The 121,896-nt window shown below is 40.8% G+C and overlaps 1 protein-coding gene across 2 annotated transcripts; it reads left to right on the forward strand.

Moving 5' to 3' along the window:
- The first annotated feature begins 37,287 nt into the window (after positions 1-37,287).
- Positions 37,288-97,045, forward strand: DCP1B (decapping mRNA 1B). Of its 2 annotated transcripts, XM_030321359.1 has the most exons (9): positions 37,293-37,494; positions 44,286-44,326; positions 49,230-49,357; positions 78,934-79,000; positions 81,163-81,298; positions 89,190-89,318; positions 90,825-91,709; positions 94,188-94,436; positions 96,824-97,045. In XM_030321359.1, the coding sequence occupies exons 1-9, from the start codon at positions 37,345-37,347 to the stop codon at positions 96,902-96,904; spliced, it is 1,866 nt and encodes a 621-aa protein (XP_030177219.1). In that variant the 5' UTR covers positions 37,293-37,344; the 3' UTR covers positions 96,905-97,045. The 2 variants fall into 2 exon arrangements, with proteins under 2 accessions (XP_030177220.1, XP_030177219.1); XM_030321360.1 differs by lacking the exon at positions 94,188-94,436 and having other exon boundaries at positions 37,288-37,494.
- The last annotated feature ends 24,851 nt before the right edge of the window (positions 97,046-121,896 follow it).

Raw genomic sequence — 121,896 nt, forward strand, 5'->3', positions numbered from 1 at the left:
ATTAAGCACAATTCCAGTCCTTTCTTTTTGTTTTTTAATTCCTTTTTTGGAAAAAGGGGAAAGAGTTGGCCACCACCGCTTATGTAAGAGTCCACACTACCTATTTGAAGAGAAAATATTTGAAACCTATTCTTCAGAAGCAGAAGTCAAGAATATTCAACGTCTCCACACTACCCAGCCTACACCTGGAGTTTGATAACCAAATTCTGCCAAATTTCCCATGAAAGGCAAACTAAATTTCAACAATTTTATCCGAGTAACCATTTTCTGCTTGAAAATTTCCCTTAAAACTCCAAAAGCAAATCCTGTAAAGGGAGTACTTAGATTAACCAAATTATTTGCTGCCAAGTCATGCATTTAGCTAAGGTCCCATTAAGATGAATTGTACTGCAGAGGGCAGAGCAGGTTCCATTTCCTGGGACAGATCAATGTTATAGAAGTTTGGTAAGCATGGGGCTTAAAACATTTCCCATTACACAAAGACCCCATTTAAGCCATATTCAATAGTTTTTTAAATGCCCAAATTATAAATGTAAAAAAAAAACACACAGATGGAGTTTAACTGTCTAACCTCAAAAAAAATCTGCTGGTTAACCGTCTCATTGCTGAAGCTATGGAGTGAGACTTCACTGGATAGAAAAGCTGCATGTGGGTGGCAAAACGTTGAATAAAGAGGAATGGGTGAACGTTGAATGAAGAGAAATATGGTGCTATCGTGCCTTCAACAAAGTGACCAAGTAGACAAATTGGTCTGCGCCATCCTCCATCTCTGGGCATAAATTCTGCCATGCCTCCCCTCCCCAATTTGCAGAAGCACTCTCTAAACACACATAGGCATGCAATGCCTACATGATGTTCCATGGGAACCCAAGGTCTATTCTCCTCTGCCTAGACACAGGGATGCTCCCTCCTGCTTACAGAGCCCTATAGTCCCAAATCACCTCCCATTCCTTCTCTCCACATCCAAGTTGCCAACCCCTATCCTTGACATCTGTGTGGCACTTGTCTGGCATCTGTCTGGCATCCTTTGTATCCTATAAGACTCAGGTCAAGAATCATGTCCTGAAGCCTCACCTGTTCAGGTGGGTGAGAATTCTCTTCCTCTGTCCCCCACAGAGCCTTGCAATTATCTGTATCAGAGCACTAGTTATATTGCTAATTGCCATTTGTTTATTCGAGTTATTTGTTTACCTCCTGTCCCTTTGACTAGACTTTGAGCATCTCAAGGGCAAGAACCATGTTGTATTTGCCTATAAATTTCTGTTCCCTAGAATAGTGTTTGGTTCATAGTAAGTGGTTAAGAAACATTTGATGAATGAATGAATGATTGTTCTATCAATCTCTGGAGGTGGTAGGGAGTTTATCCAAAGGAATATTTGCTAATGGTGCAATTTTAGGCATATTACAGACTGGCAGAGGAGATATTTTGAGACCAGGAGACCTGCCCTACTTCTCTCAATCACTTCACAGAAGTATCTACATGAAAGTGTGGCCTTGAGCTGGTAGTTAATGTTCCTGACGAAGCTCCCTGGTAGGTTACCCACAATGATTAGTTTTTAAACTAAATTTAGAACTAATTTAGTTTTAAACTAAATTAAATTGCTTCACTTGTCTGCTCATCATTGTTTAGTGGGCTATCTAGCTAAAAAGACCCTCTTCTAGGGATCTGGGACCCTATATGCATGTTTTGACTCTTATTTTTCTAGTAAGAGGCCCCTGTTTGTAGCAAGGGGCTGACTGTTGGCCCCAAAGACCATCGCTCATAGCAACTGTATTTTGCAATTTCCTACCTATAAAAGCTGTGTTTACTTACAAAGCATTTGCAATCCTTGCATTTGCCGGTGTCCCATCTGTAACACCTGTATTTATCCATCTCCTTTTCCTAGCATCTGTCTTTTACTATCACTTATTGACAAAATTCATGTTTAGGGATTTCACCTCTGATAACATTTGGGCCCAGGACAGTCAGGGAGTTGCTGTGATGTTGGATTGCATCTCCAGGAAGTGACTTAAATGAGAGAAAAATCAGATCAAGCAATAAAAAGGGGAAATATCACGCAAGTCAGATCTGTTCCTACAGTAACTGGAAAGAAAATGGACACAAAAACATCTGAGCATTTATCACATGTCAAAGCTGCCTGGCAAACCACTAGCACCTATTAAGCATGGGTCCATGTATCTCCAGAAATATTATCTCAACAATTCCACCCCCCCCTTTTTTTTTGTAAGCTCTAGTCCCAACGTGGGGCTTGATCTCGTGACCTTGAGATCAAGAATCAAATGCTCTACTGACTGAGCCAGCCAAGTGCCCCAAGAATTGTCTTAGATTCTGAGCCACCTGGGTGGCTCAGTCAGTTAAGCAATTTGACTCTTGGTTTCAGTTCAAGTCATGATCTCACGGTTTTGTGAGTTCAAGCTCCATGTTGGGCTCTGCACTGGCAGCACGGAGCCTGCTTGGGATTCTCTGTCTCCCTCTCTCTCCCCCACTCACGCTGTCTCTGTCTCAAAATAAATAAACTTTTTAAAAATTTTTAAAAATAAAATTCTCTTATGTTTCTTTGGCTTATCAAAACTCTTCTAACATCCATTACTTATTTTAATACTTTATTTATTTTTGACAGAGAGAGCTGGGGGCAGAAAGAGAGAAAGGATCAGAAGATCCAAAGCAAGCTCCACAGCAGTGAGACTGATGCGGGGCTCAAACTCATGAACCATGAGATCATGACCTAAGCCAAAGTTGGTTGCTCAACCAACCAAGCCGCCCAGGTGACCCATCACGTATTTTTAAACCTGGACTTAGTACCTTAAGTGGTCAAGTACATGAAAATAATACAGACAAGAAAAACGTATCTGAGATGCAGCACTAAGAATTTAGTGTCTGTGAGCAATGAGGACTTACCAGTCTGAGAAGCTTTAGGGGTCATCCTTTCAGTTAAGTCAGTCTGTTATGTAGTTAAGTGGTTGCCTACAAAGTGTCAAATGAGTGTTAAGAAAGTCGCCCTATCCCCCAGATGTCTACAGTCTTTATCAGAGTACCACAATGACTCAGTTTCTACAAATAGAAATGCACTCTTTAGGTTAGTGATTTATTAAGTATCCTATTTTATAATATCCCAACAAAAGAACTCTTCAAGTTTTGAAGTCACTTACAATTTAACATGAATTATCTTCTCATATCTCTTTTGTCCCAGTATGTAAGGGACCTGGGCCATACTGAGTATACAGTCTCTGTTATTATTTGTCTATCTGGGCTTTTTTTAGAGGGGGGGGGCAGTCTGGGGAGAAGGGGACGAGAGTAGAAAGGAATGGAGGGAGAAGAAAACTTGAATGAGAAAAAAGACTATCAAAAAGTAGACTAGTGAATTCGAAGAACTCCTTCACAATTTTGCCTGGGATCGTATGCTAAGACTCTACCAGGAAGGACTCTCATTTTCCAGTGCTCCTCAAATTTTTAAAAAATTTTTTTAATGTTTATTTCTTTTTGAGAGAGAGAGAGAGAGAGAGAGAGAGAGAGAGAGAGCGCACAGGCACAGCCAGGGAGGGATAGAGAGAGGGAGACACAGAATCTGAAGCAGGCTCCAGGCTCTGAGCTGTCAGCACAGAGCCTGATGCTCAAACCCACAGACCGGGAAATCATGACCTGAGCTGATGTTAGACTCTTAACCAACAGAGCCACCCAGCTGCCCCTGAAATTTTAATATGTATATGAGTCAGCTGGGGATCTTGTTAAAATACAGACTGATTCCACAGACAGGGGTGGAGCCTGAGATTTTGCATTTCTCTTACAAGCTCCCAGAGGAGGAGGATGCTGCCAGTCCCCAAGCTTTGAAAAGCTATATAGAAGGCTCAGGTATTTTCAAAACTTTGTGCTATTCATCAGGTGGGGGATGGTTAGAATCCTGAGCTAATTTAAATTCTTCCCTGACTTGCACAATGGTAAGAATGGGCTCTGCAACACACCCCCGCTTTATCTGCCCACACCCCTTCCTAAAAGACTCGAATCCAGGTAGGATGGTCCTGCTCTTTCTCTCCCCTTCAGAGGCACAACGTGATTTTTTATTTTTATTTTGTTTTGTTTTGCTACAGTTTTGGGTTTACCATAAAGTTGAGAAGGAGAAGCATCCCCTCTCTGATGAACCAACATCCCTCACCAGAGTGGTATGTTTTTTTTTTTTTTTACCAAGGATGAACCTATATTGACAGCGTAATTACCCCAAATCCATAGTTTACCCACAAGATCATTCTCAGTATTATACATTCAGTGGGTTTGGACAAATGTATAATGACTAAATCCATCATTATAATATCATATAGGGTATTTCCACTGCCTTAAAAATCCTCTTTGCTCGCCTATTCATCTCTTCCCCATCCCAGCCACTGATCTTTTTACTGTCTCTATAGTTTTGCCTTTTCCAGATGTTATAGAGTTGGAATCATACAGTATATAGCCATCTAAGTACCCTACAGTTTTTAACAAATAATTTCAAGACCGAGTTGGGTCCTTAATACACTTTAACTCCCAGCTAACTCTGAGATAATAAAACAAGAATGGCTGTCAGCAGACAGTGAGTCTAGGGCTGTGTTTGATGATACCAGTAATAAAAGCAAGAGAAATTCAACAATCTCACATTTATATTTGTAGAAGATTAAAATTCCTGGCATGCCTACCCAACAACAAATTCTTTATTTCTGTAGCTTTTTAAAGAACTTGAGGAGGTAAGAGTATACAAGTGAGTGGTAGGTTAATCTGTCTCATGATGTGATCCTGTCATTGGCTGAAGCTGCCTTCACTGCTAGGGACCAATGGTTCTCAACTCATGATGGTTCAACTTAAGATTTTCTGACTTTACAAAGGTGCAAAAGCAATATGCATTCAGTGTACTTTGAATTTTGGATTCTGAATTTTGAATTTTGGATCTTTTCCTGGGCTAGCAATATGCGATACAATCCTCTCTCACACAATGCTGGACAGGAGCAGTGAGCCTCAGCTCCCAGTCAGCCCCGTGATCACATGGCCAACAATTGATACATTTATAACCATTCTTTACCCTTACAGCCATGCTGTTTTTCACTTTCAGTAGTCTTCAGTACATTACATGAGATATTCAACACTTTATTATAAAATAGGCTTTATGTTAGATAATTTTGCCCAACTGGAAGCTAGTGTAAGTATCAAGGTGGGCTAGGCTAAGTTATGTTCGGGAGGTTAGGTGTATTAAGTGCACTTTTGACTTCTGATATTTTCAACTTACAATTGATTTATCAGGACATAACCCCATTATAAGTCGAGAAAGATCTGTACCGATGAGGCCGGATGCTCAGTGAGCTTAGCTGGTAGAACTTTGCCTGGGATAAACTGTGCCCAACAGCTATCCCCTAAAGTGAGCTAATACCAGCCTTCAGCAAGCTGTCCTCTGGACACGCATACCAAAGGTAGCAGACAAGAATGCTTTAGAAAAAATTGGGAAATAAGTGAACTTTGTGTTCAGCATCCTCTTGCTCTTTGTGTGGAGCCTTTGTCTTCGTTCCTGGCAAACCTCCATCCTCAGGCAGCCTGAATCCTCCCATGCCAACCACTGCCTCTCTAAACCAAAAATGAGTCTGTGACAGCTCCTTTCTCAGTTCACTGAAGAGTTACACAGTATTGGCTTAACGTATTATCCTTCCTAAAGCACTGACTTTTTAAAGATAGAGAAGGTTGGGGAGGGTGAAAAGCTAGCCTTCTATACAACCAGGTATTCACTTTCTCAGTTGTCAGGGACTAGAGGCTGGCATAGCACCCACAAAATGTGGTCATGGATGGCCCTGCAGAGACTCTGAAAGGTCCAGCTTTGAGTGGCAGCAGCCCCTCCATTGTCCATCCCTTCCTAAAGTCCCATCCTATGTCACTAATGGAAAGATGGCTTTCTGGACTAGGTCTATATGGCCTCATTTCAAATTTCAGCCACAAGCTTTTCATGCAGCAAAGCATTCTTTTTTCTACAGAGTATTGAATCACACAGGATACCTGTGCAGCACTTTTAGTTTGAGATGTCACAGCTTTTAGAGCTAGACAACTACTTGGGAACCAGCCCTAACTCAACCCTCATGTTTATAAATTAAAAAATAAATAAATAACCCCCAAAGAAGGGGGTTAAAATAGAATGGATGATTCCCAAGCCTGCAAAATTAGGACCAGAATCCTTCCCTCCCATAAAGCAGAAGATCCACAGCATCTACCCTCAAGGAACAAGACTTAAATCACAACCAAAGAGATTTAGATGTAGCATAAAGAAGAACTCGCTGGTAATGAAGATGATTAAATACTAGAACAGACAGCCATGGGGAATTGCGAAATCGTCCTCCCTAGAGATCTTTTAAAATAGGACAGTTAACCATCTGTCTGAGATGGTTTAAGTACAGTCCTGCCTTGGAGGTAGGAAAATAATAAGATGATCCCCTTACCTGTCACATTTTGGTGTTCCACAAGCACACCTAGATATAGATGTACTCATCATAGGGATCCCAGGTTGAATCTGGGCTGTGCCCCCCACTGGGAATCAGATGTGTCCAAGTTGTTGAAAGGATGTAAGACCCACAGTGTTCTGTCTGCATGAGGTGGGAAGGTGTCTGTATGGAAGAGTTGTGTGCTGGGGTTTTGGGGGGAAAAGAACGGAGTTGGAAGAAACAGAGCTGTCATTTCCAAGTTCTTCCCCTCCCCCTCTCCTGCCCCCTATAACACCCTGCCCACTCCCTGCCATGTGAGTCTAATGAACTGCAGCTGATGCTAGCAGAACCAAGGGACTCCAAGAAACACCGGGACACAAGCAGCCCTGCTTTGTTTCCCAGTGACAAAGCATAATACCTAGTGGAAGAAAGAATGGTACCCCCATCTCTGTAGAGAAATTCAGAATGGCTCTGGCCTAGTGAAATCTTCAGGGCCAACTGCCCCTTTGCAAGACTTCAACGTGCAAGTTTTAGAGCAGCAGGAGACATTGTCTTGGAACAGACCTGAGGATCCTCTCTCATAGGTCACATGCACCATGGTGGGGCTAGGGGAGACTGGGCCCTGCAGGGGAGCGGAGGTCCACCCATACCAGCAGGGGGCGCTCACACCCGAAGTGCATGACTGGGCTTGGAGTTTCCCATTCAAGCCATAGTTTCTCAAGCCTCTAGGCCTTTTACATGTGCTGTTTTCTTTGCCTAGATCTCTATCTTTTCTTCAGGGTTTCACCTTGGTAGCTCCTGAATTGTTTCCACTTAGCCGCACTAGGCATCCTTCAGCATCCTGTAATTTCCTAATTATATTTACACATAGAATTAAAATCACCTATTTATACTTTTCTCTGCCTTGAGGAGAGGGACTCTGTGTTAATCACCATTATATATCTAGGGCCTGGCACATAGTAGGCTCTCAGAAAAATACTTGTTGAGTAAGTGAATGAATGAATGAATGAATGAGAAATAACAAGCTTTAATAACACTGGATGGCACAATTAGTCCTTGAATTATTTCAGAGTGATTGGTTATTGGTCCAGCATATTAACTGACCTTCTCTTTTAGCTTGTATATTTGGGGGAGTTACTTCACATAGACTAATAAAATAGGAGGAATCACTATGGGTCATCTGGTGGCTCCTTCTTATAATACTCAATAACCCCCACTGCACCTTCAACATCAGCCCCTCAGCCTGTGCCTGAAGACCTTTGAGGGACTAGAAACTCACAGTAGAGCTATTCATTTCATCTCTGGACAACTCTGCATGACGGAAAGTTCTGCCTAATGTTGAGTTGAATCTCTGTTGCTTCAATTCCTTCTCTGTAACTCTAATTCAGTTTTCTGGCACCGAGAGAAAGCGTACTGTCTTCCACAAAGCAGGGAGACAAGGAAGATGGAACATGGCCTTTGGAGCTGGAAGGACTCAGACATGAATCTCAGCTTTGCACTTACTAAGTGTGGGAGTTTGGGCAAGTCATTTCACCTCTCCAGTTTCATCATCTGTACCCAACAGGATTGTCATGAGGACTGTCTAGTTAACACATTCCAAAGATCTAAGACATAGCAGATATTCAAAATATGATTGCTATTATTATTATTAGAATATAGATCATTACTATAGAGAGATAATATAGATAACATATGAAATAATATATACAAGATCTTCCTCCCTTTTCTATGAATCTTTTATTCTCCAAGCCAAAACATAAGCTACTTTCACATTCTCTGCCATCCTCATCTCTCTTTCTCTATCAGTGTTTCTCTCAAAATAAGCTACCAGGGGCACCTGGGTGACTCAGTTGGTTTCAGCTCAGGTAATGATCTCACAGTTTGTGAGTTTGAGCCCCCCGTGGGGCTCTGTCATTTTAGATGTGATGCTTCTATTCGTGATGCCTATGGTTCCTTTGGCTCCTTTGGAAACTGCATCTTCTGTAGTTCCTGGGCATCTAGCCATGTTATGCTCCTGTCTGTGGTGAGATGATTGCTGGAGGTTTGACTGCGGGGGCGAGGGGTGTTATGATACAATAGTGGGGGGAGTGGAATTTTGTTGTTGTTCTCATCTGTTTTAGTATGAGACAGCTAGAAAATGTTTGCCCTTAGAATTATAGCATGGGGGCACTTGGGTGCCTCAGTCGGTTGGGTGTCTGACTCTTGATTTCAACTTAGGTCATGATCTTACAGTTTGCGAGTTCAAACCCCTCTTCGGTCTCTGTGCTGACAGTGTGGAGCCTACATGGAATTCTCTCTCTCTCACACTCTCTTTCTCTGCCCCTCCCCTGCTCTCTCTCTCTCTCTCTCTCTCTCTCTTAAAAATGAATTAATAAACCTAAAAGAAAAAAAAAGAATTATAGCATGAATCATACTCAAGGCCCTGAAGATAATGCCACTGACTATTCAAGGACAGTAAGACCCCAAGAGGCATTTAGCATAGAAGAATGGAAATAAAGCTCAATTTTCCAGGAAAGAACATACAGCCAGGCTTTTGTATTTTTACGGTATAAAAGTAGCCTGGGTTTGGAGGGGGAAAAGGGATCCATGTTCTGGGTGCTAGAGGTATCAGATGCCTGAGCCCCACACAGAATTCCAGGACAGAGGTGCGGCCCAGACAGTGTCTGCTTGTGCGAGCAGGTTAATGGCCACGGCATGCGGGCGGGCTTTATAGGGCACCTGTGTCAGAAGCCAGAAGGAGGAGCCAGCTGGACACAGAGACTGGGCTTCACTTGCGGGAGGAGCTGCTTACACATGCCCCAGGATTCCTTATAAGTCAAGGACTGGAGATCCCACACATCTCCTCTCCAGAGGCAGACTAGGCCAGCGGGACACCCCCAGGGAGGTTTCAGCTGCATCACTGTGCCAGCCCAGTGCTCCTCTCAGTGCCATAGGGTTGGCTTAGCACTTTCTTCCACCACCCGCATTTTCAGTCTAATATCCCTTTGATCAGACTGGCAAACCTTCAATTTGGCATAAAGAAGACTCCCCCCAAAAGTAGACACTGTCAGGAGGAAGGTGTTTTGTAGGGAGGGAGATTCTCTTTCTTTTCTGGTGTGTTCTTATTTCCTGCACAAGTGCTTCAGCCATTGTTATATCAGAACCTAGTTCTATAAATACTTCCGATCTGAAAAGCCACATTCACTTTCTCTACTTCAAAATTCAAGCCCGAGAGGGCAGCAACATCTCACGGATACAGAATACACAGAAACACGGCACAATTGTTAGCACCACCTCCTGATGTTCTGAGCTGCCTGTCCATAATTCAGAGGACAAGACAAGGTCACTAATAAACACCACTGAACTGTGTCTCCTTTCACGGCCTCTGCATAAAAATATTGCAGCCCCAATGAACACCAAACAAGTGTAATGGATCGGTTTAATTCACATCTGAACACCCACAAACACAACTGCCTAATAACCTTGCTGTTTCCAGCAGGTTCTCATGCTTGTCAATTATTCTGAAACATCAATTGTCCTAACTTTGACTTCATTTAAAGATGCATTTGGTAGGTTTAGTTAGTAACGGAAGGAAAACCAAGATGCTAAGTCCATTTTAAAAAATCCTTTTCAAGAGCATCAGAGTTATTCTGAATTTGTGTGCCACCTATAAACACGCACTTGAACCTCTTGCCTGGAGGAGCACCAGGATGTGACTGGTGACAGATTGTTGTTCATGTTAGGGATAGTCTGTGACACTGAGGCCAATGGGAGTCATTACGATACAAACACTCAGATGAAACCTAAAACCGTAAGATAATCCATACAGAGAGGGACTGGGGCTTGGGGCCACAGGAATCTCCCCCAGGGGTGCCCCAAAGCGTGCCCTCCATCTCCAGGTACCAGGACACCAGCAGTCGGTGCTCCTCACTCACATCTATGTCAGCCCTGCACAGCCCTCACAGCAGGGGTGGAGCATTTGTCTTTGAGGAGGCAATTGACACTAGGACCAAGGAGAAACCACCAAGAGGCAAAGATCATGTTCAACAATAAAGTTTTACAAAAACAAATCATTCCATAACAGATAATAATATTTATTTAGCACCTCTATGGTTCATGATCCCTTAAACCTTTTGTGTGCAATAACTCAAAGGCTCCTTACAACCACCCTCCAAAGCCTGGGCAACTATCAGCCCCGCATTGTTGGTGAAGACACAGAGCAGTAAGTGACAGAGTCAGGATTTCCAGCTAGACAATTTAGGGTCAGAAGCCAAGTTCTTAACTGCTGTGCTGCCTCAGATGCAGAACTGTACCTGCAGTGAAGCCTGGCCTCCTGGTGATCCCATCCAGGAAGGCAGAGCAGAGAGATGCCTCCATTGGCCAAGATGACCCTGGCTAGGCCACTGTTAGGAAGTTTTGCTACAGTTTTGGTTCCCAACCATGACTGCCTACTGAGAGAGCATAAACAGCTTGGGCCTGGGACCCACTTCAGAGGTGCTGATTTAATCAGTTAGGGGTGCAACCTGGGTAAAGGAATTTGTAATGGTGACTCCGTTTTGCACTCAGAAACTGCTCTGGGGTAAGGGGAAGCAGGAGAGGAAAAGAGGTAGACACTCAAGCAGACTTATTTTGAAACTTTATTCCCATAGAAAATAAGGGTGGAAATAAAAAGAAAATCATTCTTCAATCCTCTTCTGCCCAAAGAAAGATATGGGACAAGGAAGGAGGGATAGGAGATAGGAAATCATTGTCTTCCAAATGGTTGAGCCTGGAGAACTCAGATCAACCCCACATTCACCATTCTACCCATCTGTGTGCTAAGGAACCTGGCCCACCGTTTAGCCAGTTCAAGCTCACCTGGACACCAGAAGCCTCAGTGAAGGGAAAGCGTGGATAAGCTCCAGAGTTTCCCCATACTGAGACCACAGTGATGAGAAAGAATCCAGGTTGGACCCCTAAGAGAGTCAAGAGGTGTCTGACCCTTTGGATATTCCAAGTTTGATGACGAGGAGGTCTGCCTGGTAGGTGGCCCAGGAATGGCCATGGGTAGTTACGCAGCAGTGTCTCTAGATCCCTATGCCACAACAGAACAAAATCTAATTAACAACTCATGCCAGGAGACCTATGAAAAGGTCTGAGCTTCTCTGTCCATCCTTAATCAGAAATAAGTTGCATGTGTGGAGGCTTGTCTTGCCTTCCAGCAGCCAGCACACCCTGTGGATTCTTGCCTGACACAGGGAACAAAAAAGAAGGTCAAAGAGGTCAGGACAAAGCTTGCCTCTGTTTTGAAACCTAAATTCATGGGCCATGTCCCAACCTGCTAGTGGTCCTCTTGCTGGCTACTTAACTCACCTGTGGTATAAAAGTTCACATTTGATCCTTTCTGCCTCAGCTACTCTGAGTTCAACTTCACTGAGTTCATGCTCCTGGTGCCTAGACCTACAGGTTGGCTTGTCCACAGCTTCAGAACTGTGGAGCATAGCCTTATACCTGCCGAGGCTCTGCTGCCCATCAGATCTCTGGCTGCCTGCTCTGACCCCTCCCAGGCAGCTCTGCCCTGCTGTGGCCCATGCCTGTCCTCTGGAAAGATTAGCACAAATCATCCCATCAATGAGACAGACACAACCTCACAAGCACCTAAATAAACAGGACACGGGCCCCTGCATGCAGACAAAAGGTCAACCCCAGGGCGCACCTGAGAACCATGGAGAAGGACCAGAGCAGTACAGCTAACCAATGTGAGATCAAGAACAGGAGGATGCTGCTTTCCTCACCACAGCCCAAATAAAGACTGAACCCGTAAAATTTGGCTCGAAAAATACGTTTTTGGCAAAATAATCTATGAAGTTGTTGGTTATGAGAGTAAGGAAATTAAAACAAAACAAAACAAAAACTATGTTGGGCAAGATTTTATCTTGACAATGTTCCTTTAACTGATGTAAAATGTGATGAAATTGACTGTAATTGATTCCAAGGAAGGATGCCAGAGATTCTTCAGCATTAGATCCAACCTTAAAATAGGAATTATTGGGCCTCATTAGTATAGTGATGTTATTTTTTAAATTTCCTTCTCTCTAGTTCAGATGTCCATCCTTACAGACAAAGAACTCACCTGGTTAACAGAACACCTCAATATCATGAAATGACGTCTGCATTATGGCTTGTTGCCAAGACAGAGTGGGCCACGTGCTAGCTGGTTCCCCTTTCAGGCTGGGAGTGTGTGACAAAAAGCTGGCAGAGCTGGCATTGATGAAAAGGGAGCCTCTCCACGGCCATATGCGTTGTGTACAGAACTTAGGTATCATCCAGAGGCTGAACTGTCCAGCTTCTGAGGTCTCTTCCTTCTTCATGGAATAGCTGCCAGCCTGGTCCTCAGAGTTCACAAATACCTGGGCATAAGCATGTATCTAAATGGCAGGAAGGGGTGCCTCACAGATATACTCTAGATAAAATAGCAGGTGGGTGAGCTTTCTCTGCTCTTGGGCTCCTGTCCTGAGAAACTAGGGATAGGTTGGTAGTAAGAAAGGGAACCACAGTGCAGTCCCTTATCAATGATGGAGGTTTGGAGTGGAAAGGAAAAGAGAAATAGTAAAACAGAAAACTGTGTTACAATCAGTTAGCCTCAGTTCAGGGGGATGATGGGAGACAAAAGGGAGTATGGAATCCTTTAACTGAAATGCGATATAAAAGTCATAAAAAGGAAATGTAGCACTGATACGTGCTACAATGTGGATGAACCTTTAAAGCGCTGTGCCAAGTAAGGTAAGCCAGATATAAAAGCTCACATATTGAATGATTCCATTTACCTGAAAAATCCAGAATAGGTAAATCTATAAGGACAAGAGGTAGGTTAGTGGTTGACAGTGGCTGGGAGGAGACAGGAATGGGGAGTGACGGCTCAACGGGTACAGAGTTTCCTTTGGAAGTGATGAAAATGTTTGGTGTCTAGATAGACATGATGGTGGCTCAGCATCGTGAATGTATGTAATGCCCCTGAGTAGTACACTGTAAACTGGTTCATTTTATGTCAAGTGAATTTTACCTCAATAAAAACAATTTTGGGGGGGTTACGCCTGGATGGCTCAATCGGTTGGGCACCCGACTTCGGCTCAGGTTATGATCTTGCAGTTCACGAGTTCGAGCCCCGCGTCAGGCTCTGTGCTGACAGCTCAGAGCCTGGAGCCTGCTTCCGATTCTGTATCTCCCTCTCTCTCTGCCCCACCCTGCTTGTGCTCTCTCTCTCTTTCAGGAATAAATAAACATTAAAAAAATTTTAACTGCAACATAAACATATTGATGCAAAGAATAAGTAGTTTTAGGATAGACTGCAGGCTCCCCAGGATTGTGTCAGATGTCACAATTTGGAAAATCCCAGAAGACTGAGCAAGTCATTTCTGATCGTGGGGCCTCAGCTCTCACTCAGCTATCTGTAATGTAAGACAAGCTTCCAGTTCAAATAGCATATGATCCTATCACTGCTCCTGCCACGCGATAAAGTCTTTAACAAATGTTAAGGGACATATACCCACAAATGTGGTCATCCTCAGCACCAAATGTAATAGGATTTACAGGTTACAATGCATCCAAGGGAAAGTTACAGAAATCCCAGTATTCAAAGAGCTTAAGATACAAACTTTCAAATAAAAGCTAATGTTTATTGAGTATTTACTACCTGTCACACACTGTTGGCAGTGCTTGTATACCACTGACTTATTTTACCATCGTAACAGCTGTTTCCCAGCCGAGGAAGCAGGGCGCAAGAAAAGTTCAGTAGCTTATGCAAGGTCATACAGCTAAGGGTGGAGAAGAGATTTGAGCCCCAACAGTCCAAATCCAGTGCCCTCATGTTTAACCTCTGTGCTCTCCAGCCTCTCTATAGGCAGAATCTATTTTCTTTTTGGTTCTAGTTTAGCTCTAAGGTTGGTGCTATTAGGTTCATGCTGGTTCTGGCTACACTGAGGAATCTAATAGTCATTAGGAAAAGTAAAGAGCCCTGGACTGGTAGACAAGAGATCAATGTTTTAGATCTATCTTGGTCATTGGTATTGTGACTGTGAGCAGCTTTTACAACCTCTCTGGCCCTCAGTATCTTCTTCTATTAAAACTGAGAAGTTGGACTAGAGCAATTGTTTTCCAATTATTTAAGCAGCAGAACTCATTCTTAGAATTAAACTTACTTGGAAGGCCAACATATAAAGCATATAAAAGTGTAGAGCTGTTCTGGATGAAAGTGACATAGGAAGAACACAGAATCTCTTTCTACGTCCCAGGCAGTTCCTGAGACACTTTCTTGGAACCCCTGTGACTCTGTGGAACATAGTTTGAGACCCACTTAAATAGAAATTCGTGAAGCTCTTTTGAAAATAAAACCTAAAAATTTTAATTTCAAATACTGCGTCCTTAGGCATTATTTAATGCTGTGGGGAAACTTGGAATATTCTAGTCACTTCGCTCGAAGGTATTTATTTGAATTGATGACCTTGTACAGAGTTGGTGAAGATTTCAGTTAAGAAGTGCAAGTGGAGGGGCGCCTGGGTGGCGCAGTCGGTTGGGCGTCCGACTTCAGCCAGGTCACGATCTCGCGGTCCGGGAGTTCGAGCCCCGCGTCGGGCTCTGGGCTGATGGCTCGGAGCCTGGAGCCTGTTTCCGATTCTGTGTCTCCCTCTCTCTCTGCCCCTCCCCCGTTCATGCTCTGTCTCTGTCTGTCCCAAAAATAAATAAAAACGTTGAAAAAAAAAATTAAAAAAAAAAAAAAAAAAAAAGAAGTGCAAGTGGAATCCCTCCAAGGACGCAATCCCAGACCAAAATGAAAATGTTCAAAACCCAAGCCTTCCAAAGAGCTCTCTGCATCCCTTTTAACTAACTGCTAAATGTTACCAGCCCAATGGATCCCCTCCCAGGAGACAAGCTGTTCAGTTCTGGATCTGTGTGTTTTGTCTAAATAGCCTAAAATTATTAAGCTGGATCATTTATTAGAGTTTTATGTCAATCAACGCAACCCCACTTCATTCTTTCTAAAACTTGATACTAATATCTTGCTGGATCCCTGCAATTAAACTTGGTCAATGAATAATTGGACAAGAAATGCCAGGAAGAGTAAGAGTCTCTTATAGTCAATCTGGAAAGATCAACTGACAGAGACCTCCAGGGAAGGGAACTTCATGCTCAAGTCAGTCCCTCTCACTCCACAGGCATTTATAAATTCAAGTTTGCTGCAGTGCTTGAAAGAGGTTATACAACTGTTATGACGCAATGTTCAAGGCAGACAGCTACCCATAACTCAGAGGCCAAGACAAACAGGAATATATTAATAGCAGCCATAACATAAAGATAATTCATTTTCAGTATCTGGGAGCTAAGGGGATCCACAGATAAACTGTTAAGCATTTAGGCATTAAAGCAGAGGAGCTTAACAAATAGGGGGAAAAAAACAGGAGGGAGATGGAGAGCAGAAAGATTGATCTCCTTTGGAAACAATGCAGCATCTGAACCAATTAAGTTAAAAACAATTATGTGGTTATGGGCAACACCAGACAAAAAAGAAAAGACATTTTCCTAAATCCCCTTGCTCTGCCATTTGGGTGGCATATACCACCCAAGGGACAAAGCCTTTCTTAGTACTAGTAGAGAGATTATACCAGGAAACATTTTCCTTTTCTTAACTCCCCTCACCCCCGACATCATGGTTCAGATTGCTGGCTTGATGCAAGTAAACAAACAAACAAAAAACCCCTCACTGTTAGAATTTAATAAAACATCATAAGTACCTTTCTTTGGGGAATGGCTGGAAAGAATTAGAGGACTATTTCTCTACTTTTTTTTTTTAACTCATGAAACCTGAAGTAAAAGAAACATTTTGCAGTTTTAGGCTTGTTTGTTTGTTTGTAACATGGCAGGGAATGCATTTTGATTATGTACTCCCAGAATGTACACTGTGAACTCCCCAAAATGTCACAAAGGCTACTTAATAAGAAAATAGTCTGACCACCAAATAGGCTGGTCATCATCATCACACTATCTTGTACTCAGGCAGTAAACTCACATGAATTGTTGATAATCAATTAAAAAAATAATGATATCAATGTTTAAATCTGAGGTGTTAACATCAAAACTCAAATATTCACAAAAATATACTTGTACACAGTGTTTAAAAATTTTTTTAAGTTTATTTGAGAGAGACAGAGACAGCATGAGTGGGGGAGGGGCAGAGAGACAGAGGGAGACAGAGAATCCCAAGTGGGCTCCACACTGCCAGGGCCGAGCCTGACACAGGGCTTGAACCCACGAAACTGTGACACCATGACCTGAGCTGAAACCAAGAGTTGGACACCTAACCAACTGAGCCACCCAGGTGCCCCATACAGTGTTTAAAAGTCAGTTGATATTTTATCATATATGGGGTAAGACATGGCCTTTTGCAGAGGAGTGAAGGCTTCTGGCGCCTACACCTTCCTCCACATACAGTGAGTCAATCTCATGCCTCCCAGATGTGCTCCCTTCATTCATTCCTAGCCTTTCCCCACCCCATCTTGCTAGTGCCATCTTCCAGCAGGAATGTGTATCAAACTGATCCACCTGTCTCTGGTCTTACTCCCTACCCCAATCAATCTATTTTTCACACTGAAGTCAACATCATCATTCTAATATACAGATGTGATCACACCATGCCCCTCCTTAAGAGTTTTCAGGTCCGCATTCACTACAAGATTACCCAAAAACTTTAGCAGAGCCTATAAGTACTTCACCATCTTGCCCACCTCACCTTTTCAGCATTTTCACCTGCTCATCTCTCCTTTCCCCACCCAAACACATGCAGACCTCCAACCCCCACCTCCCTCAAACCGTGGAACATAGACATTAACACTCTTGTCTCCCTCCGTCAGCAACTTCCCATCTCTTCCATCTGATAGGTCATTAAAAATGTCAGCTCTTTCACGAGACTTTCCAACATTCCCAGGCAATTGATTTTCTTATTTTTCAAAGCATTCACACATATGTCTACCAGTAGAATAATTATTTGCTCTGTTGCTGTTTCTAGTAACTGCCCTCCCTCCTCAGTTATCCAAGGCAGGTGCTAGGAGGGAAATTGTTTGTCTTTGCATACCTAGTGCTTAGCACAGTACCTAGCACAGAGCAGGCCCTAGTAAATGACTGATAAATACAGGAACAAAAGAATTCAAGTGTTTACAACCTGAGAAAAGGTGACAAAAACATGTGAGTTTAAGTACTTAACAATATAGATCAATGATAGTTCAAGTCAACGAATATAAGAAACATGAGGTAAAATCAGCAAGTGTCAAAAAAATTCAGAGGCTGGTATTTTGTGGGAGGGCTTCTCCAAGAAGAGGTATTGGAGTCTTAAATGAATGAAGAGGACTTGAAGCAGAATACAGAATACAGAACTACACTCCAAGAGGCTGGAATGTGAGAGAAAAAAGAAGAGCAGGAAGGCTCAGCCTTGTTTGGAGGCTAAAAATAAAGCAATCCAAGAACCATTTTAGAGGCTTTGAGTAAACTGGTGGGTAACAAAAAAAATGCCTGCCCCTCCATTGTGCAGAGCATACAGAGCTAGGATGGGAAAAGCATACTGTCACATTCACTTCTAGAGTCCCTGTGTACCCCACAATGTCCCTTGTTGTTTGCCTACCAGATGTTGGCCTGGGGGTGGGGGGATCACACACACTGCCCCTGCTCTGCTGAGACACCACTGCCTGGTATCAGCATTTACAGGTGCTGCATGGAACACGGAACTACAGAACATGTTTCTGTATGGCCAGAGATCATTTTTCCACCCTGACTCTAAGTAGGAAGTAACTTTTCCTTCCAAAAGGGGCCTCCTCCCCTTCCCTACAGAGATCCCACAGAGATGCAGAGAATTCAGTTTAGAAAAACTGGAAGCTACAGCATTTTGTTGGGGGTATTAGGAGGAAGCTAAGCCTGCCTTCCGTAGAAACCAGTGACCAGAGACTACACTTTGACAAGTCCATAAATGAAGCCCAAGAGCTAGAAGTTGACATTCTAGCACAGTCCAAACAAGAACCCTGTGGGGTATTCTGAGGAGACCTACACTGAGCCAGTACAGAGACTGTATCCATGGCCACACGGCCTGAAGGTTTGCACTAACTCCTCAGAGGAAGATGGATTGTTGATGCCATAATCTGCGTTAGTCTTCATAATTCATCACATATAAGTTCATATACTAAATGTATGTAGAGATCTTCTGACAGGTCAAGGGTGCAGATGCTCCCAACATCTGCAACAGAACTTTTGTTCATCTTAATCAAATCCTAAGATAAAAACCACATGTCAGAGACTGCTACTTATCTGCCAATATCCATTGGCAAGTGTCCCACATGGCTGCCTAGAATAAATATTTCATTCCCCTCTTCCAACAGACTGAGTTCTGGTTGATGGGCTAGGAAGGAATACGTTGGCTGCAGCATACTTTCAGTCCTCTTCTTTCATCCTGTTACCGGTACAGTGACTATGCCTGGAAGCCATCTTGGGCCATGCATGTGAAGGCAACAGCCTAGGTGTGGAGGTTAACTTAACAAGATAGAAGGGACCTGGGTGTCTGACACTGGGAAGCACTGGCTTGCTCAAAAGAGAATGAAATGTCTGCCTCCATTTAATTCACTGTTATTTTGGGCTTCTTTTACAGCAGCCGAATCTGTATCCCATCTAAGGATGTCATATGCAAATATATGGCCCAGGTGGATCCTGCCTGACAGTCAGAGCCAAGACTCCATGGCCCTAAGTGGAAAGTGTGGAAAGTCTAGAAAGCAACCCCCTATGGGATTTTCTCATAATAAACCTGTTTGCCTGTACATATCACTCTGATGCTGTACTCACAGTGCAGTGAATAAAAAGACCTCAGAAAATACCTCTTCATTGATCAAAAGCCTATGTACTTTGAGCCAAGAGAAGAAAACTCAAGCTAAAAATCTGTCCATTCCCAAATTACGAAGCCTTATAAAAGTCCTGGGCTGGATATGAAAAGCAGGATTTGGCAATTACTTACTTAACCCCCTCACTTAATTGGAACAGGTAAAACTAGTTGGAAACCCAGCTCTCCTAACTCTCAATCCAGTGCTCTCAATACCTTCCTGCCACTTTGAAAGAATTCACAGTCTAAAGGAAGACTAATGAGCAGTGAAATATCATATCAGGCAACTGATGTTATAAAGAAGGTGTGGGGAGGATGTGTGCTATTACATGTTGTTTGTCCTTTTTCTTAATTGGCAGCCATAGGCTGAGTCACATTTACTTAGGCACATTTTTGTTCAACTGGATATGCTAAGACAAATGAAGGGAGATATTCAAGGAGCGCTGACATGACCTCTTCCAGCTGACTTTTCCTGGAACAGTTACTGAAAGATCCCGCTGCAGCTCCAGATCTCACCTCTGTCGACTCTTGTGACGTCCGCCTTCCTGGCATTTACAGCAGTCTGCGGAAGTAATGAGGAGAGCCAAGAGCTCCCATGTTAGCCAAAAGGAGGAAGCTCTCACTCAGCAGGTGGAAGTTTCTCCTGGGGAAATCCTGGAGGCTTGTTGTTCCTGTCAACTATTATAATGTGCCCATAAATTTCATCTGACAGAAAACACGATGTCAAAGGAGTAGAAAGTAACAAAACCAAAAATGTAAAAGCATCCTTGCCAGAACTCGGCCCATCCTCTGTGCACAGCATTGAAGATACAAGGAAAAAAAGCCATCCACACGTCCTGTGCCCAGACCACTGCAGCTGCCCTCTGGGGAATGTGAATCAGGAGGCACAGAATGCGAAGTGGGTTCTACAGGTCATTCCAAAACATATTAACCTTCACAACTACAGGACACTAGATGCACCACACTGCCAAAAAGGTAGTTTCTTTGTTAGCTTGATTGTTTCATTGGTAGGCCCAGAACCAGTTAATTTTCAGGGCTCAGTATAAAATGATAATGCAGGGCTCCCTGTTCCCAATATATTAGAAATTTTAAGACAGGACAGCAGAGCATTAAACCAAGCTCAGAGCCCTTCTAAGTGGGACTGTGCAAGTTACATATCCCTGGGTAGATTCTACCTTCCGTAACATTCTCTTTTTATACCAGGCAGATTGGTTTATTTATTGGGTATTCTAGCTCTGGATCCAAGCTGTCTGTATGCAAACCCCAACTCCTCTGTCTATAGGCTGGGTGACCCTGAGCAAGTTATTTAAGCTCTCTGAGCCTCAGCTTCCTCAGCTATAAGACAGAAATAATCACCTAGGAAATGACACATATAAAGCTCCTGACATATAAACACCCACTCAACTATTATCAACTATTACTATTATTATATTATTATTATTATTATTATTATTATTATTACCTAGGAGGATGCCAATTGATTGAAAAGTGTTCTAAATGATAATCAGTGATTAGGGGATATTTGTGAACTCCATATCTAGGAATAATTTTACTACTGGGAAAAAATAGTCAATGTGTGGATATTTCTGTATTTACCCTAGGAACTATTCTGAGACTTGTTGTATATGGCACTAAAAAGTCAGTTCCTGGCCACTGAGGAGAAGTTACTGGTTGGCATATATAGGTTTCACACAAGGAAAAACTTTCTAATACACCATCTGTTGACACTGCCTAATGAGTTCTCCATCTTCAAGGGCATTCAAGGAGGCTTAACAACCATCTTGTCAAGACGCAGAGCAAATTTATGTATTAGGCAGATGGCATTCAAGTTCTCTTCCATTCCTGAGATGCTGTAGATTCAGTGTAGTTTCAGAGTTTCTATTCTGTAACTACAATGTCTAATTTTATTCCCTCCATGGCCTTCCACCAAATCAGCCCTTCTGTCTTCCCTTCTTTCCCCTTCAACCATTTCATTCCAGCCAAGTGTACTTATAGACTCGGGAAGCTTACAGCATCTAGAATTTTTCTCCTTCTTTTCTACTGTATCTGTCTTAAGGAGTCTACCTTCTCCCATCCCCCAGTGTCTTCTATTTTTATTCTTTCATTGTGAAGTTAACTCCATGTAAATCGACTTCAGGAAACCTATCCTGATTAATGATTTGGGAAGGAAGGTACCAGGAAGTAAAGGTGCAGAGCACAGATTTGGAGAACAAATGGTCCTAGGCACCCCATCCAGCTCTCCCAACTACTGTGAGTGACTCTGAGCAACTTATTTAATATTCCTGATCCTTGTTAATTTATCTAAAAAGTCTGGATAATATTAGTACCCATCTCACAGAGTTATTCTAAAATTTAAATGATGTAATGCATGTAAATGCTTAGCATGGTATCTGGCATACAGAGATTCCTCAGTGAAAGTTTGCAATTATTTTTATTGATGTCCATCAAAGGGCTTTTGCTGATAGGATTCTGTTCCTGCCTTTCCTTCAGCTTCCAAGAGAAGTGTGTGTGTGTGTGTGTGTGTGTGTGTGTGTGTGTGTGTGTTTGTGAGAGAGAGAGAGAGAGAGAGAGAGAAACTCTCTGAAAGAATCATATACCTTTAATGTTTGTCTTTAACCCTATTTTAAAGATTGCCCACCATGTTCATGCCACAATGCTGTATAGTAAGAAACATAAGAAGAAATTTAACAAATGGTTTCTCCCTACACAAAGTTAAGGAACATGAGAAATCAACAGAAACATAAAACCATCTACCATTGATATTTTAAGGATACCATTAGGTAGTAAATATTAAATATGTGCAGTTATGTACTTCATATTAAGTAATATTTAACATATTATGGGCACTGAAAACTGAATCAGTCTGTGAGCAAATCAAACAGTGCTATAGTTAATAGTACCCTCTCACAAAAATAACATGTTCCATTAGAGGCCATCTGGATTCTACTTCCCATCCTTAAGCATCTCAACCTCTGCTTTTCCCCCTTCCTCCTTCTTCCCTACCAAACCATCCATTCTGCACTATTCTGGGGCAGTTAAAGACTCATGCAGCTTAGAGCCCAAGTAACAACTCAGGGAGCCACCCAGTTTGACTTCTACCTTTTTCCCTCCAATAGCCTCCACAGAAATCAGGAATCCCATCTCTCAGCGGAGAGTGATAAATTTTACCCCCTCATCAGACAATGTTTAAAGGAGGGTTAATTTTTTTTTTTTTTTAATTAGGGACTTGGGACTGATGCTTTAGCTGGCTTCAGTTTATTTGCATGTTTGTAAGAGAGCTGGATTGGGAAAGAAAACCCAGCATGATGATAAGGGAAAAGCTCCATCTTTTGTTTTACCATTATAGTTTTATTCACACGTAAATTTGAGTACCTTGTTTTTAAAATCAGATGTGCCCTGTATTAAGTCAAGTTCTCTGTCCCTACCGGGTATTGGTCAAACTGAACTGATTTTCTTCTCAAATTAGTTGAGTCATGCTTGTTAAGATAGAGAGACCAAATTAGCTCTGTAAAATCAGCTACTGTCTTGTGCAATGCCCAAGCTTGGCTATATCTCAGTTGATGGATGAAGTGTTTGTTCACACCCTTGAATTTCGTCTTTCCACACTCCTTCACTTTTACCCCAGTTATTTCTCAGCATTCCACCTTCCCTTCCATTCTGCCTACCACACCTGTGAGTGGTGCACAGGAGCAGCTTGCACCAGCTGATGAGAGAAGATTGTTAAATTTTCAGAAGTTTTGTGAACCAATTGTTAAACATAGCAGGTATCAAATATGTAAGCTTACACTTAAATAAGTTACATCAAAAACAAAGGGAAGAAACGGTCAAAATCTTATCACTTCCTAACTGCTTTACTACATTTTGCCATTATTTTTGTTCTTGGACTTACTTAGGTCTGTTGAATTTGTATGGTGGAAAACCGTAGGCTACTGAGCATCTCTTTCCTACTCCACATTCGACGTTTGTGTTGCTATGTGAAATCAAGTCTTAGAGGGAATATCTATAGCAGAGAAATCAGCAAAGACTACATATCAGCCCTTGAGGTGTTGTTTTGTTCACTGTTTAGACCAAGGGTCTGCAAACTCTGGCCAGTGGCTTGATTTTGTATGACTCTTGAGCACAGAATGACTTTTTATATTTTAGAAGGCTCTAACAAATATTCAGAACCTCACTTTGGTTGAGACATTAATACTGTGTTTTGTCAGTTTAGAAGGTAACCAAAGTTCTTTCTGATTTGTTGTGCTATGCCTTCCAGCCAAGATACAAGCCTCCAGCCAGCTCTTCTTGCTTTCTTCTACCTCCTTCCTGAGAATGATGAGTCTGGCATTAGACTCAACTGACAAAGAAATGTGATACAGCACAAGGCAAATGAACCCAATCATCTCACCACGAGAATCACATTAGCTCCACAGCCCCAACAACAGTAAAAATACGTTTTGATTATAAGAAGCATTGGATAAGGCCAAAAAAAAAAAATCTTCACATCACATAAGTGGATATTTGGCAATTATCCAAGTAATTGGATCAATGTAAGTAACCAGACCACTCCTCTCCTCTCCCTCCAAAAAGTCTATTTGGGAGTGCAATTATCTATTTTGCCAAAATTAACTGGATAATTAAAAAATCTGTATCCTTTTTTTTTAAGGGTGAAAACTTATCTCTGTATGATTCTGAAATCCGTAAATGCTTGAGAGTTCTTGAAGGAGCAGCCTTCATTTAAAGACCAACCTATGAAGTAGCAACTGAGTTCTTTAGATGTTTACCAAGATGGCAGTTCAATTTCAAAGCTGAAAACCAGCAAAAGCAAAACATTTCCATTGCCCTGACTCCTTTTCTTTTCCCCTCTGTGCCCAGGGTTTTGATACCATCACTCTCTGACCATACTAGTCCAGTTTAGGCCTTCAGTGTCATCTTTTTCTCCTAATGGGTTACCCTGTCTCCAGACCTATTTTCTACATTGCAGCCAGAAGTATCTTTCTGGAAATCAGATGTCACTTCTCTCTTAAACTTCAACCTGTTGACTAGAGAATAATCTCCAGTCCCAAAGTCCAAGCCACATCCAGAAGCCTCCTAAGCATCTAGCTCCAGTCTACCTACAGTTGTATCCTTGATGAGCAGGAAGCTCATACATCAGTGATTCCCAAACTTTAATATATATTAACATCATCTGGGAGCTTTTAAAAATCCTGATGCCCAGGTCACACCCCTATCAATTAAGTCAGAATGTCTTGGGCTGAAGCTAGCATCTGGCACCTTAAATTATACCAAAACTATAATAGTATTTTGGTCACCCAGATTTCCTGGAGGACTAGAAACTGTTCTTAGAACTTTTACTTAGTTGGGGTGCCTGGGTGGCTCAGTCGGTGAAGCATCTGACTCTTGATTTCAGCTCAGATCATGATCTCACAGTCATGAGATCAAGCCTCATGTACAACTCTGTGCTGGGTGTGGAGTCTGCTTGGGATTCTCTCTCTCCCTCTCCCTCTGCTCCTCCCCCATGTGCACACTTGAATGTATTCTCTCTCAAAATAAATAAGTAAACTTAAAAAAAAGAACTTTTACTTATTTATTTTTATAAATCTATTGACATAGTAAATACAGTGTACAGTAATTTGCTTTAGTGTATCTCCTCCATCAAACTCTAAACTGCTGGAAAGCAGGATCTGTTTTTAATTTTTTGTCATATTGACAATATTTAGATAGTATTCGGCAACCAAATAAGAACACAACAAATGTTTGTCAAAGAACAAATGAATGAACAAATAAATCAATAAATTATATCAAGCAAGAGACACTAAACAGAATGAAATGTAAAAAGCTTAAAATAAGGGGTGCTTGGGTGGCTCAGTTGGTTAAGCATCCAGCTCTTGATTTCAGCTCAGGTCATGATCTCACGGTTCATGGGATCAAGTTCGTTCCAAGCTGGAGCCTGTTTGGGATTCTTTTTCCCTCTCTCTCTGCCCCTCCCCTCCTCACTTGCTCTCTCTCTGTCTCTCAAAAATAAATAGACAACCTCATGAAGATAAAAAGCTTCTGCACAGCAAAGGAAACAATCAACAAAACTAAAAGGCAACCAACGGAATGGGAAAAGATATTTGCAAATGACATATCGGACAAAAGGCTAGTATCCAAAATCTATAAAGAGCTCACCAAACTCCACACCCAAAAAACAAATAATCCAGTGAAGAAATGGGCAGAAAACATGAATAGACACTTCTCTAAAGAAGACATCCAGATGGCCAACAGGCACATGAAAAGATGCTCAACATCGCTCCTCATCAGGGAAATACAAATCAAAACCACACTCAGATATCACCTCACACCAGTCAGAGTGGCCAAAATGAACAAATCAGGAGACTATAGATGCTGGAGAGGATGTGGAGAAACGGGAACCCTCTTGCACTGTTGGTGGGAATGCAAACTGGTACAGCCACTCTGGAAAACAGTGTGGAGGTTCCTCAGAAAATTAAAAATAGACCTACCCTATGACCCAGCAGTAGCTCTGCTAGGAATTTACCCAAGGGATACAGGAGTACTGATGCATAGGGGCACTTGTACCCCAATGTTTATAGCAGCACTCTCAACAATAGCCAAATTGTGGAAAAAGCCTAAATGTCCATCAACTGATGAATGGATAAAGAAATTGTGGTTTATATACACAATGGAGTACTACATGGAAATGAGAAAGAATATGGCCCTTTGTAGCAACGTGGATGGAACTGGAGAGTGTGATGCTAAGTGAAATAAGCCATACAGAGAAAGACAGATACCATATGTTTTCACTCTTATGTGGATCCTGAGAAACTTAACAGAAACCCATGGAGGAGGGGAAGGAAGAAAAAAAAAAAAAGAGGTTAGAGTGGGAGAGAGCCAAAGCATAAGAGACTCTTAAAAACTGAGAACTGAGGGTTAATGGAGGGTGGGAGGGAGGGGAGGGTAGGTGATGGGCATTGAAGAGGGCATCTTTTGGGATGAGCACTGGGTGTTGTATGGAAACCAATTTGACAATAAATTTCATATATTAAAAAAAAAAGAAATGAAAGAGAGAACCTCACTGTATATCCCAAGTACATTAACAAGATAATAAATTATAAGCAATGCTATGACCATAAATTTAGTAACCTAGTTGAAATGAACCAATTCCTTCAAAGACACAATATCCCAAAACTTATACAAGTAGGCAATTTGAATATCTATTAAAGAAATAAAATCAGTAATTAATAACCTCCCAAAACAGAAAGCACCAGGTCCAGATGTGTCCCTGGCAAAATCTACCAAACATTTAAGGAAGAAATTAAATCAATTCTCTACACTTTCTTTCAGAGAGTGGGAGCAGAGGAAATATTTCCTAACTCATTCAATGAGGCCAGCATTACCAAAATACCAAAACCAGACAAAGACAGTATAAGAAAAGTACAGATCAATATCTCTCATGAACATAGTAGATTCAAAATTCCTCAAAAACTATTAAATCAGTGGTTCCAAGGGGTCAGTAGGGAAAGAATAAATAGGCCACACATAGAGGCTTTTTAAGGACAGTTAAAGTGCCCTATATGATACCATAATGATGGATGACTGCCATTATACTTTTTTCCAAACTCATAGAATGTACAACACCAAAAGCGAACCACAGTGTAGACTATGAGCTTTGGGTACCACTCTGATGGGGGATGTTGACAATGGGAAGCTGTGTGTGTGTGTGTATGTGTGTGTGTGTGCATGTGTGTGTGCGTGGGGAGGGAGTATATGGAAAATCTTTGTACCTTCCCCTTTATTTTATTGTGGTCCTAAAACTACGCTGAAAAGTTAACAATTCAATTAAAAAAAACATAAAAAAAAGAAATGAATATGTCACTGTAAGGCAAATGGCTGATGGCATTTGTTGCTATCCACGAAACTTAAGCTTTTAAGTGAAAGCTAGGATTTTGAAAAATTTGTATATGTCACTATGACCTTAATAGCATCCTAATAACTTAAAGATTTTTCTCATGAGATTAATGATGATATTAGCAAATGAAACTTTTTGATATCGTGTCATGAACTGTATCAGTATTTGAGAGACCAGCATAAAAACAGTTAACCAATATTGATTTAGGTAATCAGTACATGATATTACAAAATCATTCATAGGTAAAAGATTCTTGCAAAGTGCAAGGCATTGAATTATAATGTAACAGATTATGAGAAGTTCATTAATATGGTTTCAGATTCCATTTTGCAACTAACTTTAAGGAACTACCCCTTGTCAGCTTTTGGTATATTATCAAAAAGATTGTAGGCAATATTTTGATTCTTTTCATGTCCTTTAACCAAACTGATGTATCACAACAAACTGAATGCAGAGCCCATGTGACAATGTAGCTTTCTTTTGTTAAACCAGATATTAAAGAGATTTGCAAAAAAATACAAAACAATGCCATTTATTGCATTAACTGTATGTTTTGGGAAACAGTTTTTTTCTAATAAAAATATTACTCATGTTAAGAAAATAAATAAATAAATAAATAGACAAACATTTAAAAAAAAAGGAGCTTAAAATAAGGAATACTCTTCCCTATTTAAGAAACCAGGCCATTCATGTCATTTTTTATTTATATTTTATTTTTTAATTTTTTTAATGTTTATTTATTTTTGAGAGAGAGAGAGAGAGAGAGAGAGAATGAGTGGGGGAGGGGCAGAAAGTGAAGGAGACACAGAATCTGAAGCAGGCTCCAAAGAACCTGTCAGCACAGTCCCAATGGGGGGCTTGAACTCACAAGCTGCAAGATCATGACCTGAGCCCAAGTCGGATGCTTAACTGAGCCACCCAGGTGCCCCTTCACGTCATTTTTTAATACAGTGAATCATTTTAAAGGATGAAGCAGCCCAACTGCCACTGAATTGATCCCATAGGCCTTAATAAAGGTGGAAAGAGCATTGTCTGGAAATCAGTAGACCCACAGTCTAATCCTGTTCTATCATTGCCATTTTATTTAAAGGTACTTGATACCTTTCAGGTGCTTTACTTGTACTTTCTCATTTAATTCTCAACAACAGTGCTACAAAGTAGGATTCATTAGAAACTTCATTTTATAGAAAGAAAACTGAGGTTGACATAGCTGAGCCACATTCAAACCTAGGAAGCTTGTCTTTGGCATACAGGCTGCCAACCATGCTGTCCAGGGACTTTCCAACCTGGCTGCAGTTAGACTCACTTTAAGGAGATTTACCAAGGCCCAATCTGAGAGTTTGATGAACTAGTCTGGGTGAGCCCTGGCCATTGGTACTTCTTTTTAAATGCCTTCCACCAAGGCTTGAGAACTTCTTCTCTAGGCTCTCTCTAAAGTGATGTAACCTTGAGGCATCTGGGTGGCTCAGTCAGTTAAGCATCCAACTTCAGCTCAGGTCATGATCCTGCAGTCCATGAGTTCCAGCCCCCCATTGGGCTCTGTGCTGATAGGTCAGAGCCTGGAGCCTGCTTTGAATTCTGTGTCTTCCTCCCTCTCTGTCTCTCAGAAATGAATAAATGTTAAAAAAAAAAATTAAACTGATGTAACCTCACAAAAGCCATTCCTCTAGCTTAGCTTTCTTCTACACAAAGAAGAGGCTAAAACTACTTATCTTGGTGACAATTCAAGTTTGAATGCCTAGGAATTATCCCTGTCCCTCATCTATCCCTAACCTCAGGTATGAGCAAAGAGGGGGCTCCTGGTATCTCCATATGTGGACTCCTAGTCAGCCTTCTCTTGGAGTTTTTAGCCCCATTGAAGGGAAATTGGGGCTATGACAAGCCAACACTATAGCTTACTTCATGAAATGCAGTGAAGGAACAAAAGTTGTATAGCTCCTTAGGAAGAATAAGAAGGAATAAATGTAACCCAATGAGTATGCCTTGCTAGCCCTACTTAAAGATGATCACTTAGCACTGGGGAAAGGGACAGAGTACAGAAGAGTCTACTGATTAGTAAACTAGCCCTTTCATAGCTGACAAGGTCTCCTCTGCCCTGCCTCAGGGTGACAAGTGTGAAGAAGTAGAGAATCCAGTCTGCCCCCTTGGGAAGGGAGACCCCAAGGAGAATAAGGGAGGGCTGATCAGGTGAAAACTATCGGTAGTTTGAGTACATACTATTCATACAGATGAATACCTGGACTAAGACTTGGTAGTCCCTAAGGAGGAAAGGATTGCCCTTGGGAGCGTCTTAGTTAGTCAGCTGTCCTCCAAGACCAAAGGGTATCAGGGTGGCTTTAGGATGATGTCTACGGCCCCACTCAGACAAGTCTCTATGGCTTCTCTAAGACCAAAAAGCTCAAACCACCCAAGAAAACTCATGGTGTAAGAATGACCAGGGCCCAGTTTCTCAATCTTAGGGCCATTCCACCCTGGTCTGAGCCTAAAGAGAAGATATACAACACCTTCATTTTGTTATACTTGGCAATTCATTTAAAGAAACTGAAGACTTTCTTGAGCCTCCAGCATGTGCTCCCATGGCATCCCAAACCTTTTACATAGCACCGACCACATGATTGTCATTAGCTGTTTATGTGTCCATCTTCCCAATTAGACTAAACTCTAGGAGGGCATGGCATGCCTGTCTTGCTCACTGTAGTATTCTCAGCTCCCAGTCCAGTGCCAGTTCTATCATAAGAGCTTACCAAATGTTCACTGAGTGAATAAATGATTAAATGTAAAGGATATCTGACAAATGAATACAGCAATACTTCCTATCTACTTCACAGGGAAGGAGAGAGACAGAGGCTGCCCTACTTATTACAATAATTCTCCCTGTTTAGACTAATCATGGTTTATTTGGGTTAAATAAACATGCTTGTTTTCCTGACATTTTCTCATTTTCTATAAAGCCCATATAATTCTTAACAAAAGCAACTAAAACCAAACAATGGATTCAGTGTTTGCTGTTCTTTGAAAATGTATTAACATTAAAGGCCCTCAGAGGAACAACCCTGTAATAACATGAGCGAGGCTGGCTAGAGTCATGGCCACTGCTCCTAGGAGTCTCCAAAACAGCAGTGAAGGTCAAAGCCCTGCAGAAGGCCGTTTATTACCAACAGGAAATGTAGAAAATACCCTGTCCTTTAATCTTCAAATTACCTCAAGGGAAACAAAAAGCAATGCTATCATTGGGCTTTATCCACAGAGGAAGGAGAGCCTTCTTTGGACACTCAAATCCTGATTTTAAAGCCTTGTATTTTATGACTACATCAAAATACTTAAAGTGTTTCAAAGAGCTCTTTCAGGAATACTCAGAACAGTTACAAAAATAAGTGTGATTACCCCCCATTACAGACAAGAAAAACTGGTCTTGTTTCTACATGATTTCTCCTATCATCACAGAAATAGGTGAAAACCTATAGATGCTGATCCTCAATCCACAAGGCTAGTACAACTGTCAACTTACCTCTCCTCCAAAGACAGTCAATATAGAGCCTGAAAGAGCTCCAGGTTCCTGCCAGTACATCAAAGTGTAGGTCTGTATTTGCATTTTTTATATAGTGCTCCCTGTCCCCAAGTTCCCAAGGACATTATAGAAATAAATTAGGAGACTGGCAATGGCGATAATGTTAAAAATTAAGAATCACAACCATCAACAAACTAAAAAGGGGGAGAAGGGTCACCTGGGTGGCTCAGTCAGTTGAATGTCCGACTTCGGCTTGGGTCATGATCTCACGGTTTGTGAGTTCGAGACCCGCGTCAGGCTCTGTGCTGACAGCTCGGAGCCTGGAGTCTGCTTTGGATTCTGTGTCTCCTTTTCTCTCTACCCCTCCCCAACTCACGCTTTCTCTGTCTCTCAAAAAGTAAATAAATGTCAAAAAATTTTTAAGAAAGTAATGGCCAATGACTAAACATTGATCAAGCCCCATCTTTGTACCAAGTGCTTTATATTCTAAGCACTTCGCATGCATTATATGATTTAGTTCTCATGACAGCCTGAAGAGGTAGGCATTATTATTGTTCTTAATTTGTAGATGAAGAAACTGAGGTCCAGAGATTAACAGAACCCCCAAGGTTATATTGCTAGGAGAAGATGAGGCCAAGATTTAGACCTGGGTCTCTTTGACTCTAAAGCTCATGTTCTTAATCATTACACTATATTTTTTCCAAAAAGAAAGACATTATGCCACTATGACTGAATTAAATTCTCTGTAGTTTAGGGATATTGAAGGAATCCCAAATCCCAGAAAAATCAATCAGTTAAAGTTACTCAGAAATACTTCTGGTCATTAAGGTATCCCCTAAGCACAGGGCCAAAAATATCAGTGATTTAAATGACACTAGAGTAGAAATACAGGTCAAACCCAATTACAGTGGACCTCAAGGGAGCATTCAAGCTCTTATGGTATCCTGGAACTTTATTATATTAAATACTGCTTGCTCCAACTACTAGAGGACTCACACACCCTCCTTCCCTTTCTCTAAAGTCTGGTGCTTGTCCACACATTAAATTTAACCCTTGATTATATATTATGTTTTATTGTTCACCATTTTTCCATGTATGCTTATCTTCATCTCCTCGACTAGATTTTAAGTTCCTTGAGAATAAAAACTAGGCTTCAAACTTTGTCGTCTTTCTAATTTATTATGTGCTTACAATGTGCACAAACTGGGTGCCTACTGATGTAAGTTACTTATTGGGAAGGGTGCTTGGATGGCTCAGACGGTTAAGCATCTGTCTCTGGGTTTCAGCCCTGGTCGTGATTTCATAGTTGGTGGGTTTGAGTCCCACATTGGGCTCCATGCTATCAGCACAGAACGTGCTTGGGGTTCTCTCTCTGCCCCAAAATAAATAAACTTTTAAAAAAATCATTTCAAAAAACCAAATATACCAGGAGTCAGGAAACTTTTTCTGCAAAGGAAACAATAGTAAATATTTTAGGCTTTGCAGGTCATCTGGTTTTTGTTGCAGCTGCTCAATTCCTTTGTTCCAGTTTGTTGTTTGTGTTGTTTGTGAGAACAACCACAGACAATACATTGAACATGACTATGCCCCAAATAAAACTTTATTTAGGAAACAGAGGGCCAGATTTGGCCTGTGGGCTGTAGTTTGTCAACTCAATAGAGACTACATACGATAGGCTTAAGGGTCCAGGCTGGGAAATGTTTTGAAATATCAGCATTTTATCAGCAGATTCTGTACCTCCCCCTCAGGCCTCTAGCCCATTTTTTAGAGTCCTAGCTTCTGACCAAGCCAATTGTTTTTCCAAAGCCTCTTTCCTTGGACGTGAGTTTAGTTCAGCACAATATTTTGCTGTTCATTTTTCCTTTGGGGATTCATACATTAGTTTAAAAAGAAAAAAATCAAACACAAAGTGAAGAGCTGACATGGTAGGGTTGCATCAATAATAAGTAATTAGAAAACTCTTTGAATGTATTCCAGCCAGGAGTCCCTGACACTTTTTCTGACTGCTTCCTATAGGCTGCCATGTAAATCATCAAGGTAACTTGAAATATGTATTTCACCTGGATTAAAAATCTGCAGAGAGAGGTGATCACTCCTGGCAGCAGGCGACCTAACGGGTGGCAAGGATAAACATTCATTCCTCTGAACAATGACTGCTTCCATCTGAGAACAAGGGAGCACAATGAATGAAGACACCTTTCTCTTTCTTGATTAAAACATTCAGCCCTCAGTTTTGATGTAACATTACTAAGTCCTTAATGGGCTGCTATCTTGACCTAATTTCACTGTGCACTAAACAGATTGTTCATTATCGTTTCTGGGATCATCTACAGGTTTGTTGAATGGAGGTGGTTCAACAGACAGTCACGCTATCTAGAGGGGGAAGAGTTCTTCTAATTCAATCACCATATTCCACGGAGAAGTTAAGTGACTTGCCTAGAACTGTGGACTCCACCCAAGTCAAATAATCCTAAAGCCATTCCTGTATGGGATTGGTACCACTATGGTGAACCAGCTAGCACCACACACACCTAGGTAATTTGAGAGGTAACTCAGTTTACTATCCTTGTCCTAATGGACAGTCCACTAGGAATCCCCCACATCCCCACTCTGTCCCAGTACAAACTGCTTTATATGAAATTGGCCACATTCAATAACAACTTCCTGAATCACGTGACACAGAGAAGCCTGTGTTTGCAGAGACACAGCAGAGGGTCTATGCAACTTCTATGGTCCCTTCCACCGTGCACTCTCAAAACAGAGAGATTTGTCTTTTGCCCTCTCAACTCACCCTTTCCTGAAGCCTTCTTAGCAATCAGGTGTTGAGACTCATGGACATAAGTTACCACAGTGGTTTTTGGATTTTAAGCCTATAATCTCTTTGTGTGGAATTCAAGGCACTTCCTCATGTTTTAGTATGTTCTGGGCATTGAGAAGTAGCTGAAAATATGTTGTTATTATAGAGGTCCTCTAAGCCCACTAAGCCTGACCCCTGACAATGAGACAAAATGAATAGGTTTAGTAGGACTGGCAGAGAGACTCAAGGCAAAGTGAGATTAGAAGAGAATGTGCATGCGTGGTCTCCCCACACCAAAGAGCTCCAATTACCCCATGTCCACTCCAGGTCAGGTTAACAGAGGCTTAATCCTGTCAGTGGCTGGGCCCAGAATGGAGAAATTCTGATCTTTTTTACAGGCTCAAGCAAAGGTTCACCCAACAAGTCCCTTCCTTCCCCACATCTGCCCCTTCTCTTCTGTTCCAAGGCCTTCTGATGGCTGTTTCACATCTTAACTGCTTTGCAATCTCATGGAACACATACCTATATCTCCTGTATTATTTCTTCCTCTTTTTGTGAAGTTTCTGATAAGTATGTTTTAGCTCAGATTCTCCATCTTGTAAAAATCCTAGGACTGAACTGTCTGTGGAACTAATGAGCTCCTTGTCACACAAAACTTTGTTGAGATGAACTGAGCATTGACTAGGTAATTGGACAAGAAGGATCCTTCTGGGCTTCTATTATAAATAGTAATAGCAATGAAGAAAATAATACTAATGATGGTACAGTTATAATAATCATAATCATAATAGCTTTTTTCATTTGCAGAACATTTCATAGATTGCAAATCTTTTTCAAGTACTCTTTCTAACTTGATCTCATTTACTCTATAAAATTGGTAGGGTGGATATTATTTAGGATCCCTAAGTTACAGGTGAGGTCACTTGCTGAAGGTGACTGATAAAAAGAGGTTAAAGTAATTTCCCTTTCCAAAGGGTGCCTATTCCACTATGTACTGCTGCCTGAAAAAGAAAGGAACCTTGCGCTGAAAACAATTGATAACACAGCTTCAAACCATTCCCTCCACTAGGAGAAAGAGGGCATTCATTAATTCTTTACTTCTATCATCATTTAGTACAAAATTCCTAGCAAAAAGGATGGTTTGTACAGGCAGCACAAGCAGAACATTAGAATTTGTTTAAATCATTTTAGAATCACAAACTCTTAGGGAGTATCCTGGAAACTCCTCTTTCCCCTCCATTCCAACACATTCTACACTAGGACGAATGCAAAACTTAGAGGTTTTTACACAATAAAGAAAAGAGTACTAATAAAGTGGACTGTGTATTTCTGTCTCTAGATTATTATGCCCTAAAAAGTCAATTTATATTTGTTTACAAGTATTCATACATAGCTACAAAACCAAACATTTTTCAGTTATATCCCTATTTTCAAACAAGTTAAACATATTCTGTTCCTGAAATTACCTTTATGGATTAGGTAGTGAATTCTATCTTAGTCATTGCAATGGTATAAAAATCACAGACCTGGACATTATTTATCATACTACAAACTTGTTTTAAATTGTGGTGTACAAATTTAAATACCAAGTGTTAGCACATGTTTTATCTCATAATGACAGTTATAAAATAATCATGAAACCCCAGCGTTACCAATAGATGTTCAAGGTATCATAATGAGGCTTCTGGAAACACAGTGAAAGTATGCCAGCAGTGTGGAAGCTAATGGAAGTTGAAGTGATAGGGATTAAAAAAGAATTCGCCTATTGTAAACGGTCTTTTTACTAACATAGAGCCTGTAATTTAGTATATTTGGATAAGTAATGACCTGTTTTACACAGGTTATTCAAATAGAAATTAGGTAGAAGTCTGTCTTTATCCTAGAAGGCTAGAGCTTAAAGAGTTTGGAGAAAAATAATTTTATTTATTTAAATGTTTATTCAGTTTTGAGAGAGGATGAGCGGGGGAGGGGCAGAGAGAGACAGGGATAGAGGATCTGAAGTGGGCTCCACGATGACAGCAGAGAGCTTGATATGGGGCTCAAACTCATAAATGTGAGATCATGACCTGAGCATAAGTCAGACACTGAACCAACTGAGCTACCCAGGTGCCCTGAGAAAAGCAATCTTAAAAAACAGAACAAAGTTCTGTGGGCCAGGAGATGAACAATATGGCAATGCTGAAGTCATTGCGACATTATTTTTTTTCTGAGTGTTATTTCTAATCCTCAAGGTTTTTCCCCTTTTCTTTTTCTTTTTTTCTTACACTATGTAAAGTTTTTTTTTTTTTAAAGATTCAATTTTTTCAATCTTCCTCAGAATGTAAACTCTGAAAGTTCAGGACTTGATATGTTTGGTTCTTTTATCCCAACTCAGATTCCAGTATTCTATAAGTCAAGAGCTCTTAAAAGAAAAAAAAAAGACATTTAATAAGTAAATTTAAGCATCCCATGGTTTAGTTCAATAGAGTGAGCATTTACTAAGTTTCTATTCACAAGGCATTGGACCAACTGCTAGGGAGACAACTAGGGTGTATCTGTGTTCCCTGAAATATTGGGAAAGGTAGACTTTGCCCACTGGCCTCAAGATACAAAGGCAAATTCCTTTATAAAAGAAATGTTAAACATTTACTAAAAGATTTTAACAAAAAGGTACATCCAGTTATACATAATGAAACTGACGAACGTTCATCTTCTCTCAAGGTTTAAAGACCAAATCCTTATCACAGACTTTGTAAATGCCTACTGATCTCATCACAAAAGACCTCAAGTACTGAGAAGCTGTCCAACTTGTGGTAGTAGATATATGTTTTCTAAACTTCTATTTCTTGCTTGAAAGCTCAAAAATTATCATTGGCAACAATAATTGCCGTTGTTTTCCTGAAAGTGACAGATGCATGTTATTTATTTTTGAAAAAATGTCTATCAAATATGTCTGAATAACCATAGTTTGCCCATCTTTCTTTCAAGTAAAAATAGTGTTCTATGAAAATAAAAATAAAAATATACTAACTCGGCTTTTAACTCAAGCACAGAAGTGTTTTCATGGAGACAAATATACAGTACTCTCATATTCAGCACATGTGCTTTGAACATACTTCTTTCTTATTTTTTCACACAGAATTTAAAAAGTGAACCAAAGAGTTAGACTCTAATAAAGTCAATAGTTTTTACTGCTTTATTGAGAAGACTCTTAGGTGACACTGGCTTTTACAGTGTGGTACCGTCGCCTTGATTCTTCCTAAGACACCTGCACTTTTACCGCCATGGTTTTTGCACCATTGGTGCAAATGTCAGCACAGTGAAAGAGGCAAATATATATTAGCATTGCCATGAAAATGGCTCCGACCTGGCCAGTTACTGAAAGGGTCTCAGGAACTACCAGGGGGTTTGAGAACCACACTTTGAGAAGCTGTAGGTGTTAGCGCCTACAGAAATCACAGTTCTGTTTCTCCTCAGTTATTAATGCTTGAGGCTTGAAGCTTATTATTATAGATTTGATCACTGAGCGTCAAAGAAAATACATGCCAAGACGTCGAACACATCCAAGAGATACACCCTATTCGCGTGCAGCTCCAAGGCTCACAGAAGAAGAAAACAGCTCTTGGGGAGGGGGTACAGGATTCAGACCTCCAGCCTGGGCTTGCCGTTGCCAGTGGCAACGATCGTCGCCGGCGGGAGTGCGGCCATCGATTAGTAATGTCTTGCGTCCGTCACAGGAGGTGGGGGCATGGCTGGAGAAGGAAGGCCTCCCTGGACTTGCGGTCGCCGCGTGTTTTCGGTTGCGAGGTGGCTCGCTCGTTCTGCGATCTATTGAGAGTGGCTTCCGACAGCTCGGGGTTGATGTCGGGGAGGGAGGGAAGATGGCGGCCGTGGCAGCGGGCGGCCTGGTGGGAAAGGGGCGCGACATCAGCCTGGCGGCCCTGCAGCGCCACGACCCCTATATCAACCGCATCGTGGACGTAGCCAGCCAGGTGGCTCTGTACACTTTCGGCCATCGGGCCAACGAGTGGGTGCGTGCGGACGCGACGGGGCCGTGCAGGCAGGGATAGGGTGGGGACGGGGTGGTCAGACTCGGGGCTCCAGAACCCGGTGAGGGGGACCAGACGCTGACGCCCTGGAGGTGGATGGAGGTGGATGGTGGTGGATCGCGGCCTGAGGCCGAAGCTGTGGCAGTTGGACTCCTGGGCCGAGGGTTTTGGGGGAGAGGGAGGCCGCTCTGAGAAGCCACCTGAAGTTGGGGAAAAGACTTAAATATCTACGATACCCCACGTGGGGAGACCAGACCGATCAGGGACGGGACCCTGAGAGCTGAAGGAAGGAGGGGGCCCTGATGCTTCGAGGCCGGAAGACTGATGTACTACGAGAAAGTAAAGCAGGGTTCTGTTACAGTAAAACGTGGCTGTAGGGGAGGCAGAGTTAGGGGACGGATGGACAAACCGAGTTCTGGTTCTGGAACATCTGTCTTAGAAGGGACGAAGAGAAGTGAAACCTTGGTAGAAGTTGTGAACTCAGGGAATACACCAAGAAAAGAGCAAGCATCGGGAGATCAAGGACAAAATGGGGCTGGGTCTAACACTTCGAAGGAGGCTGACGCTCTTGGGATAATCATTACACCACAGCCTACCACGACCAAAATGGGTTTAAAATCTGAGTCCGTTTGGGAGCTGAATTATTTAGTGCACTTTTCAAAGCAAAACCCCAGTAAATAGCAGTGGGATGAAATTTAATTTTCCTCACAATTAGAATGGGGTAGGAGCACAAGACACTTGAGTCCTGTTGCAGGAATTACTGCGTGTGATTCTGTAAACCTACCCACTTGAATATAGAGATGTGATTTTTCTCTTTTCCTCATATTGATTTTTGTCCCAAATAATATGAATCCATCCATTATATAGCCATCCATCATTTTTAAATAAGTTAGAAAACAGTATAAAGAATAAGGCCTAGACTAATGGATTTCAGGTGATTTTTTAAATGTATTCTCCAAGACATCAAAATTCAAGCAAGGAAAACATGCATATTGAACAAATTCACATATTTTTTAACATTTGCATTTGTAAATGTACATAGCCTCCTTATCTCTAGTGTGGATCTTGAGCAGGCTGTAATAAAAATTCACCTGAAAATCATTAACAAAAGTAAAAAGATTAAAAAGGAGACCCAAAAATGGGGGAGAATAGCTTTGCCTGAAGTTCTTAACTGAGGAAATTTACTGGAATGGAGCAAGGAATTTAGGTCTGTACTCCTAGTAATCATGCAAAAAAGAAAAATGGGAGAGCTCTTTAATATTCATTGCTCTGTAATAGAAAGTATGCCACTTGGTCAGGAGAGAGGTTATTTCTTCCTGATTTTCAGGAGAATTTGTCACCTGGGTCTTTATTTAAAGGACATTAAGCAATGTACTGGATAATTTCATCAATGACAATTTAGAAAAAATACAAGGATATTCTACACCTGTATTGCTATTATACTGCTCTAGAAAAAAAAAAAAAAAAAAAAGGCCGAAGGCATGTGTTAATTCTATCAAGGTAATTTTGTAGTAGATAAGGACAGAGGATGTATAGTCCTGTGAACTGACTGGACAGTGGGATTAGAGTCTGGTGAATCTTGAGATATTTTTAACATGTAGAGGAGAACATTAATCATGGAAAACAATTGTCCCCTATATAGGCTTTTGACAGGATCTGTGTGATAGATACCTGTTAAAATAGTTACAGAGGTTTATTAGATAGCCAGTGAAGTCCTTCTAAAGCCTCATCAAAAGGCAGAAGTGTCACAGTGCATTATTTACAGGAGTTATGTTTTCCTGCTTCCTGGACTTGTTGCCTTCAGACGGGGCATATTTCATTCAGTAAAAGGTCATTCTTTCAAAGTACTGATCTTCAAGGCTGTGGTAGCCGGAAAAAAGAGACCTAGTTCAGATGCAGAGCAGTTGCTGAGGGTAAATGGTTTGTCACCACTCTCTCCATATGCCATCACTTGGCCTCAGGATGGGACCCTTTTGAATATAAACCCAATAAAAGTTTAACGAACAGTCTTGAGATTGGAGGTGAAAGTATATGCAAGAAAGCAGATGGGATGTAACGGAGGAGAATTCTTACTACACTGTAATAGATGAAGAATGACTTCAGGCATTCAGAGCAGGAGGTATTAGTAATAGAGGGTAGATAGAAAATGAGGTACTTGAAGGAAGGATTAAGAAAGATTATGTTGTGACTGGGATGGGAATTTTAGAGCTGGAACTACTTCCCATTATCTGGAAAGACTGCTCCCCCCAAATCCCTATGTGTCAGTTGAAGAGTATAACCTTATTTATTTTCATGTCAGTCCTCAGAGCAGTGGTTTGTAACTAGTTTTGACTTTGTCTCCAGGGAACTTGTTGCTGGCATCCAAAGGATGGAGGCAAGAGCTGCTGCTAAATACCCTGAGCACAGGACAAGCCCCTGTGACAAAGATTTATCTGGCCCCAGATGTTGAAAGTGCTGAGTTTGAGAAATTGCTTCAGAGTGACTTTTGTCCTCTTGTTTCTAGCTAGTGGTTTTCTAAGTTTTCTGTGTATCGAAATCACTTGGAGTTTTAAATGGTGTAACCTGCCAGATCAAAATCTCTGGGTGTGAAGTCCAGGCATTTGCTATTTGTTAAAAGCTTCACAGTTGACTTAGGTGCTACATGCATGACTGAGAGAGACCGACTTATGAGGATAAATGGAGACCTACTTTTTCATTATATTAACATAGATAATCAGTAATGCAGAGATTGCTTTGGGTTGTTTCAAAAGTGCCAAATACTATGCCAAGTCCCAGTAATTTGCCAGCTAGCACTGTTTTATATTCCATTTTATTATTTTAAATTTTGAACTGCTTAGTTTTTTTAATACATGTTAGATTTTATAATGAAGTGTAATATTAAACCATTAAATTGTACTTTTAAAATTTTAGCTAAAATTCCCCAGAACTATAAACTAATGATTTAACATAGAAGTCCTCCTTGCCTGGAAGAGCTAAGGAGGACCTAATAAAATCTTGTTCTAACTATACCCCAGAACCTCAACCCTGGGCTTTGCCCGGGTGGGGGGGGGGAATCTGGTTACCCTTGGATAACTCTGGAGGCACCAGGAAAATGCATGCATGAATTAGAGCTGTTCAGCTATGATAGATCAGAATTTACATTAACAAAGTCCTTTTTATCCAGTTGTAACAGAGCACTTAAAATATGTTTTCTCAAAAAAATATGTGTTTTCCATCAAGATCTGAGTAGTATAGACTGGTTCTATCTTTTCAGTGGAGAAACTAGCTAAGAATAAAGAATAAACTAGCTAGCCCAGTGTGACCTGGAAAGAACCCCACTCTGAGTATTCATAATCAGGATTTAAGAAATCCCTTATACACTTTAATTCAATGCCGATGACAGTGCTCATGGTGGGCAGTGGACACAGTGGATTTTTTTGGTGCAGACTTACCTAGTTACTTGGGTCTGGATCCCAAGGAGAACTCCAAAGCTGTTGCCTGATGATGTTCATTATACAGGGAGACCAGACCGGTGGTATTGGGGTGTGGAAGTATGGCCCCTAGCCATTCACAGAGAATTTCTAACTTTTTAAGGACCTGTTGCAATTGAAGATGGCCACAAATTCTTTAACACTTTATCAAGAGGGGGGTCCATTACCTTGAGGACCCTATGCTAAGTGAAATAAGTCAGAGGAAGAAATAACCAATACCATATGATTTCACTTATGTGTGGAATAAAAAAAATTGCTTATTACCAGTTGGAGAATAATTTCAGAAGAAACATGCCTTTTATATTTCTGATTCTGGATTTTCAAAACTAAAATTGGGCATTAAAGTATTTTTTATTTTTATTTTTTTCAAGAAAAGGTAATTTCTATTACTACTTCATGGAGGAAGAAAGGAAACAAGTCAAAAGCTTTTAGCTTTATGTGTACCGATCCATAGAAACATCCTGGTTTGGATCACTAAGATGAAACAGTCCAAGGTCAAATACTGGAAGACAGAAAAGTGTTTTGGCCTTGCAGCAAGTGCCCCTAGCAATACATATAGGCTCTTAGTCTAGTTTCTTCACCAGTACGTATCTCAATTTCAGTTTCTTATAAATGTAATAATACCAAAAATTTAATCTCTACAACTTCTTCTTTTTTTTTTTAATGTTTATTTTTGAGAGACAGAGTGTGAGTGGGGAAGGGGCAGAGAGAGAGAGAGAGACACACACACACACACACACACACACACACAGAATCTGAAACAGGCTCTGAGCTGTCCACACAGCCTGATGCGGGGCTCGAACTCACTAACCAGGGATCATGACCTGAAGCAAAGTCAGATGCTTAACTGATTGAGCCACCCAGGTGCCCCAATATTTACAAATTATTCTTAAAGTCTCTGTGGAATAGTAAATACTTGCTGACTGTGCCAGTTGAACTTTAGGAATGCCCACAAGTTTTTAGACTGTTTGGGTAGTATTTATTGTTCTATGGTAGCCATTTTCTCAATGATTAATATTGTGGCAGTTTAAGTAATTCTTAGAAGTGCACCCAGGATATAGATTTCTCAACAGATAGGAATTAACCATGTTTGTTTACACAAGGAAAGGTAAGTAATGATGTTTCTGTATCTTTTTTTTTTTTAATTTTGACTCAGTATTTTTCAAAGCACAGTGGCAAAAGACCACATTTGAGAAATAAGGATATTTTTCACAGTACACTGAAGTGATTTATATGAACTTTATAATAAATCCAGTTTAAGGATGAACTCTAACTTTCTTACCAATGTTTATGTATTAGAGAAAAGACTGACTAAAGTTGCTTTCACTGTTCTAAGTTATTTCTAATTGCATATTCTATAATAATGAGGATTACAATTCTTGTTAAGTAATTTACTCTTAATATCCATTTGCTCTTAAAAAACAATGTTTGGTGATGTTTGATATAATTTGGGGCATAGTGGATTTTGATTTCACGACTCCTGATATAGTTCTATGGTCAGAGAATATGTTATTGAACTAAGGCAGTGGTTTTCACAAAGCATGCGTGCATCAGAGTCACCTGACAGCTTAATAAAAAAGGGTGCTAGGCAGCACCCCAGCATCTGATTCATTAGGCCTGGGGAGGGGCCTAATAATTTGCATTTCTAATAAGTTCCCAGGCGAGGCTGATACTGTTGTTGTGGGAACCATACTTTTAAGACCCACCGAACTAAGGTGACCAAGAAAATTGTTGAAATCACTTGAGCTTGTGAGAGGATCATGCTTCCAATGTTTTATGTGCCTTTATATATTTTTTTAATGTTTTATTTATTTTTGAGACAGAGAGAGACAGCATGAACAGGGGAGGGTGAGAGAGAGAGGGAGACACAGAATCTGAAACACGCTCCAGGCTCTGAGCTGTCAGCACAGAACCCGACGCGGGGCTCAAACTCACAGACCGTGGGATCATGACCTGAGCCGAAGTCGGACGCCCAACCGACTGAGCCACCCAGGTGCCCCTTATGTGCCTTTAAAAAAGGCATGTAGGGGGGCGCCTGGGTGGCGCAGTCGGTTAAGCGTCCGACTTCAGCCAGGTCACGATCTCGCGGTCTGTGAGTTCGAGCCCCGCGTCGGGCTCTGGGCTGATGGCTCGGAGCCTGGAGCCTGTTTCCGATTCTGTGTCTCCCTCTCTCTCTGCCCCTCCCCCGTTCATGCTCTGTCTCTCGCTGTCCCAAAAATAAATAAACGTTGAAAAAAAAAAAAAAAAAAAGGCATGTAGGGCACCTGGCTGGCTCAGTCAGTAGAACATGTGACTCTTATTCTCAGGGTTGCAAGTTTGAGTCCCATGTTGGGTGTGGAGATTATTTAAAAATATATCTTTAAAAAATTACCACTTGATATTATATACCCTTGTTCTTAAAGAGTATATTTCTCCCACAACTACAGTGTACTTAAATTTCAAATGATTTTGATAATAGAGATTAATAGTAAAATATTAGGTTAAATGGAATGCTGAAACTAAAACATGTAAATAACAAAAGTACCTTTGAAATTCTGAATTATAACTTGTTTACTATTAAAACTTATTATGCATTATATTGATGAACATTTTCATCATGGCCTGGGCCCCTGTCTTCAGAGAGATGGAAGAGAGCCTTTCCAAATGAACTGAAATGAGTTGAACACTTCCACTTTACCACTTAACCAGTTTCTGTGACATTTCTTGAGTCCTAGCCTAGCAATGTTTCTAACTTGATTTCAAAGATCCAAACTAGACTCTAAATATTCCACACCACGTTGGTGATTAATTTTTCTGAAAACTACAGCATTGTTCCACTCTTCTATGTTGTAGTCAAAGTAGAGTTATTATTGGCAGATCATCTGCTCTCCTAGGTGACAGGATATGGCAAGAGATAATGAACCCAGAAAATAGAAGCGTAATGAAAGGCAGACATGAGTGATTTGCGCAGCTTGGCATATACTCCGCTCACAGGATAGAGAAGGCAGCACACTTTTAGTCTCCTCTTTCAAATGAAATCCATGGAGCAAATTTTTGTATTGTTTTAGCCAGAGGTGTGTTGCTGTCCCTGTCTTTGGTGAAAAGAGATAATGACAGTTTATTTTGTAAATGACAAAAGGAGAATGGATGCTTCCCGGTGTCGAATCAGCAGGGCTACTGCCAGGCTGAGGCAGTACTGCTTTCCTCCTTGTCCTAGGAATATTACATAGATTGGCCCTACTTGAAATGGAATGTTCTCTAGCTTCTGTGAAAGTTACTATTAATGAAGAAAAATATATATATTTTGCTGTGTGTTTTTTTTAGGAAAAGACTGATGTGGAAGGAACTTTATTTGTTTACACAAGGTAAGAAAATTTTACTTTTACAAAGAAACTGACAGTCTTTGAAAGAATATGTTGACTCCATTGTGTCCCTCTTCCGCAAATGTAGTTTTATTTCAAAAAGAAGAAAAAAACCTGAATCTTAGTTTGAAGTTATTAGTTGATGTAAAGAAGAGAATACTGAGTAATGTCACCTGGTAGCATGTGAGGAATACTAATTGCAGAATGTAACTTAAACTCCAATACAGACAAACTTAAATCTTGGTGTTCTTTTATATATATATATTTATATATATATATATTTAAGTTTATTTAAAGGGAGACAGAGACAACATGAGTGGGGAAGGGGCAGAGAGAGATGGAGAGAGAATTCTAAGCACTGCCTGTGCAGACCCCGATGTGGGGCTTGAACTCACTAAACCATGAGATCATGACCTGAGCTGAAATCAAGAGTCGGATGCTTAATCGACTAAGCCAGCCAGGTGCCCCTTTGCATTCTTTTAAAAATAGTATTAAGTATTTATCCTTTAATTCAAATTAATGGTACAAGGTCCTTGAATATAATGCATTGGCAAGGAGAGAAGTACACTATTAAGAATATCAGATTATTTAATCATTATTTGGAAAAAGGTTTTATTGGTCACCTCACCACCCACCCGCCTTTGACTCTTTAAAGAAATATGCACCAAAATTAAAGATGTCTTTGAGTCTTCCATTATATAGTTAATAGAATGTGTTTCAGGATAGATTTAATAAACTCAAGTTTTTTGTCATTTGTATCAGAAATTGTTAACATCATATATGGGCACAGGTACGTGTAGTATGTATATTGTCTTAATAGCTAAATGTCTTATTCATATAAAATGTCATAGCTAAGGCCCATCATTGTCAGTGGGAGGACAAAGATAAAATACAAAGGCCTAGTACAAACCCTCTTAGAGCAAAGTTTCTTTTTTTTTTTTTTGATATTTATATATTAAGTATCTTTTTTTTTTTAATTTTTTTTTAATGTTTGTTTATTTTTGACAGAGAGAGAGAGACAGAGCATGAGCAGGGGAGGGGTAGAGAGAGAGGGAGACACAGAATCCGAAGCAGGCTCCAGGCTCTGAGCTGTCAGCACAGAGCGTGCTGCGGGGCTCGAACTCACAGACCATGAGATCGTGACCTGAGCTGAAGTCAGACACTCAACCGTCTGAGCCACCCAGGTGCCCCTAAGTATCTATTTTTGAGAGAGAGAAACAGCACAAGCTGGGAAAGGGGAGACAGGACCTGAAGCAGGCTCAGCACTAACAGCAGAGAGCCTGACACTGGCCTCAAACTCACAAACCATAAGATTATGACCTGAGCCAAAGTCAGGCGCTTAACCAACTAAGCCACCCAGGTGCCCCAAGAGCAAACAGTTTCACTGGGGAGATAGAAAATGCATACACACACACACACACACACACACACACACACACACACAGACACAGAGACACACACGCAAGTATATATTTTTTACACATTCACATTTAAAGATACCCCCCCCCCCAAATAAACATAAACCCCAATACAGATAGCCTATCCTCAGGGCCAGTTGATAGGTTATAAGCAGTGAATAGGCTGCTGTGATTCTGGAAGGCATTTTAGAATTGGTGAGTCTCAAGTAGGCCTTAGGAATAAGGTAGTACTTGACTTGCATAGAGGAGAGGGAAGGGCTGTCTCAACAGGAAGAATTTTGGAAGCCGAGGCATAGAACCCAGCGTGGTGAAGGAACAGTAAGGAAAATGACTTTTGGCTGCAGAGAGTTTTTACTGTTTTATGTTAGTTAGGAGACAGTGAGGGTGAAGAGATTTTGCTGGCTTAGGGTGTCAGACTATGGATTTTGACATTTATTTTCTCAGCAGTAGGGAGTCCTTGAAGGTTTATGACCAGGGAAGTAATAGAGTTCCGGCAAAATGTGTGGGGTAAGTCAGTACATTAGCATTATGAAGATGCACTGATTCCAGAAGTTGGAGTTAGGACATTGGACAGATTATTGCAGTGGAGTAGATATGAGATGAGGGGGGGAGGGACTAAAATGGTAGGAGTGGAGCTGGAGGAGATTTCTTGAAACATCGCACATATAGAAGGAGTGATGAAATTTTTAAAATAAATTTAAAAAATGGAAGTTTTGAAAGGGAAGACTGAAAAACTGACAGAACCAGGAGCAGAATGGAAAGACAGGAGGTCGAGAATCTGGGCTGAAAATAATTTTATTTTGAAATAATGATTTTGGAATGATAGCAGGGCATTCAGGTGGAGATGCCCGGTCCTGGTCAGGGATGGAGATACAGAGTTTGGAGTTATCTGCCTTAATTTGGTCATTGAAGCCATGAGAGAATGAGTGTTCTCTGAAGGACAGGAGAGTGACAAAAGCTAATGGTCAAGTTTTAGGGCCCCAGAGAGATCGAGAAGAGCCAGCCGTACAAATACAAGCAAAATGAGAATGGTACAGAGGCCAGATGCGGGCACCATGCAGGAATGGTGGAAGAGTGTGCAGGTGCAGGTGCAGGAGGAGGCCATAGTGGGAGCGGAAACAAAGGAATGGATGAGCGAGGTAAGGAGGAGGTCCAGTTTCTTCAAGGTTTCAGAAAAGTGGGAGTGCCCAAGAGCCTTGGCTGTTTCAGTTTACATTCCAGAGTACCAGAGCATACCACCAAGTGAGTGTCTTCAGTAGAGTGTAGATTACTCTTGAGAATTCTGAAGTGTGGAAAGAAAACCAAACGGTTGAACTCTGATACATGCTAAGTACACACATGACACATTCTCATTCATTTTTCACATGTATTAATCTTTTGAGAAGTGAAAGAAAAAATGTGTTCATATACATTAATGATTTATTTTAGGGATTTTTAGTAGGGTCTCTCTCTCTCGTCTGCAGAAGATTAACAAATTATACATTTTTGTACCCCCCAAAAATGTAGATTTTGCATTCTCAAGTATTTCTTAATATACTCTGAGTTCCAAATGGAGCTGTCAGTTAAACCATTAAGTTGAGAAACAACTCTTTCCCTGTTCCTTAATCTCTTCCCCAAATCTAACTCCTCAACAATAGGAGCTTCTCCCATCTCTCTCCTCTCCCCGCCGCCGCTAGGGGGGAGGTGCGCCAACCCCCCTCCACTCCCAGCCGCCGACCAGATAGATGTCAGATTCTAGCATGTTGAGGTCTTTTCTCAGTAGAGAATGACAGAAAGCTCATAAAAGTCAGAAGGGAGTGTTTAGTACAGGTAATGGAGCTGCTGGTGATAATATTTTGACTTCTGTTACGGATATTGCTTTAAAGCAACTGGCACATTTATCCCCTGAGCCTATTTTATAAATTATGAGATGATATAATAACCATACTATTACAGAGGTGAGGTCCTATTGTGATAATGAAATACTTGAAGAATCAAATTCTGATTCTGTATAAAAACACCTAAAACACTTAAAAAATTATTTATTTCCTCCCATGGCTTGCTTTCTGTGATAGAGAGTTCATAGAGACACCCACTGGTGATTTTTGAGCTTGACACTTCCAAAGGACCCTCTGTCAGAGATCTCTGGAACTCACTTTTCATACTTTCTGAGAATTTAAGTTGAAATGATTGTCATGATTATTTCTAGTATTGGTTATATGCCCACCTCTGCTTTACCTCTTTGTAAAATAAGTTACACAATGATTGCCTTCCATCAACTTTAAAATTGGAAGTCTCAAAAGAAAATTCTGTAGGTGGTACTGTAGCTTTATTTTACTTCTTTATTAGCATTAAATGGCTAAGGTGAAATAAAATTAAAACATGAACACCTTTTCTTCCTATTGCTCACAACATTTCTGTGGGTTTGTTACCCTGCTGCCCTAGTTTCAAGTAAATAAATGAATTCTGCTTGCTTCATTTTCAGCATAGAAGCATTTGGTGTTTCATTTGTCACCAGAAGTTGCACAGTTGGATTACTATATGGCTGTCACCCAAGAGTAGACAAATGCACATGTAGTTGGTAGAGTTCTACTTGGTGTAAAATTTGGGCTCTTTCTGCCTGACAGAGTAGGCACTGACAGTTTATTCAATGAAACAAAAAATAAAAATCACTAAATGCCACATTTTTATGGAGAAAAACTTTTATACTAGTTTATCTGTGAAGCTGTTTGCTTACTTCTGTAATGTTTTAATTGTACTGAATCTCTTTACAAGTTTGTTGACCAGAGTGAGTGGCATCATTTCTCTAAATTTCAAACTGACACTAACATTTTCTATGAAAAATTTCTTCATAATGATTGTGATGTACATTCTCTATTAACTATCAAGATTCTTCAAAAGTGTGTCTGTAATTTTTTAAAGTGGTTAATATTCCTGCCTTAAAGGAATTTACAAGCTAGATAGGGAAACAAGATATCTCTACACACATAGCTAAATGAGTAGGACTTGATTTTGCCAAAGGAACAGCAATGGCAGTCATGCTGTATGTGTTACATATGAAGTGGTGCATAAATTAGTACATTAATTCTGTTAGTCAATAGTAAAGAATCATTGCTTTAGGAGCACCTGGGTGACTCAGTTGGTTATGTGTCCAACTCTTGATTTTGGCTTGGGTCATGGGATTGAACCCCACATCGGGCTCCATGCTGAGCATGGAACCTGCTTGGAATTCTCTCTCTCTCTCTCTGTCTCTCACTCTGTTTCTCTCACTCTCTCTCCCTCTCAAAATAAATAAATAAACATTAAAAAAAAGAAACCTTAAAAAAAAATCATTGCTTTGTATGTGTACAGTCTGCTTGCACAAAGCTGTATATATATATATATATATATATATATATATATATATATGCAAAAAGGTTGAGAGACATTCAAATACTAGTTCTACTAAAAGTGTACTTCCGTTGAATAACTTGTCTTTTGATATCCTCCCCACCCCTTGTGATTTTTAGGTCTGCTTCTCCAAAGCATGGGTTCACCATTATGAATAGGTTGAGCATGGAAAACAGGACAGAACCCATTACTAAAGACCTGGATTTCCAGCTCCAGGACCCTTTCCTTCTCTACAGAAATGCCAGATGTGAGTCTTTCTTAATGCATTTGGTAGTTTTATTTCTGCAGTTTGGCCAAGTGTTTTAAATTGTACAGTTGATGTGTTTGTGTTTGTGTTTAGTATCAGCATCAGTTAGCTTGGGAAATGCATGTCCCGTTGAGAGGGAATATCTTCTTCCTTGAGAAAGTTTAAATGAAAACAATGTGATATGATGATGGAAGTATTTGAACCCTGTCTTTTGCAGCTAGACCACTTTGTAGTAGAACCCACTGGAGATTTTAAGCCTGAGCAGGGCTAGGTGAGGTGAATTCTTGGTCAGGAGACTGTAGAGGGACAGACACATAGGCAGTGTACAGATACAGAATTAGTGATTCAGCTAGTGGCACTTTTTCCTTATGTATCACTTGACTGAACATCCTGACAGGATGTTTGAGGGAGAGGGCCTATATTCTAGAATTGCCATCTTTTGAACATATAGTAAATGAAAAACCAAAGCCAAAAGAGTTTTGCTCATTACGAATTTCATAACACTTTATAATGTTCAACGTTACATAACACTTTGTGGTATTAGATAACTAACTAGGCCTTGTCTGATTTGAAATGAGGTAGCAATGACCTATCCGATATTCTCTCTCCATTTTACTCTTATATCTTCTCTGACCATTTGTGATGAACTATTGGGCAGCCCAGAGAAGAATGATGAAAAGTATATAAACTGCAGGAACATCTCCATACACAGAAAATGAGAGCATCCTTAAATATAAATTGTATGTGCATGCGCATGATCTGTGCTTTGTGCGTAACTTGCAGAAAAACTTTGCAGTTAGGAAATGTTTTCCATACGTTTGCCACCTTGCTTTTGAGGTCAAGGTACAAGAAGTTGCTGACTGTATACTCTTCAGTGTAATTTTAATAATGAGTGTAATGCAAATAATATTTAATGTTTTAACTTAAGTGAATTGTTTTGAAATATAGTATTTTAACTTATATTCACATATAATTAAGTTGTCATGAAAGGTGGTCATCTATTATTTAGAGAATACAGTTAAATTCTTATGAGAAAAAAAGCCATTAAAACTGTAACATGACTTACCAATGGTAAGTCCTGTGAAGTAAAAAATTTAGTAATATAGGGAAAATTTTGTTCTTTACTCCTATTTCTTTGGTGGGAGTGTAGTTAAGTCAATTGTAGCTTATAGGTATTTGAATTATTTGTATGCTTAATAGTTCTGTCAGGTTTTATTTTTTTAGATTATTAGATTCTATGCCAAATTAATATACAATTAAAATCCTAATAAAATAACCACAAAAATAAATATAAATGACTTTAGTGATTTATAATAATCCTTTTTGATTGCTCTTACTTGGGATAAATACTTGGTCTAGTCAGTATAGATGGTATTTTATTGTAAATTCTTATCACAGTATTATGTATTATATATCACATACTATGTCAAAAATATAAAAATACAAATTCTCTTTAATATGGTTGATTTAAAAAATAGCTTTCCTAAGTCCCACAGGGTTTATCTAATAAGAAATACTGTTTGGATATAATAAACCTATTAAGCTTTGCCGTGGCTTTATAGTAGGGTCGCCCCAAGCTGCCTCTGCTCTCTAGTAGGGTCTCCCCAAGCTGCAAGCAGCCATGGAGCACTGGACATGTGGCCAGTCTGAATTGAGCTGTGCTGTGAGTATAAAATACACACAGATTTGCAAAGACTTACTATCAAAAAAGAATGTAAAAAAATCTCATTAATAATTTTATATTGATTTACCTTTTGAAATGATAATATTTTGAATTATTGAGTTAAATAAAATATACTATTAAAATTAATTTCACCTGCTTCTTTTAATTTTTTATTTAATATTACATATGTGGCTCACATTTGTGGTTTATCTTATATTTCCATTGAACAGCACTGTTCTAGGCATTTTCATTTATTTTACCATATTTTGTAATCACAATTTTGTAGGGTAGACATTTTCACCAGATGAGAGAAGTGAGGCTCAATGAGATGACAGACCTGACAGAAACCCATAAATTCTGCTTTTTTTTTTCTTTTTTTTTTTTTTTTTTTTTTTTTGCTTTTTCTACATCATCTGTACTGTTCTCTGCACTATTAAACATGAATGCAAATTGAAGGCAGCCTTTGGGATGCATAACAAAATATTTCTAATAATTTCCATAAGAAAGAAATGAAATCAGTTAAACAACAAAGAATGGTAGGGAATGGATCTATTTACCTTTCTGGGTTTATTTGCTTTTTATTTTCTCCTTAATATCTGGTACTAATTGCCTTTGCAGCCGTAGTCTTTGGTTTTTGTTCATTTGTAAAAGCCTTTTCAGTCTCTGACATCAAAGGTTCACAGAAGAGTTTACCCCAGGTGCTTTCAGAGTCTCAGATACCTCTCAAATGTTTCTAAATTCAAATACTCTATGTAATGATTGCTTATGGTTTACATATTCTCTGCTGTCATATAGATTGTCCTTTGAACAATGAACCCAGCTTCACTCAAGAATGGTTTTTAAGACTCTATATCCCCCAAGACCTGTGTAATCAAGAGTCTTCTCTGTATGGTCTTGGCATTTCACTTTGGTCTAGGTGTGTCATAGGCCATGTTTGGACGTTTCAGCAGGTAAAGTTGATTTAGGTTTGTGGTGAGTTTTCTCTTGGAGTGTTTTAGATTCATTAAATTAAAAAAAAAAAAATGGTACATAGGGAGACAATTAACCCTGCCTTGAATTGGATGAATTTAGAAGAGCAAAATGAAGTAAAAATCTTAAAGTTTCTTCAGTTAATAAAAAAAAAAGATGTTTAACAAATAAGCAACTTTGAATTTTGACCAAACACGAAATATATGGTTTTATTATAGTAAGGGATTTATAGCTTTTAAACTTCGTTATAATAAGGCTTGACCTATATAAGCTTTAAAAGTAAATAAGACAGCTGTTAATTATGGACTGAAATTCATTTCTTCCACAAACATTTACTGAGCATTTGCTGTCTGCCAAGTACCATGTCAAGGCTTTAAATGGGTTATATGACTCTTAATGACTTTTTCTTGGAAATTCTTTTATTGTTTAAAATTGAGGAGACTGAGATTCAAGAGATTTAGTAATTTATCAGGATCCATGACAGTTTTGAGATGGAAATAACATTTGAACTGAGAAAGCCTAACTTCAAAAGCCCAGGACCAAGCAGTGAAAGCACTAACATATCAGTGATGCATTTGAGCAAAGCTTACCTTTTAAGAAATACTTAATCTTTTTATTTTATACTTCAAAGTTTAAAAAGCAAGGTTTTTCAAGGCTGGAGGCATCACAATTCCTGACTTCAAGATGTATTACAAAGCTATAATCATCAAGACAGTATAGTACTGGCACAAAAACAGATACATACATCAATGGAACAGAATAGAAAACCCAGAAATGGACCCACAAACATATGGCCAACTAATCTTTGACAAAGCAGGAAAGAATACCCAATGGAATAAAGACAGTCTCTTCAGCAAATGGGGTTGGGAAAACTGGACAGCATCATGCAGAAGAATGAACCTGGACCATTTTCTTATGCCATACACAAAAATAAACTCAAAATGGATGAAAGACCTAAACGTAAGACAGGGAGCCATCAAAATCTTAGAGGAGAAAGCAGGCAAAACCCTCTTTGATCTCTGCCTCATCAACTTCTTACTCAACAGGTCTCCAGAGGCAAGGGAAACAAAAGTAAAAATGAACTATTGGGACCTCATCAAGACAAAAATCTTCTTCACAGTGAAGGTAACAATCAGCAAAACTAAAGGCAACCAACAGAATGGGAGAAGATATTTGCAAACGACATATCAGATAAAGGTTAGTATCCAAACTCTGTAAAGAACTTATCAAACACAACACCCAAAAACCAAATAATCCAGTGAAGAAATGGGCAAAAGACATGAATAGACACTTTTCCAAAGAAGACATCCAGATGGCTAACAGATACATGAAAAAGTGCTCAATATCACTCATCATCAGGGAAATACAAATCAAACCCACAATGAGGTACCACCTCACGCTTGTCAGAATGGCTAAAATTAACAACTCAGGCAACAACAGATGTTGGCAAAGATGCTGAGAAGGAGGAACACTTTTGCATTGCTGGTAGGAATGCTAACTGGTGCAACCACTCTGGAAAACAGTATGGAGGTTCCTCAAAAAATTAAAAATAGAACTACCCTTTGACCCAGCAGTTATCCAGAGGATCTAGGTGTGCTGTTTCAAAGCGGTACATGCACCCCAGTGTTTATTTTATAGCATTGATATTGACAATAGCCAAAGTATGGAAAGAACCCAAATGTCCATCGACTGATGAATGCATAAAGAAGATGTGGTGTGTGTGTGTATGTGTGTGTGTGTGTGTGTGTGTGTGTGTGTGTGTGTGTATATGTATGTATATAATGGAATATTACTCAGCAATCAAAAAGAATAAAATCTTGCCATTTGCAACAATGTGGATGAAACTAGAGTGTATTATGCTAAGCGAATTAGTCAGAAAAAGACAAATATCATATGGGGGTGCTTGGGTAGCTCAGTGGGTTAAGCATCTGACTTTAGCTCAGGTCATGATCTCATGGTTTGTGAGTTCTAGCCCCGTGTTGACCTCTGTGCTGACAGCTGGGAGACTAGAGCCTGCTTTGGATTCAGTGTCTCCTTCTCTGTCTGCCCCTCCCCCATTTGTGCTCTCTCTCAAAAATAAATGTAAAAAATATATATATCATATGACTTCACTCATATGTGGAATTAAGGTACAAAACAGATGAATATAAGGGAAGAGAAGCAAAAGTAATATAAAAACAGGGAGGAGGACAAAACATAAGAGACTTAAATACAAAGAGCAAACTGAAGGCTGCTGGAGGGGTTTTGGGTGAGGGATGGGCTAAATGGGCAAGGGGCATTAAAGAAGACACTTGTTGGGATGAGCACTGGGTGTTATATCTAGGGGATGAATCATTGAGTTCTACTCCTGAAATCATTATTGCACTATATGCTCACTAACTTGGATGTAAATTAAAAAAAAAAAAAAAAAAAAAAAGCTGACAGAGCAGTGACTGGTAAAATCTAGTCACTGACCTAAAGCCAATACAACAAATCAGATGACCTTCAATGCCTTTTAATTACCATTTCTGAATAGCTTTCTGTTACTAGAGAAAGAAAGACTTTAGGAAAATAAAACCAGTATTACTATACAAATATGAAAATATATAAATAAAAGACAAGGTGTTTTTGTTATAGTTTTTTCTATTTTGAGAGTGAGCAAGAGTGAGTGGGGGAGGGGCAGAGAGAGAGGAAGAGAGAATCCCAAGCAGGCTCTGCAGTGTCAACACAGAGCTGGACATGGGGCTTGATCCCACGAACCATGAGATCAGGGCCTAAGCCAAAACCAAGAGTCTGATGTTTAACTGACTGAGCCACCCAGGCGCCCCCCAATTTTTTTTTTAAGTTGAGAATCTCTTGTATCTCAGCTATTAGAAAGGAGAAAATCAAATAAAAATAATGTATCAAAAAGCTGAATTTGACCATTTCTTTTATATTATAATCCTTTAGCAACCATTTACTGTGTTTTCCATCGTACACCTAAAAAAGACTGTATTTTCCCAAATATATCGTAATATCTAAGATACATTAGAGATAGCACTGGCAAGTAGATTTCAGAGTTAGATCAACATGTTGAATGTATCATTGTGTGTGGCTACAGGATTAGAACAAGATTCTTTTGAGCTGCTTGATTTCATTGCAGACATAAGCCTGGAGCTTAGAGAAAATGATAAAAGCAAAATCAAGATATTTAAGATCAAAGTTGTTTTAGAACCTCCTCCTCAGTTTTAAGGGAATTTACCATATTGGGTAGTTTTGTATTCAGAAAGAAATACAGTTCAAATCCTTTATTGACATTTGTAGGATCTGATAAAAACTGATATAAATAATGGAAAATGGTACACTAAATGAAAAAGATAATATATGGGCAGTCCTCCTCTTTCAAACATGCCATGTCCTAGCAGTGCCCTTTTAAACTAATTGGTTAGTAGATGACATGGCATGTTGAACACGTTCCTATGGTTCTCCTATAACTATTGAAATAACAACAAAGAAATCAAAAAGACATAAATCCACAAGGGCAGGGGATGCATTTCACATAAAAGATGAAATAAACAAGAAAGAGGAAGATATGCTATGATAGCTTTACTATTCACAATTATTAACTTTGCTTCCCTGCAAAAGTTTATATACCTCTGCTCTGTTGGTGTCAGACTTGACTACATGATTTGGTTCTTCCCCCTATGACCCACCATCCTAGAGGATATGTAGTGACCCTGTTGAACTCAAGTATGGCTATATGAATTGCTTTGGCCAGTAAAATATGGGTAGAAGTGGCTTGTGTCACTTCTGAGCAGATACTTTAAGAACAGGTTCATGATTCACCATGTCTCTTTTCCTTCTGATGACCAGCAATGTTCTAGGCAGAGGCCGCTCTGTCAGCCTGGATCCTAGAGTGAGGATAATATGGCACAGAGGTAAAAGTGACCCATGATGGACATGTAATGTGTATATGAAATAAATCTTTATCGTTGTAAACCATTGAGATTTGGGGGTCATTTGTTACTGAAGCATAATTTGGCCTGCTGTGACTGATACATAAACCATTCAGGAAAAAGGGAATCCAAACACTGGATGGAGGTAAAGGAATTCTAACAACAGTGGTAAAAAGGAATCCCATAATGAACCCTGTGCAACTAAAGATCAGTCAGTTTAAATTAAAGTATAAGAATAAAGGACTTCACGAAGGGTATCCAGGAAAAACTTTACAGCTAACACTTTGAATCTATTAGGACATTTATAGTTTTTTGTTAAGAAAGTTTGGCAGGCTGTAAAAACATTGAAAACCGAGAGAGGGAGGGAAAAGTACAACAAAAGGAGGCAATTCTTAATTCCTGGGAAAACAAAATATAGTAAAAGAAAGGAAATGTAATTATAGTACACTATATGGCTTTGCAAGTTATAATAACTAAATTATAAACAGACTATAGAATGGTTTTATACTTATTGGAAGGATGGGGGAAAGTGTGTTTATATGTAAGAGTGTGTGTATTATAAGAAAACTAAATCGTCAATGAATTTTTAAAAATCAGGAAGTAGTGTATATACAACATATAGAAAAAGAAGTTTAAATGCCTCAAGAAAAGTTAGATGAGAAATAAATGGAGAGCGGTAATAATTGTCATGTATATAATTAAGGTGGCTTTGGAGGTACAGTAATAAAGAATGTAATGGCTAAAGAAGAGTTCTGCTATTTGTTATTATAAACCTTATATGACTTTATATTATGTACATGTATTATTTTGATAATGATTAGCATTTAAAAAAATTGGATATCAGGGGGTGTCTGGGTGGCTCAGTTGGTTAAGTATCCGACTCTTGATTTCATCTCAGGTCATGATCTCACAGTTCATTGGTTCAAGCCCTGCATCGGGCTTCTCACTGACAGCATGGAACATGCCTGGGATTTTCTCTGTCCCTCTCTCTGCTCCTCCCCTGCTCATGCACATGCTCTCTCTCTCTCTCCAAATAAAAAAATTAAAACTTTAAAAAATTGGATATCAGGATGCATTCATAAAAATAATATTTTAGTTGGTTAGATTTCTGAGTCAACTCACAAGAGTCTTTTCAGTCCAGTGTACACACTGAAGAATAGCACACTAACATTATAATGATGCACATATGAAATATAGCACTAGCATGTATAGCATTATTTGTATAGGAAAATTTACTCAAGAATAAAACTTATGTATATCCCCAAATGTATAACTTCCTTAGCTACAGGTCAGAGGACTTCTAATGCTCATTTGTATTAATAGATTATTTGTAAGGCTAAATATTCATATGAATTGTATTGTAGCATGTTTGGTAATAGTAAAGTAAACTGAATCTTTCTCAGACAGTTGCTAAGCCCTAGTTCAGTAGTGGTTCTCCTGTTTTCTCTTCCCTTCCCTTCCCACATCCATTCTGGTTCAGGCATTATCTGTTACATGGGGGTATGTCATAACTCATACCAAAGCTTCCAGCACCAGCCAAAATGTAAGTTCACTATGAGACATCTCTCTCACATCTAAACAGAACTAAAAGTCCTAAATACAAAAAGCAACTAATTGAAGATTCTGCAAGTAAACAACAGACATATTGGGGAGGGAAATCAAAGCTTAAAGAACAACCAGTATGGTGGTGAATTTCTGGATTTTATTCATTCTTTATCTCCTGATGGTGACTCAAGAGTGGGCCAAGTTGCAGAACTATGGACAAGAACAACAAAAACTAGGAGAAACTCGTTTTTTAGTTTCAGAACTGGAGAAGTGGACTCCTGTAAGCTACAAAGCATGAAAAGAATCTCCCTCAGTCCCCCTTTTTTCCCTCTCCTAGCCCTACCCTGAAGCCAATTGTAGCTCAAAGCTGAACTGCCACTGTGGCAGTGATGGTGGTGGCACAGTCACCTAAAGATTCCAAAAAACAGCCTGTCTCTGCCATGGGAACTGGAAACCAGGACCCCTGTGGTCTAAAGATGGGGAAGAATTCCCACTATATATTTTGATCTTTCTTTTGCTTTACCTGTGAACATCCCAACCTATATAGACTAGCTGACTGTGATAAGCTAAAACTTTGACAGATATCCTGACTTTATAGCCAGAGGACTGGGGGAAAGGGTCCCTGAGAGCTCAAAAGTTGGGGAGACTTTAGAGGAGAAAGCTGAATAAGAAAATCTCCTAATTCTGATTATAAATGGACACATGTCCTGGTCTCACCTCTGAGGTTCACATACATTTAACAAAGACAAAGAAACAGCAAAGGCTTTGAGAACTCACCTACAATATAAATCACCATCCAAGTTTTAGACTAACACCTGAGTAGTACACAGCTTTGAAATGGAACTGACATAAGAACCATGGCCCACAAAAGGCAAGACAGAACTTCCTATCTAACCCTAAAAGAGTTGATCACCTTCTCAAACAAAATAAACATTCTCTGGGGGATTTTAAGAGTTTTTAGAGTCTCACAATGTAACCAAAATGTTGGACATTTGGTACAATCCAAAATTGCTAATCATGCAAAAGAAACAGGAAAATCTGATCAATTCTTAAGGGAAAAGCCAATCAACAGAAGCCTACCCTGAGATGATATAGATGTTGGAATTATAAGACAGTGGCTTTAAGATAGTTATTATTGCTATGCTCCATGAGGTAAAACTGATTTTTTAATGTTTATTTATCTATTTTGAGAGAGAGAGCAAGAGCATGGGGATGAGGGGGAGAGAGATAATAGAGAAAATCCCAACCAGGTTTCACACTGACAGCACAGAGCCTGAGGCCAGGCTTGATCCTGTGAACCGTGAAATCATGACCTGAGCCAAAATCAAGAGTTGGATGCTTAACCCACTGAGCCACCCAGGTGCCCCCAAACTAAATACTCTTAAAAAGAATGTAAAGAGAAATTCTCAGCAGAGAAATAGATATAAAAACAAACCAGATGGAAAATTTGGAGCTGAATAATACAGTATTCACTGGATGGTCTTAATAGCAGAATAGAGATATAGCAGAATAGGAATGAAGAGTCAGCAACTTCAAAGATAGATCAGTAGAAATCACCAACCTGAAGATATAGAGGAAACAGATGAAAACAAAACAGGGCCTCAGAAACCTATAGGACAATATCAAAGGGTCTGAACTTGTGTCACTGGAGTACTATGAAAGGAGAAAAAGACTGCTGCAGAAAAGTTTTTGAAGAAATAATGACTGAAAACTTTCCAAACTTGGTGAGACACAAATATATGGAGTCAAGAAACTCACTGAACCCCAAACAGGATCAGCCCAAAGGAAACTGTGCCTCTTAATCATAACCAAACTGCTGAAAAGCAGATTTTAAAAAATCATGAAAGCAACCAGAGGAAAATGGTACATATGGAGGAATAATGTTTTGAATAACTACAGATTTCTCTTAAGAAACCACAGAGCCTGGAAGACAGTGGGGCAACAATTTCAAAGTGCTGAAATGAAAGAAATGTCAACTTTGAATTCTCTCCCCAGTGAAAATGTCCCCCAAGAATTAAGGTGAAATTAAAGACATCAGATAAAGAAAAATTAAAAGAATTTTTTGTCAGCTAACCTGTTCTAAAATAAATGCTAAAAGAAATTCTTCAGACTGAAGGGAAATGATACCACAGGGAAAGTTGGAACTGTAATGTGCCTTAGGAAGAGCAATACATGTAGTAAATATATGGGTAAATAAAAAGTACTTTTCCTTCTCTCTAGATCTTTAAAATGTGCAGGATTATTAAAAGCAAAAGTTATAATGTTGTTGGGGGGGTTAATGTATGTAGATGTGATATGTGTGACAACTATAATATAAAGGGGGAGGGCAAGGGGACCTATATAGTTGCAAAGCCTTTCTGTTTACTTGAAATGGTAAAATGAAAAATGTAGTAGACTGTGAAAAGTTAAGTGTGTGTATTGTGATCCCTAGAGCAACCACTAAAAAAATACAATACAAACAGATATAGATGCCAATAGGTAAATTAAAATAGAATACTAAAAACATTTCAAGTAATACAAAAGTAGGCAAGAATGGAAGTAACATCAGAACCAAACAGGAAGGATAAACATGAAACAAAACAGTAGATCTAAATCTAACTATATTAAGCATATTAAATATAAATGATTTAAACATACCAATTAAAAGAGATTGTCCAATTGGGTAAAAAATCATGACCTGACACTATGCTGCTTATTAAAAAACCTTTTTAAATGTAATGATGTAGATAAATTAAAGGTAAAAGAATAGAGAAAGATATACCAGGCAAATACTAATTAAAAGAAAGCTAGAGTGACTATTTTAATATCAGACAAAGTAAACATCAGAACAAAGAAAATTACCAGGGATAAAGATGGACATAATATAATGATAAAAAGGTCAGTTTATCCAAAACACATAACAATCATTAACATACACCTAATAACAGAGCTTCCAAATATGTGAAGCAAAAGTAATAGAAATAAAAGGAGAAATAAAACCTTGCAAATATGCTTGGAAGATTTCAGTACTCCACTTTCTATAATTGATAGAACAAATGGACAGAAAACAGCAAGGATATAGAAACCTGGGCAACACTATCAGTTACTTGATAGAGAAAGAGAGTGTGAGCAGAGGAGGGGCAGAGAGAGGAGACACAGAATCTGAAACAGACTCTAGGCTCTGAGCTGTCAGCACAGAAGCTGAAGCAGGGCTCGAACTCACGAATAGTGAGATCATGACCTAAGCCGAAGTTGGACGCTTAACCCACTGAGCCACCCAGGTGGCTCTGAAATTATTCTTTTTTTTTTTTAATGTAAGTTGCAGAATTTTAATTAAAAAAAAAAGTTTGTTAATGTTTATTTATTTCTGAGAGACAGAGTCAGAGCATGAGCAGAGAGGGGCAGAGAGAGAGGGAGACACAGAATCCAAAGCAGGCTCTAGGCTCTGAGCTATCAGCACAGAGCCTGATGCGGGGCTCGAACCCATGAACCATGAGATCATGACCTGAGCTGGAGTAGGACGCTTAACTGACTGAGTACCCAGGTTCCCCAAAAGGAATGAAATTCTGATACGTGCTACAACATGGTTGAACCTTTAAGACTTTATTCTAAGTGAAATAAGCCATACACAAAAGGACAAATACTGTATGATTCCACTTGTATGAAGTACCTAGTAGAGTTAAATTCATAGTGACAGAAAGCAGAATAGTGGTTACCAGGGGGCTGGAGAGAGGAGGGAATGGAGAGTTAGTGTTTAACAGGTACAGGGTTTTGGTTTGGGATGATGAAAAAGTTCTGGAGGTGGATAGTGCTGATGGTTGCACAATATCATGAGTGTACATAATGCACTGAACTATGTAATTAAATATGGTTAAAATGGTAGGCTTAATGTTATTTATGTTTTACCATAGTAAAAAGAAATACTAGCAAATTGAGCCCAGGAACATGTAAAAAGGATGATATAACATTAGCCTTATAATTTGCATCTGGCTTATTATCCCCTCCATGCAAAACCACTGTTAGATTTATCTTCCTAAAGCATAAGTCTGATCAAGTCATTTTCCTGCTCAAAATCTTAAATGCCTACCAAGAAAACATTTTCACGAGGTGTTTAAACCTTACTATAGTCAGGTCCCAGTTTGCCTATCTGGCCGAGTCTACCATTATTCTTCTACACTTGTTTTCTGTTGTAACCAAACACAACATATGTTTTTCCCAGAATATTCTTTAATTTCTTATCTCCATGTTTTTAAACATGTTTCTTATTTTTTCTCCTTGAATTCTCTCCCTCACCCTGACCAATCTCTACCATATAAATTCTACTCATATTTCAAAACCCAAGTGAAACTTGACCTCTCCCTACTGTTTTTATAATTCCTGTGTCTAGCTGTGATTTCTTGCTGCAACATATACTTTGATTTGTTTAAGTGCTTATTGAGCACTTGTCTGTTGATAGTGATGGATCAATGCTGGATTTCAAGAGTTCATTAAAGAATAAGGCACATCCCTTCCCTCTTATAGTTTACTATCCTAGCACACAAGACGGACATATAAATATAAGTGTTCAAAATAATATGCTAAATGCTGAGCTGGAAATATAGAGCAGGCACTTACTAGTACTTATATTTTACCTTATAGATATTGGTCTTAGTTTCTCCATTAGCAAGCTCCTACGTGACAAGATATCCTTCCACTCTCCTTAATTCCTGGCATTAAGTGTGCACAGTTAAATATTTGCAATGAGTTTTTATTAGATTTCTTTATTCAAGGCAACCAATAAAGCTTAACCAACAATTTCACAACTATTTCTTCAATCTTTTTTCTTTTGGGGGCATTATCCAACAGCCAATAAACATAACTTAAAGCTCTGTGTGGTTCCTGGATAGAAACTCAAAATACTAAATAATTTCAGCAGCTTACATAGGAATTCCTCTGCTCCTCAAGGTTGACTTTATATAGATAGTAGTAACATTTACCTAAAAGTTTCTAGAAATTATTGCAAGTTGTGAAAATTCATGCATTCTCATCTTGAGAAGTTTAACAGTTCCAGGAAGAGATATATAATGTGGGAAAATGTTAATTTAATCTTATGTCAATGTTCTTTATGAAACTTTAAGTTTTAAAAAACATTTTACAGAATGTTTCCTTCAGGGGCGCCTGGGTGGCCCCATTCGGTTGAGTGTCCAACTTCAGCTCAGGTCATGATCTCACGGTTTGTGAGTTTGAGCCCCGTACTGGGCTCTGTGCTGATAGCTAAGAGCCTGGAGCCTACTTCTGATTCAGTTTTTCCTTCTCTCTCTGCCCCTCTCCTGCTCCTACTCTGTCTCTCTCTTTCTCTTAAAAATAAATAAACATTTAAAGAAAAAGAATGTTTCATTCAAATTTGTTTTATTGAGGCATTCTGATTTGATATTTAAGAAGTTTATTCATGGCAGCTCTTTCTGTCCACAGGTCCTATCCCTGTGCTTTAATAAAATCACCTTTTTAGGGGCGCCTGGGTGGCGCAGTCAGTTAAGCGTCCGACTTCAGCCAGGTCACGATCTCGCGGTCCGTGAGTTCGAGCCCCGCGTCGGGCTCTGGGCTGATGGCTCAGAGCCTGGAGCCTGTTTCCGATTCTGTGTCTCCCTCTCTCTCTGCCCCTCCCCCGTTCATGCTCTGTCTCTCTCTGTCCCAAAAATAAATAAACGTTGAAAAAAAAAAAATAAAATAAAATCACCTTTTTAAAATGCACCCCCCTCCCCAAAAAAAGAAGTTTATTCATTACACCAAAGTTAGGATATATGAAAATAGGTCATGTTGCTATTTTCCAGTGGCCCTGTTAAATCACAATCACATGGCTTAAACAGTAATGCTTATGCTATAGACAATTTATCTGAGAATTAAATAAGTAATCCTTTTTTCCATGTTTGTGTAAGCAACCAAATCTGTAAGACTTTACCAACAACAGTTAAAAACAGGTAGTATTACCAAACACTAGATTTAAATTAAATCTTGTAAGCATTTACCATAAAAGAAAAAAATAATAAGTTGTTCCCCATCAAAAGGAAAAATTTTATCAAATCAAAAACTTCAGGGTTTTTTGTTTGTTTTTTAGAGAGAGCTTGTGCATGCAAGCAAGCAGGCAAGGGGACATTGGGGTGCAGGGTGGGGAGCGAGGGAGGGGAGAGGGAATCCTAAACAGTCTCACCACTGTGAGATCATGACCTGAGCTGAAATCAAGAGTCAAATGCTTAACTGACTGAGCCACCTATCTGCCTTCCCCTTTAAAAAAAAAAAAAAAAAAAAAAAAACTGTAACAACAAAAACAAAAACAAACAAAAAAAACCTTCTGTTCTTCTAAAGATACCTTTAAAAATTTTTTTTTCTTTATTTGTTTTGAGAGAGAGAGAGAATGGGGGAGGGGCAGAGAGAGGGAGAGGGAATCCCAAGCAGAGGCTAACAGTGCAGAGTCCGATGTGAGGTTCAGTCCCACGAACCATGAGATCATGACCTGAGCCGAAAGAGTCAGACACTCAACCAACTGAGCCACCTAGGTGCTGCCTAAAGATACCTTTCAGAGAATGAAAAGGCAAGCCACAGACAGGGAAAAAATATTCTCACTTCATATATCTGACATAATACTTATATCCAGAATATGTAAAAACTCTAAGAACTCAGTAATAGGAAGAAAAGAACCCAATTTAAAAATTGGCAATATTTTTAACAGACATTTTACAAAAGAAGATCTATAAGTAGCCAATAAAGAGATGCTCAACAATAATTACCAGAAACTTCTAAGTAACTATGTTGTAGCAATAGCTTATTGCTTTTTATTGCTACGTAGTATTCTATAGCATCAGAATATTGCAATCTGTTAATTTATTCTCCTGTTGGTGGGTTATCTGAATTATTTCTAGTTTTAAACTATTGTGAATAAAGTTGCCATGAACATTCTGGACCATGGTTTTCAAGTAGGTATATGCACTTAATTGTTTTGCGTTTTTAGCAACCACTTATATGTAGTACAGAGGTTTGTTAGTTTTAATAGATAATGCTGAACAGTTTTCTAAAGTTGCACACCTGTTTATTCTCTTTCCAGTAATGTATAAGAGTTCCAATTGCTTCATATCGTTCTCAACACTCGATATTGTTCCTTTTAACTTGAGCTATTCTGGGAGTTCTGAAGTGATATCTCATTGTGGTTTTAATCTGCATTTTGCCGTAATTAATTGTGTTGAGCACTTTTTCATATGTTTGTCGCACATTGGATGGATATACAAATGAAAACTACCATGAAAATACCACATAACTTAGTAGAATGACCAAAATTTAATAACTGACATTACCTAAGTGTTAATAAGAATGTGGAACAGTCAGGGGGCCTGGGTGGCTCGGTTGATTAAGCGTCCGACTTGGCTCAGGTCATGATCTCACAGTTTGTGAGTTCAAGCCCCGGAGCAGGCTCTGCACTGACAGCTCAAAGCCTGGAGCCTGCTTCAGATTCTGTGTCTCCCTCTCTCTCTCTCTCTCTGCCCCTCCCCTTCCTGTGCTCTATCTCTCAAAAATAAACATTAAAAATTTTTTTTAAAAAAAGAATGTGGGAACATCTGAAGCTGTCATACATTGCTGGTGGGAAGGTAATATGGTCAACCACTGTGGAAAATGGTTTAGCAATTTCTTATAGACCTATAAACATAATTATCATGATCCAACAATTTCCATTCATTAGTATTTACTTAAAAGAAATGAAAAAATATTGTCCACACAAAGACTTTTATCCAAATGTTCATAGCAATTTTATTTATAATAGCCAGAAAAATCTAGAAATAACCCAGATGTCCATTCATCAATAAGTAAGTGGACAAGCAAATCTGGTATATCCATATAAGGGAATACTACTTAGCAATAAAAAGGAATGAATTACCGATTGGTTCAATAACATGGATGAATTTCAAAAGCATCCTGAGGAAAAGAAGCCATCTACAAAAGAGTACATGTTGTATGATCCCATTCATATGAAGTCTAAGAACAGGCAAAACTAATCTATTGTGATAGAAGTGAGAAAATGATTTTATCTGCTGGAGTTGGTGGTGGAAATTCTATAGTTTTTGACTGAAAAGGTGATCACAATGTTTTATATCTTGTTTTGGGTGGCTGCTTACCTGAGAGTGTATTATTGCCAAAACTCATGAAACAAAACACTTTGAGTTCTGTCCCTTTTATCATACATAACGTAGAGGCACCTGGGTGGCTTAGTCGGTTAAGTGTCCAACTTTGGCTCAAGTCGTGATCTCACAGTTCATGGGTTCGAGCCTCCCCCTCCCCCCCCATCAAGCTCTGTGCTGACAGCTTGGAGCCTGGAGCCTGCTTCGGATTCTATGTCTCTCTCTCTCTCTCTGTCTCTCTCTCTGCCCCTTCCCCACTTGCTCTCTCTCTCTCTCTCTCTCTCTCTCTCTCAAAAATAAATAAACATTGAAAAAAAAGTGGAAACAATTGAATTTTATGAAAGAAGACTCTTTACATAAATGAATACTTAAATATAATTGGTTACCTTTCTTTTTTATCCTGGCATGTATTAACCACCATTTCTTCTAATCTTGATCTCTTCTTCTAAATTGATGAGAGTACTAAACTAACTCTTCTCCAATTTCTATCTTGGCTTCCTCAACCTGGTATAACTCACTATCTTTATTCTAAAACACATATTCAGGATTTTAAAACAAATGACACCAAAGCCTTCATGTAATTTGACTTCAACTGAAAGTTTTAAGTAATTTGAGGTAATGGAAATAGTTTAATTTGCGTTTGTAGTGTCTAGATTGTTAGGAAGGCTATGCCCCCTTTCCTCTGGCTTGGGCCATCTACTTCCTCCACAGGGCCAAAGAAGAAATGTTTCTTTTTGCTGAATATATGAAAACCTGTACAACTTGATCTTTTTTCCTGAGTGGAAGGAATTAGCTTTCCATTCCCCTTTTCAGTGTTGTTTTTTAAGTCAGTTTTCTGGCTTCTGCAATCAGACAACACAAAGAAATAAAAGGCATCCAGATCGGCCAGGAGGAGGTCAGACTTTCACTCTTCGCAGATGACATGATACTCTATATGGAAAACCCAAAAGATTCCACCAAAAAACTGTTAGAACTGATTTATGAATTCAACAAAGTTGCAGGATATAAAATCAATGCACAGAAATCGGTTGCATTCCTATTCACCAACAATGAAGCAACAGAAAGAGAAATCCAGGAATCGATCCCATTTACAATTGCACCAAAAACCATAAGATACCTAGGAATAAATCTAACCAAAGAGGTGAAAAATCTATACACTGAAAACTATAGAAAGAAATTGAAGAAGACACAAAAAAATGGAAAAAGATTCCATGCTCCTGGATAGGAAGACAAATATTGTTAAAATGTCGGTACTACCCAAAGCAATCTACATATTCAATGCAATCCCTATCAAAATAACAGCAGCATTCTTCACAGAGCTAGAATGAATAATACTAAAATTTGTAAGGAACCAGAAAAGACCCCAAATAGCCAAAGCAATCTTGAAAAAGAAACCCAAAGCAGGAGGCATCACAATCCCGGACTTCAAGCTATACTACAAAGCTGTAATCATCAAGACAGTATGGTACTGGCACAAGAGCAGACACTCAGAACAATGGAACAGAATAGAGAACCCAGAAATGGACCCACAAACATGGCTAACTAATCTTTGACAAAGTAGGAAAGAATATCCAATGGAATAAAGACAGTCTCTTCAGCAAATGGTGCTGGAAAAATTGGACAGTGACATGCAGAAGAATGGACCTGGACCACTTTCTTACACTATACACAAAAATAAACTCAAAATGGATGAAAGACCTAAATGTAAGACAGGAAGCCATCAAAATCGTCGAGGAGAAAGCAGGCAAAAACCTCTTTGGTCTTGGCCGCAGCAACTTCTTACACAACACATCTCTGGAGGCAAGGGAAACAAAAGCAAAAATGAACTACTGGGACCTCAACAAAATAAAAAGCACAGCGAAGGAAACAATCAGCAAAACTAAAAGGCAACTGATGGAATGGGAGAAGATATTTGCAAGCAACATATCAGATAAAGGGTTAGTATCCAAAATCTATAAAGAACTTATCAAACTCAACACCCCAAAAACAAATAATCCAGTGAAGAAATGGGCAAAACACATGAATAGACACTTTTCCAAAGAAGACATCCAGATGGCCAACCGACACATGAAAAAATGCTCAACATCACTCATCATCAGGGAAATAGAAATCAAAACCACAATGAGATACCACCTTACACCTGTCAGAATGGCTAATATTAACAAGTCAGGCAACAACACATGTTGGGGAGGATGCAGAGAAAGAAGATCTCTTTTGCATTGTTGGTGGGAATGCAAGCTGGTGCACCCACTCTGGAAAACAGTATGGAGGTTCCTCAAAAAATTAAAAATAGAACTACCCTATGACCCAGCAATTGCACTTCTAGGTATTTATCCAAGGGATACAGGTGTGCTGTTTCAAAGAGACATATGCACCCCAATGTTTATAGCAGCACTATCAACAATAGCCAAAGTATGGAAAGAGCCTAAATGTCCATCGATGGATAAATGGATAAAGAAGATGTGGTATATATATATATACAATGGAGTATTACTCAGCAATCAAATGAAATTTGATCAAATTTGATGAAATTTCATGAAAAAGAATGAAATCTTGCCATTTGCAACTACGTGGATGGAACTGGAGGGTATTATGCTAAGTGAAATTAGTGAGTCAAAGACAAATATCATATGACTTCACTCATGTGAGGACTTTAAGAGACAAAACAGATGAACATAAGGGAAGGGAAACAAAAATAATATAAAAACAGGGAGGGAGACGAAAACATAAGAGACTCTTAAATATGGAGAACAAACAGAGGGTTCCTGGAGGGGTTGTGAGAGGGGGGATGGGGTAAATGGGCAAGGGGCATTAAGGAATCTACTCCTGAAATCATTGTTGCACTATATGCTAACTAATTTGGATGTAAATTTAAAAACAATAAAATGAAAAAAATAATAAAGTCAGTTTTCTGGCAGAAGCCGTAGCATCTATTTTGCAGTCCTTTTTCTAGAACAAAATATATAGTAAACAATTCATATATAGTAAGCAATTAATACAATTTTTCTTGATGGCTATTAGAAAACATATTATGAAATATAAGCTTTAATTTTTTTCCAAAGCTCCAGTTGAAATATACCTGGGCATAGTCATAATAAGTAATAGCAGTAAGAAAGCCAAATTTGCAAACAAAGATAGGTCAAATGCATTTTGTGAAATGTTTTCTCTTCCACTATTCTGTCATTAATTGGTTGATTATTGATTATCTAGGCTATTGAGAAAGCAGTGACCTGAGTAATAGATTACCAAGGGCAGAGACTACATCTTAATATTTTGTGTTCTGTGGTACCAAATAAGCACAGAAAATGAACAGATCTAGATAAGAAATAGACACAATGTACTTAGTGTAATTCCCAAATCATTTATATCAATTCTAGATTTGTTATTAGGGATATATGTCTGATGTTTTTGTCCAGCTTTGAAGATACTGTGCTTGGGGTGATTGAGAAAGGGCCACAATGTTGCCCAACTTTACTGAATTCCTCACTGTTGGCCATTTCATGGTAAAGATTGAAAATCCTACCTCTCAAGCTAATGTAGAGCAGTAACAGAAGCTGAACTGTGTGGTTCACCCTTGCTGTGGCCAAGGATGCAAAGTCTGGTTTTTGAAGCTCTCTCCTAGACTTCAGGCCACGTGGAGGATGAAAAGGTCTTACATCTTAACAAATTTGAAGACCTCGAGACTTTATCAACTGTTTTTTTAACCTTGGAATCAGTTCAGGCAATTATTACAAAACCAATTTGCAAGGTTAAAAGTGAACTCTGTGTAAATTTATTACGAAGAAAATGAAAGTCACATTATCTGCCCACAGATAATTGAGAGTTATTTTTCCATTCTAAGGTATTTACTGGTGTATTGATCCTCAAATAGTAGTTCTTAACCTTTTTTGAGTCACAGATTCCTTTGAGGATCTGATGATCCTCCCTGCCCTCGCAACATTTTTCTTCCTCCCTGCCCTCGCAACATTTTTCTTCCTCCCTGCCCTCGCAACATTTTTTAATTGCCTGCCATGTGCCAGGAATTGTTGGGGGGGGCGGTTATGCTTTGTACTTCCTACCTTCAAGAATGTCTTCTTTGCATATAGACACATCATTTTGTATACAACTTCAGGGATTTTATTGAACCCCTAAAGCCCTCTAGAGTCAAGAAAGATCTTTAAAGTAATTATATGGCTAAAAATACTTGACATTCTAGCAGAATCTTAGTATTTGCAGGAATAAGAAGAGAATGTTCTATTAAGGATCTGTCCAGTGATACAAGATCCTTAAAGTAAACTCATTCAAATCATATGCAGTATGGAATGGGAGACAAGGAATTTGACATTTCATATGCAATTAGAATAGGTAACTGATATAGTCTTGCTCTTTTACTGTACATGAGAGGAGTGGTTGGTTGCACTAGGTAACCAAGAATTCTTTCTACCAGCTTGAAGTCTAGGCTTCTTAGTGAGAAAGAAAGAAGGCCACCAAAATTTAAACCTTACAGTGTGGTCACTGAATCTTACTCTGTGTCTGTCAGCCTCCTTTACCATTCTAACTGAAAAATTGACCTATTTATTATGCACCATTGCTCAGAAAGCTAGTGTGTTTTAATATATGGTTAAGGGTTGTACATCTGCTGTGACTTGAGTGATGAAACCTGTCACTCTGACCTTAACCCAGAATCACTCTTTTCTTCTGTCAATGCTCAGTCCGTGGTGAAAGGAAAAGATCTAAACTCTAGAAGAGACTATTAATCTAAAGAACTCACATCCTATCAGTTAAAGGAGGATCTGAAAAGCCTCACATAAAGCAAAATTTCACCTTTGAGCCATGTAGTATGTCTAGGTTTCATGTTTTTTGTTTTTTTTTTTTATTACTGTGTTGAGTTGTGATACTTGGTAGCTCCTTGAAACACACACACAAGGTGGGGAAACAATACTTCTCTTCACCCTGACCACCCAGTTTATGCAGCCTCCAGACTTCCATTATTACCAGAGGACTCAGTGGATATAGGACAGTCACATGAATTTAATGGGGAGCTGTGTATATGCATCTCTAAACTTATTTGACTTAACAATCTGGCACAGTTAGATAAAGAACCCATGTAGCAAACCTGATACACAGATACTATGTGAGTGAAATTAAAGTGAAGTCACGTTTATTTTATCCTGAACCAAAAAACACTTTTAGGATTCTCAACTTTACCAAAGAAACATCTGCATAGTGATGCTATTTGGATTCATACACTACACTTGTGGCTTGGAGACAGACTGTATTTTATATTTTGTTTTTCAGAGCCCAGTTTGGCATGAGAGAAGTCTAAATCTTGGCAGAAAAAAACTGGATTCCAAAACACTTTCGGAAATGCTTAATGTGTGAAGCATCTTTTAGTTTCCCTACCCTAACACAGTGCTTTGCACATAGTCAGTGCTCATTATGGCTGCACTGAGTGCTCATATCTGTTCTTCTTTAGAGTCTTTCTTTTCTATTATTGACTTTTGTCCAAAAACCACTTAGAAAATAGTTTCAAATAATCAATTTGAAAGTATTGGATTAATATACTTCTTAACCCACAGAAGGAAAAGTTAGAATTTTTCATGTTCTTAGGGGTTTTGGAGAAATAAAACGATTTTAGCCAAGAATTTGTGTTAAAATTATACTGTATACAGCCTTAGAGATCTAATTTAATTTAAGTAGGACCAAAACATGATTCAATGTTTATAACATAAAGGGCTTTGGGAAAAGTGGTATCTCCTATATCCATAATTATAGATTGAGGTCAAATTGGAAAAAGTACAGAAACTCTGGCTTATTTTTCTTCAATCAAGAAGTAGCATTTGGGGGCGCCTGTGTGGCACAGTCGGTTAAGCGGCCGACTTCAGCTCAGGTCCTGATCTCACTGTTTGTGGGTTCAAGCTGTCTGTATTGACAGCTCAGAGCCTGGAGCCTGCTTCACATTCTGTGTCTCCCTCTCTCTTTCTCTGCCCTTCCCCTGCTCATGCTATGTCTCTCTCTCTCTCTCTCAAAAATAAACATTAAAAATTTAAAAAATTTTTTTAAAGAAGTAGCATTTGGCTCCTTTCTAGGCCACTGCTATACGGAATCTTAGAAGTTTTTCATTGATCATATATTTAATAGTTAGGATATTTTCAGCAAAGCTATTCCTGTAATTATCAAACACTTGGTTAAATAATCTGAGTCAAATATGACGAAGTCTGCTTTTCATTGGAACAAGCTTTGACATGTAGAAACACTCTTTTATGTTTAGGTTAAACATATATTTTTCATAAACTATAATTGTATGCGATAAGACTTATTTTGCTACGTTGGGATTCAAGATAAATGCATGTGATTTTGCAGATTAATTGCATTCTTTGAGCTCTTAGTTGCCAGGGCCTGACAGGTATTCAGTCAGGAAGACTGGCATATGGTAGAATTGTCATAATAATAAATACACATGAAATGAATACATTAGTGCCTACAAAGTGCTGGGGCAATAGAAATATACAATCTGAGGGAGCTCAACCCCAGTGACAAAATCCCATCAAGATGGCTAATGCTGAAGGTTACCAAATGTGTGAAACTAAATAAATTCCGGTTAGAAGGAGAAATGTTAAGCAATGTTAGGAGAATTCCCATGCTATGTAATCCCTGGTAGAAGTTGTTATCATTGAGGGGCGCCTGGGTGGCGCAGTCGGTTAAGCGTCCGACTTCAGCCAGGTCACGATCTCGCGGTCCGTGAGTTCGAGCCCCGCGTCAGGCTCTGGGCTGATGGCTCAGAGCCTGGAGCCTGTTTCCGATTCTGTGTCTCCCTCTCTCTCTGCCCCTCCCCCGTTCATGCTCTGTCTCTCTCTGTCCCAAAAATAAATAAACATTGAAAAAAAAAATTAAAAAAAAAAAAAGAAGTTGTTATCATTGAATACAGAGGATCTAGCACATCTAACCTGTGATGTGTAATTAGCCCAGAATAGTGATAACTATTAATATTAACAATACAAGGAATATTGATAGTATAAGATCTTGTAGTCTGATTTCAGTTCAACTCAGCAAATATTTATTGACTGTCTACCCCATGCTAGTCTTATGCTGGGTGTATTAACAATGTCCTACCTTCCAGGAATTCATAGTCTAGTGGAGCAAACAGTTGTGTAAGTACTTAATTATGACATGTGCTCTTTTTTTTCTTTTTTTGGTTCAAGGGTGTACAAAAAACTATGCGAGCAACAAAGAAGTTGAGATTAGTTATCCCTAAAGAAATGAGAAAAACTCATAGTTCTGAAGACAACTATTAGCTCAGAGAGGGGGAAAGACACTTTAGGGAACCCATGTTTGTTATTTGTGGTCTAGGAGATTTTGAAATTAATCCACAGGATTATGAACAAAAAGAAGATATAGGGGCACCTAGGTGGCTCAGTTGGTTAAGTGTCCAAGTCTTGATTTCAGCTCAGTTCATGATCTTGCAGTTGGTGAAATCGAGCGCCACATTGGGCTCTGTGCTGTCCGTGTGGAGCCTGCTTAGGGTATTCTCTCCCTCTCTCTCTGTCCCTTCCCTGCTCATACATGCACACATGAGTTCTCTCTCTCTCTCTCTCTCTCAAAATAAGTAAAATTAAAAAAAAAAAATATATATATATATAAATTTAAATGGCCAAAAAGCAGAATAAGTAATTCCTATTTATATTTATTATTACTGATAACTTTTCCTGCTTCCTAATTTTTTTAATGTTTATTTACTTTGTTAAATCTCAGATTAAAGGAACTTTCCCCTGAAATAAATAAAATTAGGAAATTAGTATGTCATGAAAAAGATTCCATCTGGCCTTTCATGAACTTGAGGCCAGTAGCAGACCTAGTTTCTCATTTGGATAACGACCTCTGTGGAGATTAGGGAGGCCTTATGACATAACATGCATTTGTTTTAAATAAAAACATTTTAAAAGATAAATCCATCCTTTTCTTTTGAAGTAATAAATGCTAGTGTATGGTTGGAGATACATATTAACTTAATCCAAATTAGTATAATGCTTTAGTTGAGAGATTGTTTTTGTGGTTGTTGTTTCTGACGTTAACTTTACAATGAAGATAATTTATTTAGAAAAAAGAATTGTTTTTACTTCACAATATTTATTTAGGTTTTCTACTGTTTCTCACAAAATGTTCATGAGTATTAGTCACCCATAAAATAGAAACTGCTTCTCATCTACTGTGAACCTTCCAGTATTTTGAGATCATGGGATCACTGATTTGTGAGGTGCAGTAAAGCTATGTCATATGAAAAGAACCAGACCGGGGGGCCAAAGATAACACCGCTATGTAGACTCTCCGTGGCCAGTGAAGATTTTGTTTTACAAGATTGTGTCCGTGTTTGGTCAGTAGAGCTAAGGCAGAAGGTGAATGAAAGAACACTGCTTTAAAGGATTAAAGAACATTATGAAGGAAAACATTTTTAGTGCAAAGCCTTCCAAATGGGGTAGAGGTACAGAGTCAGCGTAGAGCAGCCAAACAGAGCTTGCGTTTCCCATATGTGGCTGCCAGAACATGGGCAGTATGATTGCTGTCCTAGCATTCATTGCCATAAAAATACTGCCAATACTAGAAATCTCAGATTCCTCTTTGTTTCCTCCCTCTCCCTTCCTTCCTTCTACCCTCATTTCCTCCCACCCTCCCTCCCATCTTTCCTTTTTTCCTTTTTGAGAGTCCATATCAGACTTGTTTTTAAAAAAGGCTAATTCCCATCTCTTAAAACCAAGCCTACACCTCAAACATAAAAATTGTTTCAGTCTTTATTTACTTCATTTGTAAGGTGGGGGGAGGAGCATATTTTAGAGAAAACAGATTGAACCAGTAAAAATGACATTGACTAAGTCATTTTGCCTTGTTAGACCACACATTCCTCATTAGTGAAATAGGTTGTTGAACTGCACACTTCTTAGCTGCCTTCCAACTCTAAAACTTCCTGATTCTAACTTCTGATTTTTTAACTACCTGGTGATCTTTCAAAGGGTAGGAGCTGGGTGTGCAGACTTACCACCAAATACCAGTGACAGGTCATCGTCAACGTGGCCAATCTTACAGAAAGATTCAAGAAACATGATATTTGAGCAAAGTCTCAAAAACAAGTGTTTACATCGATTAGATGTTGGTCCTTACATTGGGGTTATTATTCCACTCATTTGGAAAAGACTTGGTGAAAGGAATGGGGTTTGAAGGAATTTTAAATTTTGGTTTATCCTTAACTGCGCAGAAGAGATTTATGTAATTTATACTGCCACATTTCCATAGCTCTCCTAGTTAAAAAAGAGAATTTAAATGCCTTCTTTGCTGCATTCTAAGAAGCATATATCCCTTTGCTTTTGAATGAAATTATTAAAGAGGGAGAGAGAATGGGGCGCTTGGTGGCTCAATTGGTTAAGTGTCCAACTTCAGCTTAAGTCAGATTTCACGACTTGTGGGTTCCAGCGCCGCATTGGGCTCTGTGCTGACAGCTCGGAGCCTGGAGCCTGCTTCAGTTTTTGCATCTCCCTCTCTCTCTCTGCCCCTCCCCTGCTCGCGTGCTCTCTCTCTCTCTCTCTCTCTCTCTCAAAAATTAACATTAAAAAAAAAATTAAGGAGAGAAAGAGAAGAGAGCATTACCAAATCAGATATCCTTCTCATGCCTATTTAAACTTTACCTATGTAATTATGAATTATCTACTTCCTAACTATATGGAAATATGCCTTATATTTTGAAGTTGTACAAATATTAGCATGAATCCTTATTAGACGACTGCACACTACCATTCATGATTGGGAGTTGAAAGATATTTAGGGTAAAACATGGGACAAATGATATATGGCTTAAAAGAACATCCTGTATAGAAATACTTGTTAGGAACATAAACCAGATGAGGTAAATCCCCAAAGAACATCCAGAATGAACTAATGCTCCATGCTAATACGAATCCAAGAGTGCATTTAAGGACCTTTGATATTGCCTCTAATGACCTCTTAACTACACTCTTAAATTTTTATCAGCTTTCAATTTTTCTGCTGAAGAAATTTAAAAAGAAGAAAATACCATTATCAGATATAATCAGCTTGCTCTCTTTGTCATCTGTGTGTACCTACATATTCAGACATGAAACCTAATGGGGGAATTTACTTTCCTTAATCTTGCATGCAGAATTAAAAAGAAAGTGGAAGATTGTTGCTTAAATAGATAGGTGAAGGCAATATTACATTGCCTGTTGCTTCAAACAGTGTTTTTTTTTTCAATTGAAATTTTCCAAAGCATGAGATAGACCAGGACAGTACAGTTTTCAGCAAAATTTCACAACTGTGCTATTGAAAGTCCTGCATTAAATACGAAGAGGATTGCCAAAAAGATGAGTCGTTACATCACACATTCTAGACGTCATTAGAATATTTTAGAGTAAACTTCAACGTGTTCTTTCTAGCCTTTACTCCACTTTTGGGTTACTTACCTCCAGGAGGGATGTAGAAACAGTTGAGTTGAGCTTCATGCACCAAAGTGCCCTTAAACTTCACCTCTGACTCGGCAGAAGGGTGCCTGGGAAGCGGCTGGTATGCAGGCGCAGCAGGCTGAACAAAGGCTCGAAGCATGGTGGATGTCCAGATGTGGACTAATAGGTCAGTTTTTTAAAACAAATCTTCTCATGAGCTTTTCTCCTTGTAATTTCTTAAAGCCCAGAAGTCATTCCCATTTCATTGTTCTACAAGTTTACACCGCTGTATCACCTCGCAAATTTAGGTCCCGGTGATTCCTTTTTAAGTGTTAGAATTCAAGAAACCACACCTTCTTTTTTGGTTCTTTTCAACCTATTTTTTTTCTGTCTTGCCTGCTGTACTCACTGCCTACATAAGGATGGGCCTCTCCCCCAGTGGCTGTACAAGAAAACTGGGATTGAAATGTGAAGTTAATGGTTTCTGTCAGCCTGTCAGCTCATCACCTCCCTGAGGCATGTTGATCTCTGGTTTTTATATATCAGCACGAGCTGCTTTGATATAGCCTCTTGTGTGGAAGAGCGATAGTTTTGTCCAGGGGTTGGGAGACCTTGGGCCTAAGAGGCAGAAAACTTCAGTTGGAATGTGCACGTTCATGTAACTGTTGGCCCTTTCCTGGTGGAATGCAACTCAAGTTGCGAAACTATTTTAAGGAGAAAAAAACTTAGGTCCAGTTCTACATTTTATCTCAGTGTTACCCTTCAGTAGCCAAGACTGTTAGGCGGTCTGTTTTTTTTCTCCACCGACTAGTTAAATTTTATGTTCAAACTAAGTATTAACTGGGATGAAAAGTGCTATTTCAAAATGATCCCATTTTAATTTTGAAGTCCCGTTGTTTTAGAGATAAATGGTCAGGTCCTAAAGAAACCTCCACCATGTCTTAAATAGTCATTACAGACCTGATCTTCCCTTCATTCTGCTTTGGCATCTGAAAGATGTTTTCATAGCATTTTTCCTTCCTAAATCTACATTTCAGTTACCTCATGGTAATGACATTGTCAGACTGCTTTTCTGTTTGTATCAACAGTTTCCTTGGCATCTAACTCTTACGAAAACCTAATCCTTATGTCAAATGCCACAAATGTGTAACATCAAACAAAAAAAATGACACTCAAAACACTTCTACTAATACATTCTACAGATGAGACACAAATGGCTCGTTTTCCTCTGCCATTGGGCCTGGAGTTTCTTAGTTGTGCTGTGTTTTTCTCCCCTGCTACCACCTTTCTCTTTTGATAGTTTTGGGAAACCCAGTCTCCAAGAAAAGGAAGGTTTCACTGTAATCAAAAAATAGACCAGGCTCCTAGTTTTATAACTACAGTTAAAACTGCCACAACACACAAATGTATTCAGATTTATTGTCGTTGAATGTCAGTGACCTAATGCACTTTTGCTTACAAGGACACAAGGCTCAATGGGTGAGTGTATAGGAATCTGTGTAGGCAATCAGAATAGGACATTAGTGTGGATGGATTTGCAAAGAACCTTGAGTGAAAAGCTTTAAGATACACATTTAATGATCTTGAGATGAAAGAATTTCTTTTCAGTATTGAGGCTCTCTCAGCACATAAGCTTCAGAATTCAGATGTTCTTTTTTCAAAAGATTATCAATGTACTAAAGAGAAATATGTGTATGTATTTCTAGGAGGATAAAATGGTCCTGTTCAGGAAAATGCTGGAGGGTTTTTCCATTTTTTTTTTTTTCCTCTTCACATGTAGGTAAGATAAAGATTCCTGGCACACTAATCATATAAAAAGTTTAAAACCTCATTGCCACCTTATGGCGAGTCAGTAATTCAGATTTATAGGGTTCCTTTTAAAAAATATATCTGTTTAAAATAGCACTAAAGAGACATTTCCTGAAGCTTCGTATCTGAATCATTACTGACGAGAAGCAGAAATCCCACACCGAGGCACTGGTCAGACGGGTGGGGAAAAGAAGTTGTTAAAATATCAGCTGTTTTAATGGCCAAATAATATGTATATAATTAAATGTTTTGAACGTTTAAATTTTAAAGTTTTTGCTTTAAAAAAATATATTGTTATTTTTCATTGCTCTATCATAACATTGCTGCTATTTTCAATGAAGATTATTTAAATGTATCTGTAGTTAATGCATTATTTATATGATTAAAATACCACCAAATCCTTAACTAGATCTTTATAAATGTACTTTGGAACTGTTTAGCCTTTGCTATAAAAGTGATGTAAATGGGCACATACTAAGGTATACAGTTTATTTGAAAATTGTTAGATGAATCCATAGCAGCTACAACTTACTACATTTTTCTTTCATTCCTAAATGATTAAGACATAGTCACATCTCATCATTCAACAGTTGTAAGTATTCTGTACATTCTGAAGGCAGAGATTTGTTATTGAATTTTATTTTTTTCTGTACTCTTTCTTAACTTAGAGCTTACAAAGCCAGTTTTTCAGTTAACATATTCCTGAGAGAAGGAGAGAGATTTCTAGGCCTAATTTGTGCATCAGGTTTCTGAATACCTAAAGATGAAATACATATATAAATGTGCAGATGGAGTCTAGAAACAATGATGCTTCAAAGCCAGGAGTTTAGTCTTCAGCCTGTATTCATTCATTTAAGAAGCATTTGCCAGATGCCCATTATGTTCAGGTACTATATTGTTAAGGGCAACATACTTTATTTGGGGTATGTATATGTGTCTGCGCACGCATAAGACCACTACAGATTTCTCTGTGGGCTTAGAAAATTCCAGTACTGGGTTTTCAAGCTTAAACTCCAGTGATTGGTTTCATTTATTTGTAAGTGTGTATTTTCTTCAAGATGGAAAGGGAATTTCTTTCCCTTTTGTAGTTTTGAAGGTGCTCATAATTTGTTTGATGTGTTTTTTGCAGTGTCCATTTATGGAATTTGGTTTTATGATAAGGAAGAATGCCAAAGAATTGCAGAGCTTATGAAAAAGTAGGTGCTGAAAGGCTAAGTATTTTTCAGGACATGATGCTTTTGTTTGTGTTTCCCAGTATGACTACACTATACTCTTAACAGAATATCTCCCTCACAGCAATCCTTTCCACAGTGGTTAGGAAAACATGTACTATTACTTAGATGAAAAACAGACACATTTTTACATTTTCACTAGGTAAGATTCCTCAGTAGGTAGAACAGTTCACCTCATTTTTTTTTTTGCATGTGTGAAATATCCATGATATGAATTGTTCCAGATGGCAGTTTTCTTCAATATTTTACTCATTTGCAAATTAGCAGGTTTTTTCTTTGAAAAGCTATCAGTATAGCTGTCAGTAAAAAGAACACTCTGAGCCGTTTTAAAGGCCACTACACATCCTCTAAGATCTTCCATTTCCTTCCTGCCCTAAACGCTTTCCTTTAACTGCATACCCATGGTTATGGGAGGTCAGAATTTCCTCACATCTCAAATGCTGTTGAGTACGTAGACTTTATTTTCAATCTTGTTGGAAATATCTGGGTTAATATTAGTTTAGTGATCAGTAGACAGTCTTTTTTTTTTTGTAGCTAGTCTCTTTTTCTTTTAATCTCTTGATACGTTGTGGTTTGTCCCATCTGCTTTTTGGGAAATTTAAATCACTGTCTGACTCCCACTCTTGGCTCCCCTGACTGCATTGAAAGGAAGGCCCAGGTAAGCATGCTGTCTATTCTGTGATTGGTTCTTGAGCCCCGACGCTGCTCACTGGGAGGCAGTTCTTTCCCTGCTTTATGGGGATGGTTTAAAGCCTCAGAATGAACTAAATTTCCTACACATGCCGTATCGCAGCCAGTGACTGGACTTCGCCAAACACACAGTATGGCTGCTGCCCGCATGGATTTGACAAAGCATCTCCATCTGTAAAAGAACCATTTTCCAATTTTAAATCCTGAGGCAAGGAAATGACTTAAAAGTGACCCCGCAAAACGAAATGTGGGGAACACTTTTTTATAAATAGATTTCTGAAAATCTAGCTTGTGATAGCTAATTGTAGGTAACCAGCTCAAGTTGCAGATGGTGATTAAGTGTGCTCAAACTGGTATTTACCACCATAACAACTAGTTCCTAACACATTCATGTTATTGTAAACTGTGCAATGGATAATAATAGCAGGATTTTATATAGATTAAAAAATACCCTGTGGCTCAGCCAAGAGGCCATGTTAAAATTGTTAGCATTCTGCAGTAATTACTTAACAGCTGGGGCAGGAAATTGATTGTTGACTAGCAATAAGCAGCTGATATGTGTGGATTCTGAGCCCTTCCTCAGTTAGAATTAAATCTCCCAGTAAATTCTCAGATCTCTTTTACCATAAATGACATGGCAGTTATAAAAATTTGAGCTGAAAGTCAAAGCACACAAAAGGAAAAGTATTTTTCTCAGTGTCACCTAGCACCACATAGGAGCAATCTGGTCTCCCTTCTGTATTGTTTTCAGGAAAACAGAAGACACTCTACATTGCTCCATTTGTTTGTTTGTTTGTTTGTTTGTTTGTTGTAATGCCCCTCTTCTAGAGTGGAATCTTCACAGTTCATAAACTGCCAGAGGACTAGAGGATTTGAGTTGCTGGAATCAATTTTGCTTTGACTTCAAGGCATATTGAAACAAGGCGTGGGGGGGGTGGAAATCTCGATATGCCATGCCGTTTGCTCAGTGTTTGAGAACTCTAAATTGGGTTTCCTCAGCAATTAATGAGTCCTGTCAAATGCTCTAAATGAGGAGTCAGCAAACTTTTTCTGAAAAACAAAACAAAACAAAAAAACAAGTATTTTAGGCTTTGTAAAGCCATAGTTATCTGTCACATCTGCTCAACTCGGCAGTTACTGTGTGAGGCAGCTAAGTGATACAGTAACAGTGTGTCTGTTTGTAACTTTACAAAAACAGGTGGTGGGCCGGATTTGGCCTGCAGGACATAGTTTGCCCACCCCTACTCTGGATTCATTTATGTACTCACTGTACTCAGGACCTCCACTCTTATTTTTCTTCTTTCAATTCCTAAGCAGTCCTACTTCTACTATGACTATAACAAGACAAAAACAACTGGGTGAGAATTGGATGGTTTTAAAAGCCATTTGTGTTGAGTTCGTTTTTCTTCTGTGGATTCTCCCCTCTGTTTTTCTAGCCTAACTCAGTATGAACAGTTGAAAGCCCATCAGGGAGCTGGAGCAGGAAACTCCCCGATGATCCTCAATTCAGGAGAGGGCAAGGAAGTAGATATCTTGCGAATGCTCACCAAGGCCAAAGATGAATACACCAAGGTGAGTTTTTGTCTTCCCTTGTGAAACATACTTAAATCCTACAGTGGTAATATGCTTGTTGGGAAAGGCTTAGTGCTATTCCTTCCACCAAACAAAATTGTATGACAAGTTAAGTCTTTATTTGCTTTCAGCAGGATAAAGAAGACTGTTTGTTTTAAGTGGATTAAAAGGTAGCCTAAGAAATCAGCAGGCTTCATATATACAAATAGTACCCAATCAGAAGGTTTACTAGAAGACCCCATTTACAGTAGCAACTATTAATATAACATTCTTTGGAATAAAGGTAACAAGGAAAGGGCAAAACCTGTATGAAGGCATAAAAATAGACTTGACCAAATGGAAATATATGTCCTGATCTTGGATAAGAAGATGAAACTTAAAGCTTTCACTTCTGTTTAGTCTGTAAATTTTAGATGATTCCTAAACAAATAAAGACTGGTTTATTTTCTTCTTTTCTGGAGCCAGACATGTTGATTGTAAAGTTCATCAAGAAATATACAGGAAGAAAAGCAGTGGAAACTCTGACAAAGAAGGGCACTATTGGGAGAGAAGGGGCAGCAAACTCTGAATATTAAGGCATTAACACCTAAGCACATAAAACACTATGGTCTTGATGGTATCGATGCATAAACAGCCAGAGAGACCAATGGGACAGGTGAGAAAGTCCAAAATGACCCCCCATTAGGATGTCATTTAGGATGAAGATAAAGATGAAAATCTCAAATCAACTGTTTGAGTGGATATTTAAATAAATGAAATGGGAACAAATGGTAGCCATTTGGAAAAATACAAAATTGGATTTGTCCCTTATACCAGGATAAATTCCAAATTATTAGAAATTTAAATGTAAAAAAAAAACCATTCAAGTACCAGAGGAAAATTTGTATAGATTTCTTTGTAATCTGGAAAGGGAAAATCTTCCTAACTATATCTTAAAACCCAAAAGCAATTAATTCAGCTATATAAAAATCAAAAAATAAATGTTTTGCCTGGTTTTAAAAAGTGGAAAGATATATAAAACTGAGAAACATTTATATTTAAGCAAGAGGAAGAGGGTTAATTTCCCTATTTTATACACTGCTCTTATAAAAATTGAGAAGTAAAAGATTGACACTCTCTAGAAACATAGGAAAAAAGAAAATTAGGGAAAAAGGATAATTAAAACCTAGGATTTGGAAACCAGCTGAAATAATGTACATAACTGAATATCATATTATAATTACTTAGAAAAGAAATTAAAGTGACTTCAGAGCCCCATATTTGGACCCTTAGTACATTATATTTAAAGGACATAAGGACCCTTAGAGCATTATATTTGAAGGACAAAAAGAACTGCAAAGAAATTGTAAACTTCATTCAGTGGTTTTATTGTTAATAGTAACATTGGCATTGTAATTTTTTTTAGCTGTCATGGATATAATAAATGAGTATGTTTATGTGCTCAGAACAAAACCTTTCGTATAAGAGAAAAATAATAAGTTAAAGTCATATAATGTTAAATTTTAAGTAAAGTGTGAGAATTAGTTCATATTTGATTTCTTAAATATGTAGTTACTAACTTCTACCCTGAAGAGACCTAGAGATAAGTGACAACCCAGTAGCAATAAGCACCCCTGGCCCCAAGATTATTGTTTCTAAATACTGTTCCCTCCTAAAAGGTATCAGGGCTCTTTGAAGAAATTCCCAATTCCTATATCCCATGTCTGGGATAGGAAAATCAAACAAATAGGGTTATGTGAAAGGAGCACAGAAGTCAACGTGAAGGGACCGCTAACCAAAACATCAAATTCTAACATCAACAAGAATGACTACAATGGATTGAAACACATTGCATATATATAATCTCTGAGTTCGTGGTGATGAGAGAGCAAGCAGACTAAAAATATAAAACAAAACAAAAAATAATTGTTGGCTATTCTTGGAGGTATTAAGACACCAAGTCGTTCCTCTGATAATTGGTAGTTTATGGGAAGGAATTAAGCATTTACCCTGCCTGCCCAGCAGGGACCAATTTTCAGAGTAACCTCATAATCGTGGTTTAGGAGGGAAAGTTCTCAACCAAGAATTCCAGCTATTAAATGTAGATGAAGTGATAGAACTTAAAATCACCATAGTAAAATAAGTGATTCAAGCAATTGTCATTAGTAATGTTAATATTATGAGAAAGTTTGAGGAAACTTGACCATGGAAGGATCAATCTGCCACCATCTGAATCCACTGATCAGTGCCTTTAAAAGTCAGATAACCAGACATCACGTGCCTCCTAATGTGATATAATGTGAAACAGAAACATGTAGCACCACTTCTAAATGTTCTTACATGTCATTAGATCCTGAATCTAAGTCTTGAGCTTTCTTAAACTTTATAGTTTACAGAAAATGAAAGGGAAGAGGGGGAAAGGGCAGGTAGAAAACAACTTAAATGACACAACAAGGAAGCTCAGAAAAATCCTGAGGGGAGGGTACCTAGTAAAGGACAATGGACCGAATTTCTTTAGCATGCCTTTGACTTGATGGTTGACCTTCTCTTGATTGTTGGACTGTGAGCTACTTGAGTACTAAGAACATCCTTCATTTATCTTCAGAACCTTCAGAGCTCCCAGCACATAGGTGCTAAATAAATGATTGTTGAGGGAATGAATACAAATGAATATGAATCTGAATTAACCACAGTTTCGTTATCCTTCTATTGGAGGGCCTGGACAGAGGATGCTTTAAAATGCCAGATTCAGTCAGTAACAACTATTTCTGTATTAGTTTTGTGTTTTGCTTAATTCTTTAACAGCCATTGAAAGATATCCTAATGACTTGGCAACTGTCAACTCATTATACTTTACTAATTGCACTATGTTAGGCACACCAAAGATTAATCTTAAAAGGTGACATTTTTGCCCTCTGGGAACTTAAGTTCTGTGAGGACAACTTAACCATGGCCAATAAATAATGAATGCAAATATTGAACAAAAATTATTTTCTTTCTTCTCCCTCCCTCCTCTCAATACACACACACATATGCATACACACACATACACACATTCACATACACAAACACATATATTGTGTTATTTTTCTTTTATGATGTTTTGACATCTTAAAAGTCTTCTGGTTGGGGACAGAATCCTCCTCCTTGGGCTAGCCAATTCTTAGAACTAGCAAAGGGCCCAGTCAGAGGATGCCTTTGACATGCACACTAACCAGTCTAGAGCCATCCCTCCTGGATCTGGCCCCAGCACCCCAGGAGGTAATATTCCTCTGCCTTAATCATTTCAGAGCCAGGTTAGGCCACTAGGGACCACCCTGTAGTGTAGAACATACTGCAGTTATCCAAACTAGCCAGTCCTAAAGTGCAGAAACCCCAGCAGAGGCTCTAGTCTTGGCTTTCCCTTTGCTCCCGCTTTCTGCTCCCTGCCCACCCTGAGGCTGCCCCGTGTGGCCCTGCGGGGCATCCTGTGCCTCCTGTTTCTAGGACCTTTGAGTGTAATTTTGTTTCCTGAGCCTCTCCAGTGTCTCCTCTTATAGCTGCACCTGACTGTCTCATCAAAGGACACAGAACACACACACAGAAACACTCATACGTGGTTTTGGAGATGTCATGTAGGCTATCACTTTATACCGTACCTACAACTTACAGTGTTTCCCCTCACTTCGTTTGCCCTTCAGAATCTACATATCCTTCAAAGCCCAGTTAAAATTCCACTTTTACATGGAATTTTCCCATATCTCTTCATTCAAATTAATTATTCTTTCTACTGAACTCAGCAGTCTGTTACTATTTAGAACTTATTTTGTTCTTCCTCGTTTGTTACCTTTAAGTCAACTTCTACCACTATAAACTTGTTGAGGTCACGGGCGCCTGGGTGGCTCAGTCGGTTGAGCATCCGACTTCGGCTCAGGTCATGATCTCACGGATTGGTCTCTGTGCTGACAGCTCAGAGCCTGGAGCCTGCTTCGGATTCTGTGTCCCTCTCTTGCTCTACCCCTCCCCCACTCATGGTCTCTCTCTCTCTCTCTCTCTCTCTCTCTCTCTCTCAAGAATAAATTGAAAAAAACATTAAAAAAATAAAAAATAAAAATAATAAACTTGTTGAGGTCAAAACAGTGTTCTATTCATCATTATGCCCCCCATATTGGTTGTTATAGTGTTGACATGAGGTGCAGATGTTTAATCAGCATATAGACTTTTCTCTAAACCCAAATACATGTTATATGCATAATGTTAATTGCTCCAACTGTGTGATAAGCAGAAGAAATTATTCCTTCTGTCATTAACAGCCAATGATGTAACCCAGGAGCACCTGAATCATCACATTACTTCTCTGGTCTAAATTCTTCCTGGTTTCTCGTTGCCTAGTATATGAACCTTTGGACTCTCCAAGGATTACATAACGTAGCCCCAGTTTATTCTTCTAATCTCACTACCTTCTACTCCACCACCCCCCACAAATATTTGAAACTCCTACCGGAGTAACAGTGTCACTTCCTGCAAGTGTCTTCATGCCTTCTTCCCATGCTGTCCCCTCTCCTTCTTTACCTGCCAACGTATGATTAGCCCTTCACGGCCCATTTCAAATGGTCTTTGTCCATCCTGTTATTTCTGATCTACGCAACCTGATGTATATGCTCCTCTGTGAACTTCCGTTGCATTGTGTAAACCTGCTTTATATTTGCCTGTGTTTGTGTTACCTCCTCTCCCACACACAGACATTTCAGAACATGTGGAGATCATGAGTAAAATGGCTGTGAGGTACAGGAAAGGGGGAACACAGAAAGAGGCAAAAGAGAAAGAAAACAAGATTTCCCTCGGACTTCTCGTGTGAGGAAGTGCCTCTCCCATCACCAGGAGTATTCAGGAAGAAACCACATGATGACATACCAGGATACTAGAAAAGAATCTCACTTCTCTGGGTAGGGATTAAACTCAGTGATTTCTGGGATGCTTCCCAACTTTAAAATTACTCAATTCTTGAAAATCCCAAAACTTAAGAGGAGGAAAACTTTTGAGCTAGAGGTACATGATGTTGGTAAAGTGAAGCCTACTGACATCAGATGCAACTACTTACATGAAGTTAATAAAATAATTTAAAAACCTTATTTTGGCCAATATTTTATATTTTTTCCCCTAAGCAACAACTTTCTGTGAATCTGCTGTAAAGTAGCATGATGTTAATTTGAGCTTCATCTCTTTTTACCTCCTATTAGACTTCTAGCTGATATGCAAATGAGCAATACAGTAAAACCACCAACGCTCAGTAAGAAAAAGAACCAGGGCCAGAAAGGATCCTTGGCTGCATAGTTAAGTTCTGAGTGTGCAGAAATGGACTATGTTGTGTTTTGTGGTTTAAGGCAAGAATTAATAAGTCTCTTTTAATATACTGTGATTTATTTATAAAATTAAAGAAATTACTAAGTGTCGTTTGATGTTCAATGAGGAAAGTCAAAAAAGTAGAAAAGGGAAATAAAAAATATCCATAATCCTATAACCCCAAGATGTCTACTTTTAATGCTTTCAGTATATTTTCTTCCAGGCTTCTCTCTTGGCATGGGTACATATGTTTGTGTGTTTGTGTGTGAGAAAATTAGATCATGTGACATAGTTTTTAAGGCTTTAAAGAAGTGCCTCAGGATCTCTATGGAGAATCCATTATGCACTTTTTCCAGCTCTGTGTTTTTTTCCAAGTATCATAGAGTTATTTGGGTCGAGAGAAGCATAGAAAATTAAACAGCTGGAAAATGAGCTACGAACTATTGAGGCAGATGATGTTTAATTCTGAGCAATTTGATAAAGAACAATTTTTACATGAAAGCAAGGCTTCAGTGATGGATAGATAGTGACACAGAAGACAGCTTATAGCAGTTTTACTTAGAAAGGCTATCTGGGGCTTATGCATAGCAAGAAACAGCAGCTTCTTGGCACATGCAGATATGTGTATAGCAAAGGTGGGGGGAAAATCTGTTTTTCTTTGCTTGAATTCAAGGTCCCTGAACAGAGAGGATGAAAAAGTACAGACACGGTCATTCATTGAAAGTAATCTGAGTGTCCTCTTTCTTTTACATAGCAAGCAGAAGTTCTAGGCTTCCATGCTAACATTTTGTAAGTGACTCTATCTCAGGCTGTATTCTTGTCTTGTGTTGGTTATTGCCTTGGAAAGCCAGGCCAGTTGGTCCATGCAGCCACGAGCATTCACCTAAGAATTAGAAATAACATTTTTTGACTCAAAGGGATTTCACCTCCCAATCAATCTAGTGCCAAATACCCAAATTATTGATAGGATTCTTGGAAGAAAATAAGTCCTATGTACAATTAACTTTACAAACCCAAGTGAACATGGTGGTAATTGACCCCATACTCTTACATCCTTGAATTAGAAAATACAACCCAATAACTGTAAAGCACCTTAGATTCTTGAGGGACAAGAGTGTCTTTATAGCTCATTCCATGTCAGGGACAGTGTGAGATATTTTCTGGCCTGAGGCCTTGACAGTTGAAACTAGCAGTGCTATGGAGAATATAGAATAGAAGGTAGTGGTTTTATATTCAGTTTTATTTGGTGTTTCAACAAGGTAGATACTGACATCATTGCTGTATTCTTGGTGTTATAAATCCTACTGTGTTAGCAATTGCATGGTTGGTTAGATTAATGTATGATAATGATTCAGTATTTGAAATGATGAGTCTTGTCTCTTGTCTCTTTCTCTGTGAAATTCTAATTTGTAGTGAGTGGCTCAGAACACTCAGATTTGAATTATTCTGTTTATGTAAAACGTCATTTATTAAATAAAGATGATGTTAGCAGTTTTTAAATCAGTGGTTTGAATCAGCTTTACTTTTTGGTTTGTAGACCGAAAAGGTTAGTTACTTTGATAATGCAACTCCCCAGTTTTAAGTCAACTGCTAATGGGTGAATAAACCATACAGTTATCCAGACATGGCATTTAAAGAATTGTTTCTGGGGCACCTGGGTGGCTCAGTCAGTTAAGCGTCTGACTTCAGCTCAGGTCATGATCTCACAGTTTGTGGGTTCAAGCCCCGCATAGGGCTCTGTGCTCCCAGTGCAGAGCCTGTAGCCTGCTTGGGATTCTGTGTCTCCCTCTGTCTCTGCCCCTCTCTGGCTCACACTCTGTCTCTCTCTCTCTCTCTCTCTCTCTCTCTCACTCAAAAATAAATAAACATTAAAAAATTTAAAAATAATAAATCATTGTTTCTATCACTGTTTTCATTGAAAAGCATTAGACTCTCCATTTCTTTTTTTTCCACAAGTAAAAATCTTTATTATACCATGTTGAAAAGTGTGAAATAATGTGAACAAACAACAGTAAGCATATGGTTAAGTAAGTGATACTCTCTCCATTTCTTTTGACAGAGAGCAAGTGAGTGTGTCCACATACTTGCATGAGCGGGGGAGGGGCAGGGGGGAGGGGGGGAAAGAGGCGGGGGAATCTTAAGCAGGCTCCATACTCAGTGCAAAACGTGACTTGGGGCTCAGTCTCACAATGGTGAGATCATGACCTGAGCTGAAATCAAGAGCCGGATGCTCAACCAACTGAGCTACCCAGGTGCTCCTAGACTCTGTATCTTTAAACTATTGCTTCTTAAGCATATCCATAGCCTTTCAAGCATCTAGGTATCTCAGAGTCTCTGGGTCTTGCAGACTGACACTGTTGGTAATATTTTTAGGGCATTGAAATTGTACAACAAAGAAAAATTAAATTGGAATTTGACTTATACTCAAATATAGCTCATATCAGAGGAGATAAAGTAATTTTCCTTTTTGCACAAAAATTTATCAAAAAATAGCTACCAATTAGATAAAATAAAGAGCAACAAGTTATGTACTTTTAAAAAGATTAAAGCTTCTTTTTCACCAAAAATAAGGTTCTTTTTTCCATTTCAGTGTAAAACCTGTTCTGAGCCAAAACAGATAACCAGTTCATCTGCTATCTATGACAACCCCAATCTCATCAAACCAATTCCAGTGAAGCCTAGTGAAAACCAGCAACAGCGCATACCTCGGCCCAGCCAGGTACAAGTCCTGTGCTTTTCATTTGCCATGTCTCTCTAGAATTCTTAAAGAACTTTGACCCAGAGTATAGTCAAGGGAGAGCCTGGTACTATTCAAGGGTGCTTCAAGGTAAACCCAAGAAAGAGAGATTTCAAATTCAAGATTTTTAAAAAATTACTATTAATGTATTCTTCCTAGAAGCAGGTTGAAATTTTTAATTTTGGCATTTACCATAATCTGTGCTCCTCTCTTGTGGACTTGAACTCCTTAGATAATATATTTTTTAAAAAACAGCAAACTCGTAACATTGTCAGAGCTGACAGGAATACTACCTGGCAGGTCCGTGTTCTTCTGAGGTAGGTGGTTGGCTTCCCAAGGCTACTGAGGGAAGGACACCAAGGCAACAAGTCAGTTAAACATTTCTGAGCACTTCCACTATACTGGGTGTGGCGCTGGGCACTGAGTGTACAGAAATGGATTCCTGTTCTGAGGAGGGGCATACAATTCCCCTGTAGACCTGATGATTTGTCATGGCATTTGCATCTAAATATATAAGTATGATGGCATATTTTGTACGTATATTTTTCAGAATAGTGCAGCATTAACAAAATTGCTAATCTGGAAGTCCCATTATTGATTACAAATGTGACGTGGCTATTTCTGTTTCCTATGGTTATTCCTCATTAAAGGTTTGGTATTTTTTTGTTTGTTTGTTTTTAAGGAATTCATTTAAATCAATTTTGAAAATGAATATAGAGCCAAAAGACATAAAGACTGGCTAAATGAAAGTCTCATGTTGATTTTTTTTAAAAATAAGTCTTTTCTAATTATGTTTTAGCTTTCTTTTATTTTTGTTTGCCTTCCATGGAAATTTTTTTTAATAGAGAAACTGGAATATGTTGACTTTAGAATGAAGCTCATGTTTTCTTAGTCCAACAACACAGGAAGCAGCAGAAGGAGCAGGAGGTGATACAGAGCAGGAAGGAGGTAGCTTTGTGACTGATCGGGCCAGGGCACATAGTATGTATGCACATGATGATTGTTTTAAAGCTACTGGTGTATAGTTGAAAGGGTCAAGTTAGATTAGATGACTTAGATTTCTTTCCAGTCCTAAATTTATAATTCTACAAAAATCCTCACATTCCTGTGCATTCTTAGCATCTTCTTGTACTCTGCAGGGTTAGGCAGACTTCCTGTTGAAGAGATTATTTCCCTTTTAGTATATATAAGTTTGTACCATACTGGTCCCCTGTCTGTAAACCCCAAGCCCATCAAGGACCTATTTTATCAACAGATGCTAGAATATGACCATTATCTCAGGGGTGGTAGAGAAGAATACTGAAAATTTTTGACCTTAAAAGGAGGTCTTAAATTTGTAAAATTTACTATAATTATAGTTTTTTCATCCCTTCTAATTGATCCTATGTAAATAGAATAAATCATCAGTGAGGTTAGTTATGTTTCATAGCCCCCCTATATAACCAAATTGTCTATAGAACCATTTTCAGACATTTTTATTTTTTCCAGACCTTAGACCCTGAACCACAGCACTTGTCCTTGACAGCTCTCTTTGGGAAGCAGGACAAATCTACATGTCAAGAAACTGTGGGGTCCCCACAGACCATCCGCCACCACCAGCAGCAGCAGCAGCAGCAGCAGCAGCAGCAGCAGGAGAAACTTCCGGTCAGGCAGGGGGTTGTACGCTCTCTCTCCTATGAGGAACCCAGAAGACACTCACCCCCCCTCGAGAAACAGCTCTGTCCGGCCATTCAGAAACTCATGGTCAGGAGTACAGACCTCCATCCATTGTCAGAGCTGCCTGAAAACCGGCCCTGCAAAAATGGCAATACCTGTTCTGCTGGGGAGGTTTTTCTGGGACCTGTCCAGCCAGGGTCTCCCCATAGCATTGGGACTTCCTGTCATGTACAGAGTGCTTCCAGAACTCAGAACCTGTTGGAGAAGCTTCAGAGCACCCCAAGGTCAGCGAACAAGTATGAGCCTAGTATACCAGCACCTGCTGGCTCAGCTGCCCCAACCCTCAGCACCACTCTCCCTGCTGCCACCCCCGGCGCTCCAGTAAGGGGACTGGTGCAGGCACAGGTGGGGTATTTCAATGGCTCCCTTCCACCTCAGACGCCAGGACATCAGGCTCACGGAAAAGAGCAGTCAACACACCCGAGACCAACACTCCCCCTCTCTGGCAATCAGATGAGCAGCTCTGGAGTGATCTCCCCTCAAGAGTTACTGAAAAAGCTTCAGATTGTACAGCAGGAGCAGCAGTTGCACGCATCTAACCGGCCGGCTTTGGCAGCGAAGTTCCCCGTGGTAACCCAGAGCTCTAGGACAGGGAAGACCTTGGAGTCCTGGATAGACAAGACACCCAGCACAGAAAAGCAGACTCCTCTTTTTCAGGTGCGTGTCTACAGGGGTGGGGGCGTGGGGGCGGTATTGCTGCACTGCAGTGAAGCTTGGCATCAGCCTCTGTGCTCTAGGGACATTTCTGTGCAGAGCAGGGCGCCGAGCGCCATATCTGTGCATCTGATTATCACCATAACTTTCTGCCTGGAGAGAGCATCCTTTCTTTGCTTAGCCATCTGGGGGCTTCCCGCCTTTTAGAGATACTTTATTTGTACAGTTAAATCTTCACAGTGTCATAAGGCCTGACACAAGCACGTGAACACGGGAAACAACACGGACGTGCAGAGAACCCCCTAATCTTTGACCATGGATACTTACTGTCTGCTCTGAAATACTGTGAGATGCCAAACATTCGACCTTTTCTGATTATTTTAAAATCATTACTGTTTATCCATGTATTCACTAAATACCTCTGAGCACTTATTACGTGCCGGGCACCGTGCTTCCTGTGGGTACATACCTGCAGGTGTGTGACGAGTGATAAGGCATGCAGACTCACCACCTCAGAGGTGCAGGCTGGTTTTATTTCTATCGCTGGTATAGCTTAATGAAGATTGAGAGAGGAGTGAGTATGCCATCTAACTACACACACACACACACACACACACACACACACACACACAGACACAAAGTGCCAGACAGGAGGAAATACTTTCAGAAATACTCTGTCCTTTGAGAAAGGCAGTTCTAAGTTTATCAGTAACTTGGAGCGGTGAGAAAACCACAGCTGTTTCATCACCTATGAGTAACATCTGGAGACCTCTGATTTTTTTTTTTTTCCCCATTTGGATTGGTACAAATTCAGTGAAAAGGCATTGGGTTTAAAAGTTAGGACATTTCTTGGCATTCCTGGGTGGCTCAGTCAGTTAGGCATCCGACTTTCGGCTCAGGTCATGATCTCACAGTTTGTGAGTTCAAGCCCCACATCGGGTTCTGTGCTGACAGCTCAGAGCCTGCAGCCTGCTTCAGATTCTGTGTCTCCCTCTCTCTCTCTGCCTCTCCCCCACTCATGCTCTGTCTCCTCTCAAAAATAAATAAACTTTAAAAAAGAAAATTAAAAAAAATTAAAAAGTTAGGACATTCTCTCTGTTCATTAACAGATGTCAGCATTGGTCTTTTTGTCCTGCTTACAGGACCGTAGCTTACAACGGTTCCTCAAAAGTCCTTCACCTTTTTGAAAACAAAGATCACAGTCACATAGCGTAAGTCTTTGTATACATGAGAGCCTGAGTCAAAGTGTTGTTGATTATTTATGACAATCTCAAAGAAACGATTGTTACCCACCCCCCTCCTCATTTCAGTGTGATAGTGTCCCTTTCTTTGATATCTGCTTCTCTTGGTGGTTTAGATGGGACGCTAGAAAAGTTGGGGTTAATAGTTTGACATCAACTTCAGTGGGCACAATTCTCATTTCTCTTCAGTGCCCACGTGTGTGGAGAGCTGATCACGACAGTGTGCATCCGTCAGCCTGCACTGCATTCTCCTTAAGGGTGCCGGGACCCGCACTGTGGGTGGCATCTGTTCTAGCTCCTCTCCTCGCGATGGCAGATAGGGACAGTTAAAGAAAACAAACAACCTGCCTTCCTCCAGGCTTCTTTCTGCCCAAAAAGATACTGAGGGAGTATCTTTTTATAAGATATATAAAAGTCACAGCAGCTTCTAGACTATCAGCCTTTATGCCCCCTTCTCGTGAGTTCTTTTGGGGCATTTTTTCTCACCTGCCTTAGAAACAAATGAGAGCTAGCTGTAGGAGTCCATCAGACAGGGATAAAATGTCACTTGCATAACTGGAAAAGCTGTTGGAAAACTTGGTTTTAGGTGTTTAGCCAAGTGAGGTAGACATACCGTCTTGGACAGATAAGTCACTGGCAGTGCTGAGCACCACTGGCCCTTCCTGCCCCCATACTTGAGCTGGATGCTCTCCGTGAGCTGGCAGATCCTATCAGGGAGGGACTAGGAGGGGTGAACCTAATAAGCATGTCTCCCTCCTAATGAGAAATCATGAGCAGGTGGAGAGAGGCCGGGAAGGTTCCTCCACGTAGAGAAATCAGGAGCGGAAATGTGTGTGTGCCCCCAGCAAGTGTCACAACTCACGTGGGTTGCTGGACCTTTAGGTCAGAGTAGTGGCCAGTTAGCCCTGAGGAAGAGACCAGCAGTCCTAAATGCATGCTGCAAGGTGATGGTGGTAAACTGCAGAAAATATTACTCAGAGGATGAGCTTTATATGCAGTGGGAACAATAGTCACAGCGGCAGACTGCCAGAGCAGCTTAGTGATGACAAAGGAAAATGTGGAGACAACTGAGCAGGAGTCAGTCTCCTACAGGCTCCTCCACCTAGTGGAGTTGTGAGCAATTAATACTGAAACTCATTTATATCCATTCTTGCCAGCGAGGGGCCTCTTTATCTGTCTACCTTTCTTTTCAATGAGTTGCTACTTACTCCTGCCCTCTGTGTGTATTTGCTGTGAGCAGGCCATCTCACCTCCGCGCGTCCTTGCCACAGTGGCTCCTTCTCTGCTCATGTCCCCTATGGTGTTCACACAACCCACCTGTGCCCCACCAAAGGAGAGGGACAGTGGGCTCCTGCCTCTGGGAAGCCAAGAACCAGCTGCCACTTCCACCAGCCTCCTCCTGCCTCTGCAGACCCCAGAACCCCCTGCAGTCACCAGCAGCCCACTTACCAAGCTCCAGCTTCAGGAAGCACTGCTGTACCTCATTCAGGTAGGAGAGTCACGTCGTCTCTCTTCTTCCCTTTCCCTGCTGACCTGTTGGTTGCCACTTTGAGATAAAGACTCAGTTAGCTAATGCCTACTTAGTACTCCCCAAGAATAAAAGGACCATGTAACAATTCAACCTAAACCTCAACGGCATCCATGCTCAGTTAGCTGGGTGAGATTCAAAATACTGGCTGTGGACTTTGGGTGTCTCAGACCATCAAGGATTTTGTAGTATTGACTAAGTCCTCCAAGCTGTCACCTGCCAGAAAAGAAAGAAACGTATACTGTATAATTAAGCAGCCACTGGGAGGATTGTAGGTGCTGGCTGGTGCCCAGAAAGCTCACCATGGGGAAATGGAGGTGAGAGCCATCTTGAGTAAGTGGCAGCATTTAGGGGAAGGTTCACAAGGACTGTTGAAGAAGGAGGAAAAAGGTAGGGAAGCAAGTAATGGCTGTGACTACTAAGGGCATATTTTACAAATAATTTTGAAACCTACTGATAGGACAGGATAGAAGGAGGGGACTTCTTTGTCAGCCATTTGTCTCACTTGGCTCGTGAGGTAACAACATAACAGTGGCCACATGTAGAGAGCTCTGTGCCGGGCGCTGTCTTAAATGCTTCACATATATTAATTCATTTAATCCTTCTACAACAACCCTATTATCTTTTCTATTTTAGAGACAAGGAAACTGAGGCTAAGTGACTGGCCTGAGGCCACAGCTAGGAAATAGCAGAGCTAGGATTCAACCGCACTCTGGCTACAGAGTGCTCCTTCCTGCTGCACTGGGCTGGGGCCATGGTAGTAATGGGACTGCAAGGGATAGGCCTCCGGAGGCCGTTCAGCAGTCTACCAGGTGAAGCATACCCCAAAAATATATGCTAGGCCTTGAAAAGTGGAACACTTTTATCCAGACAGACTTCAAACACCTCAGTTAACATAGTTAGGTGTCTTTGATACAGTCTTTAAGAAAATTTTTGTGGTACTTTACTTAAGCTTTGGCAGACTTTCAGAGAGCTGGCTAGCACTCCACAGATGTTCCGTCCTAGTTAAAAAGCCTGTGGTCTCTGTTATTAAAAACATTTTTTAAAGGTCACGTATTTTGGAGGGAAGGGAAGGAGAGAGGGCTAGCAATCAGTGTCCAAGTGTGAAAGCAGAATAGCAGCCCACTAAAGATCAGCAACAAATGAGTTGCGGATCCATATAATCCATAAACAAATATCAGGGTAAAAATATTTCCCACCTTTTCAAGCCACTCATAAGTTCATGAGGACTTAGGACATCTATAAACTTTTTTATGTGCAATAAATAAAAAAAAAAAACTTAAATTGAGAAGTTTCACATTTTTTTCTGGTTCATTCCATTTAAAAAAACATTGTTCCAAAGATCTTTGTACAGGAGCCAAGACTCCAGCAAAAGTCTAGAGCAGGCCCGGTACGTTGCTAGGTAGAAAATTATGATCCGTCCACTCTCCGCATACACTTTACTTTTCCCCATGTAGACATCATCTTCCTGATGGACTCTTGGAAGTCACTCATGCAGACTGTTTTTAGTCTTCGCCTGTTGGTAGGACACAGTCTCACGCACAGGGACTTTGCGGCTACTTTGTAGGAAAAACAGGGAGAAATCACTCTTTCATTGCATGAGAATAACACTATGTGCGTGGGGTGCCAAGAGGGAATGAAGGGGGAATGTGAAATGTGGGTGAATTGCTAAAGCTTTAAAGGATTTGAGTGGGAGGGAGAAGTCTCTAGAATTAAAAACAAAGAGCACCACTGATTAGACCCATGATTCTCCCTCAGTCCTAGCCAGGCAGTAGAGCCCAGAGACTGCCAGTCTAACTGCTGCCCACTCACCCAGACCAAAAACTTTCCATAATTAATGGGAGAATTATGCTAGTTTCGATGATATAAATGAAGCATGTTGCAAGTAAATCTTAACTAATGTTGAAATAAAGTGTATATATTGTGGGAGACTTGGAGAACCTTTAAGAAGCCCCAGCTATCTCCTAACCAAAGAGACCACTGACCTGGATCATTGCCTCCCACTCCAGCCTTCTGTTAGGACCTGTATCTTTTCCTGAAACAGACCTGGGTTTTTTTTGAGTGACCCTCATCCCATACTGCCATGTGGCTGGGCTGCCCATCCGTGCTGTAGGTAATGAGCACTTGCTACTTCTCATATGACTGTTGGACACCAGCAGCTGACTCGGTCAGGCCTCCAGTCCCACTTAACACTCTTGTGTGCAGTGAAAAACCACCAGCCGTTGGAGCAGACAGGCAGAGAGGAGCATCAGAGTGTCAGAATGCCAGTTTAGCTCCAAGACAGAGGAAGCCTTTGGTTCCTGCCAGCCAAATCACATTCCCTTGGGTCTTTTGATTTTGTTTTCCAGAACGATGACAACTTCTTGAATATAATCTACGAAGCTTATCTCTTCAGCATGACACAAGCAGCCATGAAAAAGACAATGTGAAAGCAAAACATTTTCAGACTGATTTTCAAGGTCCTGTGGCTCAAGATTCTTTCACGTCAGTGGTGTTACCCTAAATGTTTCCGCCTTTTTTAAAAGTATGTACGATATGAATTAAAACATTTCAGAATTTTTTTCAGTCAAGCTCTTTTTTAATCACATCCTTTGGTTACACCTTGTACTAAGAATCGAGCAGATAGAAGTCTTTTGCTCATATCACACAGTAAATTCCAAGCTTAAATTATTTTGTCCTTGCAGGCATGGGGCCAATTCTACAAGAAGTAGCCTCTCAGTAGGAAGGACTGTTCTGGAAACTTGGTTTCTTTTTTATTAATAGCTCTGGTTATTCTTTGAACGCGGGGAGTGTGGTTTCCCTGTTGCTGAGCTCCTTGTGCTGTAGTGCATGCCAGCCACCAGGTGGCAGTGTCACCCCACATACTAACCTACACGGACCTACCCTAGCCTTTGGAGGTTTTCTTTTACCAAAGTAACCATTTCATTTGTAAAAATCCAGTTGGCATGTTTTCCCAAGGCTTTTGAAGGGAAATTATTTCTAAGGATATTTATAGCTAGCTTCTAGAGGCGAGTTGTTCTAGGAGTCCACAAATGGCCCAGATTTCCAGTAACACTTCGTTTATCCCAGCTCCTGTTATTTCTTTTGGACCTAACCAGCCGAATATGCCTGCCTATGCTTCCAAATGAACATTTTGTCATTTTTAGCAAAACATGCTGAGAAGAAGTCTACAAAAGATTTTAAAGCTTTCTCTTGGCCTCTGAAGAGAGGTGCTAGGTTCTTTAGGAGCATAATGACAAAGACTCTTCAAGCTACATAGCAGATTGATTTTATGTTCACAGAGATGAGGAGCTTAATCTTGGAGGGAGTCAGAAGAGCCCTTGCCAAGTTGTTAAGGCCCAGAAGTGTCGATATGGGAATTAGTCTCTGCTGAATATTAGTAATAAATAAAGCTTTGCATTTCTATAGCTCTTTTTATTCTTAGATCATAAAAAATCTCTAGAATGCTGTCCGGAAGACAGGTTTTATTTTCATTTTATAGGTCATATAGGAGGCATGGGAAAAATAGGTTTCCTGATAGCTTCTGATGCTAAGACTTGGGCTTTAAGCTGTGGACCTTCATGCAGGCACACCATCAGTAGTGTACCTGGGAATACCACTTCCCCTGCTCCTGCAGGAGTGTGCCTTTTCTTCTACAGAGAAAAGGTGGGCAGGAAAGGAATTGACTCTTATTACCCTTGTGATGTGCCATTCACTGGACTGAAGAATCTACTGTTACCCTCCTACATTTAGGAAGGAAGGATTTCTTTCTTTCTTTTTTCTTTTTCTTTTTTTTTTTTTTTGACATCTCCTACAATATCTAACACAGATGTAAACCCATGTGATGTTCTAACAAAATACTTGAAATTAATAATTGTGTATGTAATACCTCCATACTCTCATAAGGAGAATGAGGCAAGGGGAGAGACACACATGACCTATTATCCCGAAATCAGCGATTGTGCTCTCTTCTGCAACACACATACTAAAATTGGAACAAAATCAATGATATACTTAACCGCTTGCCAACCTTTTCTTTAAAAAAGTCTCTTTGATCTTAATTACATGTTTAGAGTTGCTTCTCTAACTAGAGAGAAATGAATTCCATTTTAAATGTTTTAATATATCTGGGGGTAGAAAATGGCTAATTTCTGAAATATTTATTTTTTTAACCTCAGCAATGAATAAATAGAATAGAAATATCAATTGCAGCACCTAACGTGAAAGGATGCACAGTGCTATGTGATAGAAGAAAGGACCTGGGCCCAGCAGGGTCAGACCTGCACTGCAGGCTTCACTCGGGACTTTTTAGGTCAACGCCACAGTGATCTGTTTTGAAAAGTAATAAATTGTCCATCCTTTACTGGAATGAATCACTTTAAAAGTGACAGGCCCAATTCATTTAGACCAAAGACTAAGTCACCCTTTTAAAGGGCACTTGGTGATTGAGTGCTTATTTCTTCTACATGGCAAAACAGAGGAGACCTTCTTTGTACAAAGAGCTTCCTCTAGAGAGTCCAAGAAATAGATAAAATGGGTTATCTAAGGTACCCCAAATTAGATTTCATATATAAATTGACTTTTCTTTTTCCTACTTTCATCCCAAATTCTGAGACCATCACGGATGCCACTCCTAGGTGTCACTGGCTCCCAGGCAGCAGTTTTAAGCTAATTGAATTTCAGATGCAAAACTGAGATAATTATGCCTAAAGGCAGTGTTCTCCGACAAGGTGGATTTCAAGCTTGCAGAAGTTACGGAAGTCAGTTCTGCAAGGTGTGGGGACAAAACACACAGCCTTCATCAGGCAGTGCCTTCAGCGCCTGCGTAGGTGAGCCTCTTAGAGATGCTGTTTTCATTTGTAAAATGAAAGTAAGACCCGCCACACAGGGTCCTTAGATGGGGGCAATTTGTGGAAAGCGGTTCCTCCGTGCTGTGCATTCTATGAGTTCGTTCTCGCCCCCTCTGTGCTGTTTGGTGTGTCCCAGTCTTCCGGCCACTGGGATGAGGCCTGAAACTGCTGGAGTGAACCTCAATGCCATCATTTGTCATCCACTGTGACTGAGTGTTAAGTCTTATATTGACACTTATGTTTCTGTGGTCACTTTACTATACCCTCTTCTCCCCTTCATCTCTTTATCAGTAAAATGAAAACAGTAACACTTACCCCTTCTTTCCAAAGGAGATGAACATGAGCTCTTTAAGACAAAGATGTCAGTGTGACCCAAGATCGTATTGTTACTGTCCCTGCATTTATAGGTGAAGTGCCATTTTACTTGTAAAACCAGAGAAGACAGTGCTGTTAATAGAATTTATAGTCCCTGAACTTCTGAAAAGACACATTGCTCAGTCTCCCCATTTAGAAAACCAGGCATGGAGGTAATTGCAGAGTGAGAGAAACATTTAACAGCATCTTTAAGAATTTTCTAGTGTTCGTACCCAGTCTTGCTGATAAAATTGGATGACATTGGCTATCTTCAGTTCTCTTGGGTGTTAAAGAGAAAAGCAACAGTTGACACATGTTAGAGCCCACATCCCCGGGTATGTAATGCTAACAATGGGAGGTGTCCCATCAAAGACCAGGCCTCTAAATACCAGGCTTCACCTGGATTCAACCATATGTTAGTACAAAGGCAAGGAAGGAGAGGAACTCAACTGAACTGTGAAGACAGTTCTTTGTTCTGCTGGGCAGGACAGGACAGGGCTGGGCTGGCCTGGGGTGGAGGTAGATGGTGCTGTGTTAGGAGTGAGGTCTCTAGAATCTATGGACAAATTGGCGGCTCCCTCCTTCTAGCCATAGAGAAGCCCTTTTTTCTCCAGTTTCTCCCCTGTTCAGACATGTGGCTCCTCCCTTTCCAAAGCAATCAGCTTGCTTCCTAAGCTTTGGAACATTGAGCCATCTTTAAGGCTAAATTTATCATTTGCAGCCAGCAGGTTGTAGCAACACTTCAACATGTAAAGTTGCCTGGCTGCACAGATTGGTGGGTCTCCCCAGCATTTTGCTGAATACTTGATTTCAGGTTTCAAGTGGTTGGCATCCCCCTCCCTCTTATAATTAGGATAGTGAGAGAGGCAGTTACAAATACTTGGTATATTTAACTCAACCTCGAGTATCTAGATAGATATTCACCAAATTGAGTTATGAGTAATGCCTTCCAACAACTTCAAGCCTTGAGAAAAGTACACAAATAAAAACTGCGTGTGTCGACTGTGGTCTTAAAACACCAACGGGGAGGTGGAAAGCATAGCTCTGTTGTTAACCTTCTCCAGGGACTGAGCAGTGCAGACGGGCATTGTGGCTCTGAGCCAGCTAGCACAGCCCAAACCATGCAGCCGGGTTTCTTGAATAAGCCAGTCCTCTTGGACAAGGGCACAACAGGAAGGAAGTAAAGATCATTCTAAATAGACAAGAGAAAGGGTGGGAGACCCAATGTTTGTAAGCCAAAACCTAAGAATTCCCCTATAAGTCTAAGGACCAAGATGAAAGGCACAAACTACCGAGTGAAAATCCAGGTAGGACATCCTGCCAAGGCTGGGAGGAGCTGAAACACTCAAGAGAGGCATTGGGTGTTCCCAACTTAGTGATGCTGAGCATCACTAACAGCAACAATAAGCCCACTGGTCTAGAAGACTGCATATTGTCAGTGGCCCCATGACAGGTCCCATCCAGCTGTGTCCACACACGATTCTATGGAAGACAAGCAGTGAAAGAAGCTCTGGTTCCTCCAAGAGATTTGTTCTCACTTCCTACTACCAGACTGAGAAGTAATGCCGACTATGTCTTGCCTCAGCACAGCTAGAGCCTACACAATCAACTTAAGGGCTCAAAAGACCAAGATGGCAGTCCCAACAGGTAGGCTGCCATGAGCATCTTATCCCATATGGCAAAGAACATATACTTAGAGCCAAACAGTTCTGGATTTGAATCCCACCACCTCCTGTCTCTTTCTTCAACCAAGACAGTAGCAGGAAAGAAAATTATTTTCTGTGTGTTTATCATGGGAGCATAGAAGTTGTCGCTTTGGGTCAGAGCCATCTATGCTCCGCAGTGGCGTTTTCTTCTGGACAGCAGCCCCAGGGAATGTGGCAAGGGAGGAGTTGCTCTTCACTCCCATCAGCCTCAAAGGTTAGGTGTATCCCAGCTTCTCTTTGTTGCCATTTATGGCTCCATCATAGATCTGTCCAGAATTCTTTTTGATGCTTTCATATTTCCTTCCTATAGCACTTCCCCAGGGTTATGAGTTCCTTAAGTTTTATTCCCTGCTGTATGCATAGTAGCTCACCCAGCATGCCCAGAGGCTGAGAAACTGTGGCTTGACAGAAAATCCATAAATATCAGACCCTGATGGGATGGGGGGCTCTGTTCTGCAGTGAAATGCCCAGCCTGTGTCTGAATGCCCATTACCCGTCAGATGCCTCTGTCATCCCCAGGCCAAACACAGTAACATCGGCTAAAAAGACAGCTACTCCCAGTTTTGGATTCCTGGAAAATGCTTATCCTCCCCAGTGCTTTCCCTTTCCTCTTAGAGGAATGTGCCTCGTTCCGGTTCATATATCCAAAAAGCATGTCTATCTTTCCCACCCTTTGGAAATGAGCTGCCTTTCCCTAAACTCTTTTCCTCATGCCAAGTTTGGGGCCACTTCATTCATGCATGCTTGCATTCATTCATTCACTCAGTAAACATGTACTGAGCTCTCTGTGTGGGGAGACATAAGGGCAAATAAGACCTAATCCTGACCCAAGGATCTCACAGTCCAGGTTGGAAGGAGACTAACTGTAAGACGTGGTAAGGGCAGTAATTGATAGGCATGGGATATTACAGCACACCTAAAACAGACAGGAGGTTGAGAGAAGACTTCCAGGAAGAGAAGGCCTGAGCCGATTCACAAAGGACAGGTAAGGGTGGACAAAATGGGGGGAGGCGGGTGTTCAAGGCAAAAAAAGATGGTGTAAGATAAGAAGGCAAGAAGCAGCAATGGTGTGTAGCTGGATGGGAAGGAGGGAGGTAGAACACAAGCCACTTGGTGTTGCTGGAATTTAAATGGAAAGCTAGAGGGAGGCAGGAAACGTGGCTGGAGAAAGCCCAGGCCAGACTCCGCAGATAACAAGGAGCCTGGGCGATTCAGGCAGGAAGGGCCATGGTCAGATCCCTGGCAACTGAAGAGAGGGCAAAGGCAGGGAAAATGAGCAACAGGGACACTGTGGGGAGGTGTGGCAGGGGTTCACATGGAGGAGGATGATGACCTGGTCTGAGGCAGGGGTAGCTGAGGTTGTTTGAAAAAGAAGGGACAGTTACAAGAAATATTTAGGAAGCAAAATCAGTAAGACTTAGTAGTAAGTAAGAGGATTAATTACTCATCTGCGTATAGTAGAGAAGAAATCAGGTTTCCTGCTTGGTTGCCTAGGTTGATGATCATGAGATTAGATGAGGAAATGCTGGCTAGAGGTGAATAATAATAATAGCAGATAGCACCTATTAAGTTCTTCATATGTACCAGGCACTTTTCTCAGTACTTAGTACTTTATTTCATTTGTCCCTCACTGAAATCCTGCAAAGCATCTCCTATTTTATGGCTGAGGAAACTAAAATTCAAAGTTCACTTCTTAATTGGACCATTTTACTAAGTCATTCAGAGGCAGGGCCATCCTTCCTCAGGGGACCAAGCTGAATGGGATGGGAGGCAGGAGGTGGGATGGCCATGTTGGCAGGCTCGCCTAGGCTTGGGGAAAGGAGAACACACGGCGTGTGCTTCCCCAAATCCAGATTCCTCCCTGGGGCTGATGACAGCGGAGCAGGGCCAGTCCTAGGAATAAGGAAATCTGGGCCCAGACTGACGACCTCATCCTGAGCAAATGGGAACAAATGGTCACCACATATATTCTTCTAGAGATCCCCTGGTTCAGCCATGCAATTAGCACCAGCCTTAGACCAAGCCTAAAAGAAATCAGACTGCACACAAGGAGTCTAAAGTCAGGAGGCCACATTCCGGGCCTGGCTCTGTCATTAATCTGCTGTGTGTAACTAAAGCCAGGTCATGTCAATGTTCCGAGCCACAGCTTCCTCTGTCAAATGAAGGGTTTGAACTAAACGTGGTTTCCTCCAATCTCAGCATCCAGCGTCCTTGCTCCTTTTGGGCCTTTCCTTTTGGATTAAGATGAAAGTTCAGAGGAGGTCACTGTCAAAGGTGGTCACTTGTCCTGAGTGTAAGGTGGCTCCCACTTTCCCTGCCTTCACTACCACCTGGAGACAGGCTCCCTCCATGCCCAGGATAAGGATGCTCTAGACTGTGGAGGGATGGCTTTACAGCCCCATTTTGGCTCTGCCATTGATCAGATCTGAGGTGTTGGGCAAATTATGTACCTTTTCTAAGCATCCCTTCAAGAACCCCATGGGAGGTCCTGCTTGCTTCTCTCAAATGCACTTTGTGACCTTGACCAAAGGCACTCACTGATCATAAAATGTAACCATGAGAAAGGCTTTTGTGATCATAATCTGACCCTTTCATTTTACTGATGAAGACAGGGCCCAGAGGTGAGTTTTGACCTGCCCAAGGAGGTACAACCAGTTAATGGCCAAACCAGTACCAAAACCTTGGCTTCACGGCAGCTGCCTCCTATGCCTCTTACCCCAGCACAGCACAGCACAGCACAGCACAGCACAGCACAGCTCTCTCCTCCCCCCTAAGGGACTCCAGCATTCGTCAACCTTTAGAAGTCTGTGTTTATTTATAAAGCTGCTGCTTTCCTTCCAGCATCTGAGAGCATTTTACAGGCATTAATTAAGGAAGGTTCACAGCAAGCCCAAGAGGGAAGGAAGGGTTTGGGGCGGGGGTGGGGGGATTCTTTAAAGGACCAGTTTTCCTGCTATGTGCTTCTCCCTGTTTTTCTTTAACTTCTCACTCTCCTCAGTACACACATGTGTGCACCCATACGTATGCACACATATACATGCATATACACGTATGTGCACACTCATACATATGCACACATACACATGTGTGTGCGGTCATGTATAAACACATATACATACACATATATGCATACACATGTGTGCGCACACACACACACACACACACACATACACCAGCCATCTCCAGCAGCCTTCTAGCATCCTTCATAGCAAACCTCTGCTGACTCCGTCCTGATTGCATCTCTGACGCCTCCCTGAGCCCCTTCCCTTGTGGTTTCACCCAGCAGTGCCCAGAGGATGCTCCAGGGTCAGAGTCACTTCACCCCACACGACCCTCACCCCTCACCCCTCCTCTTTCCCAAATTCACTCCTAAATGTTGCGCACACTTCAGCTCATCTCCCACGCTGTGCAGAAATAGTCCTTTCCCCCTCCCATTAAGGCAGGAGAGGTTCATAGGGGAAGGCCAGGACCAATAAGGCACTTCAGTGTCGGTGGTAGGGCCACTGCACCGGGTTCCAAAGTACCACAGACTGCCAGACTTGCACAACAGAAGGGTATTGTTCACAGTCTGGAGGACAGAAGTCAGACCAAGGTGTCAGCATGGCTGATTCCTTCCAACCTGAGAGCCACGGCGGGGGAAAATGGGGGGGAATCTGTTTCATGCCTCCAGCTTATCTCCTGGGGGTTTGCTGGGAATCTTTGGCATTCTTTGGCATTTAGAAGCATCACCCTGAGCTCTGCCTTTATCTTCACGTGATGTTCTCCCTGTATGCATGTCTATCTCCGAGTTTTCACTTTTCATAAGGACACCAGTCACATTGAATCAGGGGCCTACCCTCATCCAGTATGACCCTGTCTTAACTAATTACATCTGCAATGACTCTATTTACAAATAAGGTCACATTTTGAGGTACCGGGGGTTACAGCTTGAACATCCAAATTTGGGGAACACACAGTTCAACCCAAAACAACTATGTCACTGAAACCACAGGTCCTCCTAGGCTAATTAGTGTCTGTCACTGGTGGCCTGAGTGACTCACATGAGAAATGTTCCTATTCAGACACCAAGATTATAACCCACTGGCTAGTGGCTGAGCCTCCTTACCTGGAGAACCCAAACATAGCTGTACACGAGTTTCTTCAAACTGGCCTTCGTGTATATGTGTTAATTGCTAGACACATAGTTCAGCAGTCAGTTTAGTCTGATTTAATTGCCAGACAGGACACTGGACGTGGGAAGTTTTAACCCTGAGTGACCAGAGCCGGGGACTCTTCCTTGCTTGTTCCTGTCACTGTCTTGGATTCCATTCTTGACATCGAACGGGCCAGGTGTCCTTCTCTTGGCAACAAGCCTGGAAAGAGATGGTGACCTCAGAGTCCCACTGCCTGCTGACTGCAGAGACTCTTGGGGTCCATTTAAGTTCAAGTTTCTAAAGCCTATGCTTTCTGCCTGCATTCTGCCTCCACCTCACTGCTGCTGTTGATTTTGGTTTTCAATTTTTCAGTCAAACTCTGTCCCTTTCTACCTTGGGCACAGAAAAAAAACTGGATTAATCATACTCCTTAGTTTCTATAAACCTTCATTATTGGTTTGGACATGAACATTTTTTTTTTATTTTATTCATTTCTTTTCTTCTATGTTCAAACCACACTGCATTCCCTTCCTTCCTAACAGCCTCCCCACAACCATTCTATTGAGCTCATATGTACTCAACACTCTTAATTATCAGGAAAATGCAGACTGAAGCCACAATGTAGCACCACACACGGCCACCAAAGTGGCTAAAAATCAAAGGCTGACAGTATCTTGAGTTGGCAAGGGTGGGTATCCATTAGAATTCCCATATGCTGCTGGAAGAAGTGTCAAATGACACATAGCCTGTCAGAGAGAGGACAATGCCTACTATCCTGTGACCTTTTTGTTTGTATGTGTTCTTACAAAATGTGTATTGTTTTGTACAATAAAGTATGGATTTATTTTTTATTGAAGTATAACAGATACACATAAATAATACACATGTTAAGAGTACAACTTGATTGGGGCGCCTGGGTGGCGCAGTCGGTTAAGCGTCCGACTTCAGCCAGGTCACGATCTCGCGGTCCGTGAGTTCGAGCCCCGCGTCGGGCTCTGGGCTGACGGCTCAGAGCCTGGAGCCTGTTTCCGATTCTGTGTCTCCCTCTCTCTCTGCCCCTCGCCCATTCATGCTCTGTCTCTCTCTGTCCCAAAAATAAATAAACGTTGAAAAATAAATAAATAAATAAATAAATAAAAAGAGTACAACTTGACAAATTTTATAAATAACTGTGTAAGTATGTCTGGGTACACCACCCAGATGAAGATATAAAAATATCTGCATGGGTCTCTCATAGCCTTCTCGGTCAAAACTAACCCCAGAGAGACCATTTTTCTGATTCCTACCATCAGAACTTCACACAGTGAAGCCCACCTGGGCTTGAACTTCACACAGTGGAGTCATACAGATTTTTTGTTACCGGCTTCCTTCACTCATCACTATGTTCATTTTTTTTTTTAAATCTCTGTGTGGTATTCAGCCATGTGGACCTTTGAATTGTTGGACCTATTAATAGACCGTCAAGTGTTTCCAATTTTTCTGTTCTTCTGAATAATAAAGTTACTGTGCACATTTTGGTACATGTCTTTTTGTGAATATCTGAGCTTCTTTCTTTCAGGTGTGCACTCAAGAGTAGTACTGTGGGTCACAGGATAGCAGGCTTTGTCCCCTGTCTGACAGGCTACATGCCATTTGACACGTCCTCCAGCAGCATGTGTGAGTTCTAACGGATACCCATCCTTGTCAACTCAAGATACTGTCAGCCTTTAATTTTTAGCTGGTTTGGTGGGTGTGTGTGGTGTCACATTGTGGCTTCAGTCTGCATTTCTCAATAATGAAGGGTTTTGGGTACATCTGCTGTACATGTGGTTATTGGCTAATCCCATATACGGGCTGTAAAGTGCCTGGTCAGGTTTCTTGCCTATTTTTTAAGTGGCCTATTTGCTTTTTCATATTGATTTGCCTTCATTCTTCAGATGTTCTCATGTAAGTTATTTATGTGCACCCACACTTTGTTCACACAGCCCCCCATCGCTCTGTGCAGTTGCTCCTGTGTCTATGACTGAAGTGCTGGGACAAAAAGGCACTCAATCCAGGACACTTTTGTCCTTAAACTTGATAACATGCAAACTGTTGTACAGAATCTCCATCTCTCCACACTTCACTGACTCTAGGATGTGTCAACCTCCCACTCCTTTGTACTTAAGTATTACAGTCCCAAAGCTGAACTCTCTTGTGTCAATGCAGGTAAGCCCAGAGGAATGGCTTTCAAACTCTGGACACTGCACTGGGTTCCCCCAGGGAGACTTGGGGCCTCACACCTCAGTAGGTCTGGGACAGGGCCTAGGAGCCTGCATTTCCCACAAACTCCCTAGATTATTTGATGTGCAACCAGGTTTCATCTACTCAAGAAGTATTTATTGAGCATTTACTAATAATGCCAGCTACTAGGCACCAGGAATAGAGCAGTGAACAAACAAATATTTCCCCCTTGAGGAGGAGATGGATAAAAAGAAAGACAAGTAAAATATATAGATATTAGAGAGAGAGAAATACCAAGGAGGAAAATTAAGCAGAGAAAGAGTATGGCAGATTCAGAATGAGGATTGCACTCTTTGATAGGGTCACAGACTGTCTCACTGAGAATGAAGCATTCAGTAGGGACCTGAAGGAGCTTCAGGAGTGAGCTGCAGGGGAATCTGGGGGAGGGCAACTGGACAAGGACACAGCTGCTGCTCCTTAACTTCTTAACTCTTTGCTGCCTCTAACTTGTTGGCTACACCTGGAAAACCACTTGCAAGGCCAAATATTTCTGAAACCTGTGAAGAGGCCACCCACCAGCTGGAGGCAGGCTCTACTGCCCACCCTCCAGTGACCACACCTCACTGGTTGATCACACAATACCTGTCCACCACTCCCTTCCTCCATCCTATCAGACCTCAATGTTTTGGGTATCCTTTGCATGGTCACATTCTTTTGGGGAGGTGGGCCCAGCCCCAGCAGGAGGGGAATTATGATTGCTTTAAGCTAGTTGTGGCGGTTCTGCTCCCTTGCCCTTTACTCCTTCAAGCATGACCCTAGAATACAGTCTGGCTGTTGAAAAAGAAAAGTCTGCTGGATTATTTCTGCAGCAAATATTCCTCACAGATAAGCAATGCCAGGTAAAATCAGTCCTTCATCTCCTTCAAGATATTATGATGTCTGACCATAATGCCTAGAACAATGGCAACCCTCTTGTGACCATGAAGGGAGCTAGGCTGAGGACAATCCAAAATACTGAGGATGACAGGGAAGAAAGATGGGAAGAACTTGACCTTTGGTACATCATTAACCAACTTTGAGACCGTCTAGAGTTCTTATGTAAGATATTAAATTGCCATCATTTAAACCAAGTGAATAGGGGTTTTCTGTTATTTTCAGGCAAAAGCACTAACTGATATCCACTCCACTGATATACCTTGAGCCTATTTAAGACATCCTTCCAATAGTTCCCTGAAGATACGGGCTAGGCAGAGTCTACTCTCTACTCTTACGACCTAGTGGACCATCAGGTGTTTGGGATATACTCGGGCTTACTTTTAAACTTCATCTGCCATCACAACAGCATAAAGGAAGTTGCATGGAGCAAAGGGCAAAGATCCAGTGAGAGTCAGCTGCTCCAGCTCTGGGTTCCCACACTCCCCTATTGGGTTGGGATTTTTTTGTGTGTCTCCCTCGTCAGCAGCCTATGAGCTTCCTCCAGAGCAAGAAATTACCATCATCCCAGTGGCTCTGAGTCCTCAGGGTCTTGCACAGTGCTGGATGTATACTAGGTGCTCAGCAAAGGTTTGCTGAGTGTTGGCAAGACATGGAGAACAATTGAGAAACAGGAAAAGAGGAGGAACAGAAGGGGAGGCAGAGAGGGGAAAGCTAAGAGGGTTAGGGAAGTGGAAGAAAGTGAGGAGTGGGGTGCCAGACAACTATTTGCAGAGAAAAGTATGTGTAGCGTGTCTTCTTCATAGGGACCATAAAAGAAGAAAGCAAGACTGTGAAACAGAAGGTTGAACACCCAAGGGACCCAGAGGCCAGTGGTCATGGACAAATGAGCCTGAGCACACACCTCATTATCAGCAAGCCCATCTGGTCCCCCTCCTCCCTCCCTCCCAGTATGCCTCCTCTCTTTTCCCTGTTCTCTCTCTCTCTCTCTCAGAAATGAGGACACAGCTTATGCTTATAGGGATGAACTTCTAGTTGTGTGTAACTCTAGCTATGGTTCCCAAAAATGCTCTGGGGATTCATCAGAACCAATAACTGCCTTTTGTCTCCTCACCTACATTGCTCATTCTGCTGCTCCAGAATAGTTGCTGACGCAAGCACAGATATCACCCACCCCCACCTCCAGGGATGCACTGCAGTCTCCCTGTGAGACTGCCTACCTGCATTATGGGTAACTGATCCATGGACTGTGGCCAGGAGTATGAGGATTGTGACAGTGACAAGGAGAGCCATGATGACCACAGGATTTAGTGAGTGCTTGCCATGTGCCAGGCAATGTGGAGGATGTGGCACATATCCTCTCACACACCCCTGACACCACCCTTCGTTCTATTAAGCAGGAAATTTAGAGTCTCCCTCTGATCCCCCGCATAATGAGAGTGGTTCCAACTCTCATTTGCCACTTGACCTTCTGAGATTTTGTCTCCCCAAGGTAGAGGCAGAAGCCCCTTCCCCAAGCCTCTGAGGTGTTCCCAAGGGTATTGTGAATTGGAAGGTTAGCTCAACCAGGACAAGGCATGGGACCATCCCACTGGAGGATGGCTGGCCAATGGAGTGAGAGTCCATTAATGAGGGCAAGGTACCACTCACCAGCTGGTGCTTCATTCAGTTTCCCAGCCAGAGTAAACTGACAAAGCTTTGCCTTACTCGTGTGGTCTCCCCGCTCAGGATAAAGTAGGTAAGAACTTCCTAAGGTTAATGGGGTTCATTGTAATCACACATCAGTGTAATTGATGGGCAATATTTTCCTTACAGATTGCATCAGGAAAGCCCTGGACAGCAGACCTGGTGCCTGCAGGCTCTCTTCACTTTGTTTTGCCCTAGATAGTGCCAACCTGAGGGTTCGCCGCAAGTAGACACTTAACAGGCCCTTCCTGGCCTTTCTGGAATGCCATCCCTGGGAAGCTCCAAGCTGCAATTTCTGAGCAAACTTGCAACCTGAGTGAGGTAATTTTCACAGAACCTGGCCCAGCTCTGTGAGGAAACACTCCACTCCCCGCCAGGACCAAGGCCTTGCCACCCTCATTGCTTTTGCCTCCAACTGCTCCCACCTGCTGTGGCCCATAGGGCTTAGCACTGGGGTTCCTAGCTGAACATTACTACGTTTCAGCACCTGCTTCCAGCACCTTGCTCCAGCTGGCATGGGCCCCAGGATTTTTAATGACAGGGCCAGGTTTTGAGAACCACATTGCCAGGATACGGCTGAACAATTCTAACTTAAGCTCATGCAATTTTTCAGACACAGGCAGTGGCGTGGCCTGTGGGACTTATTTCCACTCCAATCTTGGCTGCCAGTCCCGGGGGGGACATTACACACGCAGGCTGCAGACTGCCCCCACCTGTTAAGGGGAAGTCCACAGCTAATTTCTCAGGGACTCTCCCAGGATTCCTTCCTCCTCCACCAGGACCTGTGGGGGCATTCAGAGGTCTCTCCCTGGGGTGCTGCCCGGGCCTCTCTGCTTCCCCCACCGTTTTTCACTTCAGCCAAGTCTCACTGCTCAGCTTCCTGCCTGCCCAGGAAGGAGTGGAAACACTACAAACAGAAGTGATGGAAGTGACTCGAAGGCCTTCCTAGTGATGCAGTCCTAGCAGCAGTCTCCTCCGGAGGACAGTTTCCAAGGGAAACGGACATAGTTTCCACTTTCCCCCATGCAGAGATTCCGGATGGACACTGCCTGTTGGCCTCACATGATAAGAATCACCAAGACCCCTTTACCACGGGCAGCTGACCTCAGCCCCAGCCTGCTCTTCCTCTTTGCCTCCACTTTGACAAGCCCTTTTGCACCTTGTATCCCCTGGCCCATCTTCCTCTTCCTTTTTGATAATTGACATATAACATCATATTAGTTTCAGCTGTATAATGTAAGGATTTGATAGTTGTCTATCCTGTGAAATGATCTCCATAGTAAGTCTAGTGAACAATATTTTCTTGCAATGAAAACTTTTAAAGTCTACTCCATTAACAACAACAACAAAAAACTTTCAAATATACAATAAAGTATTATTAACTGTAGTCACCGTGCTGTACATGACATCCCCAGGGCTTATTTATTTTCTAGCCGAAAGTTTGTACTTTTTGACCCCCTTCACCCATATCATCCAACCCTAACCCCCTGCCTCTGGCAACCACCAAACTGTTCTCTGCATTATTGAGTTCAGGAGTTTAGATTTCACGTGTAAGTGAGATCCTACAGTATTTGTCTTTGTCTGACTGATTTCACTTAGCATAATACCCGCAAGGCCCATCCATGTTGTCAGAAATGGAAGGATTTCCTTCTTTTTATGGCTGAGTACTATTCCATTGCACATATAAAATATTCAGCTGAACCTTGAACAACATGAGTTCCAACTGTGCAAGACCACTTATATGTGGGTTTTTAAGAGTTGACAGCAAAGGCCACAAGGCATTTATTTAGGACTGCCCGCCCTGTTCTCCACAGAACCAAACCAGAGGTGGCTGGCACAGAGATTGTGTCTGCTGCTGAGTAGCCAGGAGTCCCACAGGGGCCACCGGCAGCCTGTGGGTAGGCCTGCAGGGCACCTCACATGTCCACAGGGCAGATTGGTCAAGTTCCCAGGACTGGAGGTAGGAGGCCAAGCTGAAGCCGAGGAATATGCCCAGAGAGCAGGGATATTGCTGTGCAGGGAGCCCTGCACCCTCAGTACCTTCATCCCTGGAGCCCTCTTCATGCCAGTCTCTGGGGCTGCTCAGGGGAACCACTGGCCTCTGGCCACTCCCAGGCCAAGTAAGAACCCCTGTCCACAATGGTGCCTTGGCCCCGTGGCTTCCCTGAGGCTGGTGCACTCATGTGTGGCCACAGCTGCCAACGACCAATGGCTGGTGGTGCACCTCCAGGCCACCGTTGCTGCCCACAGACTGCCCAGTGGCTGCCACCACTGGGTCAAGGCCACCAGGGTGTGGAATATCGCCATCCTGGGAAGTCTGGCTATATGCAGAGTGTTTTTTAAATATATATATATATATATATATATATATATATATATATACTATACTATAAATGTGTTTTCTCTTCCTTATGATTCTCTTAATAACATTTTATTTTCTTAACATTAATGGAATAATCCATTACCACATTTTCTCTGTCCATTCATCCATCAGTGGACACCTATGTTGCTTCCATGTGTTGGCTATTGTAAAAAATGCCACAATGAACATGAGGGTGCAGGTATCTTTTTGAGATAGTGAGGAACCTCTGTACTGTTTTCCATAATGGCTGCACCAATTTACTTTCCCACCAACAGCATATGAGAGTTCTCTTTTCTCCACATCCTCACCAGCACTTGTTATTTTTTTGTCTTTAATGCTAGTCATTCTAAGAGGTGTGAGGTTTTATCTTATTGTGGTTTGATTTGATTTGCGTTTTGCTGATGATGAGTGATGTTGAGCATCTTTTTTACATACCTGTTGGCCATCTGTATGTCTTCTTTGGAAAAATGTCTATTCAGATTCTCTGCACATTTTTCAATAGAATTGTGGTATGGTTTGGGGGGGCATTGGTTTGGGGTTTTTTTTGTTTGTTTTATTTTGTTTTATTGATATTGAGTTGTATAAGTTCTTTATATATTTTGGATATTAACCCTTTATAAGATATATGATTTACAAATATTTTCTCCCACTCTGTGGTTTGCTTTTTTATTTTGTTGATGTTTTCCTTTGCTGTGCAGAAGCTTTTTAGTTTGATGTAGCTCCATTTGTTAATTTTTGCTACCTGGGCCCATCTTGACAAACACTTTACATATGTTTTAATGTGTATGAAATTTCCCTTCATCTGTACATGCTGCATACATGTGCCTGAATGAGGACCTTGCGTGTGTGTGTGTGTGTGTGTGTGCACGCTTACTAGACTCCCAAACCACCAAGGCCCTGAGGTGCTTCTTCCTCCAAGGATTCAAATGTCTTACATTTGCATAGAACATCACATTCTCATGTCCACTATCTTACATGGTCCTCTCTTATAAGAATCACACACATCATTGTATATAGATGACAAAATCAAGAGGTTAAAGTTTTAAGTCATGCAGATGACTAGCATCATGGCAAGAACTAGAAACTAGGTCTCCTGATCCCTAGATGGATGCAGCTGCTCTTTCCAGTGCTCCAAACTATGAAGGAAGTTGGTAGCCAAGGTAAAGCTCCTAGACTCCATAGATCCTCGTGCCCTGCAGCTGAGTCCTCCCCTTCCCTGACCTTTCTACATACCCTGTCTTCTCCCCTGAAAAAGAGGGAAAAAGCTCTTTTCCAGCTCCCCTTAAAATGTCCTGGGAGTTAAGGTCTGCCTGTCAATCCTTCTATGGAAGAGAATTTATATGTAAATAGTAATAGAGAATGTTTTTTAGGGCCAGATCCTGATTCTGCTTAGGGAGTGTGGTATACCAGTTGCCCACATAGCACCCCCTTCTCCTGTTCTTTCTTGGTAATAATGTCCAGCCCCGGGCAGGACATCATGATTTGTTAAACCAGGTGAAACAATCCTGTTCCCATATTTCCAATCTACCTTGTAGCTCATTGTGACTATGTGACTCACTTCTACCCAATGGGTCAGAAACACAAGCCTGCTGGCAAGGGGCAGGGAGGGGAGTAAAATTCTGGAGAAATTTTTTGTCTCATGTTTAAAAAATGAACAGAAGCATCTGGCATGGTGCTTCACCTTCACTCTACCTTGAACTCAGGCATGATGTTTAGAACAGCAGCAGCCCTTTTGTGACAATGAGATAACAAACAGAAGAGGACTGTAGCAAGTGAAGGAGGGAAGGGTAGAAAGAGGGAGCTCTGGAGGACTTCTGGGAGCATCACAAAGCAGTAAACCCAGACCAGCAACTGCCGACTGCAGACTCCTGGCTCTAGGTTAACAAATCCTTATTTGTTAGCTGTGTATCTTGTTACTTGCAGCTGAGTGCATTCCTACCTGACAGGGAGTATCATCCCTATTTCACAGATAAGAGAAATTAAATCCCTTGGATGACAGAATAAGGAAGAAATAGTGCTAGAGCTCAAACCCAGATCCCTGCACACAAGAGCCTGAGCTCTCTTATTGTATAAAAAGAGTTTTGTTAAACAAATTATTAATATAAATAAGTTTTCACGGAGAACGTTTATCCTATTTAAAAGGATAACTACCGGTTAATTACGAATGAAACTTCTCTTCATATTAAATCATGCGCATTGGCCCCTGTCCCCAATGCTATGCGTGTCCTCCCCTAGCCACAGCCACATGGCTGGCCCCTCACAAGAGGATCTGGGATTCACGGGGGCTGAGCAAACACAATCTTTCTTCAGATACAGACAGTGAGGCAGGAAGTCAGGGTAGCCTGAGAAGGACTCCAGCACACCAAATTAGCCTAAGCCCCTCTACCTACAATGAGGAAACTGAGGTCCAGAGAGGGGAGCACTTTGCCCAAAGTTACCTCTAGCTAAGGGCCAAGCTGAGACCCAACACCAGGCCTCCTTCCCCAGGTGGGTGCACTTGCGGCCCTCCCAGAGGCTTCTAGAGCTCCTCTGGGTACTGTGACTCCACGCCCACTTGGTCAACAGGTGGACCAGGTTTGGGGACAGAGCCCTTTGCTTCCCAGTGTGTGTCTCTACAATGAAGCTGCTGTCCTGTGAATGCCCATCGGTTTCTGGCATGGACAATGTCACACTGCCACACTATCCATACATGGGGGTCCTGAGTCCCCAACACCAGAACTGGAAGCACACAATCCTGGCCCATTGCTCATTGCAAGCCCTCACTTGGTAAAATGAGGGAATTACTGGCTTGTGGCTGGTACCTCTCAGCAAGCACTTCCTTTGGTCCTTCCTCTCAAAGCCTGTTCCTTGAAGCCTGAATTTCCTCAAGACCCCTCCCCACACTCCTCCTGGGGCTCCGAGCAGGAGGGAGATGCAGAGAGCTGTGGACTTTCACCATCTCCTTTATCACCAAGTGCCCCTCTCTCCCCCCTCAGGGACCTCCTCCTGGGGTTTCTTTTTGCCCCAGTCTCCCACCTTCCTTTCTTGCCCCTCCCAAACATGCACGCATGCACACACACACACACACACACACACCTGCACACCTTCCTCTAATAAGCCACCTGTCAGGTATTTATAGACCCCACAGGTCTCCCAGTGACCCTCTCCAGCTGCCTGCTTGGCCAACCTCTAATCAGCCTTGTGCCCTCTGCCCTGGGGCTTTGATGTGCCTCAGACTCTCCAGGCAGAAGTGACAAGTCAGGGGCCTGATGTTCCATAGGCAATTGCACCAGCAAATCCAGGTTGAAGTTAGGCTGGTGCTGGGTTGTCACCTGCATCCATGTGGTGTTTCTATGTGGTCAGGGGGGAGGTTGTGTGTGCAGCTGGGTGGGAGGAGGCATGTTGAGTTAGACCACAGCACTTTGTTCTGTGGCCATGTTCTTCCTCCCTTTTCCCTTGTAAGAATCGGCTAAGCCATGATTAAAGACATTGGGAATATGAACATTACTCTCTCTTTCAAAGGTCTAGAATCCAGCCAGAACTAGCATTTTTTAGCAATGGACATTTTAAAAATGGGAAGCAGCCTCAGGAAGACAGAGCAGAGTGTCCAAACTCCCTTGGCTCTGCTCATGGCAGCTATACATGCTTTACCTTTTTCCTACTTAAAAAAAAAAAAAATTGTGGTTAAAAAAAAATCTCACAAAATTTACCATCTTAAGTGTTTGAGGGTACAATTCAGTAGCATTAAGTACGTTCACATTATTGTGTGACCAAGACCAACCACCAGGATTCTTTTCATCTTGCAAAACTGAATCTGTCTACCCATTAAACATTAACTCCCCAGCTCCTGGCAACCACCACTCTGCTTTCTGTCTGCATGAACTTGACTCCTCTAGAAACCTCATATAAGTGGAATCAGACTTCTTTTGTTTTTTTTTTTTATTTTTTATTTTTTTATTTTTTTTTATTTTTTATTTTTTTTTCAACGTTTTTTATTTATTTTTGGGACAGAGAGAGACAGAGCATGAACGGGGGAGGGGCAGAGAGAGAGGGAGACACAGAATTGGAAACAGGGTCCAGGCTCTGAGCCATCAGCCCAGAGCCCGACGCGGGGCTCGAACCCACGGACCGCGAGATCGTGACCTGGCTGAAGTCGGACGCTTAACCGACTGCGCCACCCAGGCGCCCCATGGTTTTTTTTTTTTAAATGTTTATTTATTTTTGAAAGAGAGAGAGAGAGAGAGCACGAGCAGGGAAGGGGCAGAGAGAGAGGAAGACACAGAATCCAAAGCAGGCTCCAGGCTCTGAACTGTCAGCACAGAGCCCAACGTGGAGCTAGAACCTACAAACTGTGGGATCATGACCTGAGCCGAAGTCGGACACTTAACCGACTAAGCCACCCAAGCGCCCCCTTCTTTTGTCCTTTTGTGACTGGCTTATTTCACTTAGCATAATGTCCTCAAGGTTCATCCAAGTTGTAGGCTGAGTCAGAATTTCCTTCCACTATGTTCTATTGTACGGATTATTCTGCTGTATGGAAATACCACATTTTGCTTATCTACTCATCTATCAGTGAACAGTTATTTCCAGCTTTTGGTTCCTGCAAGTTATATTGCTATGAACAAATATTGTAGTGTACAAATATTGTAGATGCCCTTTGTGATGTCCTCTGTGTCATTTGAAGATGAAATGAACCACCCAAAACACATTTGCAAAAGGAAGGGGCAATGAGTGCCTTTGCATGGTTATGTGGTGGTTTCCAAATTGAGTTCAGGGCCCTGGGAAGGGAGGGGGGAATAGCAAGCAGGACCTGGACTGACCCCCCTCACACTGTCTCCTACCAGAGTATCTCCACTTCCAACCATTCATCCATTTCCCACGTATTCTCCCATTTGCACCGAGCACTGATTTAGACGGTGGTGGGAATATGGCACAGAGAAAATCAGACCACAGTCCCTGTCCTCATAGAGGTTATGCTTTGGTGGAGTGGACAACAGATGAGCCAAGCCATAACGAAATACTGTACATGATATGTTTGATGGCAACCCCTAAGCAAAAAAAGTGCAGGGAAAGCCCAAAGCAAGAAGAGTCTGGGAAGAGGGATATGAAATGTTGAAGGCAGGCAAAATTTTAGATCCTGTAGCCACGGAAGGATTTACTTACTGAAAAAAACATTAAAAAAAAAAAGAAATGTAATTCACTCACCACAAGAGTCCCCATGTTAAAGTGGCTTTCAATATATTTACAAAGTTGTATACCACCACTATTATCTAATTCCAGAACATTTTCAGCATTTAAGGTGATTTTTGAGAAATATCTTATGCTGGATACCTTCCATCTGCTCCTCCCTCCATGCTGTCTGCCCCTCTTGGCCCAGAACATGGGTGGGCTGTATCAATGGGCTCCTTCTATGGGGGCCTCCAGGTGGCTTAAATAGCTGGGAGCACCTGCTGGAGAAAAGAGGAGGACTTACTCTTCAAGCTCCCTCTGGGTGGGGTCCCCACAGACTGGCTGCATCCTGAGGCCACTGTCCCTGTGAGATGGTCATCTCCATGGAGCTCACTCTCTCTCCAGGTTCCAGGGACTCCTCTCCCCTTGTCCCTTCATGCCTAGGGATTGGGTGCCTGCTGTTTCCAGCCCAGGATAAGGCAGTGTCCCTGTCATTTCCCCACACACCCTGTCCATACCTCTGTAAATAGTCCCTTTATTACACTCTTCTCAAGGCACCCAATTCAAGTATGCCATCTCTTCCTGCCAGGGACCCTGACTGACAGACGCCTGATGGAAATGAGGGAGCCAGCCACCCAGGGGCAGCAGGGCAGGCAGAACCACTGAAGGGACTGCAAGCTCAAAGGCCCTGAGGTGGAAGCAGGCCAGACTTGCTCAGGCAGCAGCGAGATGCCACTGTGGGAGGGGGCCCATGAGTAAGGGCAGACAGCACAAACAGGCCAGGGATGAAGCCAGGTCCAGCTCATGTAGGGCCTTGTAGGCTGTGGCAGAAACTTTGGCTTTTACCCTAAGATGCATAGCCTCTGAGGCTTCTGAGCAGAAGAGCGACACGGTCTGACTTACCTTTTAAAAGGAGCCCTCAGTTGCTGTTCTAAGAATAGACTGAAAAAGGGCAAGAGCAGAGGCAGGGAGACCAGCTGTCAGACAGAGGCCCAGCAGGAAATATGTGGGACACTCATAATGGGAAAATTGGAGGAAAGTTTCTTACAAAGGTGCAGATGTAGAGGAAACACAAGGGTAACCCAGAGCTTTGGAGCCACTGAGATGTTAATATTTTCCAAGTCATGGGAAGGAAGCAGTTACTAGTGGAGCCCAAAGAGAGCATGGAGGTCAACTTTATATGTCAGCTTCACTGGGGCACAGAGTGCCCACCCATTTGGTCAAACATTAATCTAAGTGTATCTGTGAGGGTGTTTCTAGATGTGATTAACTATGTATGTATGTATGTATGTATGTATTTATGAGAGCGAGAGCATGGGAGAGGGAGAGAGGGTAAAAGAGTCCCAAGCAGGCTCTACGCACTCAGCGAGGAGCCCAACACAGGGCTCGGTCCCACAAACCATGAGATCATGCGTGACCTGAGCCAAAATCAAGAGTCCAACAGCTCAACTGAGCCACCCAGGTGCCCTTAGATGAGATTAACATTTGAATGGACAGACTTAAGTAAAGTAGATTGCCTTCCCTAATGTGGGTGAGTCCTATCGAATCAGTTGAGGGCCTGAATAGAACAAATGCTGATCCTTTCTGTAAGAAAGAATTCCTGCCTGACAGCCTTCAAGCCAGGGTATTGGGGGTTTTTTCCTTCCTTCAGACTCAGGAAACATCAAAGCTCCCCTTGGGTCTCAAGACTGCTGGCCTTTGGACTGAAACACCATCAGCTTTCCTGGTTTTCAGACCTTTGGACTCGGACTGGAAATATACCATCTACTCTCTTGGGTCTCCAGCTACCTTGAGGCTTGTCAACCTGCTTAATTGTGGGAGCCAATTCTTTATAATAAATCTGTATATACACACACATACTCTCTCTCTCTCTCTCTCTCTCTCTCTCTCTCTCTCACACACACACACACACACACACACACACATCTTATTGGTTCGGTTTTCCTGGAGAAGACTGGTTAATACAAAGAGATGGTTGTTCAGAGGTGCCCTCCTGAAGAAGCATAGTGGTGTTGGGTTGAAGATCGTGGCCAGCACAAGGAGACCTCACTCTCTTTCCAGGCACCTGCTGAGGCTCCCTGTTAGCTGAGCTCCCTGTTAGCCTCAGCAGAGGTGGTCCATACAGATGAGACTCCCAGGGCACAGAGCAGGATACACAGCATAGAGCCTAGATCTGGAGAGACAAACAGAAGGTGTCCAGCATAAGTAGTAGGAAGGATGTCACAATCCAGGGAAGAGACAATGGTGGCTTGGGCCAGGGTGGTGGCTGTGGATTGGGGAGCAATGGCTGGATTCTGGATATATTTGTAAGACAGAGCTGGCAGAATTTGTTAACGGCCTGGATGAGCAGGAGTGAGAAGTGAAGGGTCATAATGACTCCAAGGTTTCTGGGTTGAACAACTAGAAGAACAGGGTTGCCATTAACTGAAATAGTTTTCTTTGGCTTCTGCAAAAATTTCTTTTGAAGAAATGACTCAATTGCTAACAAAATGTTCTGAAATCCCTGATAGCATATTTTATATTTTGTCAATGAAATACACTGCTCTTGCCTCATTTGATCTTCACTATCCCCTGAAGCAGGTAGGGGAGGTATTTGATGACCAGTGGGGAAATGGAGCCTGGGCACAGGGCCTCGCCTGCAGCTGTGCTCATTCATATTGATGGAATGAAGGGGAAATTGACATGGAATGGTGGGAAATACTGATTTGTCATACTCGGTTATACAATCAGGCCTAGAGACCTGATTCGTTCCATTGTCTGCCCTTCCATTGCTCAGACAGGAAAAGCCCAGAGATGAGTGAGCTCCAACCTAAGCTTAGTCCTTGAGGAGCTAGTAGACCAACTCCACAGGGACAGTCACCAATAATGTAAAGAAAGTGTGTGTGGAGAAGAGGGGGAGAGTGGGAGTGGGGAGGCGGGGAAAGGGGACAAGGGAAGAAGAGGGCAGGATGCACACCCTAAAGAGGAGAGCTTGGGAATTCTCACTGACCAGTGCTCACTGAGCGATAGACAAAGAAGTACACTTGTAGTCTGTGCACAAAGGAGCTTAGCACAGATACATGACTCTTTTATATCTTTTCCTTCCCTGTTTCTTTTCCTTCCCACCCACCTGTTCCCCTGTACTGCCACACCCATAAATCGGTACTTTCCAATAGATGTGGACTGGCAGCAGGGGAGATTTGAGTTATATTTTAGAAAGAACTAATATAATCCTTTCAAAATTTAGGTATAATCTAACTTTTCTTCAGCCTCATCTCCTACAGCACCTTTCTCACCTCACTTACCCCCAACCCTTCCACCCTTGCCATCCTCCCTTATCCCTCACCCTACTACCCTCACAGTGGTGGTTTTAAAACATGTCTGCAAGTTTTTGACCCTCTTGCCATTGAGAGGTAGGGTCTGTGTCTCCTCCCTTTGATAATTAACTAACCAATAAAACACAATTGAGGTGATGCTCTGGGACTTCCATGGCAGACCATAAAAGGCAATACAACAACCAGTATATTCTCTTGGGATTCTAACTCTTGGACCCCAGTCACCATGCTGTGAGGAAACCCAAGCTGTCCACGAAGAGGAAGTCTGAGCAGCCATGTGGAGGAAAACTGAGTCTCCTAGCCCTCAGCCTGAGCTGGGTTCCTAGCCAATAGTCGGCACCAACTTGCCACCTTGGAAGTGGATCTTCCAGCCCCATTAAGCTGTTCTGCTGACACCGCATGGAAGAGCCTTCCCTGCTGGGCCCTGCCCAAAATGCACATTCATTAACTAAATAATATATTGATTTATTTTAAGCCACTAAGTATAACTTAGTATACAGTTATGGATATCTGATATTTTGACTATTTTCCAACAAGTGTATACAACATAACATGACCATGGTTTCCTACTCTTGTTCCTTCTGTTTCTTGTATGCTGTCTGTTCCTTATAACTATCCATTGATGAGTCTCCAATTGGTGAACTCTATTCATCATTTAAAGCCCAAGTCAAGGGACACTTGGCTGGTTCAGTTGGAGGAGCATGCAACTCTTAATCTCGGGGTCGTGAGTTTGAGCCCACGTTGGGTGTAGAGA

This window comes from Lynx canadensis, chromosome B4 (assembly GCF_007474595.2).
Source record: "Lynx canadensis isolate LIC74 chromosome B4, mLynCan4.pri.v2, whole genome shotgun sequence".
NCBI classification, from domain to species: Eukaryota; Metazoa; Chordata; class Mammalia; order Carnivora; family Felidae; genus Lynx; species Lynx canadensis.

Bases quoted from the DNA above. Each gene is read 5' to 3' on its own strand.
- DCP1B (XM_030321359.1), top strand. From the start codon at position 37,345: ATGGCGGCCGTGGCAGCGGGCGGCCTGGTGGGAAAGGGGCGCGACATC. The intron at 81,299-89,189 runs GTGAGTTTTTGT...TTTCCATTTCAG, and splicing joins CCAAAGATGAATACACCAAG to TGTAAAACCTGTTCTGAGCC. The intron at 89,319-90,824 runs GTACAAGTCCTG...TATTTTTTCCAG, and splicing joins GCATACCTCGGCCCAGCCAG to ACCTTAGACCCTGAACCACA.